At 47.7% G+C, this 140,386-nt stretch overlaps 5 protein-coding genes across 9 annotated transcripts; 3 read left to right on the forward strand and 2 right to left on the reverse strand.

Moving 5' to 3' along the window:
* The first annotated feature begins 5,742 nt into the window (after positions 1-5,742).
* Gnl2 (G protein nucleolar 2) lies at positions 5,743-33,853 on the forward strand. The gene is made up of 16 exons (XM_075944735.1): positions 5,743-5,924; positions 9,498-9,582; positions 10,565-10,659; positions 12,518-12,657; positions 16,253-16,437; positions 20,320-20,386; positions 21,325-21,483; positions 21,985-22,098; positions 24,205-24,333; positions 25,270-25,374; positions 26,124-26,282; positions 26,454-26,567; positions 29,821-30,290; positions 31,210-31,289; positions 32,298-32,383; positions 33,660-33,853. Exons 1-16 carry the CDS (start codon positions 5,861-5,863, stop codon positions 33,810-33,812), a joined length of 2,205 nt encoding a protein of 734 aa, XP_075800850.1. The 5' UTR covers positions 5,743-5,860; the 3' UTR covers positions 33,813-33,853.
* Positions 33,810-44,517, reverse strand: Dnali1 (dynein axonemal light intermediate chain 1). The gene is made up of 6 exons (XM_075944736.1): positions 44,313-44,517; positions 43,734-43,879; positions 42,176-42,345; positions 38,041-38,219; positions 37,604-37,768; positions 33,810-35,226 (listed from the first exon to the last, which is right to left on the reverse strand). The coding sequence occupies exons 1-6, from the start codon at positions 44,391-44,393 to the stop codon at positions 35,191-35,193; spliced, it is 777 nt and encodes a 258-aa protein (XP_075800851.1). The 5' UTR covers positions 44,394-44,517; the 3' UTR covers positions 33,810-35,190.
* A 1,025-nt stretch (positions 44,518-45,542) lies between these two features.
* Snip1 (Smad nuclear interacting protein 1) lies at positions 45,543-52,864 on the forward strand. The gene is made up of 4 exons (XM_075945130.1): positions 45,543-45,812; positions 46,738-46,840; positions 49,766-50,349; positions 51,319-52,864. Exons 1-4 carry the CDS (start codon positions 45,601-45,603, stop codon positions 51,581-51,583), a joined length of 1,164 nt encoding a protein of 387 aa, XP_075801245.1. The 5' UTR covers positions 45,543-45,600; the 3' UTR covers positions 51,584-52,864.
* A 10,718-nt stretch (positions 52,865-63,582) lies between these two features.
* On the forward strand, positions 63,583-84,651 carry Meaf6 (MYST/Esa1 associated factor 6). Of its 5 annotated transcripts, XR_012907552.1 has the most exons (9): positions 63,619-63,757; positions 64,633-64,748; positions 68,185-68,272; positions 68,412-68,457; positions 78,479-78,671; positions 82,705-82,734; positions 82,839-82,896; positions 83,507-83,540; positions 84,062-84,651. XR_012907552.1 is itself a non-coding variant. In XM_075946705.1 (8 exons), exons 1-8 carry the CDS (start codon positions 63,668-63,670, stop codon positions 84,068-84,070), a joined length of 606 nt encoding a protein of 201 aa, XP_075802820.1. In that variant the 5' UTR covers positions 63,619-63,667; the 3' UTR covers positions 84,071-84,651. The 5 variants fall into 5 exon arrangements, 3 of the variants coding, with proteins under 3 accessions (XP_075802820.1, XP_075802822.1, XP_075802821.1); XR_012907553.1 differs by lacking the exon at positions 82,705-82,734 and having other exon boundaries at positions 63,583-63,757; XM_075946705.1 differs by lacking the exon at positions 82,839-82,896.
* A 9,778-nt stretch (positions 84,652-94,429) lies between these two features.
* Zc3h12a (zinc finger CCCH-type containing 12A) lies at positions 94,430-103,068 on the reverse strand. Its single transcript, XM_075945531.1, has 6 exons — positions 102,947-103,068; positions 101,803-102,276; positions 97,570-97,709; positions 96,428-96,662; positions 95,845-95,951; positions 94,430-95,676 (listed from the first exon to the last, which is right to left on the reverse strand). Exons 2-6 carry the CDS (start codon positions 102,240-102,242, stop codon positions 94,811-94,813), a joined length of 1,788 nt encoding a protein of 595 aa, XP_075801646.1. The 5' UTR covers positions 102,243-102,276; positions 102,947-103,068; the 3' UTR covers positions 94,430-94,810.
* Positions 103,069-140,386: the final 37,318 nt, after the last annotated feature.

The raw sequence follows: 140,386 nt of genomic DNA on the forward strand, positions 1-140,386 counted from the left end.
GGATCACTGACTGGACAGATAGATATCAAATATAATAAGAAACGCACTGATCCTGGAGAGATGACTTAATATGGGCCTCCAGCCTGCTTGGATCTTAACAGTTATCTACAGTTTGGAAGTAGACTTCCAATTCCCACATCAGTGTGCACTCTGGGTGCAGTGGCTCTGAGTTAGCTAAACCAGGCTGGGAACAAAAGGCTGTTAAAGGCATCTTAGGTTAAGTGCATCTCAGGTTGTTCTTTTTTGTTTAATATTTATTTATTTATTATGTATACAATATTCTGTCTGTGTGTATGCCTGCAGGCCAGAAGAGGGCACCAGACCTCATTCCAGATGGTTGTGAGCCACCATGTGGTTGCCAGGAATTGAACTCAGGACTTTTGGAAGAGCAGGCAATGCTCTTAACCTCTGAGCCATCTCTCCAGCGCTCAGGTTGTTCTTAAGCAGCTGGGAAATACAGAGACCCAGCATAGGCTCCCAAAGGGCCTCTGTTTGTTTTTCCAAAGCTTAATCTAGGGACCTTTCTGAAGACCTTCTTAACCCTGAAATTTGAGCAATGCCAACAGAGAGAGTATCAGTCTTTCCATCACTTCTCATAGGGAGCCAGCTTGCTGTGTCCTTGTCTAAAAGCTTCTTAGGCATTTTAAATTCAAAGTGGAGGCATGGGGCTAGAGAGATGGGCCGGCAGTTGGTTAATAAAAGCACTTGGTGCTCTGGCAGAGGACTGGGACTTGGTTCCCAGCATCCACATCAGGTAGCTCCTAACCATCTGTAATTTCAGTTCCAGGAGATCTGATGCTCCCGTCTGGTCTCCGTGGGTACTGCATGCACTGGATGCATACCTGCACCTAACCCGGCTCAGGTCAGGCTGGCCTTGAACTCACAGAGACCCACCTGCCTCTGCCTCCCTCTACTGGGATTAAAGCTGTGTGCCACCAGCCGAGCTATAAATCCTATTTTTTTTAAAGGAATAAATGGAGGATGATTTGACCAGTGAAGCCCTAACTCTAAGTGATGTTTTCTGGTTAACGGTTCAGATTGTATATAATAGAGTTTGTTTGGTTGTTTGTTTTCTACAGATGAAACAAAGCAACCAAACCCCACTGAAGCCACATGAAGAATCCTTTGCTTTGGCACCTCCTATTTTGGCACTTGGACTGTTTTTGCATTGAATGGAGTAACTCTAGAGTCTGGCGTGTTTGTTTGTTTTTAAGCAGAGTCTTCTGCGTGCCAGAATGGCCTCAAACTGGCTAAGAACGACCTTGAACCCCTGACTCTCCTAAGTGTGAAATCACAGGCACACACACAGTAACACGCCAGGCTTTATGTAGTGCTGAGGGTGGAACCTGGGGCTTTGCACGTGCTAAGCGAACACTCTATCTACTGCTTGAACTTCGTCTCCATTTCTCTTTTTGTGTGTTTGCTTGAAGATAAATTCTCTCTGTGTAGCTCAGAATGGTCACACATTCACAGCCATCTTCCTGCTTCAGCCCTCTGACTTCTGGGATTACAGGCCTGTGGCACCTCATCTCCCTATGTAGCTCAGGCTGGCTGTGAATTCACAGCCATCTTCCTGCTTCAGCCCTCTGACTTGTGGGATTCTGCCTGCGGCACCCCACCCTCACAGGGTGCAATGTTTGCCCCAGCAGACGGGAATCTGCCGCTGGTGAGGAACCTAACGAGGACACGCGAGAAATCTCTGTGGCCGTTCAACTGAGAATCATAAGCCAACAAGCTGGCCCTAATTAAGAGCTGATGGCCTTGTAATGGAGCATCTCCAAAGGACAAGGACCCTGGGCTGCAACAGAAATACAGACACTTGGGGCAGAGCCAAGATGTGTTTTCAGAGAGCAACAGAGCCCACGCCAGCCTTCCTCACCTTGGCTCTGCTGGAGAAAATGAAGAGGATGCAAGATTGTGAAAAGGAAACCAGGTCTTCATGAGCCAGCTTCTGGTCAGATCATCAGAGAGCCCCAGGGTGACTTTTAGGGAAGAGTTTGCTTTTCAGGGCTAAGACTTCTGTGTGGGGTTGGGCACGTAGCTGTTGGTGGAGTGCTTGGCCAGCACACAGAGTCCTGTATCTGATCCCTGGCACTGTAGAACCAGGCGTTTATGCGGGCACTGCATAACCAGGACTGCAGAAACCACTGCTTAATCACAGAGCTCGGGAGGTGGATACAGGAGAACCAGAAGTTCCAGGTCATCCTGAGTTACAAGCCAAGTTTGAGGCCAGCCTGGGCTTTATGAAATCCAGTATCAGCAAAACAATAACAGCAAAAAGATTAAAATTTCTGTGTATACAAGAATCACTAGGGCGTCTGGGAATATATCTTAGTAGTAGAGTGTTTACCTAGCATGGTAACCTAGGTGAGGCCCTAGGTTCAATTCCTAGTGTCACCAAAGCAATCGCTAGGGTCACTAAGGCATGAGCACGTCACTTACTGGTAGTACACTTTCCTAGCATGTAGGTGACCTAGTTGACCCTAGTGCCGGAGGAAAAAAATAAATCATTAAAAAGCAGATTATTGCCGGGTGGTGGTGGTGGTGGCACGCGCATTTACATTTAATTCCAGCACTTGGGAGGCAGAGGCAAACTGAGCTTTGGGAGTTCAAGGCCAGCCTGGTCTACAAAGCAAGTTCCAGGACAGCCAGGGCTGTTACACAGAGAAACCCTGTCTCAAAACACCAAAAACAAAAAATAAAAACAAAAGTAGATTATTTTACTTTTGAGCCCCTATTTCCAATCCTGTGGAGCAAGGGAAGCTCTGGGGAGAGGCTCAAGAGGCTGCATTTCGAACCCACTTCCCCAAGTGATTCTGATGCTGGTGGTCCTCATACCACAGTGGAAAATGCTTCTTTAGAAGCAACTGCTGTTTACCCATCTGACACCCATGACAAGATGAAAATGAGGTCAGGATTCTCCACTTCCTGTGAAAACATCAGTTCAGTATACAGCGCAGGCTTCTTTCAAGAAGGAGGCATTTCTAGCTGGCCTCTGGGGGACTCTCCCCATGCACACAGACCCGTGGCTATGAGCAACAGGACGGCTGAGGATGCGGCGCTAACCCTCGGTCTGGAGAAAGAGAGAGGGCTTTGCATCTGCACAGTATGAACTGTGTCTGCAATGTGCTCGTGTACCACAGCTCATGGGATCACCCTGCAAATGTTCAGGGCAGTTAAACTATTCTGTCTGCTGCAAAGCTGAGGAATCGTAACTCCTGGAGGTGTCATGCCTCCTCCGATTGCTATATATTAGGGGGAAGAAAAGAGTGAAGAAACAATCACTGCCTTACAACTGTGGGAAGGAGGATAAATAAAAGGCACCAGTAACTTGAGCTGAACTCACCTCCGTCATCAGGTTCTTCATCTGCTGGTAGAACCCAGGCTGGCTGTCAGGCTCCGCAAATAGCGTTTGAAGAGTCGATAGGTCAGACTGTAAAAGTAGACGGGAAATTGGTACCAGGGTCAGAGAGTAAGGGAGAAACAACACACCGTATCATCTGGGAAAATAAAACTCTTTGGCAAGACTTCACAACAGCCTGATTCAAAATTTCATAATGAAATTATGTCTCTGATCAAAGCCTGCATGAGCTCATGGGCTGATTTTTGCCATTCGTGTTTATTCTGGTTTGCACCAAGTTGAGGCATCAGAAACACATTAATCTAATCATCTCTCTGGGAGGAGGCTCTTGTACCCTCATTTGGGGATCAAAGGGACCATCTTCAGCTCCTCACTGAATGTGCAGCTTTCTCTGATTGGTTCTCAGAGTTTCCTTAGGCACATATCGGGGTATAACCTTCCTAGCAAGGTCGAGGTTTGTGACACTTGCCTGTGAGGTAAGAAAAGCAAAAGCTTAAGGGAAAGGGAGCTGGGCAGTGGTGGCACACACCTTTCTTCCCAGCACTTGGGAGGCAGAAGCAGGCGGATCTCTGTGAGCTTGAGGCCAACCTGATCTACGAGTGAGTTCCAGGACAGCCCGGGCTACACAGGGAAACCCTGTCTTGAAAAACAAACAAACAAACAAGATAATGTCTCCTATAGCCTGCCTTGTACCTCCTTATATAGTCCAGGCTAGACTAGTCTTGAACTCAAGGCAATCCTACTGCTTCAGTCTCACAAACGCTGGACTACAGTCTCACATCACTACCTCAGCTTTGTTTTAGGTTCTGAGGACACAGAGGTGGAGATATGTACAAGGCTTCTGCCTTCTGAAGCTTATGACCTAGATTCAGGTAAATAGCCAATCCTCTTGTGAGTGAGACCATCCACCTAGTGGCGTGCGCTCTGAAGTATCGTGGAATGGAATGACAGGAAGGAAGTGGTTGGTTTAAATCAATAAATCAGGAAAGACTTCTACCAGTAGAATAAGCTGCCAGATAAATCAAGGGCATGTAGTTCAATTAGAAAACGACAAGTGGCCGGGCAGTGGTGGCGCACGCCTTTAATCCCAGCACTGGGGAGGCAGAAGCAGGCGGATTTCTGAGTTCGAAGACAGCCTGGTCTACAAGAGCTAGTTCCAGGACAGGCTCCAAAGGTACAGAGAAACCCTGTCTCGAAAAACAAAAACAAACAAACAAACAAAAAAAGAAAAAGTAAAAAAAAAAGAAAACAACAATTGAACAACTAAAAAATTTTGATATAGGGTCTTTATGTAACTCAGGCTGGCTTTGAACTTGTGACAATCCTCCTGCCTTAGCCTCTCACGTCTCAAGTGTATCATGTTTCCTTAGTTTTTTTTTTTACATAGACATCCTTTAGAGTTTTTAAGATATCCTGAACAAGGCTTGGAATATAAACTAGAAAGTATGTTTATTTTTTTTTTATCTAAAGTTCAAATTTCAGTGCGTCCTGCATTTTTCTTGATAATCTTTTTTTTTTCGAGACAGGGTTTCTCTTTGGCTTTGGAGCCTGTCCTGGAACTAGCTCTGTAGACCAGGCTGGTCTCGAACTCACAGAGATCCGAGATCCGCCTGCCTCTGCCTCCCTAGTGCTGGGATTAAAGGCGTGCGCCACCATCGCCCGGCTTTTTCTTTGAGACAAGGTCTTGCTATATAATTTGGACTGGCCTGGAAGCGGTGGCAATCTTCCCTCCTCTGTCTCTGGAATATTGATACTACAGGTGTGTGCCACTATACTGATTTATTTGTTAGGGTCTGCAATTCCTATGGATAGATGATATTTGAGCGGAGAACTGACCAGAAGGAATGCAGATTCAGGGAAAGAGTGATTCAGTATAAATGTCAGAAGGAGGGACAAATGAGGTCAGAGGAAACGGAGCCAGGTCACAAGTTTTGTCTGGATGGAAAGGAGTTTGGATCTGTCTCCCTCTTGGTGATAATAAGTCATTAGAGAGTAGAAGTGTTTGTTTGTTTTGATCTGAGGCTTGAACTCAGAGCCTAGTGCGTATTAGATGCAAGCGCTACTGCCGCCTAAAATTTGAAGGAAGGGGATGGATAGCCTGTTCTGATATTTTCCTGCTGCTGCTGAGCAGCTTTTGGAAGGGTTCGGTGGGTAAATTCCGATCAGTTCATGCAGTGACCTGAGAAGAGGCTTCTCTCTTTCAGGCGGGACTCACAGGGAGTCCAGGGCTGCTGGGTGACCGGGATGTTGCTATGGAGGAGACGCTTGGCGGTTGCTAGGCCAGAAGCAGAAGGAGCCTGGCGGAGGCGGAGCTAGGCCAGCTCGAGGAAAACGCCGCGGGTTCTCAGGAAGTCCTTCTGAGCCGCGCGTGGCGCGAGCGGAAGTGACGTCACCCGCGTTTGGGGCCCAACGTGTTTCACGTAGGCCGCCTTCCCGGCAGGGAAGTTCTGAAGTGGTCTATCCCGCGTGTAGACGAGCGGCGTCGGTAGTGTCGCCAGGATGGTGAAGCCCAAGTACAAAGGACGGAGCACCGTCAATCGGTCGTCAGCCAGCACCAACCCGGGTACGGCTAGCTGGGCGGATCTAGGCCGCGGGAACCCGGGGGAGGAAGGCCCGGCCTGGGCGGCGAGCCCCGCAGTGTGGGCACCCACTCCAGAGTTGGGGCACGCGGCATGCCAGCCTCTGGCAGGTCTGCCCGCCTCTCAGGCTGAGGTATAGAGAAAGGCAGGTGAAAAGTGGACTAGGAGCCTGGAGTCCTGGAACACGCTTGTCATCCCAGCCCTCGGCAAGAGCATCGCGAGTTCGTGGTCGCCTGGGCTACAGGACACAGACTCTGAAAACACAAAGTGGAGTAGGTTGACCCAGGGGACCTTTTACCCTTGACCATTACATTCGTGCCACGTTAGCTTTGACCATTAAGTGATAGATGTACCATTGGCTCTTGGTATCAGATGTTGTATAGGCAACCCTACAGATAAATATGACGATGATTTTAGTACGGGTGTTTAACACTGGGAAGGCAGAGCAGGCATATCTCAGTTCGGAGTCAGCCTGGTCTACATAGTGAAAGCCTGTCTCAAAATAAAAAAAAAATAATAATAAAAAGTTTAGATCTGCTCTTGTCTTCATGGAGCTGCAAGGGTAGCTGATCTCAGTATTTTCTTTCAGTTTGCATAATTAAGGCTTTAGAATTATAAAGGCACTCAAGGAGGCTGGAGAGACCCCTGGGAGATTAAGAGCTCACTCACGCTGTTCTTGCAGGAGGACCAGAGTTCAATTCCCAGCACCCAGTTCAACTGGCTCTCAACTGCCTGTCACTCCAGCTCCAAGGGGTGTGTGATGCCTCAGGCCTTCAAGACATCTACACTAACATGCATATACTCACATACAGACATACATATACACTGTTCGTGTAGCAATACTAAATGGAAATGTCGAAAAGTTTAAAGTTGCTGCATTATTTTGCTATCTTTCATAGCAGTATTTAGTCATATAATACCATTTATTTGGAAAACATTTAGGGCTGGTTGGCCATGTTGTTTTTTTTAAGGAGAGTTTTAAGTTCATCAACAGTTTTAAAATACAGATGTGAGCCTTGGGGATGAGTAGAAAGAGGTAGTCAGTAAAATGGCACAGAGCCAGATGTGTGTGTGTACTTCTCCATCAAGAGTTCCAGTAATTTAGTTTTATTTTGGGTTTTCTCTTAAGATTTAGATTATGAGAGGCTGGAGAGATGGCTCAGGGGTTAAGAGCGCTGGCTGCTCCTGCAGAGAACCTGGGTGTGGTTTCCAGCACCCACAATACTGACAGCCGTCTGTAACTCCAGTTCCAAGGGATCCAACACCTGGCACTGTGTACATTAGTTACACAGACATTTGGGCAGGACACCCACACATTAAGTGAATAGAATTATTAACAGTTTAGAATAGGAGAACTAGCTATGAGTTCAAAAAGAGGGTTTCTAGATACACGGCTTCTAAACCCAGAAGCTTCAGGTATCAGCATATAGACTATAATTTATGTGGAATATAACCCAATTTTTTTTTTATTTATTTATTATGTATACAACATTCTGCCTCGATGTATGCCCGCACGCCAGAGCAGGGCGCCAGATCTCAGTACAGATGGTTGTGAGCCACCATGTGGTTGCTGGGAATTGAACTCAGGACCTCTGGAAGAGCAGCCAGTGCTCTTAACCTCTGAGCCATCTCTCCAGCCCAAACCCAATTTTTTTAAAAAAAAAAGCATCATCATGTCTTGACTTTTAAGACTACAAATAGTTCTTTGTCTTTTTTTTTTTTGGTTTTTCGAGACAGGGTTTCCTGTAGCTTTAGAAGTTGTCCTGGAGCTAGCTCTTGTAGACCAGGCTGGCCTTGAACTCACAGAGATTCACCTACCTCTGCCTCCCTAGTGCTGGGATTAAAGGCTTGCGCCACCACCGCCCGGCAGTTCTTTTTTTTTAATTTGTTTTTATTTTGCGCGCATTGGTGTTTAACTTGCTTGTATGTCTGTGTGAAGGTATCAGATCTTAGAGTTACAGATAGTTGTGAACTGTCATGTGGGTGCTAGAAATTGAACCTGGGTCCTCTAGAGAAGTGGTCACTGACCCCTCTCTCTAACCCTCCATCTCTCCAACTAGAGTATTTCCTTTGAAAATATTTATCCTTCCTTTCTTCTTTCCTTCCTTCCTTCCTTTCTTTTTTGTTTTGGTTTTTGTTTTTTGAGATAGGGTTTCTCTGTGTAGCAGTCCTGGTTGTCCTGGAAATCACTTTGTAGACCAGGCTGGCCTCGAACTCACAGATACCCACCTGCCTCTACTTTCCAAGTGCTGGGATTAAAGGGGTGCACCACCCCTGCCCGGCCACAGATACTTTCTTTATTCTGGAGCAAGGCAGGGTAAAATGGGAAGAATAAGTTTCTCAAATTGAAATCTTGAGTTTAATGAAGTATCTAAATAAATGTGCCTGAGCGTGCTGTGAAGTTGCCTTGTGGGGCTGCTCTGTGCTGCTGCTCAGGTTGGTCTTCAAAGTCCTTATTTAAGAGAGGGTTGCTGGGTGGTAGTGGCGCATGCCTTCAATCCCAGCAGAGGAGGCAGAGGCAGGTGGATCTCTGTGAGTGTGATGCCAGCCTGGTCTACAGAGTGAGTTTAAGGGAAAACAGAAAAATCCTGTCTTGGAAAACTGGGAAGAAAAAAAAAAAAAGGCCCGGGGGGGGGGTGCGGACTGGTAATTCACATCTTTAATTCCTGTATTTGATAGGCAGAGGCAGACTGATCTCTGTTTGAGGCCAGTGAGGCTACATTGAGAAACCCTGTCTCAAACAATCAAAAATATGGGGTTTGGAGAATGCATGCTGGCTGCAGGATGATTCTTTGAAGATTGGCTCTGTGTAGTTTATTTTTCTTTTCTCAGTTTTGCCAACACTGCAACTCTATTTTTTAAGATTATTTTATGTGTATTTGTGTTTTGCCTGCTTGCGCATGCATGCACACACACACATCATTGTGTGTGCCTGGGACCTGCAGAGGTCAGAAAAGGGTGTTGAGTCCCCTAGACTAGAGTCAGCTGTCACATGGGTGTTGGGAACTAAACCTTCGTCCCCTATAAGAAACACCAGTGCTTTAGCTACTGGGCCATCTCCCCAGCCCCTATTGTCTTGTTGTTGTTCTATTTTATTTATTTATTTGTTAAATAGAGACCTAGGTATCCTTTGTGGTGGAGAGCACAGGCTGATCAGATGCTTGTGTTTAAATTCTGGCCGTGCCGATTAGCAGCTATATGATTCTGGCACAGCATGACCACTCACTGTGTCTCTGTTTCTTAGTCTGAAGCACATAATGTTGGCATGACATATCTCCTTATGTGACGGTTGTGTGGATTGAGGTAAGGCCGGTAGTGGGGGCAGCTAGGAGCCAGTGCCAGAATGAAAACTGGTGGTAACTGCATCCCGCTCTTTCGGAAGTCTCTAGCCTTGTCTTAGCACATTCTCAAAGACATTTATTGGAGCAGCATACGGAGAGAGTAGGCATTCTTTGATGAAGTTAGCTTGGCTAGTTGAATAAGCTGTTCGGTGCAGTTAAACAATGACTGCACTTAACCAATTGTTGGTTATCAGATGGTTTATTGTCTGTTTCTAGATCGAGTACAGGGAGCTGGAGGCCAAAACATGAGGGACCGGGCCACAATTCGGCGCCTGAATATGTACAGGCAAAAGGAGCGCAGGTGAGCATCGGGCATGGCCAACCTTTCCTTTTGTCTATACCCTGGATTTAAAACTGAGACTTAATCACCCCTTGTTCCCACCCCTACTTTCTCCAAATAGGAGCAGGACATCATTTCTTTCCTGTGAGGGTTGCTTTGATAGCACAGTTAAAGGCAGGGCAGTAGATGGTGAAGCGGTGGTTGTTTCCTAACACTTCCCGGCAAGTGGTCCTCCTGTTCCTCACACGCTGATCTCCAACAGTGCTGTGTCAAATCTCAATTAAGTACCCATCAGATACAAGTTCAGAGTGTATAGACTACTTATGAAAACTGCCAGGAAACTTTTAGAGTTTTAAAGTTTTTTAAAGTTTTTTTTTTTTAGTTTTTTTAAAGTCAAATTTTTAGTCTGACTTTTAGAGCCAGACTTCAGATCACAGCATTGTGGCACTGGGATGCTCTTCACAGCCTGGAGTTCTGCTGAGGCAGCCTCCACTCCAGGGACTTGCTGAGAGTGGCATTTTGCTAGCTGGTTTTAATTTGTTTGGTAATTAGATTCATTTCTTCTAAAAGTTGTGTGTAAAACACAAACGTCAGTAACCTAACCTGCCTTTGTCGCCTACTTTGCAGTTTGTTTTAGAATTTTGAGTTCCAGGATAAATCATCCTCTACTTAAAATTCATTTAAACCAGCCTTTAAATAATTACCAAAAAAACTCAAGTATGAGATTTTTTTTAAAAAGCAAACAAACAGTAAATGGATTTTTAAACATCGGCATTGTTACTCATCTAGCAGAAATCATTACGTGCTCTGTTGCAAGAGGTTAAACGGCTTTTGGGCAATCTGTTTCAAATGTAGAAGGACTTTTTGTTTACTGAGTCTGTATTTCATGATCATCTTAAATCCCCCCAAGTCCTCTGGATGGAAAGCATGGTCTGTACGCCAGCCTGTGCTGTTGCTGCCTTTCTTCTGTCGTCAACCCAAATCTGTTATTTCCTCAATTTAGGAACAATCGTGGTAAAGTGATTAAGCCACTGCAGTATCAGTCAACTGTGGCTTCTGGCACAGTGGCACGAGTGGAGCCAAATATTAAATGGTTTGGTAAGTATCGTCCCGTATCTCTGCTCTACAAATGTATGTCGTATGAAAAAGTCTCAAACCCTGAAATGTCTAAAAGGTTTTGGTGAGTGAGACTGCCAAAGGTTCTAAAAGGGAAATAAAGAAAGAATACCCATAGTGGGAAGAGGGCTGAGAAAGTGGTGGGCTCCTACACTGTTCCTTTGGAAGAGCATGAGTTCTTAGTCGGAAGTGGGCCCTCCAGACCACAGAGGCAGATAGCACCTTCCTCAAAAGCGTCTGCAGAGCCAGGTGGTGGTGGCACACACCTTTAATTCTAGCACTCGGGAGGCAGAGGCAGGCGGATCTCTGTGAGTTTGAGGCCAGCCTGATCTACAAGGGCTAGTTCTAGGACTGGCTCCAAAACTACAGAGAAACCCTGTCTTGAAAAACAAAACAAAACAAAAGGCGTCTGCAGACCTGGGCCCAAACACCTCTTGGTTTCTAGTTACCTGGGAGATGGTTGCACAAGAAGTGGCCTTGCAGGTGCTCTGCTCCATTTGCCTTGCAGCAGGGTGAGGCCTTTATTGGTACTTGAAGTAGTGAGGAGAGTTTCTCCAGTCACGGGGATTGGCGCTTCTTTAGGAATTCCTGCTCTCCACTGTAATGTAGAGATAGTCCTTGTTTGCCTGGCTTGCCTGGCATCTGACCCCTGTGCTAGTGCAGGTGACCCTTGCCTGTCACTTTGTTTAAAGCCTTCTGATGGGCTGAACTGAAACAGAAAGAAGCAAAGAGTCAGGAGGAGCTCAGGGGAGAGTGCTTGCCCGGTATACAGAGTCCTAGGGGCTACCCCCATCACCACAAAGGAAGTAAATATTGTTGTACGTGAATGCCAGAGAAGGCTGTGGAGGGGTTGTTTATCATGGAGCTGGGTACTGGGACTCCAAGTAGGTCCAGAGTATCTGAATTTGGAATCAAGTTGTGTGTGTGTGTGTGTGTGTGTGTGTCTGAGTGTGAGTGTGAGTGACTGGAGGCAAGTTATTAAGTCTCGGTCCCTTAATTTCCTAATTTCTAAAATGGGGATAAGAAAAGTACCATCTCAAGATGGTTGTAGTGGAGCACACCTATAATTCCAACACTTGGGAGATGGAGGCAGGAGAATCAGAAATTCAAGGCTAGCCTGAACTACATGAAACCTTCACTCAAGAAAAAGGGGCGGGGGGGCTCGTGAGATAGCTCAGTGGTAAAGATGGTTACCCTCGAACTTACCTGAGTTCTGTCTCTGGAAGCCACATAATGGAAGGAGGAAAGGACATCAGTAACTCCTCCAAGTTGTCCTCTGATCACACAAGGGCTGTGGCCCTCCCCATCGTAAGTCAATTTAAGAAATCCATGTGACCTGCTTAGCATGGTGCCTGGCAAATAGTCAGTGTGAGTGCTTGATGCTCGCGTCTGCATGTGCTCTGTGGACCTGGATGCTTTCTTTAACCTCAGAAGTCTGGCGTTCTCCAGATGCCATTGTCTCCTTGTAGATGTCCTGAATATCTTAGCAGTTCCTTTGAGCTCTCTTAACTCTGAGTTTTGGGGTTTCTTCTCTGTCTCTGTGAATGATCAGCTGCGATTGGCTCCAGGTTTCTTTGCCAGAACTGGCAGGAACTAAGACATTTGTCAGATCTCAGTTCCATTCAGTTCTGTTTAATTTTTGGTTTCCTCCAATCAGGAAGTTGGGCTCGGAAAACTGTTGAAACCCATTGTGTGTCTGAGTTGGTGGGTGAATTCCTGGTGTGCAAGTACAAGAGAGGCGAATGACCTGTCATCTTGCCTTCCCCACGTCAGTGAGAAGATGAGGGCAGAAGCAAAACCAATCCCTTATTAAATGGCAATGTCTTTATCTGTGAAATAGGAAACACTCGTGTGATCAAGCAGGCATCATTACAAAAATTTCAAGAAGAAATGGATAAAGTTATGAAGGATCCATACAAAGTTGTCATGAAACAAAGCAAGTTACCGATGTCTCTTCTGCGTGATCGAATCCAGCCTCATGTAAGATGAAGCACCATGTTGGTGGTAGGGTTTTGTGGACCAGCTCTGAGCAGATAACCTCTGTTTGTCTTTGGCTTTCATAGGCAGCAGTGGGAACTAGGAGACTTGGCTCTCTCCTTTGCCGCTCTCTGTATGGATTGAGTCTGGCCCAGGGGGTGCAGTGCTTTGCAGCCAGACCTGAGTTTCAGTCTTCACTCATCCCCTCCTCTATCCTGTTACCTTTCTCCGTGAATCTTAACTTCCCTGCCATAAAGAGAACGTGCCTCTTTTCATGTTTGGATACACCTGAAGCACCTGTGTGTGGCCCAGTGAGCATGCAACACCCTGCTAATAAGGCTAAAGAAGTGATAGCTGTTAGGAATGTTATCTGTGTGTGTATGCATGCATGCCTTCACAAGTGCTTGTGGAGACCAGAGACAGCCTCAGCATTACCTACCTTCCCTTTTTTGCTTTTTGAGGCAGGTTCTTTCACCAGCCTGGAACCTACTAAGTAGGCCTGACTGGCTAGGAGGCCTCTGGGATTGGCAGTGATAGCTCATCATCTCTGGGGAGATATAGAATGAAGGTTGAGATGGAAGGAGTCCTTCGGTGTTTTATGCTTCCCAGCCTTTGTGAAATCTTGGAGGTGGTTTCAGCTGAAGCAAAGGGTGCGTTCAGATTGTTGTTCACTGGAGTTTTGTAGTACAGTAAGGGCTGAGTCTGGCCAGAGCAGAATAGTTCACACAGAACAAAGAAGTGGCCTAATGTTTGCCTGCACGTTTTAACTTGCGTTGAATAATTCCCAGAAACAGCCAGTGCACATGCTTCAGTGCCAGTCTGAGGAGGGGAGGAAAACACTGACATGCATACAAGGATTAAACAGTTCAAAGAAAAGTGTTTACTTACAGAACAGAAATCAAAAGCAAAGCTGCCTATTGCCTCAGGTTTTGTCAATTATGTTCTGTTTTATGATGGGCTAGAAGAATGGCACCTATTAGTGGAGTGACTGTTTTCTTTCAGGGAAACATATGAGCATAATTCATGAACCACAGACAAGTTGCTCATTTCCCTTGTTCTCTTTGTCTCTTCTCCCTAAAGCCATCTTCTAACCAACTATTGAATCCCATTTCTGGGAAGAACAGAGTTCTATTGTGGATTTATTGCATTGTTGCTTGTTCCAGTTGTTCCTAGCTCAGATACCTGATGTGTGGAACGAAGGAACCTTCAGTCGTAGGAGGCAGCTTGCTTGTGTATTTGTTGTTATTGTTGGTTTTTGTTGTTGTTGTTATTTTGGGTTTGTTTTGTTTCAGTTTTTTTTTTTTTTAAACTGAGATTTTTTTTTTATATTTATTTATTTATTATGTATACAATATTCTGTCTGCGTGTATGTCTCCAGGCCAGAAGAGGGCACCAGACCTCATTACAGATGGCTGTGAGCCACCATGTGGTTGCTGGGAATTGAACTCAGGACCTTTGGAAGAGCAGGCGATGCTCTTAACCACTGAGCCATCTCTCCAGCCCTTGTTTCAGTTTTTCAAGACAGGGTTTCTCTATGTAGCCTTGGCTGTCCTGGAACTCATCGTGTGGACCAGACTGACCTTGAACCTACACAGATTCACCTGCCTCTACCTTCCAAGTGTTAGGATTAAAGGTGTGCACCTCTACCACCCAGCCTAGCTTGTGTTTTAATGCAGGAAAATATTAAGAATAATTGGTGAGCTTTCTGCTTTGGCTTTGAAAGCCCTTCCTATTTTAATCTGGAGGCTGTGGCATGGTGTGGACTCTAGTTCTGAAATGGTTCTGCACAGTGAAGTCAAATCAGATATGTTTTAACTTTTGCACATTCATTTCTGTCTGGTAGATGTATTTCTGTAGCAGGGTAATAAAAGCATAACTTTGTGTATGTACTTTAATTGTGCAGTATTATAGTAAGCTTACGGGTTCAAAACCATGTGCTTCATAGGTTATAAGATTTTCTTTAAGATTTGATTTTAATTGGGTGTATGTGGTGTATATGTGCATATGAGTACAGGTGCCCTCAGGGGCTAGAGTTTTCACATCCCTTGGTATTAGAGTTAGGAGCCATGTGATGTGGGTGCTGGAAATTGAACTCGGGTCCTCTGGAAGAGTAGTATGTGTTCTGAATTGCTAAGCCATCTTTCCAGCCTAGTTAGGAGATTTCTAAGGATATTTTTTGTTCATACTTGTTTTAAAAGTTGATATATCGGTTTTGTGTGTACTCGCGTGTGTGCTGTTAGGCAACTTTCAGAACTGGATTCTCACCTTTATTGAGCCTTGTGAGGCAGGGTCGCTATTGTTTCTGCTGTAATGTGTACTCTCCTTGCAATTACAGATTCACACCACTGCGTCTTTTTTTTTCTTTTATAATTTTTTTGCAGGAGTTTATTTTTATTTTATTTACATTGGTGTTTTGCCTGCAAGTATATCAGATTCCTTGGAACAGGAGTTAGAGACAGTTGCTAGTACCTTGTGGATGCTGGGAATTAAACCCAGGTGCTATGGAAGAGTGCTCTTACCCACTGAGCCATCTCTCCACCCCTACCCTGTGCCTTCCAGGGATAAACTGGCTTTACCGAGTGAGCCCTCCCAAGCCCACTCACACTGACTTAGAACACATTGCCACAGGAAGTGCTCTTTCCTTGTGGGTGATCCCTCAGGTAGAAAGTAAATGGTGGCCACTGAAAGACCAGAGAAAGTTGGGGGTTGGTGGACGATAGGAAGGCATGGGCTGCTGCATCACTCAGCACTTTCCTAGCTGGTCCTTACAAGGGCTTTGTACTAAGGGGAAGAAGGTGTGTTTTTGTTTTGTTTTAAAGGAGTCTCTGCAAGCTCTTAACATTCTGATACGTGGGAGATCCTAACTCAATCTTGGACTTTTATCCTGCTTCAAGAATTCCTATGCCTGTAACTCCTTTACAGGCGCATCAAGTTCTAGTTAGTATCAGATTCCTTTATCACATCTAACCTATCATTTTGGACTTTTGCTAGATGTTTTTCATCTGAAGAGTTTCCATGTGCATTTAATAAAAACGTTACCTAAATTAGGGAGAATGTTATCTGAAACTAAAATGCAGCTTATAAAACAAGCAATTCCTCTTAGCCATGAGAGAAATTAACTTCCAAGAAAAAGTTGACATTTACAGTTGGTTTAAAAAAGAAAAAAACACAAATTTGACTGATTGTCCTTGACAAAACCTGTGAATTTGGCGAATTTTATGCACCTTGTTTGAAAGCTCCGAAGAAGGGTCAGAAAAGATAGGTTAATTTTCATCATTGTAGCCCTGATTACGTTTGACTGGAGGCTGTGCTGGGGAAGAAAAGCAGAGTTTGGCAAGTCTCACTTGGCTGTTCATACTCGGTGTCTGTATTGCCTTTAGATTCCTGCGGGGAAGCTCATAGCATTGCAGAAAAGAAGAAACCCTTGTGCAATTTAAACAAGCATTGCAGATTTAAATCCATACTGGGTCTGTGCTCTCCTAGGTTTTGGTGTGGTCTCGAAAAAATAAGTGCAGACACCTTTCCCTTTCCCCGGGTGGTTTTAGCTTTGTGCTCAATGTTTTCCTACATCTTACCTGTGCTTCTCCTTCGTCTTCAGAATGCAAAGGTTCACATTCTTGATACTGAAAGTTTTGAAAGTACATTTGGTCCAAAGTCACAGAGAAAGCGGCCAAACTTGTTTGCAAGTGATATGCAGTCCCTTCTAGAAAATGCTGAAATGTCCACTGAGAGCTATGACCAGGGCAAGGACCGTGATTTGGTAACGGAGGACACTGGTGTAAGGTACGCATTTGATCCTTGCTGCTGTGCTAGCTACAGAATGTCTTCTCTGAGCCCCTCGTGCTGCTGTGGGGCGTGGTGGTGGCGCTCACAAGTAGTTTCCTCAGACCAGAGGCGTCAGTGCAGTGGAGGCCAGACCAAAAATAATTCCACATGGCTTCATCACCGCATACTGCTCTTCGCTCCCAAGGAGAAAGGAGTAATGTTTTCTTCTTCTGTAAGTCAGTGGTGTACACTGCCATTCGAAAATTACAGAATGTAGTTAAGTTGGAGATTGGCTCTGGCTTCCTGGGACTCTAGATCACTGCAGCTTATGGTTGATCTTTTTCTATGACCTTTCAAAGATAATATGAAAATGTGATGAACCTGCATAAAGGTTTCGGGGTTTGCTCGTTTGTTAAAATTTGTATCCTTTTATTTTGTGTATGTCTGTGTGGGTATATAAGTGCCACAGTAAGGGGGTCAGAGGAGTTGATTCCCTCCTCCGTGTGGGCCCTGGGGATCTGACTCTCAGGTTGTCGGGCTTACAGAGACCATTTTTACACAGTAAGCCATCTTGCCACCCTCCGCTTATTTTTAAATTATCACACACAGTGATGGTTTTCATTATGGCATTTTCATATGTATGTGTCCTACTTTGTGTGGTGAGTTTTTATTTTCATTTTATATTGTTTGGAAGAGGAATAGGGAAAGGAGAGGAAAGCTTTCTTCAATCTTGTGGGGAGTCATATGCTAAAAATGGCAAATCACCCATCGGGATTCCCGCAATACCTCTTTTGTGAGACAGAGTCTGCTATTTAGCCTTGACTGACCTGGAACTCACCATGTAGAGTTATTACATAGCCTCAAACTCACAGAGATCCTCCTACTCTTCCTCCCAAGTGCTAGTCTTAAAGGCGTGAGCCACCACACCTAGCTATAGTAATTTTTTATTTACAAATATACCTTTTTCAGTAGACTTTCATTGTGGCATGCTTTGTTTTTTTTTTTTTTAAATTTTTTTATATTTATTTATTATGTATACAATATTCTGTCTGTGTGTATGTCTGCAGGCCAGAAGAGGGCACCATCCAGATGGTTGTGAGCCACCATGTGGTTGCCGGGAATTGAACTCAGGACCTTTGGAAGAGCAGGCAGTGCTCTTAACCACTGAGCCATCTCTCCAGCCCATGTGGCACGCTTTGTTAATTGGATAGTTGTGCTGTTTCTAGGTTCTCCTGTGGTCATCAGTAACACTGTGTCTTCCTCATCCCTAAGGATATTGAGAGGCACACACATTTAATCCTCCATCACCTCGGAGGCAGAGGCAGATGGATCTCTGAGTTTGAGAATGCCTGGTCTACAGAGTGAGTTCCAGAACAGCCAGAACTACATAGTGAGGCCCTACCTCACAAAACAAATGAAGAAACAAAACAAAACCAAAAAGGATTACTGATTGGCAAGTCATGATATCAAATCAAAGGGTGTGCGAACTTTTGATAGGCAGCTGCCACCTTGTCCTGTAGATAGGCTTAGCTTCTCTGAGGCAGTGCTGGAGGACTGTGCGGGCAGGTTTAGCTGTCTCACAGAAATGTGAAGACTACAATGGTGTCACCTCATTGCTGTTGCCATCCCGTCTCAGTAGAGAAAAGAGCAGGCCATCGAGACCAAACAGAGAAGTAGCATATTCATTATTAGAATTATTTGAATGTTTGTGTTCATGTGGAGGGATGTGCCTGTGCACATGGACAGAGAGGTCAACTTGAATGGTCAACCTTTTAAAAAATTTTTATATGTGTATGGGTATTTTGCATGTTCGTACATATGCACCAAGTATGTTCTTGGCACCCATAGAGGCCAGAAGAGGGCATTGGATCCCCTGGAACTAGAATTTAAAGATAGTTGTAAGCTACCATGTGGATACTAGGAATTGAACCTGGGTCCTCTGGAAGAGCAGCCAGTGCTCTTCATCCCTGAGCCATCTCTCCAGCCCACAGCTATCTTCTTCTATTGCCCTTCACGTTGTGTTTTTGAGACAGTATCTCTTATACCTGGAACTTGCTGATTGCTTTGACTGGCTGGCTAACAAGCTTCAGAGATCTTCCTGTCTATGCCTTCCCCTGTGCTGGGATTACAGGCACACTCCACCACCCCAAGCTTTTTTCTTGTTGTTATTGGGGTGTTTTTTTTTTTTTTTTTTTTTTTTTTTGGTTTTTCGAGACAGGGTTTCTCTGTGGTTTTGGAGCCTGTCCTGGAACTAGCTCTGTAGACCAGGCTGGTCTCGAACTCACAGAGATCCGCCTGCCTCTGCCTCCCGCGTGCTGGGATTAAAGGCGTGCGCCACCACCGCCCGGCTTATGGGGGTTTTTTTTTGTGTGTGTTTTTTGTTTGTTTGTTTTGAGACAGAGTTTCTCTGTGTAACAGTTTTGGCTGTCCATGAACTTGCTCTGTAGACCAGGCTAGCTTCGAACTCACAGAGATCCATTTGTCTCTGCTTCCTGAGTGCTGGGATTAAAGGCGTGTGCCACCACTGCCTGACTTAACTTTTTTATTTAATTATTATTTGTTTGTATGTGCATATGCATATTTGCCCCAGTGTACATGTGTGGTCAGAGGACAGCTTGTTCTCCTTCCACCAGGGATCAAACTCACATCTTTACTCAGACATCTCACTGGCCAATATTTGAACTTTTTTGTTGGCTTTGCTGTCGACTTCCTTTAAAAGGTAGAGTAGATAATTGGGGAGGACAGACTATTTTTGTTTCATTTTTCTTAAATAAATGTCCTTGAGGCTAGTAAGTAAGCAATTAGAAATTATCCAAAAAAGTGCCTTTCTCGAGAGCTGTGAAGTGTAGGTTGTGACACAGGTCCTGCTGTGCCCTTCTAAATTCCTGGTGACAGTGTCTAACTACAACCGTGCCTTTTCCCTTTTTATTTACTTATTTTTTTATTGTAACATACATGTGGCATAGAATTTGCATTGGTGCCCAGCCATATCACTGTCAGCTCTGAATTCTCATCACCCTAGTTTGACAGGACTATGTATGGATGAAGGAAATCACACATTGCTTATCCTTTTGTTTGGCTTATTTCATGTGGCATGGTACCTTCAAGGTTCACTCAGTCTCATGGCAATATGTCATAATGTCCTTCTTTTTATTTATATTTTAGTAGGATTCTTTTTGTGGTTTTTAATTTTTATTATTTTTTAATTATGTGTGTTTATTTTTTAAATATGTGTGTTTAAGGTTTTGGGGGGAGTTGTTTGTTTTGTTTTGATTGATTGATTTTATTATCTTAGTGTGTTTTGCCGGCACATAAGTGTGTGGACCACATGTGTACGGTGGCTGCAGAGACAAGGAAAAGGTTTCAGATCTCTCAGGACTGGAGTAACAGACAGTTGTGAGCCAACCGTATGTGTGTGAGGAAATGAACTCAGGTCCTCTGCGAGAGCAGTAAGCAGTCTTAACTGTTGAGTTGTCTCCAGCCCCTCCTTTACCCACCTTTTGATACAGGGTCTCACTGTGTAACCCTGGCTGGCCTGAAATTCACAGAGCTCCTCCTGCCTCTGCTTTCATGGTGCTAGAATTAAAGGTGTGCACACCACTCCTGGCACCGTCCTTCCTTCTTAAAGCCAACTGTGCATCATTTTAGGTATTCTTTCCTTTGGTATATTTTGGGCTTTTTTGTTTTTGGTTGTTGTTGCGTATGTGTGTTTATTTGCATTTTGAGGCAGAGTCTTATACAGTCCTTGCTGGCTTGGAATTAACCGTGTAGACCAAGTTGTCTGACCACAGAGCTCCTCTTCTGTCTCTTTTGTGCTGGGATTATAGGCGTGAACCACCACCGTTTCCCTTTAATCTTGATAATGCTTCAGTTGCTCATTTCCTGTCCTTTCTTCCCTAGAAATGAAGCTCAAGAAGAGATATATAAAAAGGGGCAGTCGAAAAGAATCTGGGGAGAGCTCTACAAGGTAAGACTTGTGGTAGTCCCTGGGCAGCTCCTTCAAATTTATGAGTTTGCAGGCACTGACTGATAGCGGAAGCTCTCAGATGAAATAACGCTCTGTTGCTGGCTTCATCCTCTTCACTCCATGAAGAAGTGTGATGTAGCCTCCGGCATACAACCACAGTGCTTGAAAGGAAGAGCACTTGTGTTCTGTGTTGCCTGTGAGTCTTCTGTAGATTACCTGCTAGGGTGATGCCCCATGTGGTTAGTGCGGCATAAGAATTGTAGGGTATTCAGCCTCACTATCTTGTCTGCAAGGGGGAGCACATGTCTGGGAAGGGAGGAAAGGTGCATACTCCTGAGTGCTGACCTAGTGCTTTTGAACTGACTGAATAGTGTTATTAGGAATTCCAAGCACAACCATAATAGAAAACTAGTACCATAAAGGTAAACTAAGCAGGGGCTGGAGAGATGGCTCAGTGGTTAAGAGTATTGCCTGCTCTTCCAAAGGTCCTGAGTTCAATCCCCGGCAACCACATGGTGGCTCACAACCATCTGTAATGAGGTCTGGTGCCCTCTTGTGGCCTGCAGACATACACAGACAGAATATTATATACATAATAAATAAAAAAAAATTAAAAAAAAGGTAAACTAAGCAGATTTAATTTTCTGTAAAATACACAAACTCATACGTACCTCGTATACCTAGTACTTGTGAGTCAGGTGGATTTGCTCTAAGTTATCTTTCCTATTTGAAATCTGAAAAGTTTTGTATATTCTTAGAATGAAAAACTTTGGAATTCTGCTCATTGGGCATTGAGACTGGATGTCACACACCCACTCTCCTCAGTAGACTATTTGCAGTTGCCTCTAAATGCTATTTTCTTCCTTTGGGTTCCCTTAAGTGTCCCCCTTCATTTTGTATGTATTGTAACCAATCATTTCTGCCTCTTTGATTTGCAGGTGATCGATTCATCAGATGTTGTAGTTCAAGTACTTGACGCTAGAGATCCCATGGGTACTCGTTCCCCTCACATCGAAGCTTACTTGAAAAAGGAAAAACCCTGGAAACACCTCATTTTTGTACTCAATAAGTGTGATCTTGTTCCAACTTGGGCGACAGTAAGTTCAGCTTATGAACTTGTCCTAGCAGAGGCAGCTAGGACAAACCTTTCACTGCACATTAGTGCATGGTTCTCTACACAGCCCAGAAAGGTCACACTCTTGGGACTATGGTCACTGGCACGTTCTTATGAAAACAGGGCTAATATGAATGCTCATGGTGGGCAAAGCCACCTTCTGTCCTCAGACTGGGGGCAGCCCTGCAGGAATTTCTGTCCCCTCCATGGAGGCAATTACCAGTCACTGGCTGCTTCCCCATTGTGTTCCATTAATTGCATTTGGTAGTCAATGATAGCTTTTCTGGAATATTGTTTCGCACTCAGTTATTAGACGAAAGACAAAGCACTAGCTGTCATACTTGAAAGAACATCTCAAAGAATTACAGCTGTTGTTCCCTTAGGCAACACTATTTGAAGTCATCCAGTAATTCCAGCTCAGATTCTTCAGAATATTGTAAACAAACAAACTATAATTTACTAGCATATTTTTTTTCTCCCCTAGAAACGGTGGGTCGCTGTGCTTTCCCAGGACTACCCAACACTTGCTTTCCATGCGAGTCTCACCAACCCCTTTGGAAAAGGAGCATTCATTCAGCTTCTGCGGCAGTTTGGGAAGGTAGGGGGCTGCTTCTGCTATAGTTGTAGAGCTGACTTTATGTGAGGGGCTGGCTTGGGTGTCCAAAGTTGCTAACTTCAGGTCAGCATCTGGGAGGTTGAGGCGGAGGATCAAAAACTTGAAGCCTGGCCAGGCGGTGGGTGGTGATACATGCCTTTAATCCTCTCTATGAGTTCAAGGCCAACCTGGCCTACAGAGTGAATTCCAGGACAGGGTCCAAAGCTATAGAGAAACCCTGTCTCAAACAGACAAAAAGTTTAATGCCAGTATGGGCTTCATAATGAAATCTGTCTCAAAACTGCTGGCTCACTTCTTACTGTTTATAGGTATAAAAACCCACAGGCCATGTGGAGTCTGAGGGGTCTGAGATGTTTCCTCATTTCTCTCTTGTCCTTCTTTGTGCCGTATCCCTGATGCCTAGTGATTCAGCCTTTGCCAGAGGATAGGTGCCCAGCCCCATACTCTGTCATCCCCATCACTTCAGGAATATCCTGGAACCAGATCCCCCCTTTCTGCCTGGCTCTAACAAAAGACATGGATGGCTCTTGTTCCACCCTTCCTCATTTCCCAGAAGTAATTTTTGACTCTTAGCCATCATTTCTGGTATTTCTATGTGCTATTAGTACATGTTTATGACTTATTTCCCCAACTCTTCCCCGTGGTTTTACATACTTATTAAATGTATCCTGCCTTAAGAATTTAGGACTAGGTTTTTGTTGTTGTTAAGTGTGTGTTTTTTCTTTGGTTGGTTGATTCATTTTGGTTCATTGGTTTTTTTGGTTTGTTTTGTGTGTGTGTGTGTGTGTGTGTGTGTGTGTGTGTGTGTGTGTGTGTGGCATTGAATCCAGAGCCATGGACATGCTAATAAGAACTTGTTACTACTGAGCTATAAGCCAGTTAGAAGTGGTACTCGTGCATACTCCCTGTCTCTCTCGAACTCATTGTTTTATGGGGAGGGTTTTTTATTTTGTGGTGTTTTGATACCAGATCTCACTGTGATCTGGGCTGGCTTCATACTCACTGTGTAGCCAAGGCTGGCCTGGAATTTGCAGCAGTCTTTCTGCCTCGGCCTCCTGTTGTCTGCTGATGCTGAGCACAATTAGGTTGCTTCTGTCCGTCTTCCCTGCGCACGTCTTCCACGCCCTCTGCTTCCCCTGTCCTGTGGACAGCAGTGTTGGGCTGGTTGTTCCTTGGTGTTCACCATTCTGGCTGAAATGCTATTCACACTGGTCCACTCAGGTGCTGTCCCTGCAGCTCTCTGGTAGAGGTCTTTGTCGTTTCTGTTGTTTGTCTCTCTTTCCTGTTGTTTCTTCGTATGCTTAATATTTGGGCAGATACCCTGATAGAAAGATAGATAAAGTTGCAGGCAAGTAATCCACTTTGCAGCTAGCCTTCTCCCATGGGAACTGGCTCCTCCCAGCCTGGATCTGCCTTCAAATACTGTGCTGGGCACAGTGGCACAAGCTTCTAATCTCAGCTGCTCAAAGACAGGAAACCTCCTCCCCCTAAAAAGTCACTTTAGCTCAGGAGTTTGAAACCAACCTGGACAACATAGAACTGGTATCAAATTGAAAGCAAAAGTTCCCACAATCTTGATAGACTCTTGGTGTCTCTTTTGATGTGGGGATTGTTGAGTGATAGATATTACTGAAAGCTAATATTAATTAGGGACATGGGCATTTTCCTTGGGTTTGTATCTCCAGAAGGAAATCTTGAAGTTTGTATATTTAGGTCTGGGTGCCCTGGGGGAGCAGGGTGTTAGAGGGTTGGTCTCACTGTGGTGGTTAGAGTTGGGTGGGACTGAGCACTTGCCTTTTGCTGCTGATGCAGCCAAGGCTGTGGTCAGACATGCATGTCCTGGGTGGGGATCTGTTAGCCTCTCCAGTACCTGGTGCTGCACCAAGATGAAGGGATGCACAAGCTCTCTTTTCCTGTGTTTGCTGTATATGTTGTTAACCTTTGAGGACGTGGCTTCACTCAGTTTCACATCAAGTTGTGTTTGCTCTGCACTGTAGTAAGTAGTCTTCCATTAGCCAAGTGACACAGCCTGACCTGGGGGATTCTATGGCTGCATATTATATGATGGGTAGTCTTTTCTTTCTGCAGTTGCACACAGACAAGAAACAAATCAGTGTTGGGTTCATTGGCTATCCAAATGTAGGCAAGAGCTCTGTGATAAACACATTACGATCCAAGAAGGTCTGCAATGTGGCCCCCATTGCAGGAGAAACAAAGGTGCGTATGAATTCTGCTCTGCATTGTATGTCTATGGAGACGCGACTGTTTAAGATATGGAGAGCTTCCTTTTGTCTCCCCTTCCTCCTGTCCTCTTCCTTTCTCTCACAGCACTAGGGATCAAACCCAGGACACCACACACATACACCACACTGTAGTGTATCTGGCACCTAGTCCCTGTCTGCTTCCCAAGATTGAGCATGCCTTATATGCTACTAGGTTACTGTGGTGGGATTTGGTTGGTGTCCTTCATATTTAAGTCTTCTTTCTGTAAATTGCCACTCCCAATTTTTTTTTAAGATTTATTTATTTTTATGTGTATGAGTGTTTGGCCTTTGTGTATACATGTTCACTCCATGCATATGTCTTTTGCCAACAGAGGCCAGAGAGTACACCAGATCCCCAAGAACTAGAGTTACTGACAGTTGTGAACTGCCATGTGGATGCTGGGAACTGAACCTGGGTCCTCTATAGAGCAGCAAGTGCTCCAAACCAGAGCCATCCTTCCAGCTCCTAATTCTGACCTTTTGCTTTGATAAAACCAACCCAAGAATATTTGGCATCCTGGTTAACAAGGAACAGAAACTTAGTCTTTAGGTAGATTCTAGTGTTTGGAAGTCAGTGGCAAAGAGGCGAGCAGTTCTGTGCTTCCGAGCACTTTGAAGACTTGGAGAGGGTCACTGGTGGGTTTGTACAATGAAAATCCTGCCTCTGCCTTATGCTAGGACTCTTAGCAATGGAACTCTAGTTTGTGCTTGGTGGGAGTGTGTCATACTTGGCTTAAGTAAAAGGTAGAATCTGGCCCCATGGTTCAGCAGGTTGCTTTCCTTCTGCCCTCCCTTCTCCCCTTTCTAACTTTATACTGTAACATCATAGATTCGTGAAGTTAAGCTTTCGTATTTGACTCTGGCAACACTTAGAATTTTCTGCCTGCAGGTCTGGCAGTATATTACCTTGATGCGTCGTATATTCCTGATTGACTGCCCTGGCGTGGTTTACCCCTCTGAGGACTCAGAGACTGACATAGTGCTCAAAGGAGTGGTGGGTATTTGATCTTCACAATTCTGTTTTCATTTTGGGGGAGCCCTGAGAGCTTTTGCCACACCTCGTTCAGAAGGCAGTCTGGGGTCAGCCTGTTTAACCAGACGCAAGAACATGATGCTGAACAGAGCGGCCTTTTTTCCACTCAGCCTGCCTCAGGAGGTCGAGGGGCTGTGGGCATATCTGGTCAGTGTCATCCTACAGCAACATGTAGTTTCCACATGGGATCCAAAGGGAAGCGGGGCTTGTTTATGCTTGGTGATAATTCATGTGTGGGTTTCTGGATTGAGTCATCTTGGAACCCAGGCATTTCCTCACTTGTTTCTGAATGTGACTGAACACTTTAAGCGATCCCCTTAACTGTAACCATGCTTCTAGCATACATCCTTGGCACATTCCTCCCCTTCCTTCGGAAATTCTTGGATTCCTTTTTGTGTTCTGGGTTGTGGAATTTGCAGACATTTTTACCATTCCTGCCAGTGAGTAAGTAACACAAAGCATTCCAACTTCAAGCTGCCTGTGGCGGCCACAGTCAGTTTGCGGTAAGGTTGGATTAGAGTTGATCTCTGGGCTTCATGACTGTGGTCAGCTCTCAATGGTGCTCCTTGCTCCTGCCTAGCTATCTCAGACACAGACTCTAGCAAGACCCCACTCACCTTGTGATACTGAAATCTGTTTCACTTAATAAAGATCACTGAGTTTTTCTGTCTGTGCTAAGAGTCGAACAAAGCATTTCCATTACTTTCTAGGTTCAAGTTGAAAAAATTAAGGCTCCTCAGGACCACATTGGTGCTGTCCTTGAACGAGCAAAGCCAGAATATATCAGTAAAACATACAGGATTGACTCCTGGGAGAATGCTGAGGACTTCCTTGAGAAACTAGCTTTCCGTACTGGGAAGTTACTGAAGGTGAGCCAGTATGTTTGGGGATTGGCACTGGGACACACAGACTTGCCGTCATGAGAGCAGTAGGAACTGTGTCAGCTAGATGCTGATGAGCAGCCAGGGTGGCTGAAATGACCCCCACGGGGAAGTACTTTGCTCCTTGGGTCTAACTGGGAGTTTATCCTGTCTTTGCAGGGTGGAGAGCCCGACTTGCAGACTGTGGGTAAGATGGTTCTCAATGACTGGCAGAGAGGTCGGATCCCTTTCTTTGTCAAGCCACCCAATGCAGAGCCACCGACAGCTCCCCAGGTAAGAACAGGATGAACACAGCTCCTGAAGGAAAGTGGGTTCAAATGACCCCGATGCGGCATAACTATCGGTTGTCTCCCTTCGTGGGCTGTTGTAGGAAGCCACTTGTTAGTTCCCAGCTGCTCAGCCCCAAAATAGTCACACAGAAACCATATTATTTGCAATACTGTTTGGACAATAGCTTAAGCGTATTTCTGGCTAGCTCATATCTTAAATTAACCCATCTCCATTAATCTGTGTATTCCCATGGGTAAAGTTCCATTCTCCAGCAGGGCTCCATGGCTTCTCTTTGACTCTGCACTCTTTATCCCAGCACTCAGTCTAGCTTTCCCCATCTAGTTCTGTTCTGCTCTGCCATAGGCTCAAAGAAGTTCTTTATTAATCAATGGTAATCACAGCTACAGAGGGGAATCTCACATAAGAAAAGGGGAAATGATGTGGGAGGTCCTTCTGTCTATGTGTTGCTTTTATTCATTAATAAATAAACTGCCTTGGTCTGTTGATAGGGCAGAGTAGAACTAGGCTGGGAAAACTAAACTGAATGCTGGATCCTGGGAGAAAGGAGGCGGAGTAAAAGAGAAGCCTCATAGCCCCACTATGGAACGTTATCCAGTAAGCCACAGCCACATGGTGATGCGCAGATTAATAGAAATGGGTTAAATTAATATGTAAGAGTTAGCCAATAAGAAGCTAGAGCTAATAGGCCAAGCAGTGATTTATTTAATACAATTTCTGTGTGGTTATTTCAGGAGACTCCATGGCCAGGAAACGAGCTAGCGGCCTCTTACAACAGTGGGGCAGCATCTTCGTTTCTGCTATGTGTGTAACATTCCAGAGAGGGTAGACTTTTTGAGGAACATTTGAAAGAAGACAGAAGAACGAGTGCAGATATCAGCCTTTGGGACTGGAAGAAGAAGACGTTAATATTTGTTAAATGTCTCTTTTCTGTGGGAGCATAGGTGTTGCCTAAGTTTATTCATGAAGAAACTTTATTCGTACTAACCACAGCCTCAGGAACAAGGGAGTGATTAGGAGCCCTTGCTTTAAAGAAGGCTGAGAGTGCATGGAAGGAGTTGATGTTCTGGCTAAGAGGTGCTGGGCTTGGGGACTGAGCTGAAACATGAATAGGAAGCTCCCTGCTTCCACATGGGTCTTACCTGGACAGTGACTTGTCCTAAGACTCGATATTAACACTTGACTTTCGTGTTTCTAGGGTACCAGAGGGCTTCAGTAAGAAGCAGACAGGTCCCTGCTCTGATGGACTTAGTTAGATTCTAGTGGTGGGGCTGGAGTCGAGCTATGTAAGTGCATGTAGATGTGTGTGGTAGATACTGAGTATGTACTGTTTTTCCACTTCATTTCTGAAGTTCTCTGACTATTGAGGTTCTGGTTTTCATTTCCAGAGTTAGTGGAGACCCAACAGCCTGCTATGGGATTATAGCATCACAGTTACACTCAGCCAGCTACAAATTCAGGGCTCTGGAGTGCGGTTTGCTAGAGGAATAGCATGACTCAGGAGAGTACTTTATCTGTGGTTACTGGTTTCTTACAGAAGCTAAAGGTCAGAAGAGCCCAATGAAAACCATGCCTAAGCCATGTAGGAAGAGGCAGCACCTTGTGTTCTTGAGCTGGGTGGGCACATCAGTGTCTTTGCCATCGTAGAGGAATTTTTCATTATGTAGATGAGCCAGTGGCTATAGGTGATCCAGCTCAATCTCCAGCCCTTCTTCTCTCCCCAGAGGTGGGAGGTGAGACTATGATTGTTGCCTGATTCTTTGTGCTGACTGGGTCCTACCTGAAACCAGCTAAAGTTTTAAGTTCCATTAAAGTATGCTGGAAAGGTGTTCAGAGTTGTCAGTATTGTGAGGATGTGGCCAGGAGAAGTGTTGATGGGGTCGGAGGAAGACTTGTGAGTGAGGTTAGGGAAAGCTTCCGGGAGCTGGCCCTCAGCAGAGATCTGACTCATAAGAACGACCCCTACTCCGTGTTTCTCCCTTTTATTTTTCTTTGGAGCCGGGCGGTGGTGGCACACGCCTTTAATCCCAGCACTCGGGAGGCAGAGGCAGGCGGATCTCTGAGTTCGTGACCAACCTGGTCTACAAGAGCTGGTTCCAGGACAGGCTCCAAAACCACAGAGAAACCCTGTCTCGAAAAAAACAAAAAAATAAAAAATAAAAAAAATATTTTTCTTTGGTTCATCCTCCTTTTCCTGTGGGTGAAGTAGTCATTTCTTGAAGATCTGAAGGCTAGAAATTGCCAGATGTGTGATGGCCCACACCTTTCATCACAGCACTCAGGAGGCAGAGGCAGGCGGATTTCTGAGTTTGAGGGCAACCTGGTCTATAGAGTAAGTTACAGGACAGCCAGAACTACACAAAGAAACCCTGTCTTGAAAGAAAAAAAGAAATCTAGACATCACTTCATTGCTAAATGTACAAACTTTTAAAATTTGTGATTTGAATATGTTTGTGCACACACATGCGTGCCATGGTGTACCTGTGAGGGTCCAAGAACAACTTGGGGGAGTTGGTTCTTGCTTTTTCCCATGTGGATTCTGCGCATTGAACTCAGGTTGTAAGGTTGGGCAGTAAGTGCCTTCACCAGCTGAGCCAACTTGCCAGCTCAAAACATACAAACTTTTGTATAATTTCCTCCATTTCATGGGTTCTGGACTTGTTTAACATTTTATCCAGCCACTCTTTGAAGAGTCATTACTTGAGTCTAGGTCACAGAGAAGATAATCACATGAGAAGTGCTGTGGAAAGCTTGGCACATGCTGTCTGTGCATAGATACCCAAAATAAGCCATTCAGTGTTTCTAGGCTCGGTGCTCATTCTGAATTCTGGCCTGGGACAACTCTTTGGAAAGAGGTCTCCTTATATTTCTACTTACACTTCCTGGTCCTCATTTGACCTGGCTTCTACTTCCTTGGACTTGTGTCTGTTTTTCTATGTGCCTCCTCTGCTCCCTGTTCCTGTAACCAAGGAGGACACTCACTGGTCAGTTGGTTTCATCGGCTTGGTACCTTTCCTCTAGAACCACACTGTCGCTTTGGTCTTTTACAGTCCTGGCTGCTCTGCTGCCTTACGTTGGCTCAGAGTAGATGAGCAACGCCGTTCACATTTGATGGTCTTCCCTTCTTTGCTTAGATCTGAGAGGAGGATTGCTCACCCGAGAGCCGGGTAGGAATTGAAGCATGGGTTTCCTTTTCTGGTTCTGCTTGTCTCTTCATGCCTCTTTTGGTCCTTTCTAGCTTCCACCTTCCTCACCACTGGAAGTTCCTGCAGAAAAAACCCAGAACAACCCAGAAGAAGAGATCTTGGGAACCCAAGCTGAAAAGTCAGATTCTGTCACTGAAAAGGAACCAGAAGCAGGCCATTCCCAGGACTCAAACTCAGAGATGCAACAGATCCTCGCACGCGTTCGCCAGAACTTCGGCAAAATCAATGTGGGGCCTCAGTTTTCTGCGGATGACCTGGTTCCTGTGGAGCTGTCAGACATGGAAGACGATCTGGAAAGCCTTTCTGCAGAGGAGGAGGAGGAGGAAGAGCAGGAACAGTCAGGGGCAGGGACAGCGGATGCTGTGGAAGAGCCTTCCCAGGACTCTCAGGAAGAACCAGTGGAAAAGGATACCAAAGCAGTGATTAGAGCCTTAGATGAAAAGATTGCTAAGTACCAGAAGTTTCTAAATAAAGCCAAAGCTAGAAAGTTCTCAGCCATCAGGTAAGATCTTTCTTTTACTCCTCCTTCTCTTCTTTTCCTCCCTCTCCTCCTCCTCTTCTGCTTCCTCTTCTCCCCCTCTTCCTTCCTCCTTCTTCTCTTTCTTCCTCCTCCTCTTTTTTCTCCCCTTCTTCCTTCTTTTTTTTTCTTTGTTCTCTCTTTTTTCTTCTCTCTTTCTTCTTCCTAATTAGCTTACCTGGTTTTTCCTCACTTGCCATGGACATTGACTTTGGTGTTAGAATTTTAAAGGGCTTAGGATGGAAGCCAGGTCCTGTGTCTGCCAGGCAAGTGCTCTACCACTTAGCTGCAATCCCAATCTGAGTAGTAGGGAGCTAGGAGTGATTACTTTAAAAACAAACAAACAACAACAACAAAAAAAAACCCGGGGGTTGTGGCACACACCTTTAATCCCAGCACTCTGGAGGCAGAGGCAGGTGGATCTCTGTGAGTTCAAAGCCAGCCTGGCCTACAAGAGCTAGTTCCAGGACAGACTCCAAAGCTACAGAGAAACTCTGTCCCGATTTAAAAAAAAAAAAGGGGGCTGTAATTTGACATTTACAGCCACCTGAAGCCAAGGACCGTGGTTATCTATATTTAGCGGGAGCTCTAAAAGCTGCTGGAGCCGGGCGATGGTGGCACATGCCTTTAATCCCAGCACTTGGAAGGCAGAGGCAGACGGATCTCTGTGAGTTCGAGACCAGCCTGGTCTACAGAGCTAGTTCCAGGACAGGCTCCAAAGCCACAGAGAAACCCTGTCTCGAAAAACCAAAAAAAAAATAAAAATAAAAGCTGCTGGACACTGACTATATCACCCGCAGTCACCACAAACATGGAATTTCCTTTTCACCTCTCCACATCAGCCTGTTGAGGGCAGTTAAAAGGGGGTGCTGGGCAGCTTTGTGACCTCGCTTTTATTTTTCAGAATATCCAAGGGCTTAAGTGAAAAGGTTTTTGCAAAATATGAAGAAGAGAAGAAAACGTCTGCAGAAGTCAGGGATGCAGGTAAGGTCGATTCTTTAAACCTTTTAGACTTGTTTTGTGCCTTTAGGATAATTTCCTCCATGCAGGCAGATGCTAGGCATCTGGTTCCATATTCCACTTGGAATTCTGCACATTTGTTAAGATCAAAGTTGATAGCTCTAGAATATTGCTTTTCAGAAGTGGATATGCAGGTGGTGGTGGCGCATAGCTTTAATCCCAGCAGGCAGAGGCAGGTGGATCTCTGTGATTTCAAGGACAGCCAGGGCTACACAGAGAAACCCTGTCGCGAAAAACAAAAAGAGAACGCCTCATTTTTGCCAGGCGATGCTGGCACACACATTTAATGCCTTCAGTTGGGAAACAGAGACAGGCGAATCTCTGTGAGTTGAAGGCCAACCTGATCTACAGTGTGAGTTCCAGGACAGCCATGGCAACACAGAGAAACCCTGCCCACAAAAACAAAAGTGCATTTTAATAATTCACAGTTGAAGAGAAGGGTCTGCAGCCAAATTGGGGCAGGAGGTCTGTCTTAGCTACTTTTCTATTGTTGTGATAAAGCACATGACCAAAGCAGCTAATAGAAGGAAGGGCTTAATTGGGGCTTACAGTTCCAGAGGGATAGGAGTCCATCATGGAAGGGAGCGTGGCAACAGGCAGGCAGACATGGCACTTACCGGGCAATTTATATCCCATTCCACAAACAGAAAGCAGATAGCACATTGAGAATGGCTGGAGGCTTTTTTAGCCTCAGAGCCCACTTCTGTGATACAAGTCACCTTTCCCAAGCTGTTCCACTAGGTGGGGACCAAGTATTCAAACCTTATGAGCCATTGGGGCCATTCCCTCCAGACCAGCACTTATATCATATAAACTTACTGATGGTGTCTGAGTGCTGCAACTCAGACCCCACTGTGGCCCTGGCCTGCTGCTGTAGCCCTGCATGTACCCACTGTAGTCTTCCAAACAGATTTTAGAAATACTATTTCTAGTTTTAATCTCCTCTCTGTTTTATGTATCATTTGTACCCAGCACCCACCAAAAAGGGAAGGAAGCGGAATGCAGAGATGGAAGAAGAACCTTCAAATAAATCTCAGAGGATGCTGACCTGTAAGGAAGTAAGTACTCTACTTCTTTTAACAAGGCAGGGGCATAGAAAGTAGAAGTCCAGCTGGGCATGGTGGCGTATCCTCACCCCATGCTTACCATACCTTTAGTCCCAGCATTAGGAGGCAGAAGCAGGCAGATCTCTTGAGTTAGAGGTCAGTCTGGCTTACATAGTGAGTCCTTAGACAGCCAGAGCTGCATAGTGAAACCCTGTCAGGGGAAGACAACAACAACAGAAAGAAAAAAAAAATACATTTATTTTTACATTTATTATGTGTGCAGGCATGGTAAGCTCCTGGAGATCAGAGGACAACTTGCTGGTTCTCTCTATCATATAAGTCGTGGGAATGGAGCTTAGATAGTTAAACTTGTCAGAAAACACCTTTACCCCTGAGCCATCCCTTCAGCTTTTTGTTCTTTTCTTTGAGGCAGGGTCTTGGTATGCAGTCCCCTTATCTTGGTCTCTCAAATGCCCAGTTTATAGAACTAGAAGTCCAGTTCCCAAGACCTGTTCTTTCAGAAACAAAAGAATTTAGAGCTGAGAGTTCTAGGAACCCCACTAACCAACACAGAGGCTTAATTTTATTTATAAATGCTTGGCCAATAGCTCAGGCTTGTTGCTGTCTAACTCTTACACTTATATTAACCCATATTTCTCATCTGTGCTTTGCCTTGTGGCACATGGCTTGTTAACCTCATTTTCTATACGTTCTGCTTCCTTGGCAGCTAGCTGATGTCTCTCCTGATTCTGCCCTTCTTCATCCCAGTATCCTCAGTTTGATTGTCCCACCTAACCTTATCCTGCCTTGCTATAGGCCAGTCAGCTTCTTTATTAACCAGTGAGAGTCATACATATTCATAGTGTACAGACATATTATTCCACAACAGACCTGATGTAATTTAATTTCGGTCAAGAAGTGGCCCACTAAATAAAGGTCCTTGAGTCTGAGTCTTAGTTTCAGGAATTCTAGGTTACCATCTTCAAACCTGTTTCCTGTTGGCCAGAAGAGTTGGGTAGTTTCGTCTGGGTCCAGGGAGGTGACAATCAAAGAGTACAGCTGGTGAGGCAGGCAGATAACTGACCCCTGGGAACATAGCTTTGCCCAGCTGAAGCAGACCCCCTGGGGAGAGGATGAGGGCTGGGGTCATCAGATCTCAGATGGACACTCCACGACCTTTGCTTTCATTGCTGTGGTAGCTGCACAGCCATAGAGAGGGCTGGGAACTGGGCTCCTGTTTCATGACCTTCAGTGTTTAACTGATTTTTTTTTTTGTCATTTTTTACAGCGGAGGAGAGCAGCACGTCAGCAACAATCCAAAAAAGTTGGTGTGCGTTACTATGAAACACACAATGTGAAAAATAGAAACAGGAACAAAAAGAAGACGAATGACTCAGAGGGACAGAAACACAAACACAAGAAATTCAGACAGAAGCAATAACATCTAGAAAGTTGTTTATTAAATTATACAAAAATATGCAAGTAGGAATTGTGTTCATTCTTTCGTGCCCAGTTGGCATCTATAAGACACAACACACTTGGGAAGCTCACCAGTTGAGGCTGTGCCCCAGTGCTAGGAACAACAGTAAATCCTCAGCCCCAGAGTTTTTCAAACACTTATCCTGGCCCTTGGTTCCACCAGAGTGTGACCGTGTGTGTGTGTGTCTGACTGTCTGTTTCTTTACTGAGCAGTGCTGGGGATGGGAGCCTACAAAGCTGTAGAAGCACGAGGGCCTCGGAGATACTCGTGATGAGACTGGAGGAGCAAGGATGCTCCAGCAACTGCCTTGAACCTGCTTGGGCTCGTTAGGGTACAAATGCTTTTCTGTTTGGGCGGCGAAGCGGCACACCACAGGGAATGGGCTCTTTCAGGAAGGTGGCAGACCTAGTTCCTCAGGATCCTGGGGTGACAGTCAAAGATGTAACTCTAATATAAGGTCAGAGTGTGTGGGGTATATTAACTAAGAAGAGCTCTTGGGATCATATTGCAGTAAGCCTTGACTGGGATGGAGGCAAAGCTGCTAAGAAGTGAGTCCTTTCTGGCACTCTTTTGGGCATTCCACCAACGGCAAGGAAATGATATGCCACCTGAAGAACAGGACTTCTGACTCTTGCCTGAATGATGGGTGTCACCATACTCACTGTCTTCTCCCGCCCTGGGCTTCCCTGAATGGAAATTCGTCTGTAATTGAAGTCTTCTGGGGGCCATAACCTGACTAGAACTGCAGTGACGTGGCTACCTGCTTAGCTGTTCATTGATGGCTATGGGGAGTGTGGAGTCAGGCCTTGATGTCCTTCCTGCAGAAGCTGAATAGTGGAGAGGGCCTGGGATGCAGACTTTGCCCCTCAGCGAGCATGGGTCTGCTGTTGTTTGTCTGCAGAACCAGGCAGACAGAGGATAGGCTTCTGACTTGGGTGGGGATGAGGCTAAGAGCAAACTCTGAAATAAGTTGCTAAGAGTTACACTAAAGTGATAAAGTGGAAGGAGGGGCCAGGGAAGCCCAAGATACAAGGTGAACCGAGAACTGAACTTGGTACAAAAGTCATTTCTCCTGGGAAACACTTGCTTCCTGTTATTGAGATGGCAAATCCCCAGGCCAGTCTATAAACTGCACATGGACATGGGGTTACACCACCTTCCACAGCCCAACCAGGAGCCTGGCTGCCGGACCTTAGGTGTTTCATGGCACTGGGCACAGTTCTAACAATTACATGAGTGGTGATCAGGGGAGGGGATGGCTTGTTCACTCAGGAAACTGGCTTTTTATTACAATGGGCTTACGATGCGGCATAGTGCCTGCTGAGACTCGTGGAAATGATCACTTCTTTGGTGCGATAATACCTTCCAGTTGGGCCTGAAAAACAAAAACAAAACTCAATATTTGCATCTTGCACCCTAACAACACATAGCTGAGCCCGGAGTTATAGAGTGGAGCTATTGCCCAAAGGCTGCCACTCTGAGTGACTCCCCCTTCTGACTCAGCTCCATACTTCCTAGATTAGCGGGATTCAAGCTTAGCATGGTTTTGTTACATGAGCAGAAACCAGAGCTGTCCCGGTTTCCATACAATAATTGCTCAGTGTATAATAGAAAGCACAGAAAGGGAAACGGAATGGAAGTTGTTGAAATAGTGGTTTCCCATCACTCCTGCTTTAAGCCTGAGTATGTCCACTAAGCTAAACATTGGGCTCTCTGGCTTAGTACCATGGAGCTCTGGTTGTACCAGAGGTCTGGGAAATGGCCACCGAGACAGCTTGACACTCAATTAGAAGAAATTGCTGCCAGTGAGGAGGGAAAGCATAAGACACTAGGGGGTTATTTGCTTAGTTCCTCTAGCAGCCAGCACAGTGATTTACTGCAGTGATACGTGAACAGACCCTTCGAAAGGTCTATCCAGGGAGCTGAAAACACCGCTTTCTTTGTAGTGCAGCTTTGAGCCAATAAAAAGCTTTCTTGTAAAGAATCCTTCGCCCTGGGGATTTCAAGGCTGCCTTTGGATGTTAGAAGGATGCTAAGGTATTCCGCTTTGGTCTTGTTGGAACTAAGGAACCAGCTTTGGAATCTGCTGAGTCAACATTTACATCTGGCCGGGGAAGTCTCCAGCTTTTCTTCTAATAGACTCTTGAGCAACTAGCAAAATCTCTCATCCTCTGCTGGAGGCTCATACAAAGCCTTCCTTATCTCAAGGGCCAGACCTTTTGGCTTTAAGTAAGGGAGGTAGGAGAGAGCTGCTTATAAACACCATATTTAGAAGAGGGATGCTTAAACCTTGGCAAGCCCCGGAGCCTTTCAAGGCCTTATGAAGCTGCTCTGTTGGGTACCAGTCCCATAGCTTCTGTTGAGCACATCTGGGGGTGGCCAATAATTATTTATAAAAGTTGCCCTGTGAGGGGCTGGAGAGATGGCTCAGAGGTTAAGAGCATTGCCTGTTTTTCCAAAGGTCCTGAGTTCAATTCCCTTCAACCACATGGGGTCTGGTGCCCTCTTCCGGCCTACAGACATACACACAGACAGAATATTGTATACATAATAAATAAATAAATATTTAAAAAAAGTTGCCCTGTGATAAGGGTAATGCTTGCCTGGGGTTCAGCCTTTGCAGCCTGTGGCCCAGCCTCCTTCCCATTCAGCCCTCTTTCCCAGCACCACAGCTGGGCTGAGGAAAACCACCTCCAGCTGGCTTGCTCGGCCATGCACCTAGCGGGGCTTCCCACTCTTTATTTCAAGAGCTTTCTCTGCTTTTGCCACAGTATATGAAGATGCCAGGGTGTACAGCACTCCTGTTAGAGCCTGCTGAGGAGACCTAGTCCATAGAGGCAGTCTCCAGCGACCAGCTTGAGGGGACAGAAGCTGTTGTCATCCTCTCTGATTATAAGCACCTGTCTCCCAGGAGGGAAAGAGATCGGCAGGCATGGTGCCCCTGGAAGGGCAGGCTGGAGTATTGGCTAGTGCTGAGACTAGACTTCCTTCACAGCCTAGAGGATACAGAACATAGAAAAGGAGCCCCACACCACCCCAGTTAGTCTCCTGTACTCCTTGGCAGTACGAGTGGACCAGCATTTAAAGGTGATGGGCACAGGCCTGTAATCCCAGCTACTGGAGAGGCAGAGGCAGGAGAATTCCAAATTCACAGCCTCCGTGGGTTACAGTGAGTTCAAGGCTAGCCTGGGAAATGCAGGTCCTGTTTCCAATTGAAAACTACAAGGAGAACGGGAAAGTGGATCTGGGTTCGTTTCCCAGCACCCACAAAGTGCCTTACAACCATCCATAACCCCAGTTAGGGGAACCAACAGGCACACATGTGGTACTCGTATGTGCATGTAGGCAAAACATTCGTACACATAAAGAAAAGTAAAGTTTTTTTTAAAAAACTCTTTACAGCCAGGACTGATATACAGAGAAATCCTGTCTTGAAAGCCCCAAAACAAAACAAAATAAACACAACACACAACTCTGTTAAAAAAAAAATTAAAAAGAGCTGGGCATGGTGGCACATGCCTGTAATCCCAGCAGTCCAGAGGCTAGGAAGAGTGTGAGTTTGAGGCTAACCTGGGCTATGTGAAAGACCCTGTCTCAAAAATCCAAACAAAAAAAAAGAAAGAAAGAAAGAAAGAAAAGAAAAGTAGAAAGGAGGGCTGAAGATAGTTTCGGGTACAATGGCTGCCTGGTGTTCTTCATGACACTGAATCTCCACTACTCCACAAAAGGAAGCCACAAATGCGCTCTTTTACCTTCAGCTGCTGGTTGGTCCTCTTCAGGAACTGGATCTCCTCATTGTGCTTCTTCTCCTCCACCTGTCGCCTCTCATTCTCCCGCTTCTCAGTGGCCTCGCATTTTGCCTTCTGTTCATTCACTTGCCTCTCCAAATCTCTCTTTTCTGACTCCAAGTCTGCAATCTGAAGATAGAATGGCCGTCATCCTGGGACATCCCTTTCCTAAGTGGATAGAGTGCTGGGAGAGCCTGGCTGAGGCGGCTTAGGACACTATAGTCCAGCCTAAGACAATGCCAGGGTATGTGCTGCCACCCAGTGGGAAGTCGGCGATTGACATGGAGCGCCCTCAGACAAGACCACCTCCTTACTGAGGCCTTGCACCCTCAGGACCAGGATCCGGCTGCAAAGACAGCTGCATGTCTGGGAGCCATGGGGGCATAGTGAACCCCACTCACTTTCCTCTCCATGTCTGACTTCCCCTGTTCGGCCTGCAGTGCCTTCCTCATGCCAAACGCCACGCTGCTCTCATACAGAGTCTGGTAGGCGGCGATGGTCATGCGGATCTCATCCCTGACGCGCAGCAGCAGCAGCCCTCTCTCTGCACAGTTGATGGTGACCTCCCGGATCAGCTCATCTTCCGCGCGCACACACACAGGGAGAGAAGAGGCAGTGGTGAGTGGGCGTGCCCTTTGCCTATGGCAAACCACGCTTCCTCTTCCTCTTGAGAGGCATGGATCTGGGGAAATGACGGCTGGTAAAAGGAAGAGTCCCAGCCCGGCAGTGGTGGCGCAATGCTTTTAATCCCAGCACTCGGGAGGCAGAGGCAGGCAGATCTCTGTGAGTTCGAGGCCAGCCTGGGCTATGAAGCAAGTTCCAGGACAATCAGAGCTAACACAGAGCAACCCTGTCTTGAAAAACAAAGTAGGATTGCCAACAGACATATAAGAAGACAGTCACAGCGGCACCCATGAAATTCTAACCCTGGACAAGTGGAGACAGGAATCCCCATAGATCTTGGGGGCCAGTTAGTCTTGCTAAATCAAAGAACTCCAGGCTCAGTGAAAAACTCTGTTTCAAAAACAAGGTAGAGGGGCTGCAGGGATGACTCAGCAGTCAAGATCACTGACTGCTTTTCCAGAAAAATCTATCTTTGGCAACTAACAATTATCTGTAACTCTAGTTCCAAGGGATCCAATGCTCTCTTCCGGCCTCCTTGAACGCTACATAGATGTACATAGATAGACATACATGCAGGTAAAATACCCACATACAACGTCTTTTGAAAGAGTCCCCCCCCCAAAAAAAATGGAGAATGATAGAAGACATTTGCCATTGACTTCTGGACTTCGCACATGTACACACACATTCATATAAAACCATACACATGTACACACATATACATGCATACAGCATACACAAAAACTAAAACTATGGCCTATAAGAAGGCACTGTGAGAGGGTGTATTCCATGACCCAGGAAATTGGCCATACAGTCACTCCTCTCAACCTGACACTTGGAAGAAGCATGAAGTCTGCAAGTTTAGCGTGGAGAGAGAGAGAGAGACTAGAGTCCCAGGTTTGCTTGTGGTTGTTGGTTCCCTTGCTACCATGTTCAGGCACAAAGTGGGTATAAGAAGAACTGTCCTTCCCAAACGGTGGTGTTTAAAAGCATGTCTGCTAAACCAGGCAGCAGTGGCGCACACCATTAATCCCAGCACTCAGGAGGCAGTAGCAAGTGGATCTCTGAGTTCAAGGCCAGCCTGGTCTACTGGAGTGAGTTCCAGGACCACAAAGGCTACACAAAGAAACCCTGACTCTGTAAACAAAAACCAAAAATCAAAACAAAAATGCACTTCTGTTGGCTAGACTGGTCTGTGATTAAGAACAGCAGGGTGGCCAGAAGGTGATAGCGCACACCTTTAGTCCCAGCACTTGGGTGGCAGGGGCAGGCAGATCTCAGTGAGTTTGAGGCTGGCCTGGTCTACAAACTGAGTTCCAAGTCAGTCAGGACTATTATTCAGAGAAGCCCTGTCTCAAAAAGGCAAAAACAAAAACAAAAGCAAAAGAACAAAACAAAACAAAAAACCCAGAAGGATCTAAAACATCCTCTTCTCCTTCTGTAAGTACCCAAATTGGAGGGCAAACCACACTCATACTAAGCAGGCTAAGGCCCAAGGCCCGCTCACTGAATCTGCAGCTCCTGAGAGCGTGAAGGGTTTGCAGTGGAGAGCCCACAGCGCCAGGATGACTGAGCAGAGGGCAGAAGTTGACATCAGTACTCAGTGGGCACATCTTAAATCCCTGTGTCATGCCAACAATAAATGACTCAAGTGTCTTTCTGGAATGTGGGCAGAGTGTAGCTGGATAGACATAAAGATAGATATTGATTTTCTGGTTAAAATATTAGCATATTGAGCTGAGAGCTTGCTCAGTGGTTAAGAGTACTTGGGCCTTAATACCAGTACTCAGGAGGCAGAGGCAGGTGGATCTCTGTGAGTTCGAGGCCAGCCTGGTCTACAAGAGCTAGTTCCAGGACAGGCTCCAAAGCTACAGAGAAACCCTGTCTCAAAAAACCAAAACAAAAAACAAACAACAACAACAACAACAAAAAAAAAACAGCTCAGAGCATCCAATGCCCTCTTTGTTCTTCATGGGCACCTGCACACACATAGCACACACTCATATACAAAAAAGATAAAATAAATGTGTTTTAAATTATTATTATTATTGATTTATTTAGTTTGGTTTTGAAGCCTGTCCTGAAATTTACTCTGTAAACCAGACTGGCCTTGAGCTCACAGAGATCCACCTGCCTCTGCTTCCTAAGTGCTGGGGTTAGAGGCATCACCACCACCATCTGGCTTTATTTTTATGGGTCTAAAGAGATGACTTGGTAGTTAAGAGCACTGGCTGCTCTTCTAGAGGAGGTGGGCTCAGTTCCCAGTACCCACACGGCAGTTTACACATGTCTGTAATTCCAGTTCCAGGGCTTCTGCTTCTGACACCCTCACACAGGCAAAACACCAATGAAATAAAATAAAAATAAATCATATAAAAATTATTTTTATTAGCCAGGCAGTGGGGGTGAATGCCTTTAATCCCAGTAATCAGGAGGCAGAGGCAGAGGCAGGTGGATACCTGCATTTGAGGCTAGCCTGGTTTACAGAGTGAGTTCCAGGACAGCCAGGGCTACACAGAGAAACCCTGTCCAGACCAAACAAAACAAAAATTATTTTTATTTTTGAGAGTTATAAAATAACTGTACCATTTTCCCTCTTCCTTTTCCTCCCTCCTTCCTCTCCTAGGCATGATCCCCCACTCTTTTGAACTCGTAGACTCTTTTCTTCTTGTTACATATGTGTGTGTATTATTTTTTCTTGTTTTGTTTTTTGTTTTTCAAGAGAGGGTTTCTCTGTATAGCCCTGGCTGCTCTGGAACTCACTCTGTAGACCAGGCTTGCCTTGAACTCAGAGATCTGCCTGCCTCTGCCTCCTAAGTGCTGGGATTAAAGGTGTGCATCACCACTGTCTGACTGCTATATTCTTTAATATGTAAATATAACCTGTCCACTCCATACAATGTTAGTTGTGTGTATATGTTTCCTGGAATGGTCATTTGGTATCGAAAAATAAATTTAAAAAAAAAATAAAGCAGGCCGGGCGGTGGTGGCGCACGCCTTTAATCCCAGCACTTGGGAGACAGAGGCAGGCAGATCTCTGTGAGTTAGAGACCAGCCTGGTCTACAAGAGCTAGTTCCAGGACAGGCTCCAAAACCACAGAGAAACCCTGTCTCAAAAAAAACATATATATATATATATATACCTTTAACTTGAATACTAAGGAAGCAGAGGCAGGCAGATCTGAGTCCAGGCCAAAGGACTAGATATTGAGACCTTGTAAAAAAAATAGTACAGGCTCATTATGGATATCCTTGGGGGAAAACAACAACAAAGACTCAAAATAAGAAATATTTTTTCTCTTATTTTCTTCTTTTTTAATGGAGCCTTGGCTAGCCTGGAACTCACTATGTAGACCAGGTTGGCCTCAAACCAGAGAACTGCCTGCCTCTGCCTTCTGAGGCCTGTATTAATGGTATATGACCCCACACCTGGCTAAAATAGAAGCTCTTACCTTACTCCAAACACCTAGTAAGGGGGCCAGTGAGACGATTTAGTGGGTAAAGCACCTGCCACCATGCCTGATGGCCTGAGCCAATCACCAGAACCCACACAGTAAGAGAGAATCAGTTCTTGTAAGTTATCCTTTGACCTCTATACTCAATCCTTGACACAAGTGTGTCCTCATAAAAACATGCATGCACACATGTGTGCACCCACACCCAAAATAAATCTCCATCTACATGAAAATCAAACCAACATCAGTGTGGGATATGGCAGGCACCCGGGTGCCTAGCTGAGGTGGAGGCTGGTGGGGGAAGGGAATGTACCCAGCAGCTGTGGCGAATCAGGAAAAGGGAGGAGAGGATCCCTAAAACGGGGGGAGGTGTGTAGTTTGGGGGTAACCAGGGCTTGGTTTTTGTGCTGGATGGAGGCAGACAGTGTACAGCGCTCACCCCACCAAGCCTCCTCACCGAAACACTGCGAGTAGAGTTCCCTGCGCACGGGGCAGATGCCCGTCTCCCTGGCCTGTCTCTGCTGCAGCTTCAGGTCCAGCTGCTCCTGTAGATGCACCACATCCATTCTGGTGCTGGGGGTGCTGGACACCTGCTGGATCCATAGCTGTGTGTCTTCCACCCACTCCCTATGATACAGATACAAGTCACCCGACGTGAGCAAAGGGCCAGAGCAGGAGTGACAGGCGGCACAGTCATCCCGCCACCAGAATTCACTTCCCTCTCCTTCCCAAGCCACACCCACTCTGCAGCCTCAGGACACCTCCCTCAGGGTTGGGCAGATGATGGGTAATCTCTACAGTGCATGAGACCACGACTCTGTTCCAGGTCAGACCTGCCTAGCATGTTGAGGACAGGTGTATGGTCCTGCTGCTTGATTTGAATAGAAGATGCAGTGGGAAATCCCCACACTAGCTTGTGGTGGAGACATGGAATATCATTAAACTCATGCAAGCCCGTAAGATGTATTTTTGTATGGTGGGGGCATGGGTGTTCTTGAAGGGCTGTGTTTGCAATGGCTGCCCATAATGAATTCTGTGCTGGAGGCACAGCCAATTCCTGCAGTGAAAAAGACAGAATGGCAAGGGAGGGAGGATGTCTATGTTGCTGGGAGAGAATCCGCTGAGAAATGACACCTCTCTCCTGAGCTCCATCTCTGGAGAAGATCACAGGTTCTCTGTGGTTCCTTTATTCCCTGAGAAAGAGCTTTATTGCCTTGGGTATAAAAATGTCCATTAGGTAGAGGCTTTTGAGAATTCTAGCTAGGCTATGTAGCCCAGGCTGACCTCAAATTCTGATCCTCCTGCCTCTGCCCCCTGCATTCTGGGATTAAAGGTGAGATTCAGCCGACATTGCCTTATTGGACATTTGTGAGTTTTTCTGAGACACAACCTTGCTATGCAGCACTAGCTGGCCTGGCACTCCTTTTGCAGTTCAGGCTGGCCTTGCCTTTGAGGCAATTTTCCTGTCTAGCAGAGTGCCACCACATCAGACTCTCTATGGGGATTCCCCCCCACCCCCCGAGACAGCGTTTCTCTGTGTAACATTCCTAACTTTCCTGGAACTTGCTCTGTAGACCAGGCTGATCTTGAAATCACTGATATCCACCTGCCTCTGTCTCCCAAGTACTGGGATTAAAGGTGTGTGCCACCACCTCCCAGTTTCTATGGGAAATCTTGATGGTGCTACCAAGAAAGCAGAATATTGGGAATGGGGTTTAGGAGGCACAGGGCTGGACTAGAGACCTAGATTTGAAAGCTGATTGCGTTGCTGGCATCTGAAGTCATGAGACTGCTCAGAATATGGATGGTAAGAGGATGGATTTAGAGGTTTCCTGCTTGGCTGTGAGCTCCAGCTATATTCAGACTCCATGAAATCCTGAAAGCCGAGAGAAAACCCAAGGCAGAACACAGGTAAACTTCCTGGCTTGACACATCTAAGTCACTGCATCCCCCACCCCTTTTATTTATTTATTTATTTATTTATTTATTTATTTATTTATTTATTTATTTATTACCTTGGAGGCAAGATGGCATTCAAGATTTCTTCTGCCTGTTTCGTAGGATCTGGGACACAGGAAGTTGAGGGTAGTTTGCCCTTGGGTGGCTGTGGGACTGGACCTGAGGGTCCAGGCTGCTGGAAGCTGACTTTCAGTGACCGAGCCTAAGAGACAGGTGAGACAGGATGTTCAGTTTGCTCCAGCTTTCTTGTACAGGCTTCTCCATTTCCAGGCGACTTCCCTCATCTATGGTCTCAACAGAAGTATGAGCTGAAGAGGCATAGAGGTCTATCTGGCTCTGGCCGTGTTTGAACTGGTGTCTCTAGAGATGGAGAAGTCACTACCTGGCCCATACTTGGACCTGCCTACCACAAACCCTATCCATTTCTCTGAGACTTCTTTCTGATCTTAAATCTGCCCTTTGGGGTCACAGTTAGGCTTGTCTTACTCCTTTCCCAACCTCCGTCGTCCCTGTCCCAATTCCCTTGGCTGTTAGGCCCAGCAACCCTTCTCCTGAAATTCCAGAGATCCTCAAAGCTGGGATGTCTATCTCCACGGGAATCCGTAGGATGTTGCCCCCGTGAGACCTGTTCATACCTTGGGGCTCCGTTTTTCTGTGTTCCGGCTCACCAACACCGGGGTGTCATATTTGAGCAGAGAGTCTGCGGGGGGTATCATAGTGGCAGCAGGGCTGGCAACGTTGTAGTGGTCCTTCCAGGTGGGGCCTTGTTTGCGGTCACCATGGAAACCCCTCCTCGCCTGCCTAATGGATGGGGCGGGGCTTCGTAGGGAGGCGGAGCTGGCCGCGTGCAAATTTTATTCTACTGAGCTCGCTCCACAAGCTCCCGGTTTCTTGGTGAACAAGACTGAATGGAGCCCTAGCGCTAGATCTGATAAGGGATGTGATGAAATGGGCAGACCACCTTTGCTGAGCCTGAAAACGGAAGTCATCTCCTGACTTCTTAAATCGTTTGGCGATGATTGGCACTTGGAAGGCAAAGGCTGGTGGATCTTTGTGAGTTACAGGACAGCCAAGGCTGCATGAAGACACTGTCTCAAGAAACAAACAAACAAAAAATAATTTCCTATTGTTGAGTACTTGTCTGTGTTTTGTAACTATCAACAATCCTCCACGAACAGCATTGGATTAGCTTTCCTACATAAGATTTTCCTTTTTTTAAAAAGCCAGGCAGAAGTGGTGCATTCCTTTAATTCCAGAGTTTGGGAGGCAGTCAGGAAGCTCTCCGGGTTCGAGGTTAGCCTGTGTACAGAGTAAATTCTAGGACAGCCAGGGATACATATAGAAGCCCTGTCTGGAAAAACAAAACAAAACAAAACGGATTTTTAAAAAAATTAGTTTGATCATTTTTGAGATCCTGGAGGTTGCCCCCAGGGCTTTGCACACGCGAGGCAAACGTTCACTGTACAGCTAAGCCACATCCCCCGGCTTTCCGCCCCTTTTAACTTCAACCATTTCTATTTGGCGGTGCTGTGGACAGAATCCATGACTTTGGGTTCGGCTAGGCAATTGCTCTACCTGAGAGACAACTTTTTCAAATTTTGAGATAGAATTCTCACTAAATTGCCCAGGCTGGCCTCAAATTTACAGCGATCCTCCTGTCTCAGTCTTCCGAGGTCTGGCCCTGACTTTCCAGCCCTCCAGTCTCACTCGCTAGCAGCCCAGATCCCTCTGCCACCAGCCGGGGCTTCCCCAGCATGCGAACCCTATCACCTGCGGCCCCGCCCACCGGGGGTTTACCTCGCCGTGAGGGCTTCTGGGATCTTCCGTGCTTCCCGGAAGCGGAAGTGCAAAGGTCGGCCCGTCACTTCCTTCGGCTCGAGTGGCTCAACGGACCGTGCAAGTGGCTCTTGGTCGGGCCGCAGGATGAAGGAGGGGAAGAGCGAGCGGGAGCGAAGCGGCCGACGGCGACACCGGGCAGACGACGCGCTGGCGACCGTGGTGGTGAAGCAGGAGCGTCTGAGCCCCGAACCGGTCGCGCACCGCCGACCCGACGCCCCAGCCGCTAACCCGTCCCCGCCCGCCGCTGAGCCAGGCCGCGGCGGCCACCGCGGGAGTCGAGGCCGGGGAGCGAGCCGGTGAGCGGGCCGCGGCCGGGATGGCGCGGGTTCCGGGCGGTGCGAGCGACTCGGGATGCAGAGAACCTGTTGAGTTGCAATGAGATTCCCCCGCCTGCCTGCGGTGGACGGTGGGAATGTCTTTCCACTCGCCTGCCGCCAAAGAGTGTCTCACGTTGGGTCTTGGCGACTTCTTCGCAGCACTCATTCGCCGATGCCTCCGTACAGCATCGATTTACTGAGTGCATAGTATGGGCTAAAGATCAATTGAGGTACTTACTGGGCCACAGGATAAAGAGAGATGGTTTGACCCTGGCGAAACTGGGCGTGCTCTAACCCTAAGAAGGAAAATAAAATAACAAGTAGATAGGTCCGATTAGTGTTAATGATGGGTTAAAACAGTAATGTGGCCGGGCGGTGGTGGCGCACGCCTTTAATCCCAGCATGCGCGCTATTACGACAGAAAAGAACCTGAAGTAGAACTGTTTGTTTTTAAAAGTCGGAATAAAACATCCAGTGTATCCTGGATTGAGTGACGAAGGAGGAGCATTGTAGGCTGTAGGGATAACGTGGGATGGAGGACCGGGTGGGTACCTAGGACTTGCCAAGGGATTGGATGTGGTTGCTGGAGAAAGGAGTGTGTTAGGGGGAAAAAAAAACACAGTCAAGATTGACTTCCTGGATAGTGGTGCCAATTAGTAGGATGACAGACTGAAGAAAGGTGTTTGAGGCTTTGGGGTTCAAGAATTAGGTTATGTAAGTGAGCAGGCCTCAGCAGGAAGTCGTGTACGTTTGTTTGCTCCAAGTGAGCAGGAGAGCCAAGGCCTGATTTCCACTAGCGGGTTCACAAACGTGTGGTGTCTAGCGGGCGAGCCTGATACTTGAAGCTGATTTCTTTGGGGGAAGGGACATTGAGGTAAAATCCTGTGTACCATGCTCTGAAAAGGTCCCCAGCCAAAAAGAAAAACAAGTCCTCAGGGAGAAGAAGCAAGTCTCCACGGACTAAGAGAAGCCGGAGTCCCCACTACACCTCGGTTAAAGTGAAGCAGGTGAGTGAGGGGGCAGGCGCCCTTGATAGGAAGTTCGCGTCTAGAGCCGTTGCTGACGTGGGTCTGCACCTTCGTGTGTCCGTGTGTCCGTGTGTCCTTGTCCTGGCAGTGGACTCTTCTAAAAACTGGCTGTGTGTTTGCGGTTGTTTTACACGAATATTTAAATTTGGAGGAAATGATTGGTTTGATTCTGATAACCCTTTGTCAGAAATACATTTCCGTTTCTCCCAATGGTAACTTCTCTGTGGGATGCTTCAGACTGCTCTTTAGTCCCATTCCTTTCCACCTTTATCCTTCTCCCAGCTGCTTCTCTGTCTCTTATTTCCTGGATGGACAGACATTGTTTATGGCACTGTTTAAACCAGCACGGATGGGCCAGGTTTGACCTGTGACTGCCCACATGCTCCAATACATTCTTTAAAAGGACACTGTTATTTTACTGCACATTGAAAATCTGTCAGGCATATGTCTGTGATTCTGCCAATACCATGCTGTCTCAATTACCACACTTAAGTAATATAAATCTTGAAACCAAGTGTCCTGATTTCTTCTACTTTATTCTTTCAAAAATTAGCTGTTCTGAGCCGGGCGGTAGTGGCACATGGCTTTAATCCCAGCACTCAGGAAGCAGAGACAGGCAGATCTTTGTGAGTTCGAGGCCAGCCTGGTCCACAAGGGCTAGTTCCAGGACAGGCTCCAAAGCTACAGAGAAACCCTGTCTTGAAAAACAAAACAAAACAAAAAAATTAGCTGTTCTGGTTCCTTTGTCTGCATCTCTGTAAATGTTAGAACAGTCTTGAATGTGTGTATGGTTAAAAAAAATTTTTTTGCATGTTTTTATGTCTGCCTGCATGTATGTATGTACACCGTGTATATGTCTGGTGCCCACAGTCCGGAAGAGTACCAGATTCCCTAGAACTTAAAGATGGCTGTAAGACACCATGAGGGTGCTGGGAACTGACCCAGGTCCTCTGGAGAGCAAAAAGTGCTTTTAACTGCTGAGTTATCTTCCAGGTTTTCTAGTAATGTCTTGCTTGATGTAGGTGTGGTGGTGTGTGCATGTAACCCTACACAGAGACAGGAGGATCACAAGTTCAAGACTGGCTAAGAGCTTAGTAGAGACACCGTCTCAGAAGTAAGGACTGGGGCTAAAGTTTAGGAGTGCTTGCCTTGTCTGATCCTAGTCCCGTTACCATTATGTTTGTTTTTATATTAATGGATTATTACTCAGCCTTAAAAGGAAGAAAATCCTGACACATGTTACAGGATGTTTGAACCCTGATGACTTGCTTAATAAACCAAGGGAAAAAGACAAAAATTACATGATTTCACATCTTTGTAGTTGAAACAGTTGATCTCCTGCTAATTAGACCCAGATTGGCCTGAAACTTGTTTGGTAGGTAGCATAGGCAGACCGAGAACTCTGGCTTTTCGAGATGGTTTCTTTGTGTAGCCTTGACTGTGCTGGAACTCACTCTGTAGACTAGGCTGACCTCAAACTCACAGAGATCCGTCTGTCTCTGCCTCCTGAGTACTGGGATAAAGCCAAGAGCCACACCACCTGGCTAGGCCTAGACACTTGATTCCCCACCCCTCGCCCACTGTGAAGATAGGTTCTTATTCTCACTATGCCACCCCAGTTCCTTCTCTTGATAGTAGCAATTCCTGACCCTTTTAGTTTTGCTAATCTGAGAAAATTTTTATTATTTTTTGCATTGATATTCTGGTTCCTAGTGAGATAGGGGTTACTAAGTATTAGCTTCTGGAGACTGCTGTTGATACCAGCCTGTGGACTGGTTGCCTTACTGATTGATTTCTCACTGGTCTGTTTCTGTCATTGTTTTTTCGAGACAGGGTTCCTTTGTGTAATAGCCTTTTGTGTAATAACCTGCTGGAACTCTGTAGACCAGGCTGGCCTCAAACTCACAGAGGCCTGCCTCCCTCTGCCTTCTGAGTGCTGGGTTCAAAAGCCTGCGCCACTACCAGGCTCTCATTGATCTACTGGTGTGTGATATGTATTGTGGTTTCTGCCAGACTGATTTTTAGTATGTGTTTCCATTTTGTCAGAAGTTTGGAAACTACCAAGTAATACTTTCTTGTACGTTTCTTGAGGCTTTCATGTTTCTTAGGTTTATTCCTAGATGTCTGAATAATCTTTGTAGTTGTTGAAGTTGGAGCTTTTGAAATTATTTCAATTTCCCTTGTGGCTTATGAGAAAGTTGACTTTTTCCTTTACGTAGCTTAAATGTGACTATTCTGTTTTCTTTCTTTAATTCCATTTTTGGTGGGGGGTGGGTTTCAGGTAGCCTTGGCTGTCCTAGAACTCACTCTGTAGACTAGGCTGGCCTTGCAGTGATGCTGGGATTAATGGTGTTCACCACCACCACTACCTGGCTACTTTGTGCTGTTTTCTACACATGTTGCCCTGTGAGTTTGCCTGCAGATGACTAAAGGGAATATTCTCCTCCCCTCTGTTTCAGCCTCTTGTTTTGAGGGCTCTGAATGTGGACTTGGGCTGTCAGACCTGTATTTGAGGAGCAGCATGGACTATAGAGTCTTAATGGCCCGCCAGGGGAACAGAATTACCACAGATAGCCTTGTGGGAATAAGACTTTGTTCTGGATTCCAGCACCCAGGTCACAAATGTGTTGTTTTTGCGAGATTTAAGTATTTTATGTGTGTGGATGTTTTCCCTGCATGGATGTCTGTGCATCATAGAGATGCAGCGCCCACACTTGTCACAAGAGGGCATTGGATTCCCTTGGAACAGATGGTTGCGAACAACTATGTGGGTGTTAAGAACTGAACCTGGGTTCTCTTGAACAGCAGTTAGTGCTCTTAACTGCTAAGGCATCTCCCCAGCCCTGGCAGCTTATTCATAGAGTAGAAGCCATCTTTCCTTTACTGCATGCATCTTAATTTCAGGAACGCGAGGACCATCCGCGGAGAGGACGAGAGGATCGGCAGCACCGGGAGCCATCAGAACAGGAACAAAGGAGAACTCGTAACAGTGAGCGAGACCGGCACCGGGGCCATTCCCGCCAAAGGAGGAGCTCTGGTGAGAGGCCTGTCAGTGGGCAGGGTCGGGACCGAGACAGCCAGATTCTGCAGGCCCAGGAAGAAGAGAGGGACTTTCATAATGCCAGGCGCCGGGAGCATCGCCAGCAGAATGAAGGTGCTGGCAGTGAGGCTCAGGAGGTGATCCCTCGCCCTGCTGGTAACAGGAGCAAAGAGGTGCCTGTCAAAGAAAAACCAAGCTTTGAACTTTCTGGGGCACTTCTTGAGGACACCAATACCTTCCGGGGTGTGGTTATTAAGTACAGTGAGCCCCCAGAAGCCCGGATCCCCAAAAAACGGTGGCGTCTCTACCCCTTTAAAAATGATGAGGTACTTCCAGTCATGTACATCCATCGGCAGAGTGCTTACCTTCTGGGGCGACATCGCCGCATCGCCGACATTCCCATCGACCATCCCTCTTGCTCCAAGCAGCATGCAGTCTTCCAGTACCGGTAGGTAGACCAGGGGAGAACTGGAGAGGGAGCTGGGGGGAGTGTCTCACTGGGGATGCCTATGGCTGTTTGTGTGAGGATGCAGAAGAGCCCGTTGCCCTTGTATCTAATGAGCTGGGCTGAAAGTCTAGCAGCCCTTGAGTAATCTCTTAACATTTATATGAGAGTCTTGAACTTGATATCAGAAACCCAGATATTAGGCTCTACTGTTGTGAAGGTGCAGGCCTGTAATCCTAATCCCAGGTCTCTGGAGGCCAAGCAGAAAAGACTGGTGTACCCTCTAAGCGTGGCCTATGTACCAACATCACTTCTCAAAAAGAAAAGAAAAAAAATTTAGAAGGTCCTGCCCCCACTCTGGACCTATTTCCATATGCCCCCAGGGCTGTCATGAGGATCAAATAGAAGTGGAAGCCAGAGTCAGAATGCCAGGTATACGCTGGCTGAATCTACTGCTTAGATCATAGACCCTTACCATCTGGTCCTCGACACTCCCGTGGGGAAAACAGGACCAGGGTTAGCATCTTCATTTGACAGCTGAGAAAACTGTAGCTCAGCACAGTCAGCTGATGGTACAAATGACCTTCAGAGCAGAACTCTGTCTCATATCTAGCCCCTGACTCTCAAGTCTCATTCTAATGTTTTTTCCTCATTTGGGCTGGTGCTAAAATAGATGTACAGCATCGGGGAGTGTGTGTGTAGCCATAACAAGAAGTCTTGAGTTCTACATTGGAATTTTTCGTGGCCCTCCACCCCCACCTACCACTCCCAGCCCTCTACCTTTTCTCTTGGGTATATGTAAACTGCTCCCAATTCCCTTAGCCAGGCAGTACTTCCCGTGACCTCCTATAGTTTGCATTTGACCCATGTTCAATCCAAGGCAGTGACATCTAGATCTGTAGCAGCGAGCTTCAGAGTAGGTGGTCTCTGGCAGGACATGGCTCACAGGCTTCTCTCCCCGGTCTCTTCTAGGCTTGTGGAGTACACGCGTGCTGATGGCACAGTTGGTCGGAGGGTGAAACCCTACATCATTGACCTCGGCTCAGGCAATGGAACCTTCTTGAACAACAAGCGTATTGAGCCACAGAGATACTACGAACTGAAAGAAAAAGATGTTCTTAAATTTGGGTTCAGTAGCAGAGAATATGTCTTGCTCCATGAGTCTTCAGACACCTCTGAACTAGACAGAAAGGAAGATGAGGATGACGAGGAGGAGGAAATGGTGTCTGACAGCTAGCAACTGAGAAGCACCCCCACTATAAGAAACTGTTCCTGCTGGAGGCCATGGGCTTGACTCTCCAGCGACTCTTCTTGCCTTAAGTCTTTCCTCTGTTGCTGCCCAGCTTGTGTTGCAGTGTGAGAACTCTCACCTTGTGTTTTGTTGAACTTGGCACAGCAGCTGCCTGCCCGTGGGCGCTTGTGTTCAGAACAGTCTCACCAATTACAGCATGTCAAGTTTTGGTCAGTGTGTGGCTGTAGTGGAGCCTTCAGAACCGCTGCACAGGAAACCAAGCCCTTGGACAGGGGATCGTGGCTTGTTTGTTCTCTTTGTACAGTTTCTTATTTATATGTCATTGAGCTTTGTGGACCAGGGGTTTTGTTTTGGGGACAAATCCTAGAGCAGAGAATCTTAGTAAGCTTTGGTTGTCACCAAAACAACCTCCAGCATATACCAAAGCTTTGACCTGGATCAGCTCTTGAGTCATAGAGGTTGATTTTGCGCTTCGTTTTTTGGAAGTGACAGTTTACCACATGACCTCATTATTGACTGTCTAAGCTAAACAGACACTTTGCGACGCCTGTATAGACATGACTGTGTAGGAGGTCACGGCTTCTACCATCGGGTGCCGGTGTCTGTCCTGCACTGGGTTGTGCAGCTGCGTCCTGAGAGGGTTCCAATCTCCCCAGGAAACAGACATAACCATTTTTTGAGGCAGGGTTTCTCTGTAACAGCCCTAGCTGTCCTGGAACTAGGAACTCCCAGAGATCCGCCTGCCTCTGCCAGCATTAAAGCTGAGGTGGGCGCCACCACTGCTCGGCAGCATAACCGTTTAGATCATCTGTTCTTTCTCTTCAGCTTTGCATTTTTATTCAAATGTTATCTCTTTCCTCTCTTTGAGAAACACCCCAACGTTGACTTTGTAGCAGGGCCTTGCTGTCGCCTTGGGTCTTGTGTGTGTGTGTGTGTGTGTGTGTGTGTGTGTGTCTAAAGGAGCTTGTGTAGCTTCCACATCTCGGTTCCATCTTTGACATGGGTTTGTATTTACTTCCCGAGGGTGGAAAGCAAGGACAGCCCAGCTTCTGAAATTCCCACCTGCAGTTTGTGTAAGTAGAAAGGAGTTCATGACTTACAGTATGTGTGCCTGTAAATGGTGTGTTTTGGAGCTGTGTGCTGATTTTCATGACAGTGTTTGTGATAGAGATAATACCACATGATAGGCAAAGGCCTGTCACATTTGGAGAACAGCTTTTCATTTATATGTATTTTTGAGATAAAAAAATAAAATTTGTAAATATAGCCCTATTTTAGAGGGTAATACTTTCCTAGCATAAAGGACTTTTGTTCATAGGTGTTTGCTCCAAAGGACTCTCTGTATCAGTGTTTTGAGGTAAAAGTGGTCCGTCTGTGGGGTAGGTGTGGGCTGAGGACAGAACCTTGCAAGGAGGAATCACTTTAGCAATGGATTCACCATGTTCTTTTGAACTGTTGGAAGGTTTGTGTAGATGGCCCTTCATCGGGACCCTTTCCTCCTCTGGTGGTGATGAGGGCACTCAGCCTGGGCTGCTCTCTTGGGGCTAAAATTTAGGACGCTGATAAATAGCCTGTCTTTTCTTTCTGGAGTCATTGTCTCACTTGTCCGAAGAGCTGAATGCTGGCTAGTGCAGTAGGGGCAGCTCAGGACTGTGCATTCAGAAGAGATCAGCACATTCCCTACTGTGTCCAGAAAGCAGATTATATTTTGATGGACTTTATTCTTAATCCAGACAAGGTTTTCTGTCTGGGATTCCACAAAATAATCTACCATCCTACTCCAAGGCCTCCCTCTGTGTCCAGTGATAGTTTGGGAATTTGCCTTCTTGATAAACACTGGAAGATAACCACTTTGCCTACATCTTTGATTAAAGAGGTCCCAGTAACCAGAAGTGGTGACTCATGCCTGTAATCATGACTGTTTGATGTTTTACTCTTTTGGCTTTTTGAGGGGCCCACCACCCAGTCCCCAAATAAATCACACATACAGGTTTATTCTTAGTTATGAATGCCCAGCCTTAGTGTGGCTTGTTTCTTGCCAGCTTTTCTTAAATTTTCCTGTCTATCTTTTGCCTCTGGGCTTTTTATCTTTTTGAACTTTTGTATATCTTTCCTTCTTTCTCCATGGCTGGCTGGGTGGCTGACCCCTGATGTCCACTTCTTCTTGTTCTGTTGTTGTTCTTTCTTCTCACAGATTTTTCTTCCTATTTCTGCTGCTCTCTGCCTGCCAGCCCCACCTATCCCTGCACCTTCCTGGCTATTGGCCATTAATATAATATTTCCCAACACAAGGGCCTGGAGAGGCTGATTCAAGAGGATTGCTGCAAATGTTAGGGGACATGGAATATGAGGCGGCCTGTTGATTTCAGCAACAAAAATGTCCCAATTCTATTGATTGTGAATGTTTGCTTTAGTGTAGTGAGGCGTGTTAGGTTTAAGAACTGCATGTCAGCTATCTGGGAAGATGTACTTGTTCATCTTATCTGTTTGCAAGGTCTTCACTGTCTTTCCTCACCCTGTTGAAGTACAGTTGTGTGCGAAACAGCTCTTGGGTGCTGGGCTCCTGCACCAAATTTTCTTTGGTGGTCCCTAGTTCTGCAGAGGTGGGAAAAAGTCTTTAGATGTGGGCCACTGAGACGACTCGGCTAGTAAAGGTGCTGGCCACCAGGTCTAATGACCTGACTTGATTCTCAGAACTTACATGGTGGATGGATAAGCAACTCTCACAAGCTGCCCTCAGACCTCCACATCTGTGTGTGCACACAAGATAAATAATATCAATGCTATCAGCTACGGTCGTTTCCTCGCTCTGACTTTATCAAAGATAGTTGATTAAGTGCCAGTCAGTTGAGCTTCAGGTTCTGTCAGATTCTGTTTTTAAAAAAAAAAAAAAAGGAAGACACCTGATGTTACCCTCTGGCGCCACGCGCTCACATGCATGTACACACGTGCATGTACTATTGTGTGACAAAACTGTACCCGAGGAGATGCAGCATAGCCAAGTGTGGATACCACCAAATGAACCAAGTTTGTTTGTTTGTTTATTATGTATACAGTGTTCTGCCTGCAGGGCGGGAGAGGGCACCAGATCTCATTATAGATGGTTTTGAGCAACCATGTAGTTGCTGGGAATTGAACTCAGGACCTCTGGAAGAGCAGTCAGTGCTCTAACCTGTGAGCCATTTCTCCAGCCCTGCCAAGTTTTTTAAAAATTGTTTTTTTGAAATGGTTTCTCTGTATATCCCTGGCTGTCCTGGAACTCACTCTAGACCAGGCTGGACTTGGACTCCCAGAGATCTGCCTGTCCCATCATCCCAAGTGCTGGAATGGTGAACCAAGCTTTATTGGGATTACTTACAAGAATATGGGTGAGAGGTTACTTACAGGAATAGAAATGGATCAGACAGCTGCATTTCCAAAGCTCACCCAACATGGGTGAGAGTTCACAAAAGCTGGGACCCTAGAGCACACTGCACAGCCTGCAGGTAGCTCTAGCTCTGCAGATTGGAGAGCATCCTTTCCAGGTGCCTCAGTTGGTCTAAACCTCTTCCCAGCAGCTGGACTGGTCCCAGAGTCTCTGCAGCTCAGTTTCCCTCCTTCCAGAGGGACTCTCACTTTATGTTTTACTTGAACAGGGAGGGGTTGAGTGAGTCTGGTCAGTTTCAGGGACTTCCTAAAGCTATTTTGATTTGTTACCTTTCTGCTTGAATTTCTCAGCAGGATGGAATGATTCAATCTGCTTCAATTTCCTTAAAGACTTAGACAACAGCCCTACACAATGTTGGTATATAAGAGCACGGTCTAGGAAATTAAACTCTAAGCCCTTTGAACAGAACTAGCTCATACTAGGGCTCTCCGTCCTCAGTCAAGCAGGATTTGACGTTTGCAAATGAGAGGGCTGAGGCACAGAAACAGTAAAAGTCCCAAATTTTGTGTGTGGGGGCCTCTTGCCTACATGCTTGGCTGTGCACCCTGTGTATGCCTGGTACATGGGACCAGATACACCGGAAATGGAGTTATAAATAATTATGAGCCACCATGTGGGTGCCAGGAATCAACTCAGGCCCTCTGCAAGAACCACAAGCATACTGCTGAGCCATTTCTCCAGTTCCATAGACCACCTTCTTGTTTGTTTGACACAGGGTTTCTCTGTGCAACAGCTCTGGCTGTCCTGGAACTCGCTCTGTAGACCAGGCTGGCCTCCAGCTCACAGAAACCCGCCTGTCTCAGCCTCCCGAGTATATCCCATTTTTTTTTATTATGTATATAATATTCTGCCTGTGTGTCTGCCTGCAGGCCAGAAGAGGGAGCCAGATCTCATTACAGATGGTTGTGAGCCACCATGTAGTTGCTGGGAATTGAACTCAGGACCTTTGGAAGAGCAGGCAATGCTCTTAACCTCTGAGCCATCTCTCCAGCCCGTATATCCCATTCTTAATTAAATTAATTTGTGTGTATGGGTGTTTCGCCTGCATATGTGTCTACATCTCTTGTATCTGGGGAAGAGGGAGACAGGTCCCCTGTAACTGGAGTTAAAGAAAATTGTGAGGGGGCTGGAAAGATCGCTCAGAGGTTAAGAGCATTGCCTGCTCTTCCAAAGGTCCTGAGTTCAATTCCCAGCAACCACATGGTGGCTCACAACCATCTGTAATGGAGTCTGGTGCCTTCTTCTGGCCTGCAGGCATACACGCAGACAGAATATTGTATACATAATTAATAAATATTTTTAAAAAAGGAGATTTTCTCATGTGGGTACTGAGAACTGAACCAGGATCCTCTGGAAGATCAGCCAGTGCTCTTTAACTACTGAGCCATCTCTCCAAGCCCCAATTTTTTTCAAAATTATTTATTTATTAAAGATTTCTTTGTAGAGTTTTTGGTTTTCTTTCTTGATTCTGGGAATCAAACTTTGTAAAAAATCAAAACCTCTGTTAACTCCGGTTCCAGGGGATTCAATGCCCTCCTCTGACCTCCAGGGGCTCTGCAAGCATGTGCGCAGACGTAGAGGCAAAACACCTATACACGCAAAAATTAATAAACCTTCAAAATAACAAGTCAGTATCACTTACGAACTTAGATGTAGAAATCGATAAAATGTTAGCAAGGAGGTTAGGGAACACAGTTTAGTAGGTGAAGCGCTTGGTGTGAAGCCCGATGAACTGAGGTCAATCCCCAGTACCCAGGTGATGGGAGGAGCGAACTGACTCCTGCAGATTATCCTCTGACCTCCCCACCTGTGTCCCTGCACGCCAATCACTCACACAAACAAGTGATAAAAAATACATTTTAAAATGAGCAAATCCAAGAAATTAGAGAAAATATAGGGAGGTGTCCATTGAATTCAACAATATGCAAAAATAACAAGATGGTAAAAAAATTTATTCCTGGGGGCTGGAGAGATGGCTCAGTGGTTAAGAGCATTGCCTGCTCTTCCAAAGGTCCTGAGTTCAATTCCCAGCAACCACATGGTGGCTCACAACCACCTGTAAAGAGGTCTGGTGCCCTTTTCTGGCCTTCAGGCATACAGACAGAATATTGTATACATAATAAATAAATATTTAAAAAAAAAAAAAAAAATTTATTCCTGACATTCATGGCTGCTACAACATTTGAAAATCCATGTAATCCATTCTGTTGTTAAGAAGTAGATGGCTAGCTGGGTGGTGGTGGTGCATGCCTTTAATCCCAGCACTCTGGAGGCAGAGGCAGGCTGATCTCTGTGAATTCAAGGCCAGCCTGAACTACAAGAGCTAGTTCCAGGACTGGCTCCAAAGCCACAGAGAAACCCTATCTCGAAAAACAAAACAAAACAAAAGTAGATGGTTGAGCAGTGAAGAGCATTGGCTATGCTTGCAGGGCACATGGGTTTGATTCACAACACCCATATGTTGGCTCACAACTGTCACTCCAGTTCCAGGGGGATCAGGTGGCCTGTCTGGTTTCCACAGGTACAAGGTATGTACATGGTGTACAGATGCACATGCAGACAAAACAGTCAAAATAAGTGAAAAAAAAAGGCATATTTTTTGAAAAACTAAGGATGCTGAACCACAAACTTGCCACCTGTGCCACCACCCAAAGGCTCAGGGACCATTTCAGACTGGAAGAGCAAGAGGTCAGGGAGGACTGATATTGCCTCTGGACATGAGAGGACTGCTGTATCTGTGAGTCCAGCAGCTGTGGCTGCCTACAAAAGACTGGCATAGATCAGTTAGTAAATTGGGGGAGGGGTTTGGTGCAGGAGAATTGTTCGTATTCTGTCAATCATGTTTTAAATAAACACTGTTTGGCCAGGTAGGAAGTATAGGCGGGAAAACCAGACAGGAAGCAGAAATGATGCAATGAGAACAGGAGAATTCTGGGAAGGAGGAAGTTGATTCCTCCCACTCCTGCCTAGACCACCGAAGCAGTAGGATGTGATCTGCCCCACTGAAAAAGGTACTGAGCCACATGGCTAACATAGATCAGAAAAATGGGTTAATCAAGATGTGAGAGCCAGTGAGAGGCTAGAGCTAATGGGCCAATCAGCTTATAATTTATGGAGACATGTGTGATTTTCTTTGGGGCTAAACAGTTGTGGGGTACCGGGCGGGACAAAAACCCCAACAACAAACAACTCCCGTTCGTGTTATAGGGGTTGATGGGAGATGATGGCTCAGCACCGGTTGCTCTTCTAGAGGACCTTGATTCAATCCCCAGCACTGACATGGCAGCTCACAACTGTTACTCCATTGTTAGAGCCCATGGGCCTCAACATAGATAACTATTTTCCCTAACTGGACTGGTACGGAGCCGCAAGGAATAATCAGATGCAGATTACACAGGCATCACAGAAGGGCATTTCAGGGTTCTTCTCTCCTGAAGATCTCCACGCGTTTATTCTCCAAACATCTTTTATACCAACACATAAATTGAGCGGGGAAAATACACCAGACCTGTCTCCCAGGTAACCGGGTGAATGGCGTTTTGTCACATCTGCATCTACCTGTCTGCTGTGTATGCTAGCTGTCACGTAGGCTTGAATCAGCATCTCTATAAGGCATCCTCCAAATTACAAAGAAAGGAGCAACAATATCCTGACCCTTTGTTAGGCAGAGACAGCCTGTCTGCAGGGCTACTTGACCACCTCAGATGGGGCCTATGGCTTTAGTGCCTGGCTGCCACACTATATAGAAATATGGACCTACACTCTAAGTCCCAGGGGATCTGATAGCTTCTTCTGGCCTCTTTAGGAATTGCATGCTTGTGGTGCAGACATACATACAGGCTAAACACCCATATACATAAAAATAAACTGGGCAGTGGTTGTGCATGCCTTTACTCCCAGCACTTGAGAGGCAGAGGCAGATGGATCTCTGTGAGTTCCAGGACTGCCAGAACTACATAGTGTTTTTGAGATCCTGTCTCAAAAACAAAAAAACCAACAAAAAACAAAACTCCAAATAAGTTAATAAAACTTCACAGATCTCTGTGAGTTCAAGGTGTGGTAGCATACACCTTTAACCCCAACACTTGGGAGGCAGAGGCAGATAGACCTCTGTGAGTTCAAGATGTGGTAGCACACACCTTTAATCCCAGTGCCTGGGAGGCAGAGGCAGACAGATCTCTGTGAGTTCAAGGTGTGGTAGTACACACCTTTAATCCCAGCACTTGGGAGGCAGAGGCAGGTGGATCGCTGTCAGTTTAAAGACAGCCTGGTCTACAGAGGGAGTTCTAGGACAGCCAAAGATATACAGAAAAACCGGTCTCAAAAAGTAAAAGTAAAAATAAAGGAAAAAGAGGTAAAAATAAAGCCACATAAAGATGAAAAATACACAGAGAATCTGGATTCTGTGTGTTATTATGCTCTCTTTGAGTTGTTTGAATGCTGAGGAAGGAACAACAGCTGCTAGAAGATATTTCTTTTTTTTTTTTTAAATATTTATTTATTTATTTTGTATACAATATTCTGTGTGTATGACTGCAGGCCAGAAGAGGGCACCAGGCCTCATTACAGATGGTTGTGAGCCACCATGTGGTTGCTGGGAATTGAACTCAGGACCTTTAGAAGAGCAGGCAATGCTCTTAACCTCTGAGCCATCTCTCCAGCACCAGAAGATATTTCTTCATAAATGCTGCTGAATTAATCCAAGATAGGAATTTTGAAAATATTTTGACTTCAAAATTGAAGTCAAAAGGTATGTTACTTTGGAGAAGAGGTTTTGCTTTTGTTTTCACAAGAAATGAGAGGCCGTGGATTCATTTTGAGTTAAGAATAATCAGGTTTGGGGGCTGGAGAGATGGCTCAGAGGTTGAGAGCATTGCCTGCTCTTCCAAAGGTCCTGAGTTCAATTCCCAGCAACCACATGGTGGCTCACAACCATCTGTAATGGGGTCTGGTGCTCTCTTCTGGCCTGCAGGCATACACGCGGACAGAATATTGTATACATAATAAATAAATAAATAAATATTTTAAAAAAAGAATAATCAGATTTGATCAAGAAAAACCACCTGAGAAATCTCTGGTAGGACCAGATGTCTGAGTTCTACATCCAGAACAGATTCAAGACTGTTGCCTGAGATGATCAAGACTCACAGGATACTCCAGTCAGGACTTGATCATAATTCTAAATTTTTTTTAGGTCCCCATAAGATTATCAGCGACCCCAACCAGCAGGAAGTAGCCTGGAAAACTATGCCCACATTCCTTCAAAATGGACTATTTATGTCCAAAAATTCTACCAAGGAACTTCTACAACTCATAAACACTTTCAGCAATGTAGCAGGATACAAGATTAACTCAAAAAAGTCAGTAGCCCTTCTGTACACAGATGATAAAGGGGCTGGGGAAGAAATCAGAGAATCAACACCCTTCACAATAGCCACAAATAGCATAAAATATCTCGGAGTAACTCTAACCAAACAAGTGGAAGACTTGTATGACAAGAACTTTAAATCTTTGAAGAAATAAATTGAAGAAAACACCAGAAAGCAGAAAGATCTCCCATGCTCTTGGATAGGCAGAATTAACATAATAAAAATGGCAATCTTACCAAAAGTAATCTACAGATTCAATGCAATGCCCAACAAAATCCCAGAAAAATTCTTCAAAGACCTCAGAAGAATGGTACTCAACTTCATTTGGAAAAGCAAAAAACCCAGGATAGCCAAAACAATCCTGTACAATAAAAGAACCTCTGTCTCTCCTCCTCTCTCTCTCCCTTCTTCTCTTTCTCCTCTCTCTCTCTCTCTCTCTCTCTCTCTCTCTCTCTCTCTCTCTTCCTCTCTCTCTTTCCCTTTCTTTCTTTCTCTCCTTGTTAATAAATTCTTATATGGCAAAAAAAAAGAACCTCTGGAGGCATCACAATCCCTGACTTCAAACTCTACTACAGAACTATAGTACTGAAAACAGCCTGGTACTGGCATAAGAACAGACAGGAGGAACAATGGAACTGAATAGAAGACCCGTATATCAATCCACACATCTTAGAATACCTGATCTTTGACAAGAAAGCAAAAAATATCAAATGGAAAAAAAGAAAGCATATTTAACAAGTGGTGCTGGCATAACTGGATATCAACATGTAGAAAAATGAAAATAGACCCATATCTATCACCATGCACAAAACTCAAGTCCAGATAAATCAAAGACCTCAACATAAAGCCAGCCACACTGAACCTTATAGAAGAGAAAGTGGGAAGTACGTTGGCACAGGGAACCACTTCCTAAATATAACCCCAGCAGCACAGACAACTGAGAGAAACAATTAGTAAATGGGACCTCCTGAAACCGAAAAGCTTCTGTAAAAAAAGGACAAGGTCAACAAGACAAAATGACAGCCTACAGAATGGGAAAAGATCTTCATTAACCCCACATCAGACAGAGGTCTGATCTCCAAAATATACAAAGAACTCAAGAAATTGGACACCAAAAGACCACATAATCCAATAAAAAAAATGGAGTACAGACCTAAACAGAGAACTCTCAACCGAGGAATCTAAAATGCCTGAAAGACACTTAAAGAACTAACATCCTTAGTCATCAGAAATGCAAATCAAAACAACTCTGAGATTCAATCTTACACTTGTAAGAATAGCCAAGATCAAAAACACTGATGACAACTTATGCTGGAGAGGTTGTGGGGAAAAGGGAACACTTCTGCATTGCTGCTGGGAATGCAAGCTGGTACAGCCCCTTTGGATGTCAGTGTGGTGATTTTTCAGAAAATTAGGATCAACCTTCCTCAAGACCCAGTAATACCACTTTTGGGTATATATCCAAAGGATACTCAATCGTGCCACAAGGGCATGTGCTCAACTATGTTCATAGCAGCTTTGTTTGTCATAGCCAGAACCTGAAAACAACCTAAATGCCCCTCGACCGAAGAATGGATAAGGAAAATGTGGTACATTTACACAAAGGAGTACTACACAGCAGAAAAGAAAACGACATCTTGAATATTTCAGTAAAATGGATGGAGCTAGAAAAAATATTTTGAATGAGGTAACCCAGACACAGAAAGACAATTATCACCTGTACTCACTCATAGGTGGTTTTTAAACACAGAGCAAAGAAAGCCAGCCTACAAACCACAATTCCAGAGAACTTAGACAACAATGCGGACACTAAGAGAGACTTACATAGATCTAATCTACATGGGAAGTAGAAAGTAGAAAAAGACAAGATCTCCTGATAAATTGGGAGCATGGGGACCTTGGGGGAGGGTTGAAGAGGGGAGGGTAGAGGCGGGAGGGGAGGGTAGAGGCGGGAGGGGAGCAGAGAAAAATGTAGAGCTCAATAAATATCAATTAAAAAAACTGTTACAGCCCTTACACCACTCCAGTGAATGAAGGTCTCACCATACCTCACTCAAGAGATTTATTGGAAGGGAAGAATCCAAGAGAATGGCTGCCTCTGCCAGGGAGGAAAAAGCAGCAGAAAACGGAACAGGTGCATGGCTTGTATAGGGCTTCTTATGGGTGGTGTCTTTCCAGGGGAAGATTATCAGGGTGGGAATTGGTCAGATTTCAGTCCCTTGAGCTCAGATTGACTAGATCTCATGCTCAGGGATTGGTTGTTTTTTTGCTCAGAGATTGGTTAGTTTTCTGCTTAGATGGTCAGGGGTATATTTGGCTTTGGTTTCAAGGTCAAGGTATGTTTCTTTCACTGCCCCTTTTAGCCTTTTGGGTCTGATTTCAGGATCAGAGCATATTTCTTTTTTTGTTTGTTTTTCGAGACAGGGTTTCTTTGTAGCTTTAGAGCCTGTCCTGGAACTAGCTCTTGTAGACCAGGCTGGCTTCGAACTCACAGAGATCGGCTTGCCTCTGCCTCCAGAGTGCTGGGATCAAAGGTGTGCCACCATCACCCGGCTCAGGGCGTATTTCTTTCACTGGCTCTGACCCTAGTGCCAGGGTGGGTTTCTTTGGTTGGCCCTTTTACCCTACAAGTCTCTACTGTGTAAAACATGTTGGCTGCAAACTCATGAACCCATGCCTTCACCTCCTGAATTGCTGCCATTATAGGCTTGAGTTACTAGGCTCTGCTGCTTCACAATTCTTATGATTACCTTTTGACACAGGGTCTAACAGTGTATCTCTCTGGCTGGCCTGGAACGCTCTGTGTAGACCAGGCTGACCTCAAATTTAAGAGATGAGCCTGCTTCTGCCTCTGAGAGCTGAGATTAAAGACTTGTGCCATCACCCAGGGAAGGTTGGGGGGTGGGATCTACTCTCCAGCCTGGATAGTGGGGCCTGACCTTGCTCAGGTTTCCCACCTGCAGTTGGGCATTGTCTGAGGCAAGACACATCGGATACTTTATAGGCTTATGCTGCAGCTGGGCTTTGAATGCAGTGAACATCTGTGGGTGTCTGCAAAGCTCAGGGGCTCACAGTGGAGCGAGGGAAGCAAGACCTACGGCATATGATCCAGCACCAGTCCGGCGCCTGCTTTCGCGCCCGGAGCACGCTAGTGTCCCGGAAGCCGCGCGCGCAGGCGCAGTGGCAGCGCGCCCCCTGGTGGTCCGCGGCGGTAGCACGCAGGGTCCGCCTACCGGTCGCGCGCCGCCGCCTCCGCCGCCGCTGGAGCCCAACATGGCGATGCACAACAAGACGGCGCCGCCGCAGATCCCAGACACCCGGCGGGAGCTGGCCGAGCTGGTGAAGCGGAAGCAGGAGCTGGCGGTGAGTGGCCGGGGACGGGCCGCCGTCCCCGCCTGGCCTCCCAGGCCACTCCAGAGGCGAGAGCGGCGGGCGGCCGGAGTCGGGCGCTCTGGGCGGCCGGGCGCGGCGCGGTTCCCTGCGGCGGCGCGGCTCCCGGCCTGCGCTCGGCGGGGCGGGGCGGGGCGGCGAGGGCGCGGGAAGGGCGAGAGGCGGGAGGCGGGGACGACGCTCCGGTCGGGCTTAGCCGGTGTGAAGGAGGCTGCTAGACCCCAGCCTGGAGAGGATTCGGGAGCGTGTCGAGTGGGTACCCACGGCATATTGCACGCGCGGCGCGTTTCAGTGGCCGGAGAATGTGGTGTATTTGAGGATGCCTGGAGGGGGGCTGGCGGGAGACGCAGGACGCAGTCTAGGGAATTTGGAATGGTGACGCGCACCCGCAGCGCCGGCACCCTGGTAGCTCACTCCTCCAGGCTCCCGCCTTTTGCGTCGAGCATCCGGGAGGCAAAGCTCACCTGAAGCTGCCCTTCCAGGTTTCCATAGCAACCGGCATCCGCTGCGGGCGGCCCTTCCAGAGCTTGTTGGGAGGGAGCTGCTGATGTAGAAAAGATGGGTTTGAAAAGCTCATCACCCTTCTGCTGGAAAGCGACACGTTTAGTGAGTGAGAATAGAGACAGCTCACGCTCTGTCTCATCCCTGCTCATGATAGCGAAGTAGATATAAAATCTTGCATGTGTGTGCATTTTTTGAGGACTTTATTTATAAAAGGGTCCATCACCTCCACTCTTTCACAAAAATGGCTCGGTGTGGGTAAGCTTGGCTTTACAAGTCTGTATCCAGATCTCAGTTTGCTCATGCTTTAATGCTCGCTTCTCCATGTCCCTCTTCTCATCACTTAGGAAACACTTGCAAACTTGGAGCGACAGATCTATGCTTTTGAAGGAAGCTACCTGGAAGACACTCAGATGTATGGCAATATTATCCGTGGCTGGGATCGGTATCTGACCAATCAAAAGTGAGTGTCAGAATCTAGAAGTATCCGTTCCATCCCCTACTAATAGGGTGTTTGTTTTCCGAAAACATGGCCTTACCATGTAGTCCTGGCTAGCCTGGAACTCATTATATAAGCCAGGTGACCTCAAACTCACTTACGTAGTTCCTTCTCCCTCTGACTCCTATTTGCTGGATTTAAAGGTGTGGGCTGCCACTGTACATCTTGGGGTGTTTGTTCTTGGTACCCTCTCTGTAGGGAGTCGCTAACAGTCGTAGGGTGAAGTGAGGTCTAAGCTTGAGCTTGTCCTCTGACACGGCCGTTGCTTCCCTGAGTAACGTTGGACCAAGCCCACATTTGTGCCAAGGGAAAGTCGGGCCCATGGTGCAGGCGTGTGTAGGTGTAAATGAAATACAGCATGTAACTTAACTGTCTTCCACATTTTAGTCAGCCATGGTTTACAATTACGATTTTTGCCATAAGTGTATTCTAATTGTACCGTTATTGATTTGGCAATATGATCCTATAAAAATTTCAAGACTTGTGAGAATTTTTCAAATCTATAGAATCGAGATGATGTAACGCATGATCAACTTGTATTTTTCCCATAAATTCATCAGTTGCTAACTTACTGTGGGTGTAAGCTCTAATATAGGAAACCATCTATGTATCCTTACGATTGTTTGTTTTGAAATAATTGCAGATTCATATAGGAAGCTGCAGAAACAGCAGAGAGGTCTTGTATGTTCTTCACACAGTTTTCTCTGATGGTTCCATTTTATGTAACTATATAGTAGTACGTTATCAAAACCAGGAAACAGAAATTGGCATGATGTGTGTGTATAGTTATATGGCATCTTTCATATGTGTAGAAGCACGAGATGTAAAACTAGGCTTAGGAGACATGGCTCAGTGGGTGAAAGCACTTCATGTGTAAGCCCGATGACCCGAGTTCAGAACCCAGAACCTGTGTTTAGAAGATGCGGCAAGAGATGACGCAGCAGTGAAGAATACACACTGCTCTGTCAGAGGATGGGAGTTCGAGTCCCAGCACCCATGCCAGGTGCCTTGCAACTACCTATGTCTCCAGCTCCAGGGGATCAGACTTTCTGTACTGCCCTCATGGGTACATAGCCCCCAACACATTAAACACAAATATGGTATAATATTTAAAAAATGCACATCTGGCATTTTTGAGCATGGAGATTGGAGGTGGGGATAGGCCAGCCAGCTAGCCTGGAATATGCAGTGCTGTCAAAAAAAAAAAACAAGATCGACTCTGGCTCAACAAGGTAGCAGGCAAGGGCCAACACGGGAAAGTTGCCCTCTCATTTTAGTATGTGTTCAAAGATGCCGAGCTAGCTTGGCGCTGGTGGCACACACCTTTAATCCCAGCACTCGCACTCAGGAGTCAGAGGCAGGCGGATCTCTGTGAGTTCGAGGCCAGCCTGGTCTACAAAGCGAGTTCCAGGACAGCCAGAGCAACACAGAAATCCTGTCCTGAAAAACTAAAAAGAAAAGATGCAGGCCTGTTCTGCTGTTAGGAAGCTCTCCTTCATGGACTCCTTCCGTCAGGCTTCTGTTTCCCTGTGCTTTTCCGCCTGCTCACTGAGAACTGAGACACTCGGACCATGAATCTTTGCACCTCAGCATATTAGCAGTTACCTCCTGAGAAGAGTGGGACATTTCTGCATATCGCTCTGACGCTTACAGCTTCAAATTTAACACTGATTCCTTCAACTTCCCTCAGTTGGCCCCAAAGCAGTTTTTGATCCTGGGTCCAGTTGCTTTCAACAGTTATGGCATTAATATTTTTGTTGGTTTGTTTTTGTTTTTTTGAGATAGGGTTTCTCTACAGAGATCAGGCTGGCTTCTGAGTCACAGAGATCCACTTGCCTCTGCCTCCTGAGTGCTGGAATTAAAGTTGTGCACTACTGCCTGCAGGGCCTACTTTCAGATTTTTTTTCCTTTCCTTTCCTTTCCTTTCCTTTCCTTTCCTTTCCTTTCCTTTCCTTTCCTTTCCTTCCTTCCCTCCTTCCTTCCTTTCTTTCTTTTCCTTTTTTGGTGCAAGGATAGCACCCAAGGCGTTGCGCATGAGTGTTCTGCCACAGTGCTGAGCCCTATAGTTTTAGTACTGTGACCTCATGAGCAATCCTTTAAACATATTTGGCAACAGTGTAAGCATTTTGTGACCTTTTGGTTCTGCACCTCTGTCTTACCGGTGACATGGTATCAGGTGGTCCTGCTACTCCGCTGTAAAGACAGCTTTTTTCATGCTAGCATGATGGCCTAGTGGGTTAAGATGCTTGTCGGCCAGTTTGGTGACCCGAGTTATGTCCCCATGACCCACAGTACCCAGGATCCATGTGGTGGTACGAGAGAACCGACTTGTGCCACTGTCTCTACCTCTTACATGCACATATCCATATGTGTGCTAAATAAAAAGCAAAATATTAAAATTTTTTTTTTTTGAGAGAGGGTCACACTATACACTATATAGTGCTAGCTGGCCTGGAACCAGCTACGTAGATGAGGCTTGCTTTGAACTCACAGAGCTACACCTGCCTTCGCCTCTTGAGTGCTGGGGTTAAAGGACTGTGCCACCACATCCAGCATCTCCCCAATATTTATTCAGTAGACTGACCTTTGCCCTGTATATTTCTCAAAGGAATCCTGGTATAAAATTAAGTTTATTTAAAAGAGACACTTTTTATCACTTGTCTGTACTAGTAATTTTATATATTTACTTACTGAGACTGGGCTTTACTATGTAGCCCAGGCTAGTCTGAAACTTCCTGTATAGACCAGGCTATACTGTAACTCACAGAGCTCCATATGCTTCTGATTCCTAAATGCTGGAATTAAAAACATCTACTGTAATGCCCATCTATAGTCCCCTGTTTTTGTTTTTTGTTTTTGAGACGGGGTTTCTCTGTGTAACAGCCCTGGCTAACCTAGAACTTGCTTTGTAGACCAGGGTGGTCTTGAACTCACAGAGATCTGCCTGCCTGTGCCTCCCAAGTGCTGGAATTAAAGGTGTGTATCACTACCACGCTGCTATAGTCACTTGAAAACACTGTTCATTTATTTTATGTACATGGGTGTTATGTCTGCATGTATGTTTGTATACCACATGTGACCTAGTGCTCTCGGAGGCCGGAAGATAGCGTCTGATCTCCAGGGACTGGAGTTCCAGGCGTTCGTGAGCTGCCATGTGAAAAGTAAAGATTGGGGCTGGGAGATGGCGCAGCTGGGGAGGGTGCTTTCTGCAGCCTGGCCCCTGAGCTCGGTCCCTGGAGTGGAAGGAGAGAACTGACCGCGAAGTCGTCCCCTGACCTCCACACACATACTTCGGCACACACGTCATCACAAACACAGTAGTCATCCGTAGTTCCGCATCTGCTCCAGGCGCCCCAGTTTGAGTTGAACTAATACCTTGGTACTCGCTTCTGTGTTTTAGAAACTCCAATAGCAAAAACGATCGGAGGAACCGGAAGTTCAAGGAGGCCGAACGGCTCTTCAGCAAATCTTCAGTCACATCGGCCGCTGTAAGTGGTTGTGGCAGCAAACGGGTTTGCCTGCCTGTGGCCCTTTATTGAGCAGTGTGGACTGTCCCTTCTTCCCTCTGTGGGTTGGCGTCTTGGGGTCTGTGGTCACTTGTCAGGTAACCGATGACTTCTCTTTTAGGCAGTAAGTGCCTTGGCGGGAGTTCAGGACCAACTCATCGAAAAGAGTGAGTCTCTTTTTACCTTCTTTATCAGTTTATTTTAAAGCCACCACAGGCCCTAAGTTAACTCTGGTTTACCCAGTTGGGTACCTAAGAACTGTATCTTCTGTGGTTTTCTCTTGCTTCTTGAAGTTGGGAGCCTTTGGGCTTCTTCCCCAAGTCTTTTTTTGTTTTGTTTTGTTTTGGAGGTGGGAGATCTTGCTATATAGTCTGTCTGTCTGTGTAGATTGTACTTACTTGTCCCAGTCAGACATACAGCTGCCTCTGCCTCCCACTTGCTGTGATTAAAGGCCTGTGCCACTATGCCATCTACCGTATCTTTCTCCAAGGAAGGAGCTCCTGGCCTGCTGCCACGTCTTTCTCATGAAGCTGGGCTGGAGATACCAAAAGACCCCAAACTGACACTGCTACTGTAGGGCTTATATTCCTAGGAATTTTGTTCATTGTTTGAGGTAGTCTCTTCTAACCCATGCTGGCCTAGAGCCTGCTGATAACTGAGCTGGCCTCAACTAACTGACCCGCTTCTGCTGTTTTCTAATGCTGGCCTCACAAGCCTGTGTCAGTGACTTCAGTTATTAGCTCTGCGTGGGTTTCTATCCCAGCCAGACTCCTGTGCCTTAGTCCTGCCTGTTCCAGAGTCGTTTCCACTCAGAGTCAAATCCCAACTTTTGTCCAAACAGATTTATTCAGTGTCCTTCAGAAGTTTTCTGTCCAGCTTCATGTTTTGTTACTCCTGTTCTTCCCCGTCCCAGAACCCTGCACAGAGTGGTTGGGTGCTTGTCTGGCTACCTCACATGCTACAAATCCTTTAAGTTTGAGACAGGCCCTCGCTGTATAGCCCAGGCTAGCCTTGAACTTAGGTATTAAATATTTTCTAAAGTCTATACTGGGCAGCTATTTGAGATCTTCCTGTAGTACATGATTGGTATTGCTTGGATTTTACTGTGTGTCAAGTTAGTTTTGACTAAATGGTTACATACCTTGGTGGTCTTGTCAAACATTTTTAATTTACGTGTATGTGTAAGTGAATGCATCTGATCCCCAGGAACTGAGGTTACTAATGGTTGTAAGCCACTATGTGGGTGCTGGGAACCAAACTCTGGTCCTCTGGAAGTGCAGCCAGTGCTCTTTACCATGGAGCCATTGCTCCAGCCTTTGTCCCTGTGTTTTGCAAGAGGATGTTGCAGATGCTTTTCATCACTGCTGACTGCTAGCCTCCTTCAGGGCTGGTTTTCCCCTGACAACTCGTTGTTTTGGTTATTTGAGTCTCTGTCTCACTGACCTGGAACTCGGAGACCCGCCTGCTCTGCCTCCCGGATGCTGGGAGTTCTGGGACCAGATGTAAGCCAGCACCTGGCTTTGCTTCTATTTAGTTGTTATGGTATGGGGGCTTGAACCTAGGGTCGTGAACGTGCTAGGCCAGCGCTCCGCCACTGAGTTACTTATAAGAACATGGGTGGGAGATTCACATGACCTTGGGCTGCTCCCCTGAAGAAATGTCCTTGAGCAACTATTACCTGCTTATAGATCAGGGAGGGCTGGGGAACCTGTGAGTAGTTCAGGTCCATGATGACGTGGTGACAGGCGCAGTCCTGCAGAAGTCACCGTAGGTGTTGTGAGTCTGTGAGTTCAAGGCCCTGTCATGCCCAGAGGGCAGGGTTTCCTAACATTCTGCCCCTTCCTCCTATAAGAGCATCCTTCCTGCTGTTGTTCGCCATGATCCTTGACCCTTTAGAGGGAGTGATGTTGATGTCTCAGTCAGGGCTGATTGTTCAATGGTCACGTGTTCTCAGCACTGAACTGACTGGTTGAGTCACTGGCCCACTACAAAAGGAAGCGTCACCTACCAAGGTTGATGGCACCAGTCTACGGATGTAAATATAAACATCGAGATGGCAGTTTCCCGGGTTCATTAGTAAATCCACAGCTGTGGCTTCTCCACTAGGGCCTGTGACCTCCCCTACCACAGGCTTTTGGCCAGGGTTACAGTAGTTCCTATGGAGTGGGCATCATATCCAGCCAGTGAATGGTTGATCCCCTTGACACTCTTCCCTGGCATGCTGATAGTGTTATACACAAGTTCCATAGCGGAGTAAGATTGCCAATGATGTCTACCCCAGCAGCCAGCTTAGAACCCTGCGGTATTATGGAAGCTAGCCAAGAAGGAGGGAGCTTCTAGCTGTGTTCGGGTTTGATTTTTCCATGTTCTGTAACCAAAGCCTATAGTATTTTCAATGTTTTTTAAAAAAATTTCTACTAATATTATTTTGTCTTCGAGATAGGGTCTTACTATGTAGCCCAGGCTGTCCTTGAAGGTGATTCTCTTCAGCCTCCCCTCCCTAAGTCCTGGGACTGTAAGTTGCTCTTACAAAAATTTTAATTTTTCTTTTCTTTTCTTTCCTCTTTTTTTTTTTTTAAATAAGACTTACGGGGGCTGGAGAGATGGCTCAGAGGTTAAGAGCACTGGCTGCTCTTCCAGAGGTCCTGAGTTCAATTCCCAGCAACCACATGGTGGCTCACAACCATCTATAATGAGATCTGGTGCCCTCCTCTGGCGTGTGGGCATACATCGAGGCAGAATGTTGTATACATAATAAATAAATAAATCTTTAAAAAAAATAAATAAGACTTACGTCTTTCTGTGTAGCCCTGGAGAACTGGAACTCATGTAGACCAGGCTGGCTTCAAACTCACAGGAGTCCTGCCTCTGCCTCCTGAGTGCTGGGATTAAAGGTTGCGGCATCGTACCTGGCTCACCTTGATTTTCTTTTCAATTAATAAGATTTAGTAAAAGTTCTTCATCTGATTTTGTGTGTTTGGGTTTCCTTGGATTCCTTTTCTTTTTAGTTGTGTCTATTTTTATTCACTTCCCTCTTTCATTTTTTAATATGAAATTTTCTATTTACTTATTACTGCTTGTATCCACACCTGTGCCACAGTGCACATCTGGAGGTCATAGGGCACATTGTGGGAGTTGGTGTCCCCTTTCACCGTAGGATGCAGGGATCAAGCTCAGGTCATAAGGCTTTGTTGCAGGAGCCTCTGCCTGTGGAGCCAGCTGAAGGAGGCCTCTGCTTGGACGTCGTCTGTAAAGCAGATGGGGGACCTGAGGGTCCTTGGAAGCCCAAGTGTTGATCCCATGATTGTGTCCCACAAGAGGAGCAGTGTGCTTGACCTGTACTCCTCTCCTCTGTGTGGACTCTCCAGGGCTGCAGACTGTGGACCAAGTCCTGTGTGGATGATGCCTGTGATCTCCAGGAAGGAAAAGGCAGAACATTGCTTTATATCCTCTTTAACTTGAGGATTTCAGACTTTTTTACTCCTAGCATTTTATTTTCAAACCATTTCACAGAAATCTCCTCTCTAAATGCATTATTTCTGTTTCCTTTGGCTTCGTATTTTTATCCAACTAGAAAGAGGGTGGATTTGCACGGCCTCTACAGAGGACTTTTGTGTAAATTGCGCAGCATCAGACATTTTATTTTATTTTTTTAAATATTTATTTATTTATTATGTATACAATATTTTGTCTGTGTGTATGCCTGCAGGCCAGAAGAGGGCACCAGACCTCATTACAGATGGTTGTGAGCCACCATGTGGTTGCCGGGAATTGAACTCAGGACCTTTGGAAGAGCAGGCAATGCTCTTAACCTCTGAGCCATCTCTCCAGCCCAGCATCAGACATTTTAGTGCAAAGAATATAGTTAAAGAAACAGCAAGCAAGTGGCTTTTCACCTTGTGGCCTTGGCAGGTCCAGCAGGTGCTGCTGCATGCTCTGAAGCTTCCCGCAGAGTTGCTGCTGTAGGGCTTCCCTTTCTCCTGGAAACCTGCCCTCCATCAGCAGTCACAGGCCGCAGTCGCCCCGCTCTTCTGCAGTGTGTAGACTTCCTCATCTTTGCTCTACAGCCGTGCTGCTCATTCTTCTGTCCGTGAGAAACATCCTCAGTGCGGTGCTGTCGTGGGACATTGGCTCGATGCACAGGCCTTGAGTTTCTGTGAGCTAGGGAAGGGAGTTCTTGTCTGTACTGTAATAGCATCTGGTCCCCATAGTTCCTTGTCATGTATCTTCAACATAATTCTGCAACACAAGTCTTGGACTGGGACTAGAGTTCTGTGGTAGAGCATTTCCTAGCATGTGTCAGGCCCGGAGTTTGATCCTTAGCACTGCAAGTCAGCAACTAAAATGCAGCTCCTGAAAGAGAGCCCATCTTTTTTTTTGTGGGTTTTTTTTTTTTAACTTTTTTTTTCCTTTTGAGCCGTGTAGACAGGGTCTCATAACCCAGGCTGCCCTCAAGCTCACTGTGCAGCCAAGAATGACCTTGAACTTCTTACCTTCTTGAATGTTGGAATGATACATGCACCCATACATGCACACATACTGCTTAGACTGGTTCATGTGGTGCTGGGGATTGAACCCAGGGCTTTGAGCATGGTAGGCGAGCTACATCCCATCCATTTCTCATAATTCTTTTTTTTTTTTTTTTTTTTTTTTTTTTTGGTTTTTCGAGACAGGGTTTCTCTGTGGCTTCGGAGCCTGTCCTGGAACTCCCTTTGTAGACCAGGCTGGCCTCGAACTCACAGAGATCCGCCTGCCTCTGCCTCCCGAGTGCTGGGATTAAAGGCGTGCGCCACCACCGCCCGGCTCTCATAATTCTTGATGTTCACGTCAGTCCTTTGGGACAAGAGTTGTTGCTTTGGATAACTGTTTATCAGAGAGGAGATCTAGGTGAGTTCTGGGATCCTAGGCTTTGAGCGGTTGGACATTGAGAGAGTTTCTAGAGCATGGCCCGCTGTCTGTTTGCATGGGCCTCCTGTAGCAGAGACTGCAGATGGACAGCCAGCTGCCCTTCTGGCCCCTGTCAACTCAGTCCTTGTCTGTCCTATCACCAGCTCTGGTCCAAGGCTTTGTAGTCTCCCAACACTCAGAAAAGATCATTAGGGGCTAGAGAGATGGCTCAGTGGTTAAGGCACTGGTTTCTCTTCCAGAGGACCTAGGTTCAGTTTCCACCACCTATGTGGCAGCTCACAACTATCTGTAACTCCAGTTCCAGGGGATCTGACACCCTCACACAGACATATATGCAAGCAAAACACCAATGCACATAAAATTAAAAATAAATAAAATTTTAAAAAAGAAAAGAGTCAGGTGCGGAGTGGTGCACATCTTAATCCTAGCACTTCGTGTAGTGGGTCTGTTTTCACTGATTTGAGAACCGTCCACACTTAACTTCTTTCTGTAGTGGCTGTACACAGCCCGCCCCCACATAAAGGTTCTTCCCCATGTTCCCCATGACAGCATTTGTTGTCATTTAAGTTTTTGAGTCAGGGTCTCACTATATAGCCTTGGCTGTCCTGGAACTCACTGTGTAGACCAGGCTGATCCACTGCCTCTGCCTCCTAAGTGCTGGGATCAAAGTGTGCCCCCCCCCATTCCCTGCTAATGCCTAGTTCTTTGGACAACGGCCTTCACTCCATTAGCCCATTTTTTTAAAAAGATTTATTTATTTATGATGTATACAGTGTTCTGCCTGCATGTACACCTGCACCCCAGAAGAGGATACTAGATCTCATCACAGATGGTTGTGAGCCATCATGTGATTGCTAGGAATTGAACTCAGGACTTCTGGAAGAACAGTCAGTGCTCTTAACTGTAGAGCCATCTCTTCAACCCTAGCCCATTTTTTGATCAGATGACTTGGGTTTTTATGTGTAATTTTTGCAGTTAAAAATGCATAAATGCACATGTGTTTGTGTATAGTTCTTTGAGGCAGGGTCTTTCCCTAAACCCAAGGCTTGTATTTTCTCTGCTTGGCTGGAAAGTATCAAACCCCAGGATCTTCTATCTCCACCTGCAGAGTGGGTTAAAGAGGGTATGCAGGAGGCGTGACCTGTGTGGTTCTGGAATCTTCTATCTCCACCTGCAGAGTGGGTTAAAGAGGGTATGCAGGAGGCGTGACCTGTGTGGTTCTGGAATCTTCTATTTCCACCTGAAGAGTGGGTTAAAGAGGGTATGCAGGAGGGCTGACCTGTGTGGTTCTGGAATCTTCTATCTCCACCTGCAGAGTGGGTTAAAGAGGGTATGCAGGAGGCGTGACCTGTGTGGTTCTGGAATCTTCTATCTCCACCTGCAGAGTGGGTTAAAGAGGGTATGCAGGAGGCGTGACCTGTGTGGTTCTGGAATCTTCTATCTCCACCTGAAGAGTGGGTTAAAGAGGGTATGCAGGAGGCGTGACCTGTGTGGTTCTGGAATCTTCTATCTCCACCTGCAGAGTGGGTTAAAGAGGGTATGCAGGAGGCGTGACCTGTGTGGTTCTGGAATCTGAGCTCTGTCCTCATGATTACATAGCAAGCACTCTTAACCACTCAGTTATTTCCTTCACTTACCCCCCGCCCCCAGTTAAAAAACAATACAAAACTAAAACATCCTGGATACCTAATTTTATATATAAAGGTGGTAAAGACCCCCACCCCCTTTGTAACCTTGTCCTTCACTCTGCTGTTTCCTTTGCTATGCGGGCTTCTTCATTCCTTATAATCCCGTTTGTCAGTGTCTGGAATTCGTTCCTGTGCTGTTGGAGTCCCGTGCAGAAACCTCTTGCATTTGCTGTATCTTAAATATATATGTGTATGTGTGTGTGTATATATATATGTGTGTGTATATATATATAGTTTTAATGTATATAGTGTGTGTGGCGGGTAGGGGGGGGTCTGCCTGAGTTCATTGCCCCTGGAGAGAGTATTGGGTTCTCTGGAGCTGGAGTTACATGTGATCGTGGAGCCTTACACAGGTGCTATAGCTCAGTCCTCCACAAGAACAGTATAGCTCAGCCTCCGAGTGGTCTCCAGCCCAGGTGAGCGCCCCTGCCTGTGTCGTCAGGGCTTCTGCCTCCAGTCCTATATGACCGGCTGTGATCTCTGATGACTGGGTGTCTGCTGAGTGGGAGCTACAGATCTAGCTTCAGTCTCTGTGTGTGCTATGGATGTTGTTCTCTAGTGCGAGCCAATGACAGCTTTGTCAGAGTGGGCTGTGATTGTGTGGGCTTCTTGCTGGGTCCTCTGTTCTAGTCCATGGGGCTACGTATCTGTCTCTGCCTGTACCATGCTGGTTTTTGTTACTATGGCCTTATAATTTGAGATCAGGTACTTTCAGCATTGTTCTTCCTACTGAAGATTGCTCTAGCTATTTGGGGCCTTTTGTATTTCTATATGAATTTTAGGATTTTTTAAAAATAATTATGTGGAACATGTCAAGAATTTCAATGGGGTTACACTGAGTTTGCAGATCGCTTTTGGTAGCCGTCACATGTTAGTCACTGTGAATTCTTCCTGTCCACTTATTTCTTCACTATCTTAAAGCTTTCTTGTTTGTTTTTATTTTTTGAGATAGTAGGGTTTTGCTGTGTGCTCCTGCCTGGCTTGGAACTCCACATAGATCTGGCTAGCATCGAACAGGGAGATTTGCCTGCCCTGCCTCCTGACTGTTGGGGTTAAAGGCTTGCACCACCACTGCCAGCAAAGTGTCTTGTAGGCATCTTTCAGAACCTAGGTTAGGTTTGTTTATTTATTTAATTTTTGGGGGGGTGTTTCTCTGCATAGCTTGTCCTTGAACTTGCTCCTTGACCTCAGACTCACAGGAGACCCACCTGCCTCTGCCTCCTGAGGGCTGGGACTAAAGGCACGTGCTGCCATACCTCATTTTATCTTTTTTATTTGTGTTTTATATGTATAGGTATTTTGTCTACAAGTGTGTGCACCACACGCACACAGTCCTAGAGGTCAGGTCCCCTGGTTGTGAGCTGCCATGTCGGTGCTGAGAACCAAACCCAGGTCCTCCACAAGAACAGCCAGTGTTGTTCTTTTTTTTTTCTTAAAGATTTATTTACTTATTATGTATACAGTGTCTACATGCCAGAGAGGGCACCAGATCTCATTACAGATGGCTGTGAGCCATATGTGGGTGCTGGGAATTGAACTCAGGACCTCTGGAAGAACAGCCAGTGTTCTTAACCTTTGAGCTATCTCTCTAGCCCAGCAGCTAGTGTTCTTAAGTGCTGAGCCATCCCTCCAGCCCGGTTCATCTTTCTGAAGTGAGGTCTCGCTGTGTTGCTCAGGCTGGTCTTGCACCAACAGAACTTCTCTCTGCACTGAATTGTCTCATTAGCCTTGCTTGTCGGGGATCAGCAGACCTTAACATTAGACTTCATGCTAGACTGTTCTCTTGATCTCTGTTTATCTGTCCACCGTGAGCAGCGCAATGCTGGTTGTTGCAGCTTTGTGAAGGTAAGTTTTGAAGCCCTTGTAGCCTTTTCTGTTGGTTTATTTGTTTTGACAGAGGGTCCTCCTGTAGTCCAGGCTAGCCCTGATTTCATGATCTTCCTTCCTCAGCGTCCTGAGTGTGTGATGGCGGGTGTGTGCCAACACTCTGCTCTTTTAGTAAACTTTATGTGAAGTCAGATGCTTTGCCAGTCCTGTGCTGCTCCGTGGCTCTGGAGCTCCCTCTCCTGGTGCTTCCCTGTATCGTGTTCAAATTAGTCCCTCATATCTGAGATCTGGTTGTTTCTTTGCTTTTTTGCGGGGGAGCGAGGAGAAGTGTGTGTTGGGGGTCTGTGTATATGTGTTCCATGGCATGCATGTGAACAACTTGGGGAGTTGATTCTCTTTCTTCCAAGGCTTTAGGGATCGCTCACAGGCTGTCAGGAAACACTTTAGGGATCGCTCACAGGCTGTCAGGAAACACTTTAGGGATCGCTCACAGGCTGTCAGGAAACACTTTAGGGATCGCTCACAGGCTGTCAGGTTTGTGCAGGGAAACACTTTCACCTGCTAAGCCATCTTGGTGGGGTCTTCTGCTCTAAAAAAATTTTTTTAAATGTGTTTTTGAAGTAAGCTCTCTTAAGTAGTTCAGGCTGGCCTTGAACTTCTGATCTTCCTTCTTCAAGCTTCTCAGCTCTGGGATTACAGGTATATGCTATTATGCCACACCTTTCTGTTTTACTTTGTTTTAATTTCTCTCTCTCTCTCTCTCTCTCTCTCTCTCTCTCTCTCTCTCTCTCTCTCTGTGTGTGTGTGTGTGTCTGTGTGTGCGCACCCTCACTCAATGGAGGTTGGAGGACGACCTCAGATGTTAGCACTTACCCTCCGTATCATATGAGACCGGGTCTCTTCTTGTTCTACATACATATTCCAAGCATGTTGACTCAAGGGCTTCCAGGAATTCTCCTGGCTCAGTCCCTCATCTCCCTGTAGGAGCTGGAGTTACAGATGCACACTTCTGTGTCCAGCTTTCTGTGTCCAGATTTACCTAGGTTCTAGGAATACAAACTTAGGTTCTTGCCCATAACCCTGCCTGCACACACATACATAGAATTTAAAAATGCACTAAGTAACTAACTGCTTTTGAGAAAAGTTCAGAATTATCCTCTGACCTAGGAGGTTCAAGGCCTGAGTGACATATCCCTTCCCACCTCCCAATCCAAAGCTTCAGTAATTCAGGGATTTGACTGGACTCTCTTTCCCAGTGAGTACCTTTTCTTTTTTTAAATTTATTTTTAATCACATGTATGTGTCTGTGTGGGGTTCGTGCATTTGAGTGCAGGCACCCAAGGAGAGGTGTTGGCTCTCTTAGCGCCTCATGGTGTAGGCTCTGGGGCTCTGAAGAGCAAGCAGTACCTACTCTTAACCTTGGGGTCATTTCTCTAGTTCTCCTCACCCCCACCACCCTTTAAAGAAAGATAGGCTTCTCTGCTGGTTTGCCAGGGTCACTGTCTCCCATCCTCTAGGTGTGAGTGTCGCTCTCCTCAGCGCCGTCCATGCAGGCCGTCATACAAGCTCTGTGCTGCCTCAGGTTTAGCCTTGCACTCTTGTTACACTGTTGCAGATTGCTGCTTTCCAGGATTCCTAGCTTTGGATGGACGTTCCTTGTCTCTCTTCTGTAGTGTGGCCTGTGGGCTCACAAGCAAACATTTGCTCATGACAGGAATTTGGGGAATTCTGATCAGGCTTTTGGGCCCTGTTTTCTCTTCTCCAGGGGAACCAGGAAGTGGGACAGAAAGCGATACTTCTCCAGACTTCCACAATCAGGAGAACGAGCCTGCCCAGGAGGACCCTGAGGACCTGGACGGTTCCGTACAGGGAGTGAAGCCCCAGAAGGCTGCCTCTTCTACTTCCTCAGGGAGTCACCACAGCAGCCACAAAAAACGGAAGAATAAAAACCGGCACAGGTTAGTGACAAGGTCCCACCCAGTCCCAGAGTTCTTGTGACTGCTGGGAGGGACTTGGTTAGAATGAAAATCCCTGGGGCAGTGGCAGAGCCCTGATGCTTCGGGTGGCAGAAAATCAAAAGATTCGGGTGCAGGTCAAGTGGGCCGGTGTTCTCTGAGGGAGGAGTGGGTGGCAATAGAGAGGCCCTGAAGGATCAATGGGAGTCGCTAGGATGGAATGTGACTCCTTTAAGCCACCTGACATCGTGAGCTTTGGGTCCTTGCTAAGAGGAAAATGGAAATAGAAACGAGTCCTTGCAGAGTGACTCTGGTTATTGGGAACCAGGTCTTTGACTCCTGTGAGAGCTCAGTTGACATGGCTTTCTCTGACTTTTTAAATACGGGTTTGGTTTTGATTGTTATGACTTTTCTATTTTGTAGTTCTCTGAGTATGCTGCCTTCAGATACGGGGAAACACTTAGAGCCCCTAAACACGGGCGTTCCTTCGTAGGAACCATCTGCGCACTGCTGCTTTTGCAGTGGGACATGAGATGGGAAGGACAGCAGTGGACAGAGAGGTCAGGTGTTGCAGGGATCATAGTGGGTCCCTCTGCCTGGGTTTGTATGTTAATGCTGGGCCTTAACTCAGAGGGGAATGAGTCTGTAAAGGAGGGGAGGGGCTCTCCCTCCTTTTGGTCTTAGAAGCCTGAACACTGTGGGGGTGAAGGGAGTGTACAGGGCTGCGTGGGGGCGCCCATCCTCTGGTTGGCTAATGAGTTACGTTGCTTTAGAAACCTGTGGGTGTCCCTTCCTGCACCTAAGGTGTGACACTGTGAACTCACAGGCCTGGCAATGATTTAGGGTGAAATTTAACTGGTTTAAACCTCTTTTCATCAACAGATTTTTGAATCCTTTTTAAGTTTTTCTTGTTCTTTTTTAAATTGCAGAAATAGAGTTTCCTCCCACTAAATAGGGCTGAAGGACCGGTGCTTTACATCTTTCTGCAAACAAAAAATCCACTGTGCTAATCTCAAACTATAGTAAGAAACAGCAAAGAATTGCCCCCTACCGTCTTGGTAAGGCTGTAGGTTATTGGAGCATTGCGGTAGACTTGGGGCTACCTTATCACAGATAGCAGAGACTCATACTCTTTTTTTTAACTATTTATTTACTTTTAAGTTTTACTTATTTATTCATTATGTATACAGTGTTCTGCCTACATATCTACCTGCAGGCCAGAAGAGTCACCAGATCTCATTACAGATGGTTGTGAGCCACCTTGTGGTTGCTGGGAATTGAACTCAGAACCTCTGGAAGAATAGCCACTGCTCTTAACCTCTGAACCATCTCTCTAGCCCAAGATCCATACTCTTAAAAAGAGTTTTTGTGGGCTGGGGAAATGGCTTAGTTTGTAAAGTGCTTGCTCTGCAGGTGTACGGGCCTGAGTTCTAATCCCAGCACCCACGTCAGAGCACTCAGTGAGGTGTATATGTGTCTGTAACTCCAGCGCTGGTGACATTGCGATCCCGGGGGCTTGCTGGCCAGCCAGTCTAATAGAAGTGATGGGACCCTTTCTCCAAAGCTATGTAGAAAGACACCAGCATCGACCTCTGGCCTCCATATGCATATATGTGTTTATACATGTATATATCATATACACACAAATTGGCATGATAATTCAATACTTTCTTCTGTGTTGTTTTTATTACATTTATTTTGTTGTCATTTTGGATTCTTTTCCTATTTCAAGGTGTCTAGAGCAGGGAGAACATTCTTGAAAGTCCCTGGGGCTCTGCATCACTCACCAGACACGTGTCCTCTCTAGGTCCTCTGCTGTGTGTGACACCCTTGTGCCAGTGATGCGGTTAGCTCTAGACTGGCGAAAGGCGCTGGAGGAGCACCCTGTTTAACTTTACCCTTGCAGGTTTCTAGAGCACCTCCATGGGAGTAACACTTTGTCCCTAGCCCTCCTTTTCCTGGCCCCGGGAATGAATTCCTTCCAGAAGCACACCAGCATTAAGAATGACCGCTGTTGGGCACTGCTCTCCTACGGGGCTAGTCCTGCTCAGAAGGTGGACTGAGTTCTGTCTCCAGGATCCTGTCTGTCTAGTGGCCTCCCAGGGCCTCACGTGCTCATTTGCCCCTGAAGGCTGGTGGCACCGGGCTGCTTTATTTCTTAGGAATCTGGGTCAGGACTGCCCTAAGTGGCACCTCAGTGGGCTAAGGCAGTTGGGGTGAGTCCTGCTACCTTTGCACACTTGAGGTTCAGGGGTGGAGCTCAGTATCCAGACACACTGGTGAGTTGGCACCCGGAGCAGTGAGTGCTTCCTTCCCCACTGTGCGGTGGCCCGTGTATCAAGTCAGGCCATGGTGACAGGATGTCTGAGGACTTGCCACATGCCAGACACTGTGGAGGAGCAGTAGGAGGAGATACTTGAGCTTACCCCTCTTCTGGGATATGAAAATTCATCAAGAACCCCCCTCCCCCAAGGCTGGGGATTGAACACAAAACTTGATGCGTGCTAGTCAAATGAAAATCACTAGCTTTCTGAATTCTTATATTTTTGCGTCTGAACAGTAGTTAGGTCCCACTGTCTTTAAAGAGAAAACAATACTAGCTGCTCTTAGAGCTTATTACTATTCCATCACACCCAGGATTTGTTTTTGTAAAAATTGTTGCTTATTTGTTTTAAGATGGGGTTTTATTATGTAGCCCTGGCTGGCCTCAAACTAATTTCTTCTGCCTTAGCCTCCCGAATGCTGGGATTGAGAGGGATTACCAAATTTGGTTAAATAGGTACACTTTTATTTGTGTATGCATTTATTTCCACTACTAGGGATTGAACCCAGCATGCATCTACCAGTAAGCCACGCCCCCAGCTGATAGCATCTATTTTCATTTGTGAAGGTTGAATCAGTTTAAGAGGAAACCATTTTTTAAAAGTCCTGCTTGTCTGCTGGTGTGTGTGTCCAGGACGGTCCTAAGTGAGATGGTTGTGTAAGTGGTGCTGAAACTCAGCTCTTGTACGATGCTCACAGACATGGTCTAGCAGAACAGCCAATTGAGCATCGTCTTCCTGCCTGTCTCCAGTCTGAAAGGTGTCAGAACAGCGAGGAGCTGGAGTCAGAGCCCAGGCTGATGCTCGCTCTGGCCTTTCAGCCATGACAGCGCAGAGTTGCATCCTCTCCTCTGTGTTTATGGATCCCAGTTACCTTTGTTTTGCTGGGGGAGGGTCTTCAGACCTTGGTATTCCTTAGCTGCTACACTGATGTAAACAAGTAGACTTGCCGTACTAGGCAAGGTGTCATGTGCCTGCATTTGCAATACTTGGAGACTGAGGCAGGACAGCAAGTTCAAGGCCAGTGTGGGCTATATTGTGACCCCCCCCCCAATCTCATTAAAAAAAAAGGCCAGTGAAGTGCTGTCAGCAGTTTAGGGGGCAGAGCTTGTGAAAGAGAACGGTTACTGAGGTTCGGGCCTCAGCTTCTGGCTTCCAGGAAGAACCCTGGGTGGCACTGGGCATGTTCACAACCTGAACTTGAATGGAAAGTTACATGCTTTGCTGTTTTCAAAGTGGGAAGTGTTTTGTTGCCTTTTGTTTCAATGACAATATGTAATGCCTACTTGTAGCACCTTTTGCTGTGTAACTAAACCTCTTCCCCCCCTCCTTCTCTGGCTGTCCCCTCTTCTCTCCCCCGCTAATCTCTGTCTCCCCCACCCTCTCTCTTCTAATGCCCCAATTCTGTTTTCAGTACCAATATCTTAGCAATTCTAACCCTGAGTCTGGCAGCTAACACCAGGGCTGTGGCCTCTGAGTGCTCAAATGCAGTCACTTGCCCTCCTGTCGCCTGCTTTCTGCGCTGGTCCGCACTGCGGGAAGGGAGTCCCCCTGACCACACAGTCTTTGGTGCTTTGATGTTCAAAACCTTATGGCTTAAGATTCTTAAAACTGACTTTGTTTCCACAAATCTTGCTAGGGTGGCTAATCGACTAATTTGTTCAATTAGTATATTAATTTCTATTGCTTTCTTCCTCTCCAATGCTGCCCCTCAGCCCGTCTGGCATGTTTGATTATGACTTTGAGTAAGTTTGATTTGCATTAGTGTCTGTGCTGTGTTGTTTAGTGTGTAGACCCGGGATGCTGTTCTGAGACCTTTCTAACCCATAGTTTGTCTGTTTGATTGTAGGTATGTATATTAGGTTAGGCTGGGAAGTTTTTTTTAAAAACAGAAAAACGTGATGGAGGTAACATTTTATTTAATAACTTAAGCAAAATTAAGTAAACTTCACTTTTATGCATTTTAATTTCTTTTTAAATAGATAACCTGTACTTTTAATTCATATTTAAATTGATTTTCTGGCTTTGCTTCTTAAGGAGATTAGTAGCTTAAGATTTTGATATTTTGCTTTTAAAAGATTTAAAATTTGAAATTCTTATAATTTCTTTTGTGTTTCATATCCAGAAACACAAACTCCTAGTCTGTTTGCTGTTGGTCACTGCGTGTCTCAGAACCTGTCAGTGACATAGTTACAGAGCTAACACATTGACCTGAGCATGCCCTCTTAATCCAGTTTCTCTAATTTTGCAATAGTTTTTATTTAAAAATTCTGGCTTTTATAACTGCTGTATATTTCCTTTTTTAGTCACCTCAGTTTGCCTTATGGCAAAAATATCTGCTCATTTTTTTTAATACTTGCTTACTATCTGAGGACACAGCTAAACTGTGTCATAGTCTAATGAAGAATGTGGACTTGAATTGAGTAGCCTTTGTTGTAGCTGTGCCCTATGCAGTAGCTGCTTGTTGCCCTGTTTCTGAAGTTAAAGTGCAAATCTCTTTTATTTTCCCTACCACAGGATTGATCTGAAGTTAAACAAAAAGCCCCGAGCTGTAAGTATCAGCCAGAAATCTCAAAGACTGGCAGTGTTTTGTTTTTTTAAAAAATTGGTTTTGGTGGGTTCTTAAAGGGTTCATCATCTGTGCTAGACAAGGGCCCAGTCAGAGGCTGACGAGCTTGTAGATAGCTTTGGTTTTCAGAGTCTGTATGACCCTAATCTAGGGTCACACTCTAGTTTCTAGACCCTGAGGGTCCATCTGTATACTCCAGCTACCAGCTGTTCTTTACTAAAATGTTTTAGAATGGACATGGTGGTGCATGGCCTTAATCCCAACACTTGGGAGGCAGAGGCAGGCGGATCTCTGAGTTCGAGGCCAGCCTGGTCTACAGAGTGAGTTCCAGGACAGCCAGGGCTACACAGAGAAACCCTGTCTTGAAAAATCAAACCAAACAACAAGCAAAAAAAGATTTATTTTAGTATATGTGTGTGGGTGTGTGTGTGTTTATCACACACGCGCACATTTGCTCAAACCAGGCTCTGAGTGTGCCATGACGTGTGTTTCTTTCTCTTTAGGACTATTAGAAGACTTGTTAGCAGCAGCTTCCAGCCGTGGAGCCCTGCTTCCCCTCTGACCTCACAGCGACAAATGTCCCTCACCTGACTGTGGCCATCCGCCTCTGCTCCCCCAGACCCAGTGCCTGTAACTGGCTAGTCTGTCTTAACTGTAGTGACGAGTCCTTTCTATAAGACTGGGTCATCTGCCATTGTCATTGGTAGTAGCAGTTCAGCGGGAAGAGCTGTTCTTGGTCCCAGTCCCAGCGGGTGGCTAACTGTGCATTTCTCCCTTCTTAGAATGAATGTCTCCCCCCAAACTGGCTGGCACCAGCTCCATCTGTGACCCCCCCCCAATCGAGAAGTGCACATCTCTGATTTTGTGTTCCGCTGAAAGTAGAGCCCGGGTTCCACTGCAGATGGAGGCTGTAAATATCTGCCACTCTTTCGTTTGGTTTTGTGTTGTATTATTTTTTTATTGTTGTTTTTATCATCTGATTTTCTTTTGGGACATTTTGTGATGCCTGTACTTTCCTGATGACGCATCCAATGGTCTGTTTCATGTGGTGTCAATATTCATAACTGAAACTAAAGTGGCTTTCAGAAGTAAATGGGCAGTGTGGCTCTTTGACTTCTTGACTTCTGTAGGGGGAAGGTAGAGAGCGTTTAATGGTGGCGTGTTGGAAGCAGTCTCATGTCCGAGGAACAAGAAAGCTGGAAAACGCCATCCTCGTAGAACAGACACTTGGATTCCTTTGTAGAAATAAAATTTCCTTGCCCTCCATCTCTCATGCTTTCCTTCTCAGCCTGAGAATTTCTTTTCCATTTTTTCACACTCTCCCTTCTTCCCTTCTCTCCCCTCTCCCTTCTCCGTCTCTCTCTGTCTCTCTCTCTGTCTCTCTCTCTGTGTCTCTGTCTCTCTCTCTTGACAGTGTTTCTTCTCTCTGTGTAGCTTTGGCTGTTCTGGAACTCACTCTGTAGACCGGGCTGACCTCAAACTCACAGAGATCCTCCTGCCTCTGCCTCCTGAGTTCTGGGATTAAAGTCATGCATCACCACCACCCAGCTTCCATCTTTTCTCCTTTTGCTGACATTCACTTGGTTAGATGTTCTAAAAATCACCAAGCCCATGGGAGAGCCCAGAATTACTGAAAAGTCAGCTTCCACTGAGTGGAGTGAGAGCCTCACAAGAGCCAGCACTGCCCACAGAGAGCCTGGCCTTCAGAGTCCCTGACGGCTTTGGCTGTCTTCAGTGCAGTGGCCTTGGCTGCACATTGTGGTCACCTGGGAAGCTCAGCCCAATGCCAGTGCTGAGATCCCAATCCCAAAAGGATTCATTCACAGTCCAGGCTGCTGACTAGGAGCCTGCTGGAGGCCATTGTGTTAGATACTGAGCCATACAGCCTAGGTCGGGCAAGTGGTGAGATTCAGGGCCTTGCCTGTCCTTTGACTGTCTAGTCACAGTCCTTTCTGATGCCTGGGCCTTGTAGGGGACTTGGGCCATCATGGCCATTCTTTGGGCTGAGCATAGATGGCCTATTACCAGAACCACCCTCTGGTGTGCAAAGGCCTTGCCTTTTGTTCTTTTTTTTTTTTGTCTTTATTTTTTATTTATTATTATTAGTTTTTTGAGACAGGGTTTCTCTGTGTAACAGTTCTGGCTGTCCTGGAACTTCCTTTGTAGACCAGGCTGGCCTCTAACTCACTGAGGCCTGCCTGCCTCTGCCTTGCCCGTGCTAGGATGAAGGTGTGCGTCCAACCACTGCCCAGCTCCTTTTGTTGTTAAAATCCATTTCCTTTGATGATTTCCCAGTCGGTGATTATGTCTTTGGAAGCAGAACTCCAGTTCTTAAGGAAGTAGTTTAAAATACGTAGATTGTTCCTTGAAAACGAAAACCCAGAAGCGTTTTGGATCCTTCCTTCTTGGTTTATCGCCTTATCCTAAACTCTGGGGAAAACAAATGGCCCACTTTCACACATCTGAGCCTCCATAGTTGGCTGTGCGTAGAGGAGCAGCGGTCCTGCTCAGTAGAAGGTGTGGTATTTATTTCTTGCATTGTAGAGAGTTGGGTGAAAGACATCAATCATGCTAGACACGTGATCGACTACTGCGTACCCTCCCAGGCCCTAAGCGTGTGTTATGTAGCAGCATGTCTGTGTATGTGACTGTCCCCGTGTGTTTGTAGAAGATTGTGGCTTGTGAGCTGTTTGTTTTATTACCTCCCCCACCCCGTAAGGTTTACCCATTGCTTGGGTCTTCCTGTTTTTCTGTCAGCTGGCCAGTGTTACTTAGGCTCCGAGAGACTACTTGCTTTTCCCGTCTTGGGGTGGCTTAGAAAAAGGCATCTGGAGCGATTGTCTGGCATGCAGAGTCCTAGGAATTGATCCTCAGCACCGTGTAAGTGTGGGCATGGTGGTTCCTGCCTGTAATCCTAGCTCACAGAAGGATCAGAAGTCAAGGGAGGTAGAGGTCAGCCTGAGCTACAAGAAACCTTACTTTAAAAAAAAAAAAAGGAAGGACCAAATCCAATAGGTTCCTGCCTCTCTGCACCATGCTGTGGTCCTAACTTTATCCACCAAGTTTGCATCGATGGAAAGAATGGCTGTGCTTACGCAAGAGAACATTAATCTCAGTGGACAGGGTAGTCTTTCATTGCAACCAGCCAGCCAGCAGACCCTGAAGTGACAACCAGTGCCCTATGTGTTGTGAGAGGGACTGGTTTAATGGAGTAAGCCAGCTCCTAAGTCCTACAGCCCGGGCTGTAGCTAGCCAGCCTGTGTTGGAGGAGCGGGTGAGAAGCACCAGCTGGCTCCCGCGATGCACCTGTCCTTTGGAAGGACAAACGACAGGAATGGAGGGTGGCACACTTGTTTCTGCCACCAGGTACCCTTTTCTGTGCGTCTCTCCAACACGGGAAGAAGAGCTTGCCCTTGGCCTCCGGTAGTTAAAAGACAAGACCTGGCCTTTTGTGGTAACATTGTTGTCAGCTACTTGGAGGATAGTCTAGCGCAAAGCTTCATGGGAATGCCAAGCCCACAGCTCCACAGCTCCAAGGACTGAGGAAGGGGCCATTCTGTTGAAAGTCAGTGTCCTGGGGTACATGAGGAAAATGTGGGGAACAAGACCAACCCACAGAGTTGGGGCCTGAGGAGGGACTTTAGGAAGCTTGGGAGTTAGGACAAGGCCAGTGTGGACCAGGAACAATGCTTTCAAGCCCACTGTGCTGATCCAGAGACCCCAGGTCTCAGCAGCCTTGGCACTGTAAGAAATGGCTCTGTTGTTGCACGGCTTAAACTGTTAACCCCACTTGAGTCTGTGCCGTTCGCTTTCAGGAAAATCCTTTGTTCCAAGAGTAGGAAGCAAGCAGTGGGGTCTTCACCTCAAGGTCCTGTGTGCAGGAAGTAGAGAGTGATGCTCCTGTCTCCACCCTCGCAGTAAAAACAAAGCTCTGAGGAGCCTTCGCTCATAAGTAGTTTCTAAAGCGCTCTCTGGCTTAATTTTTGCACTTACTTTGGTCTTTCCCACCCTCAGCTTTATTCCAAATCACTGAGGCATTTGCACACTGGAAAATTCTTTTCAGAAGCTCTGACTTGATGGAAGTGGTGGATGGTATTCTGTATGCACAACCTCCTTCCAGCATGGGGCTGTGTATATATAGTGCCTAGGAAGACTGTGTGTGTGTGTGTGTGTGTGTGTGTGTGTGTGTGTGTGTGAGAGAGAGAGAGAGAGAGAGAGAGAGAGAGAGAGAGAGAGAGAGAGAACGAACGTGAGCGCATGTCAGTCTATCCCTGTATTCCCAGGTTTTGGTCTTCAGGGCTAGCCTCAGGATTTGAAGCACAGGTTTCATTTTGAACACTGCTCTGTGGGGTCAGCCATGCCGCGGGTGGTTACGGGTGCTGGCCCTTGCTTATGTGTCTATGGGAAAGGGAGTGGGTGTGGGTGACGGCTTGGGGTGTGGGAGGGAAAGGCCAGATCTTGGATGTGTTTTCTCTTTGGACCTCCGCCTTGTGTAGTTCTTCACTTGGAATATGTTGTGTAATACGCCTAAATATTAGTTCATTAATATATGTGGATAATTTATAAATAAATATTAGGTTGAACCACAAGAAACTGCTGACAGTGGCATTGTTTTCACCGGTGAGAGTGACTGCCGTCAGGTTTAATAGCACGTGTTGGAGGTGTGTGCACTCCAAAGCTTTGTTGCTTATGTGCAGTGATACACCGTAGGCCCCTGGTCAGTGTCCTCCTGGCTCCACACCTTCACCCCAGACAACCTGCTCTGCATCTCAGGATGGTCAGGGCCTTTGAAATATGTCATCCGAATACGTGTGTCAGTCTGTTGAGGCTACTGGAATAGTAACATAAACTTGATGGCTTACAGATAACTGTCCTAAAAGCAAGAAAATAGAAGGTCAGGTCACCAGTAGATGTATGTGCTTGGTAAAGGGTCTGGATCCTGGTTCCCAGAGGCCTTTGCTGTCTCCTTGAGTGGTGGGGAGGGAGCTCCTTGAAACCTCTTTGATTTATTTTAAATTAATTAACTTTACTTTAAATACATTGTGTTTTGCCTGCAAGTATGTCTGCGTGGGAGAATCAGATCCCCTGGCACTGGAGTTACAGACAGTTGTGAGCTGCCATGTGGTTGCTGGGAATTGAATCCGAGTCCTCTGGAAGAGCAGCAGTGCTCTTAACCACTAAGCCACTTCTCTAGCCCCCTTTTTCTTTTTTCTTTTTTAAATTTGTTTGTTTGTTTGTTTAATTGAGACAGGGTTTCTCTATAGCTTTGGGGCCTGTCCTGGAACTAGCTCTTGTAGACCAGGCTGACCTCGAACTTACAGAGATCCACCCGCCTCTGCTTCCCAAGTTCTGGGATTAAAGGATGTGCTGCCGCCACCCGGCTTCGAGCCTCTTTGAGAGATCAGTTTGTAATTCTGCTTTAGAGAGCTCCACCCATTTGAGCTCACCATCTGTAAACTTTCCCTTTTGATATCTTCACCCTGGCCATTAGAATTACCACCAGGTTTGGGGAGAACTTTTGGCCATACCCATATGCAAATGGTACCTTCAGATGGTGTTGGAGTGCATTCAGCGGGAACTTGGGTCTCAGTCGCACAGCCTCTCTAGAGACGTCAGTGCTGTGTCTTGCAGGAACTTTGTGGGGTCGGAGGACCGCGGACAAACACTGTTTGCAAAGATGGTAGAGTGCTTGTTCTGCTCTGCCCTTCCTTAGATCAGAAGACAGCCCAAAGGCGGCCTTGGGCTGGCAGGATAGCTCAGCAGGCTAAGCCATTTGCCCTAAGCCTCATGGCTTGAGTTCGATCCTTAGGACCCACACCGTGGACCTAAACCGTCCACTCATGCACATGTGTATGCGCGCACACACAAATGCAAAAACATACAGAGCCAGGCTTGGTGGTGCACATCTGTAATCCCAACCAGCAAGAAAGAAGCTGAGGCAGCAGCTTTCCTATGCCAAGCTACCTGCAAAACAAAGCAAAACCAAATTCCAAATACACAGCTGCCTCATTTTCACTGGCTTTACTAGTCCACTGCTGCGTGCCAGTTCTGTAGCCTGTGCTCTAGTGGTGGTGGTGGTGCTTCCCAGCTTTTGCTGCTGCAGTAAACGCATTCCGTCACTTTTGCAGATGAGGCCCCCGGGATAAATCAGTAGGATTGCTGAGTCAAGAGGCACGTGTTTCTTAGGTAAGCCTGAGTACCAGGTCCCTTCCAGAGTTGACACTATGACTCTAGCGATAGGATTATTGCCTATTTTCCCATATCCTTCCCAAAAGACAGCATTTTCAACCTTTAAATTATTTTTTCTTTTTCTTTCTTTCTTTTTTTTTTTTTTTTTGAGACAGGGTTCTCTGTGTAGTAGCTGTAGCTTTGGCTGTCCCAGAACTCACTTTGTAGACCAGGCTGACCTCTAACTCACAGAGATCCACCTGCCTCTGCCTCCGGAGTGCTGGCATTAAAGGCATGTGCCACTGTACCAGGCCCTTTCAATTCTTTTGGAATAGAAGCTTGTGGTGATTTTATTATATGTAATTGTAAGTTTTCTCCTTGATTATTCTTCCGGCTTGTGTGTGTGTCTGCAGTATGTGGCTGAGATGTGAACAGGGGATTGGTACCTGTTGAGCAAGCACTCAGCCACTCAGTTACACCTCCTGCCCAAGAATTTTCTTGGCTAATTCATTGCTGGGACTGTGAGAACTCTGTGCAGATGCCTTTGAAAATTTACTGCTTAAACAAAAAGCACACAGCTGTGTTGGAAGGACTTGAGAAGATTATGAGGTTGATACAGTCCTGCACTACGTACGGAGACCCTGTCCAGAGACAAAAGCCAACAGGAGTTCCCTGTATGGGTCAGTGCTCTGCTTTGCGTTTTCTCCCAGACAGAGCCACCTCTCCCGAGCACATTAGTTTGGACCTCATGGGGCCACTCTTACCCTCACCCTCTGAAAGACACCAGCAGTTTGGGCTTTTAGCAGTTCCAGGTGGGCAAGCCACTCACTCCAAGCAGTAGTAATAGTAGTACTGGGAGCTACCAGAAGGTGGCAGCAGGGTGCCGCATGCCTGGCTTATGGCAGGCTTGGGTGCCTAAGCAGTTCCTCCCACGGAGTCTCCTTGCTGTTTCTTAAATTGGTAAGTAGTTTAGGATCACCAGCCTTGATAGCAGCTTCAGGCGGCACACCCTAGGTTACAACGTGGGCCTCCTCCCCCTCCAGGAACTGGCTGGAAGGGTTTACATGCCACGGCCTAGGATAGCTTGGGCTTCCTTAATTACAGGGCTCTACTTCCTGCCTCTTTCAGCCAAATCTCCCACACCCTTCCCATGAACTAGGAGGTCCCCAGGACAGGTTCTTGTCACCCTATTGGCTATGAGCCAATGACAGAGAAGATGAGCCAGGAATTGAAGCCTGGGACAAAGGTCCCAGGGTCCTTGGGTCTACCATTCTGACAGGGCTTATCTGATGGCCCAGCCCCCAAGTTCTGTCTCCTCAACACCTCCTTAAGACAGGGGTTGCCCTTCTGTGCAGGCTGTTCCTGGGGAGGGTTGGGGGAAAGGAAAAGAAATGGGAGTTGCAGAGATGGGTGCTGGCCTTGTCCCAGCTGCTGACTTCCCTCATCCCCTGAAAGACCAGCAGCTTGGGACATTAGTGGCTCCAGGTGGGTCTTCTTTAGGGACTGCTAGGTATTCCCATATCCTGAAGAAGCCTGCTGGAGACTTGAGTAGACAGTGACATCCAGAGCAGGGCTGCTTCATTTCATTTTGGGCTGGCTCAGTCTGGCAGGGAATGCAGAGATTCCCTATATCAGACTACAGTCACTTTGGCTTCTGAGCTGGCCAGGGTCGGGGGTGGGGTGGGGCTTGAAGGGGTTAAATCTGTGGCACAGAACTTGCTGAAGCACCTAGGGGCCAGCACCTGCTGGTGCAAGTGGGAGGGGCCTGTGGGAAGGCCTGGCATCTAGGGATCATTTCCCAACAGTGGGAATTTGCATACACACCAGTTTCCCCATCAGCCTCTTGGCTCAAGTAACCAGGAAAAGCAGGAGGAAAGAGCAACTGGGGCAGCTACTTGGAATTTGATCCCTTGCAGCTTGCCTGGTGACTTGAGCTTTGGTCTCAGGAGTCACATTCTGTCCTTGCCACCCTCTCCCGTTAAGCTCACACGTGGATCACTGTGGGCCAGGCAGCTGAGGCCCCGTGAGGAGGGTGGTGAGTCGCCCAGGGCTTGAACTGGCGCCTGGCTGCCTCTAGCTGCGTCTAGCTGTGGCAGCCTCTTGTATATCTGGAGAGGTGGTCTGTCCTTGTGTCCTGTTCACAGGTAGGGAGGCCAAGGCCCTGTGACTCGGCACCACCCTTCGAAGCCCGCGTTAGTGAGCCAGGGGACAAGAGGTGGTTGAGAACCTCGGAGTTAAGCTGAAGCAAGTCACAGAGAACAGCCTTGGCTTTGAGCCTGGCTGCCTGCGTAGCCCTGCCCGGAAGCTAGATTGAGAAAGAGGCCTGGAGGCATGGCTCTGTGGCCAGCTAGTCCAGCTGAGCTGGCTTCCTTGTCAGGAAGCATGGGTGCCAGGGCAGGCATCACTGAAGGCCTGAACTGACCCTCTCTTCCCCAGGGCCCAGCCCCAGGTGGTACCTTTTGTGTGGCTCCGTAGTCCTCGCTGGTTCCTGTCAGTGAACCAGCAGGGCCAGGCCCTGCCTCCTGATAGCCACAGCCTGCTGGCACTAATGCCGCTGCCTGTCTGCCCGTGGGATCCCCTCATATGTCACCCCCGTAGGACTTCAACTCTGGTGAAGGACCAGGCAGAAGAGTTTCCCACTTCCCCTTCCAGAGGACCCTTGATTTCAAGCTCCATTATGTTGTACAGAGCCTGGGCCCTCCTGGGCAGCTGAAGTGGGTGGGCGTTATAGTTGTCTGTCTGGGAGGACATTTCTTCCCATTTCTGCAAGGGCTTGAGTCACGGTAGACTGGTGTCAGATTTTGGGATCAGGGACAAGTACTGAAAGCCCTGCCCCAGCCTGCCTTCTTCCTCCGTGGGACCTTGGGCAAGTCACTCAGCCTTGCCAGGCAGCTGATAATGAACTAGACGGTCCGGTATTTTAGCTTCCTATCCCGTAAAGACAAACAGATGCCCATAAATAGCCCTTTAACCTGAGAGCACACTGGAGTGTTTGTGTGTCTTGTGTGTTTTGTTTCCCCGTTTGAGATAGGGTCTCGGGCAGGCCAAGTTGGCTGGGAACTTGCTTTGTAACCAAAGATGGCCTTGAACTTCTGTCCCTCCCACAGCTTCGCGGAAGCTGGGGTTGCCAGTGACTGCCCCAGCACCAGGTGCTGAGGAGAGAACACGGCTGGCTGCATTCCCAGCTCCTTAAACAGCAAAATGTAGTTGGATTATAAAGTATAAGTAAGGCTTTGCCATCTCCTCGTGCTGATAAAACCTCCCGAGGAGGCTGGGAGCAACGAGCTTGGGACAGACACCTTGAATGTCTGTGGGAGAGAGGCTCCCAGCTCATGCATGGCGAGGTACCCTGATCCCTGCCTCAAGCAGAGATCTCTGACAGGGTGGCCAGGCGCCAGTGGGCAGGGCCCCCGGGGTGACATTTTCTTCCACAGCATCACAGCTGTCTTGTACTGAAGTCGTTTTTAAAGCAGAAAATACGGCTGCACCGGCCATTAAGTACAAACCCGAGGACTTGTTCAGAAAGGTAGGATTATTAAAGCTGTAATTTCTTCCATTTCCCCCAGCTGATAATATTTGTTCGGGGACTATGTGATAGCCTAGCCTTTCATTTAAAATATTTAATATGTGCGATCATTTTTGAGGTTGGAGCAGGGAGGAGGAGGGAGGGAAGCATCCTCTTGCCTGGGCTTGTCTAGGCTGGGGAGCAGTTTGACGTGGATGGGGGTCGGTCTGTGAAGCCACCCACAGGAGTCATGCTTCTGGAGGCCTCGAATGAGCCGTTCTTATGGGGCAGGAGGCAGGTCACACGCCCAGCACGTATTATCTCACTGAATCCTCATGACAAACCTGTAAGGTGGCTGCCATTAGTATTCCCATTTCAGAGGATGAGGAAACTGAGGTCTGAGAGGGACAGTCCCTTTGCTCCAGGTGGCAGTCAGTGGCAAAGCCTCCCCATGCTGCTGTCCCTACCCCAGCTCTCCTCCAACCCCCATTCTTCAAACACAGCAGATCTGGGAGGAGGGCCCGAGTGCAGCACCCAAGAGCTCCCTCCCACCTTCACCCCCTCCCAGATGCCCCTCCCTCTAAGGCTATAATGTGGTTGATCAGTTCCCTATTTCCTACCCTCAATTCTACAGCATAGAAAAGGGGAACAGCTCCGCCAGCCACCACTATCCCGCTGAAGCCTCGGGGCTCTCTGTTGTCACACTTCTGCTTGAGGCACCTGTCACCCACTGTGTCCAGGGACATCCCACCTCCTATCCAGGCTCAGCTCCAAGGGACCCACCAATTCTGGAAACCTTCCTTTCTGAGGACAGGGAATGACGTCAAATGGCTCCCTCAGGGTGAAAGCTCGAGGCCACCTGCCTTCCTGGGCTCTAGTCACTCCAGATCAGCCCTTACCCCTCTCCCCACACACATATCAAAGACATAGCTCTTCAAGGACTCACAAAAGCCTTTATTTTTGTCATTCTTTCCACTTAAAATATTTCAATTTCGTATCTGTACACAGCATACATGTGTCCTCCCACCCATGGGGAAAGGTTAACAGGTGTGGGGACAGAGGGCCTTGGAGCCCTGGTGGGGTGACGGGGTAGGTGGACAGAGCGGGCGGGTGGGTTATAAGAAGCATCTTGCTTACTAACATGAAGCCTCATGCCCTGTGAAAAGGGATGAAGCCACATTGGCTTGAGGGGGGCCTCGGAGGGCAGGCACATGGTGCCCAACTTGCCGGCGGTGCCAGCGTCCCAGGGACAGGGTGGAGGGTGGGGTCTAGTTCAGGCCTCTGCTCCCCTAGGCCTCCCTCCCCGCCCTCTGAGAAAAAAGAGGGTTTGGGCATCAGCCACGGATGGACGGCCTGACCGGCAACGTCTCCTTAAATGACAGAGATACAATGTGTATCAACAGGGTGATCGCTTCTGACCCATGCGGGATAGATAGAGGTGCCACAGGGCCAGAACCAATCCTATGGGATCTTTGGTTTGAGGATTCTCTTGCCAGCTCCATTCGTCCCTCTTCCAAGGTAGGCTAGGGGCTGGGGACTGATCTGTGATGCCTGACAGCCCCTTGAGCCACCTCCTGGCTTACTTACTGAGGTGCTGGGACTTGAAAGAAAGGATCTCGGCGGCCAGCTGCTGGGGGTCCAGGAGCTGTGGGAAGCGCTCCATCACAGCTTCTACCAGGTGTGGGGGGAAGACGCCACACAACTTGGTATACACACCAGCCCTTTCTTTGGCCCTTTCGCTCACCCTGCCCCAGGGGCCCCCACTAGCCCCTGGGCTGGGCCTCTGGGGCTCTTGAAGGACTGGGGTGGGTGAGGGCAAAGGGTACGGCTCAGACCAGTACTCTCTGGCTGGAAAGGTGGGCAGCTGGGGCATATAGTCGGTGGGGACACTGAAGTGGCCAGCACCCATGGGCTGTCTAAAGGGAGCAAAGGCAGGTGCTGCTGGGAGCTCAGACCCATAGGTGTGATAACCAGCGTAAGGACCCCGAGTGGAGCCCGACTCCCCAGGGCTGCCTCCTCGCACCCCCCATAATTCCGACATCTGGCTCTCCAGGGAGCCAATGCCTGAATCAAGGCACTCCTGGGAGGTGTATGGGAGCGAGTCCAGGGTGGGTGGGATCCACTCGGTGGGCCCAAAGCTGCCCCCACTAACAGGGAGGCTCCTGCCAGCCGTAGTAAAGGTCTGTGTGGAGCCTTCTTGGTGGGGGCCTGGAGATGATCTGGCCCCCAGTTTTTTCCCATCTAGACTGCTCTTCTCAGCTTCTGGAGACACAGAGCGGGGCTGAGAGGCAGGGGAAGGCCTCTGGCCACTTTTGTCCTTCACTGGGGTCCTGGGGGGTGAGAGGAGGGCATTAGCGCGGAGCTCATCAGCCACGGAACGTTGGGGGCGGCTCGGCCGCTCAGGGTGGAAGAACCGGCACTTGATTCCATAGGTACACTTCCTCCCTGCAAGAAGGACAAAGAGTGTCTCGAAATGGGGCCAGAGAGAAGAGGAGGCGCAGGGACTTGGGGTTTAGGTAGTCTCCATAAGGAAGCCATCAGGACACAGGCAGGCCTAGGTGAATGGGCAGACAAGAGGTAAAAAAGGCTACTGAAGACGGAGCTGGGTCTCACCATAGGGACATGGCTGCTTCCTGTGTTCAGAAGGCAGTGACTTCTTACGCAGGAAGTTGTCCAGGCTAGGCCCATGCCGTCCCAAAGGGTCATCTGGGGGCATGAACCTGTGGTAGATGAAATGAACGCTCAGGAGAAGGAAGTCATGAAGAAGGCCCAAGGAAAGGGCTGGATAGCCAGGCTTCCTGGGGAGAGATCAGCCCCCAAACTGCCTATCTGCAGGATGCCCCAATTCTGAGTCTGCAGTTGGCTCACCCCAAAGGAAGAGGGGATCCCTCAGTTCAGAGGGGTATAGCTCAGGGTTACCTTCAGGGCACTCCCTAGGCTGGGAGTTCTCAAGAAGCCACAAGCTAACTGCATCTTGGGATGTATGCTGTCATAGACTTACTGGAGAGAGCCATCGAGGAATGCATTGGGTCTGTCTCAAGCTAGCTTCAACCCCCAGCCCCCAGTCAAAAGCTCTGCTGGCCCTAGCCTTCTCTCCGTTACTCACGTCACTGCCTAAGCTGCAACCCAGACCATGGGCCCACAGAGTCCACCCCCAGGATCTCTCCCAGTTCCCAGTCCTCCAGCAGGAACGTACTTGTCGTTGACGAAAGAGTACATGAGCAGCCGCTCCTCAATGAAGCGCTTCCACTCCTGCCGCTCGCCTTGGAGGTCCCGGTACGTGTCATTGGAGACTACCACCCCGTCGGATTCATAGGCCAGCTTCACAATGAAGCGGTCATCATAGCACACCACACGCTTGCCACCTACACGCCTGGATGGTGTGAACACCAGGATCTTCTTTTTCTCTAGTTCCCGCAGAATGTGCTGGTCTGGGGGATGACAGAGGTGCCGGTCAGGGGCCCCTGGGGACCCCGAGACACCCAACAGGGCTCCATGGCTCACAGTGGCTGGGCTCAGAGGCTGTTCACACCAGTTTCGAGAGGACAGAAACCAGGCAGCCATGTGGAAACCAAGTGCACCTGTGTGCATGAGCATTCCATTCGGCAGGAATGCTGAGCCCAGAGTGGCTCTTCCTGCTTCCCCTCTGGCCTGTGTGTCCTGCCTGTGTCCCCCAGCATAGGGGTTCAGGAAGAAGTGTACTGGCCATGTCCCTCACACACTCAGAACAACGTTCCCAGCCTTGTTCAGAAGAGGCTCAGGAGTCCCCAGCCTGGCCCAGCCTTGCAGACTTCTAAAGAAACTGTCTTCTTACTCCCTCCTCCTCAAGGTGGGGGCTCTCATGGGGGTGATGGCTGCAGCCTGAACACACCACGCATTCTCGCTGTGCTGGGTTAAGCACTTCCATACCGTCTCAATTGCTCCTCTGGCAGTGTTTGGTGGATATTGTCAGCACACCTCCACCCTGCCCCATTTCAAGCTGAAGAGCTCAAGGCTCAGAGCCCTTAGACCCTTGTCTGGGTTACTCGGGGCCAAGCCTCTCACCTTGTCTTCTTGTCCCAGCACCCCACGGTCTCAATCATGAAACTATATTGCCCCTCTGCCACTGGGGATACAGAACGAGGGATGCCTCTCCTATAGGATGAGACACCTCAAGACTACACAAGGTGACTCCCAGCTATTCTCATCTGAGCTGGGCTGCTGAAGGCAGCAGGCATTGGAAAAAGACAGGCTGGCCCTTGCTTATCATCTAGAAGGTGTTGGCCCTATTCAAGGACTCTTTTGGGGAGCACCAGGGTCGCTGGTACAGTGAGGCCACCCTACTTCCAGCACACATACCTGTGATGGGCACATCTGGCCGAGGCTGTTCCTTCCTCCATGATGGTACAAACACGGTGATGTCTGTGTGGCCCCGCTCCAGAAACCAGTTCACAGCCAGCAGAATGCCCCGACAAGAGAAGACTTCCTTGTTCCCGTGACTGGCAGAGGAGGGATAAATTAGCTCACAGAGTAGCCAGTCTGTGGTCACCCAGGCCGGATTAGAAGTGGGAAGTGGGCCACGCTCCAGCCCTGCTTGGCCTTGCTGGGTAGCTGCAGGACTCAGTCCCTGGCTCTCTGCCTGTAGGGCCTAAGGCCTTGTCCCTGGGCCCGTTCCCACAGCGCCTGGTGGCCAGCCCCAGATGGGACTTTCCCTAAGATTCCATCTCCTCAAAGTGTGGATCCACCCAGGAATCTAGCCACACTGGCTCCCCACGAAGAGGGGGAGGGTCGGGCCACTTGCAACATATCTGGGGGTGGGTAAAGGTGACGGGAGACTTGGGGATCCTGTCCTACCCAGGAGCCAAGGGGACCACAGGGACACAGATTTGCACACTTAGGCTGAGTCACTTCTTTCCCTCAACACTATACAGCAAGGAGGCACCAGCGGAGGAGGAGGAGGCGGGGGAGGCACCAGCCATGTTAAGCAGGAGAGAAACCAGACTGTTCCGGATTAAAGTTCAGTCTACGCACAAGGTGGCTGGCTTGGGTCCCCAAAGGGTGCAGGGAAGGAGCATGGGGAGTCACCCTTCTACAGGGGTCAGGAAATAACAGCCAGAAGGCACTCCAGGAAATTTTCAGGGCGAAAGTGAAAGGCCACCTCTTTTCCTCTCAAGAGGCCAGTTCCCTGCAAGCCTGCCCCTCCCTGCATGTCTGCGTGGGGGGGGCACTACCGCCGCCCCAGGGCGGGTGTGACTCCTGGCAGAAAGATGGGCAGGAAATTGCTGGGGAACTCTGCTTGCTCACAAGAAGGGCTGGGGCATCAGGCCTTGGGCTTGCTCTATCTAAACATGGCTTTCCTCAGAAGTAACCTAGCTGGCTCCTAGGCTGCCCTAGCCAGTGTCTCTGCCCACAAGCTTGGTGGAGGGCACCTTTCTTAGACAAGCCATTTCACACCAGGAGGGCTTGAGGCTAAAGACACTGGTAAGGTAGAGTTCCTGGAAGTGCTGAAGGGGGGCTCCCTCCCCAGCAATCCCAGCCTCTGGTTAGCCCCCATAGTGAGCGACTCAGACTCATATTTGGCAAATAAAACAGAATAAATGTTACGCAAAAGAGGCAAGTCCATGGCAGACCACATCCTGTGGGTAGCTTTGGGGAGAGGGGGGTGATAGCTGGAGTCCCAAGAGACAGAGAGTGGGGAGTGGGGCAGCTGGAGGCATGGAGGCTATCCGGGGCGGGGGGTGGGATGGGGTGAGGGTGAGGCTCCAGAGTCTCTCAGTCTCTGAACTGTAGAGGAAACAAAGTCATCCCCAAGGCAGCGGAGTCAAAACTCATGGGGAGCTGCAAACCTGGCCGCTCTGTGCTCTCCCTGGAATCATCATCAAGCCCACAAGAAGACCACTGCTATTACCCTCTGTTCAGAAGGTCCAGAGAGGGTAACTTAGTCACCATGGGTCACACAGCAGCCAATGTGAACAGAACCACTCCTGTTGGCATTTAGGTACCAACATCCCTGATGGCCAGGAAGGGCACCGAGTCCACCTAGACAATCGCTCCACCTAGACCATCTCAGTTCTGGGAAGAAGACTCCATGACACGCACAAGTAACCTGTCTAGTGCTAAGAGGTGAGAGCCAGACTGGAGTGTGGGGCTACTGGGTCACTGTCGTTGCCCTTACTGAAGATGCGGAGAGAGGATGTGGCAGGAGGAGTGTCAGAACTCAAGCATCGATGGCGTATATTCTGCATATGGAGAGGGACACCCCTGAGCCAGAGAAATGATGGGCTCGGCAAATTCTCACACTTCCTTTCGGAAGCCAGGTGACATGTCAAAACCTCTGAGGAACATCCCCGCCTGTGGCTTCACAAAGCCCACGGCCCCATCAGACTGTCTCCTTCCCTGGACCATCTGTTGTCTCCTCCAGATGTGAGGTAGTTGTCTGCACCATGGCTTACGGTCCTGAGTGTGCCATGTCCACATGTCCCCTGACCTCTCTGTGGATTCATGGCCCCTCCTGGACCAGCCATGTCAAGCTTGAGGATCTCCCGATGTACTGCCTCTGGGCATTTAACCCCCTGGCAGGGGACAAGTCTCCTCTCAGCCGTGCTGGTACCGGAATGTTCCCTCAGCAGGTAGTCAGAGCCCTATTCTTGGCAGCGAGAGCACTTGAGGCCTGAGGCCCAGAACGCCTGCCCGGACTACTCATTCAGTTCACTGCAATGCAGGAAGCTTGGTTGGCCCAGGAAAACCAACTTCCTCCCACCCTCAAGAGTCCCGCAAGGCCCCCAGGTCGGGGCCCCTACCCAGCCTGATGGGCTGGGCATATGGAAGACTCCAGCTCCTGCCCAAGGACAGGGCAGGGTTAGCCTCCCCAGGTATAAAGAACTGCCTGGGCTGGGCCTAGTGAGTACAGGAAAATTCCCTTAGAAGGAAACAGAGGTGAATTTCCCCACGATTTGCATATGGTGGGGGCTAGCCCTTGTGTGTGTGGGGAGCAGCAGGGTAGGAACCAGGCAGCTGCTGAGACAGGAAGTGTGAGGCTGGAATTCCCCTTCCGTGGCCACCCCAGCTCAGAAACCCCCAGCAGATAGGCAGGCGGGCCGGCAGACAGTAGCTGTCTGTCTCTTTGGTATCAGCTCTCCTGAACCCCTCCACTACTGCCCCTCCTCCCGCCCAGGCCCCTCCTTCCCCTGCCCAGGATACAAATACACATAGCACATGGCTGCCCACAAGACACCCAGCCCACGATTCCTAAGGGAGGTCAGACCTCTCCAAATTCCTACCCTGTCTCAGAACCTCCGAGAGAACGGCAGCCTCTGAAGGGACAAGTTTGACCTGCTGCCCTCTGGCATGGAAGCCAGCGTTTTTCAGCCTTCCTCCCAAGATCAGTTCATTTTAAAGATGTGAAGACGGACCCAAAGGTGTTGAAGAGGGCTGCCCCCGTGTACCAACTAAGTAGGGCCGGGGCCAGCTAGACAGCTCAGCTGGCCCAGCTGGGTTGGGAGTAGGTGGGACCAAATGCCAGGTAGGGAAGAAGCTGGCTGGCATCGTGACAAGTTGGGCAGTTCACCTGGGGACAGCCCTTGGGGCAACCAGGAAAGAGACTTCCCCTCTTCCTGTTCTCTTGCTGGGGTCTCCCCTGGTCCCTGCCAACAGGAACTTTTCCTTGTGTGTGATCCACCCAGGCCTGACTCACCCAGCCCGTTGTGCAGGCAACAGGGAGAAAGCAGGACTGAAGGGTGCGGCCTGGATGGAAGGGAGAAGTCAAGGGCTCCTTAAGGTCAGGGGCAGGTTGGCTCAATATCTGCCTCCACCCCGCCTCCTTCCCTGAGCAATCTACAAAGGTCTGGGAACCCCCTGAGATGAGTCCAGCCCAAGCAGTATCAGTTCGGCCAATATAGATCCCATCAGGGCTCACGTGAGCCCAGAGCATCAGGCCACCTGCACACACCCAGGGAGCCAGATCCGGCCAATAGGTCACACCTGGTTAGGGCTAGGACGCTGCTCACTTGCAATAGTTAACTAAGCCTTGCTTCTGTGGGAGCGTAAGTCTAGGAAAGGAGGTCCCGGAGGACTCAGTCACTGAAGGACAACTATTCACTTAGTACTTACAACTCTCCACATTTTATGCATTTTCTCCCCGCAAGGGCCACCTGAGAGGAAAGACTGAGGAGAGAGTGAAGAAATGGCTCAACTGGTGAAGCGACTGGCTCCCAGAAAGCTCGAGCCCACAGGCCATTCCCCGACATTGTCCTGCCTCATGTCAGAGGCAAGAAGAGGACCGGGCTCGGGAGAGACCACAGTACAAAGTACACTCTGGGCACAGAAGGCTGAGTTTGAATGCCTGCTGCTAATTTATCAAGGAGCGTGACTCTGGGTAAGGGTCTAAGCTCCTCTTTTCCTTCTTAGGACATTCATGAAATGCTCCAAGAAGTCTTAAGGTTTCAGGGAGCCTCCTGGCACACGACGGAACCTCACAGAGAGTGTTTGCATTCCCTCAACAATCCACGAGGAAAGCCAAGCTTTTTTTTTTTTTGTCCCAAAGGAAGAGCCACAGACATTTCCACAGGTCCTCTCCTCAGAACTGACACATACCTCATGGCCACATTGCTTCCATCGATGACCACAGGCCTCAGGTCACTGCCCTCCTTGTCCTCCTCTGGGAGTGAAGGTTCTAGAGAGGAAGGTTTGGGGGTGCTTCCGCCCCTGGGCACCAGGGGGAGCTGGGGACAGGGGTCTGTGGAGGCCTGGCACTCCCGCTCAGTAGCTGAACCATGCTTCACCAGTTCCCCCAGCACCGTGTTGGTATCCGCTTGGACCCCCAGCTTCTGCAGGACACTGTGGATCTCGGAGGATGAGTAGCCCAGCTTCCGAAAGAAGTCCACCTTCATCTGCAACTCAGCAGAGGCTTCTTTAGTCTCAGGGTCCTGGACTGGCTGAGGGCGACCCCGGCAGCTGTGGCTGTCCTCAAGATCCCACAGACTCATGGTGGGACTGGCTTCTTGGATAGGCTTCTTTCTATAGGGGTCACTCATATCTCAGATTCTTGGAAGGCGTCCATCACAGTACCTATGGACGAGACCACAGCGTTAGGGGCAAGAAATACCCACTGTAGCTCTTTCAGCCTCTCTCCCCTACAGGATAAGGTAACATGAACTGAGCTATCCTCCTGTGTCAGCTCAGACTGTGATCTCAAGAGCTCTCGGCAAGGAGTTTATTCGTATATAGGGGAAACTGAGGCACAGGCAATAAGAATTTACTCAAGGTCATCAACTCAGAGTTTGTGACACAAATCTTTCAACTTGTCTGACTCCACCCCCAAACCCGTCTTGTTCCACCAAGGGACCCAGAAGGCAGGGGCGGGGCTCTCAGAAGGGAACTGAGGGCTGGAAGTGCGCAGGGGACCCAGGGGGCTTCCCCGTTGTGGCCATCGCCTTCGTTCTAGAGTCTCATACTAAGAGCCCAGGGCCGGAGTCCCATTCCGGGAAGGACAAGTTTCCGGGGTGACCCACAGGGAGAAAAGTTGCTGGGAGACTCTGGTTGGCTACCAGGCCCGATGACGCGAGGCGGCCCCAGTTAGAGCCTTGCGCATGCTGGGTGCCCCAAGACACACCGCTCCACTCACCGGGGTGGACTCGGCGGGGTCCCCGCGATCCGCGATGAAGACGCGGACTGCGACCCTTCCGAGGCCGGACCCAACACAGCGCACCACTCATGCCACCCCGCAACACTCACTCACCCCTCCGAGTGACGGACGCAGCCCGTAGAGCGTCCATGGAGCCGAGTCCCGAGCTCCGACTGCACCTTCGTAGCCGCGACAGGCGGGCAGGTGCTTTAAGGGCCGTGACGCGGAAGCCGGGCAGGGCCGCCGCCCCTTCCTGCTCCGCCTCGCTCCTGCCCCGGCCCCGCCCCTGGCGACCCGCGCCGGTCCCGCCCCGTCCCTGACCAGACCCCGCCCCAGCATCCTTAGCCACGCCCCTGGCCACTCCAAGTCTGGGCGGCTTGGAGCTTGTGCCACCCGACAGCTTAAGGCAGGCGCTGCAGATACAGGTTCTGCGCACTGTGCAAAACCGGAATAGCACGGCCTCTATGGCTCAGCTCAACAACTTGACAGGCCCACCGACCTGGTCCAGACTTCCAGGTGCACAAGTGAGGCCACCGCCATCGGAGGTCGCACCTTCCTGTTAGGTGGAGACCGGGCCACTCCATTTCAGTCCCATAGGCTGTGTCTGAAGCCCCTTCAGAGATGGAGCCAAACTCAGTGTTAGGGGCACTTTTCCTGAAATAAATACCTTCCAAAGACAGGAGGGCACCACCCTAACAGATGCACAGTGGTGGAGGAAAAGCCAGGGAAAGGAGGGGCATTGACGCCAGTCTCTTTGGGAGAGTTCATGAAGAATGCTGTTAGGCACACTGCAAAACTCATCCTATCACTTACTCTCAAGAGGTGACAGGTCACTGGTCAAGATCCCTCAGATGAGCACAGTCCTTTACTGTATCTACCTGGGGCTCAGATGATGGACAGATCCCTGTGCTTGTGGACCTTTGATTTCCTTTGGGTTTTGTGTTCTTCCTGATACAAGGTCAAGCTACACAGCCCGTGCTATCCTTGAAGAGCCCAGTAGCCTCCTACCTCAGCCTCCTGAATGCTGCAGTTACAGGCAGGAGCTATCCTGCCAGCTCCATTTACCTCCAGAGATGCAGAAAAGGTTGAATGGCCTCAGCCAGAGACATCAAGACGAGGAGATTTGATTCCAGAGAATCAGGGACCACCATGAGTATTCTGGGGGCCAGCGTTGATCCATGGCAGAGGGATCCTGGCTGTCACTGTGTGTGTGTGCATGTGCCAGAGGAGAGAGAGGGGCAGAGGAGAGGGAGAAAGGAACCCCAGGACCTGCACATGGAGAACAAAGTCTATTACATCATCCGTATGCTTGTATATAGGGAAACTGAGGCTCGAGAAGCCAAAACACTCAGAATGAAGTGCTTGTTACTTTAGTCGTGTTACATTTGCTTGTCAAGTACAGGCGTCTCCTAAGAGTGCTGTCTGTTTATTAAAATGCTTTTATAGTAAAAGACACTACATATACAACTGCACATGTTCAGCCTAAAAATGATAACAATAATTGTATTGGCTTTATTTTTTAAATCATCTTATTGATTTATGAGCATGGGTGTTTTGCATACCATGTGTATATCTGGTGCCCCAGCAGGCTAGAAGGAGCTTAGGATCCCTGGAACTGGAGTTATACAGATGGTTGTAAGCTGCAATGTGGATGCTGGAAGTCAAACCAGGATCCTCTGAAAGAGCAGCCAGTGCTCTTAACTGCTGAGCTATCTCTCCAGCTCCCAATAATAATTTTTAAAACCGCACCTATGTTACACTTTGTGTTGTTTTTAAAGGATTTATTTTATTTACATATATGAATATTTTGCCCCCATCTAATTTTGTGTGCCACATGCATGCCCGATGCCCTCAGAGGTCAGAAGAGGGTGTCAGATCCCCTAGAGCTGGAGTTAGGGACTGTTATGAGCTGTCATGTGGGAACTGGACCTGAGTTCTCTGCAATAGCAGTAAGTGCCAAGTGCTCTTAATGGTTGAGCCATCTCTACAGCCCTGTTTTGTGTTCTGAGACAGGGTCTCCTGGAGACCAACCTAGCATTGAATTCGCTAAGTTGCAGAGGCTCTCCTTGAATCCCAATCCTCTCCCTCGAGTTCCCACATGCTGGGGTGACAGGCATGTGCCACCACGCCTAGCTTTCCATTTATCCATCATCTAACTTGACCAATAGGTTAGTGTTGTGCCTTTGAGGACGTCTGGGTTCCCCAACCATACTGCTTTCCCTTGTTTGGAGAAACTGCTGTGCCGGTCATCCCCCCATGTTGCTCCCTTGTGTGCTGTGCTTTCTGCTTGGAATTTTAGGTAAATAGACTCCTTCTATAATGATATGGTTCCATTTTCACACAGGCTTATGATGGTGAAAGTCCATGTCTGTGGCCTGCATACTATCCTTTATTTGTTTTTTTGCTGAAAAGCATCCTGCTTCATGGAGAAACACAGAACTTCTTATCCCTTTCCTTGTATTGGATGCTCTGTCTATGATTTGGATATTAACTTTTTTCCTTTTTCTCTTTTTTCTTTTTCTCTTTTTGGTTTTTCGAGACAGGGTTTCTCTGTGTTGCTTTGGAACCTGTTCTGGAACTTGCTCTGTAGACCAGGCTGGCCTTGAACTCACAGAGATCCACCTGCCTCTGCCTCCCGAGTGCTGGGATTAAAGGCATGTGTCAATACCACCCAGCTCCTTTTCTTTTTTTGAGACAGGGTCCCACTGTGTAGCCTTAATTCACCAGGAACTCACTATGTAGACCTGTCTGGTCTTAAACTCACAGAAATCAACCTGCCTCTGCTTCCCAAATGCTGGAATTAAAGGCACGTGCCACCATGCTGGCTTGCTTTCTTTTCTTATTTGCATATTTATCTATTGACAAGGTCTTGCTATGTTGACAAGGCTTGATCCCAACTTGTGAGCTTCTTCTGTTTGTCTCCTGAGTGCTGGGATTACGGACGTGCACCACTGTGGCTTGCCCTCATAGAAGAACTGGAGAGCTGAGAAGATGTCACTCAAAGGTTGGGAAGGGTAAAGTTAAGGCCCAGAGTTGGTGGGGCTGGAAAATCGGCAGACTTCCCTGCTGCAGCCATCTCCCCGATCCTGCTTTGTGGAGGCTTTGGGAGGCTGTGAGGAGGAGGAAGTACACATGGCTAGTTGGTCATGAGATTGTTCCTTAAGATTTACTAAATGTCATCAAAACATGAAGGTTTGTTTGGTTCTTGGTCTTATTTATTTATGCGGGGGGGGGGGGGAGGAGCTGAACAGAGAGGGGAACCAAATTCTCCTTGCTGAGTGCCAGCTCATGACTGGTGCTGGGCATGTGGCATGCTCATGGTCACTGCTGCTGAGCTCAGCACACTGCACTCTCATCTCCTGCATCCCCTCTTTCATGTGTACTCAGTCATAGTGGGCATCACTCTCTATGGCAACCGCTCTTCAGATGGTGAAATCACAAAGTGACATGTCTGAGTTAGGAACCACTTCAGCTGCCTGGGTGGTCCTCTGGTGAGGGGACTGGACAGGGGTTCCACCAGTGTTTCCAAGCCCTGGGCTGTCCGGCACTTCTCAGAGGCAGCTGGCAGAGCCAGCGATGAGTCACGCAGTTCCCCATAAGCCACAGTCTCCCTCTCTTCCGGTTTGTGACGGTGACTCCTTCCTGAGACACCCTCTTCTGCAGAAAGCCCTGGCTGCTCCTGAGAAGCCATGTTCCATTTACAACTGGGTTTTGCAAGCACTGGCCCAGTTCCCAGGAGCCCCAGAGACCTGATCATCCCAAACTCATGTCCCGCTCTGCCTCTCTTGCCACTTCCTTCCTAGAGTCTTTCTGTCCTTTGTCACCTGGAGAAAGTCTAGAAACTTCTGGACCGTCACCCCTCAGGGCTAAGTGGGGGAAGGCTGGAGAGGGAAAGACCCCAGAAATGACTCCAGCTCAGTCTGGGGATGACAAAGGAACTTGAGCCCTCTAAGAGGGCTGGACAGTGACTCTCATGCTGAGTGGCTATAGAGTAACTAGGACTCCTGCAAGCCAAGAAAGAGCCCTCCTGTGTTTTGGATCTTTATGTGGGATCCAAGGATCGAATTCAAGTTGTCAAGCTTGTGCATCAAGTGCCTTTATCTGATGATCCATCTTGCTGGACCTGGTGTGTGTTTTATTATCCATCCATCCATCCATCCATCCATCCATCTATCTATCATCTACCCATTTATCTATCCATTAATTAATTTTCAAGACAGTGTTTCACCGTGTAACCGCCTTGGCTGTCCAGGAACTCAGGAACTAGCCCTGTAGACCAGGCTGTCCTTGAGTGTTGGCTTCCCAAGTACTGGGATTAAAGGGATGCACCACCACCCAGTGTATGTTTTAATTTAAAAAATTAAGATTATTATTATTTTTTGAGGGAGGGTTTCTCTGTGTAGCCTTGGCTGTCCTAGAACTCACCCTGTAGACCAGGCTGGCCTAAAAATCAGAGGTCTGCCTGCCTCTGCCTCCTGAGTGCACGGATTAAAGGATTTTTTTTTTATGTTTGGGAATTTTGCTTGCGCGTTTGTCTGTGTACTACATGCATCCAGTGTTCAAGGAGGCCAATAGAGGGCGCTAGATCCCTTGGAACTGGCGTTACAGATTGCTTTGAACTGCCACCATGTGGGGTGCTGGGATTCTAACCCATCCTTTGGAAAAACAACCAGTGATCTTAAATGCCAAACCTTCTCTCCAGGCCTGGTTTTAAATGGTAATTGAACAATCAACTTTTTTTTTTTTGTTTTCTGAGGCAAGGTTTCTCCGTAGACCAGGGTGGCCTTGAACTCACAGAGTTCCGCCTGCTGCATCTGTGTTGTGAGTGCTGGGATTAAAGGCACGTGCCACCACTGCCTGGCCAATTAACTTTTTTTAAAATCAGGTTTTCAAACGTGACACAGTATATTTATTTGTATTATTAGCTTGTTTTTAAAAATACTTCTTTTTGTTTAGGTTTCTTGGTTATTTTGAGACAAAGTTTCACTATGTATCCTTGGCTGGCCTGGAACACATTACCTCCGTGGTTCTTAACTTTCTAACTTTGCCACTCTATAATCTAGTTCCTCATGTTGTGGTGACATCTCATCATAAAATTATGTTCATTGCTACTTTACAGCTGTAATTTTGCCACTGTTAGGAATTGTAATGTAAATGTCTGATATGCAGAGTGGCTGAAGGAGTCACAGCCCACAGACTGAGAACCACTGCTCAGCTGGCCTTGAAACTGTGGCAGTTCTCCAACCTCTGCCCTCTGAGTGCTAGGGACACAACATGTGTCACCATGCCAGGTTGAAGTATATGTGTCTTTGGAGCAGTGTCTCATCCTAGGGTTGGGACCGGGAAAGGTGAACCTGTGGCACCTCCTAGTGCCAGAGAGTTAGGACACGCCCTTCTATGGGAGAAAGGCACAGGGTAAAGAGCGCTGGGTGGGTGGAGCTCCAGCAGCTCCACCTGAAACAATGTTCAGGAAGGACTCAAACCACAACTTTCATCTGTTTGTTTCTGTTTGGAGACAGGGTTTCTCAGCGGTAATTATGGCTGTCCTGGAGCTCACTCTGGAGACTTCAAACTCACAGAGATCCGCCTGCCTCTGTCTCAAGTGCTGGGATTAAAGGTGTACGCCACCACTGCTGGGTTTACAGAGCAGGATGTTTGATTCCAGCTTCAGCTATCTCAAAGAATAAGCTGGAGGGGGCTGGAGAGATGGCTCAGGGTTTAAAAGCACTGACAGAGGACCTGCATTTGACTCCCAGCGTCCACGTAGTGGCTCCCAATCTGTAACTGCAATCCCAGAGGATCTGATGGATCAGACACCCTCTTCTGGTCTCTGTGTACAGCAGACACACACAAGGTGCATAGACACACATGCAGACAAACATCCACACAGATAAAACAAATGCAATCCTTTCTCCCCCACCCCCTCTCTTCTTCCTCCTCTTCTTTTTGAGATAGGACATTTCTATATAGTCCTGGCTGGCCTAGAACTCACTCTGTATATCAGGCTGGGCTTGAACTCACAGACATTTGCCTAACTCAGCCTCCCGAGTGTTGGAATTAAAGATGCGAGCCACCTCATTCGGCCCAAAATAAATAAATATTAAAAAGAATAGGGTGGAGAGTGATTGAAGAAGACATACAATGTGTTTTTCACACATGCACATGGCTTGGGTGCACATACACACGTGGTGTGGGAGGTCCTTCTGTCTATGTGTTGCTTTTATTTGTTACTGAATAAAGAAACGCTTTGAGCCTATAACAGAGCAGGGCAGAACCAAGGTAGGCAGGAAAAACTAAACTGAATTCTGGGAGAAAGAAGGCAGAGTTAGGAGAAGCCATTGAGCCAATTCCAGAGACAGACATGCCAAAACTTTGCCAGTAAGCCACAACCATGTGGTGATACACAGATTTAATGGAGATGGGTTAGTTTAGGATAAAAGAGTTAGCCAGAAATATGCTTAAGCTATTGGCCAAACAGTATTGCAAATAATATAGTTTCTGTGTGGTTATTTCGGTAGTCTGGGCAGCCGAGAACACACGAGCAGACTCCTACAACACACACGCATACACGTGCACACACACACACACACACACACACACACACAAACATACACACTCTTGAAAAATAAAAATAAGAAGCATAAGTTTTCTTAGTTATACAAAAGGTGTGCTTCAGTGATTGGCCCTAGATGGTCTTGCCATCACTTAGCTATGCTGGTTATGTTCTGTACCTGAGTCAGACCCATATAGGGACAATGTCCAAAGTCTATACTTGAGACCTCTTTGTCTGGGGGCTTTGACTAGATGACCTTTATGCCTGCCCTCCTCCTTTGCTGCCCTGGTCCAGTTACCACAGCTCCCTCCTTTATGACTCTGGAATGGCCCAGTAGGCTGGAAAGTCCCTGCAGGCTAGTCCACTGGAAACTGTTTTATAGACCAGAGACTGAGTCTATGGCAGGCCTTGCCTTGGCTTGCCAGGTTCATTTAGGTCATGCTGGAAACAGGGTGAGGCTGGCTTTCTCCACCCCAGGCATGCCTAACCCTTTTTGAACAAAGATGAAAATCATCTTCATTCTGAGCTCAAGTCCCTTTGACTCTCTTTGGACCTCTCTGTCCTACCCCAATCCTGGAAAAGCAGGTACTGTCTGGAGAGTGAGATTGAAGGCTTAATGTTGATAACAGTGTATGTCCTTCATAGGTGAGTCTCACCTGGTTCTGAACCTCCGAGAAGAGGTGGGCCTGAAGGTAGGTAAAAGACTGAATGTCTATCACTGACATTACTTCCCTAAAGGCTCAGAGAGGACTGTGGGAGTCCCGAGTGTACACAGCAGGGTTGGGACCCCAACTAGCAGCTGAATTCCCTGGTAATATACAGGAAGCTTCTAGAAGACATGTGGTCCTCACAAGGGCAGTTAGTAGGGGTCTGGCTGAGTTGCCCTGCTGCGGAGAGATCTGGCTACCTGGAGACTTCCTTGTGGAATGACCAGCTAGGCACTGCCCTCTCTTCTCTGTTGGCCAAGTCCCATCCCTGGAGAACTGGTGTGGGAGGGAGCTCTAGTAGTTCTCAAGATGCTTTGCAATGCCCACTCTGCTGCCCCCTCTTTCCAAGCCCGGCTGATAGATTTCCTGTCTGAAAAGGCTATGCACTGCCTGGGGCCCCAAAGCTGGAAGGGAGCTCAGGGCTCCAGTGGGGCTTCAGTTAATGTCTGTAAGGAAAAGCACAGGAAACCCAGCGGGACCAGGAGGGACAGGTCACAAGGCCATATGTGATCATCTTATATGATCTGGTGGCCTCTTGTACTGACATCAGCTCACCGGTCTTGTTCATGGTCACTCTCAGATAAATGTCATTATTGCAGCACCCCACAAGTCCTGGGGTTCACTGACGTGTGAGTCTTCAGGTCAGAAGCCATCTGGCCAATAAGGCTGCCAGTGTTTGCCTCTGTGGCACCCTTTGCCCGCATCCCGCCTAAGAGGGGGTTTCCTAGCAGTGTGACTTGGTCAGAAGTGACCCACTCAAGGGGAGGGGTTTGGTCTGTATAAGCAAGTTAGAAAAATCTCATCCTGCAGGTATAGTCACTGGTTCAGAGAAGACGCAGACCCAACTTAGATGAGCTAGAATTACTCAGTGTGTCTCTGTCTCAATTCTTGTTTTTTGTTTTGTTTTTTTTTAAAACTAGGAAATGAGCTGCTTTCTGCTCATGATGAATGAGAAAAGCCAATGATGCTTGCCTGAAACTTCCTTGGAATCATCACAGGAGATGAAGCAGACAGTCAGAAAAAGCACAGGTCCTTCATGTCAGCTGCTGGATCAAGCTTTACCTGAAGCTATCACCTAGGCTTTTAGGTGATATCTGCCTGTAAATACTGTTATTTACAGTTTAGAAACACTTTTTTTTTGGTATTTCAAGACAGGGTTTCTCTTTGTAACAACCCTAGCTGTCCTAGAACTTGCTCTGTAGACCAGGCTGGCCTTGAACTCACAGAGATCCACCTGCCTTTGCCTTCGAGTGCTGGGATTAAAGGTGTGTGCTACCACTGCTTGGCTACAAATCCTTTCTAATGACAAATAATTATTTAATAACTATTAAGTATATAATAATTTCCTAAATAGAGTTTCAGATAAAATCTTACAAATTATGAGGTCTGTTTTGGAAATAGGACAACAGGTACTTGGTAGAGGGCAGCAAGCTGGTGGTGCCTTTCTGCCTGGGCTGTTAGGCACCTGGTCAAACGAGAAGTCATGAGACTCACTTAGGGGTTTGCAGCTGTTAGCAAGCCCCCCTCCTTTCCAATTTGTTATATTCTTCTTCTTCTTGTTGTTGTTGCTTGTTTTTGAGACAGTTTCTCATGTAGCCAAGGCTGGCCTCAAAATTTTTATGTAGGTGAAGATAACCTTGAATTTTTGACCCTCCTGCCTCCACCCACTGGGATTACGTGCCTGGGCCACTTGACTTGTTTTTTATGCTGGGAATTGAACCCAGAGCTTTGTGCATTGTAGGCCAGCACTCTACCAATTCACTGACATCTCAGTCCCCCATCCACTAATTGCTATTCCTTGAATTTCTCTGCATCCCCAGAGAAACCATCACTACACATTTTTCTTCTTTTCTTTTGCGTTTTTTTCCAACAGGAGGATCACAACAATTTCTTTCATTTTTCCAAATAAGGAAGCAGAAGTCCAGAGAAGCCGATGATTAACCAAAGGTCACGCAGCAGGGCCATTTGCAGAGTTACTCAAGGTCCCAAGTGTCCCGTCTGCATTTTACCCTGTCCCCTTATGCTGGCTCTTCTTCTCATTCAGGTGGCAGTGGAGACGCAGGGTCTGCTGTGGCCTTCCTCTCCAGGTGCTGAGTAAAGGACCAGTTACAGGGGTCAGGAAGGGGTCGCGGGACTGTGGCATGGGAAGGGCTGATGAGTCCTTCCTCACTTAGGAGAGCTGAAGTTCAAAGCTTCTAGAGCCTCCGACAGAGAGGTCTGGAGCCTGGTTTCTTAATCCGGCATCACCCTATGTAAGGTTTCTAAACACGCAGCAACAAGAATTAAAACTCGGAATCAAATTTGTAAGGAATCTGAGGTGTTTCTGGCAGAGCCTGCCTGAGTTGCTCCACAGCCCTGGTTCTGACCTGAGCTCACGGCACTGCACCGGTACCTGTGCTTTGCATGTCGCATGCCATCTCAGCACCCCAGTGAGCTCTTCCCGCAGTGCTCCTGCTCACGTTCAAGAGTACTGTGTACAATGGACACAGTGTTCTTACCGTGGGGCAAGCGTTTCACTCCTATAGAAACATGGCGGCTTTGTTACGGAAGACAAAGAACATTTTGTTATCATCTTGGTCCAGCAATTACGCTTCAAGACATGCTGCCTTCGGGTTGCGCTAGAATGTCTCATCTGAAAGACCGCGGTTTGAAGACAGACACAGAGGCAGGAAGATCTCTGAGTTCAAGGCCAGTCTGGTCTACCTAGTGAGTTCCAGGCCAGGAATACACATTGAGATTGTATCTTAAAAATCATAATTCATTAAATTGCTTCTTGGATTGTTGACTCAAGTTTTACAAAAAGTTGTTAAATGGATCCTGGTTTGGGGTTAGGACAGAATTCCCAACTGTAGTAGGTCTTTCTTGGTGGATTTTCCTTGGACCACCAGTCCCCAAATAATAACATGGAGACTTATTATTAATTATGAAAGTTTGACCTTTATCTTAGGCTTATTCCCAACTAGCTCTTTTAACTTAAATTAACCTGCTTCTATTAATCTATGTTCTACCATGTGGCTTATTTTATTTACCTCTCCTGCATATTCTGTTTATCTGATTTCCTCTGTATCTTACTGGTGTCTCTTCTTCTTCTTCTTCTTCTTCTTCTTCTTCTTCTTCTTCTTCTTCTTCTTCTTCTTCTTCTTCTTCTTCTTTTTTCCCTTGGTTTTTTGAGACAAGGTTTCTCTGTGTAACAGCCCTGGCTGTCCTGGAACTTACTTTGTAGACCAGGCTAGCCTCGAACTTACAGAGATCCGCCTGCTTTGTCTCCTGAGTGCTGGGATTAAATATGTGCACCTCCCCACTTCACCATTACCCCCCCCCCCAATGTCTTCTCTTGCACCAGATTCTAACCCTAAATTCCTCTCTCTGCCCAGAAGTACCTCCTCTTCTCTCCTGCCTAGCCATTGGCCATTTAGCTCTTTATTATACCAATCAGGTGCCTCAGGCAGGTGAGGCAAGCCTAGAGACATCTTCCAGCAGTGTGAACAAATACCCCTGCAACACCCAACACTTTCTGAAATGGCCCCAAACACACCTCTGCCCCCTTGTACTATGTGCTTATGCAAAGTGGGGTCCTTAGTAAGATGGCTATAAAATCAAAGCATTAATTAACTCTTAAAAATGTTGAAGAAACCCCTCATCCTGTTGTGTCAGACATTCAGCCAAGACTCAACTCTTCATGTGAAATCAGCAATCTCTCTCTCTCCCCACATGTGAGCTGGCACCATGGCAGGAATGCCTGTGGAGGTCAGATGGCAGCATGTGAGAGTCAGTTCTTCCACACAAGTCCTGGGAATCAAACTCAGCTCTTTAGGCCTGGTGGCAGGAACTTCTGCCCACTGAGCCATCCCACCAGCCCAAAGACCACCTTGGATTGTTTTCTGTTTAGTAAGTGAAGTTCACTGCTTACCAGACTTTAAATGACTTTTACAGGGACAAGCAGGGCATCTAGACAAGGGACTAACAGGCCACATGTGATTAGGGAACTGAGTTCTGAGATTCTCATGAATGATCGAAGCCATACACCTAAGAGTTTAACTGTGATGTTCTTGCTCTTTATATGCAGTTCTGGGATTCCTGCATGTGTGTTTCCGTACTGTGATCTGCTCCTGTTATTTCTAGATGAAAAGACAGAGAGAAGCTGCAGCTTCCTTAAATTACCCACGTGGCTCAGAGAGGCTGTGATTTCCCAAAGATGAAAAACAAACACGGCTGCTGCATTTCCCAGTCCAGTGCCCCAGTTGGAAGCACTAGAGACAGCTCAGTGTTCTCTGTGAAAGTTTCTAAGCAGGTGAAGCATTAACAGTGCAGGTGCCCTGTGCCCAGTGTCCTGAAAGCATGCCCTTCTGTTCGGGCTGGGGGACTGGGGAGGGAGCCGGACTCAGGAAACGTTCCGGCAGATATGTGGAGCACACAGACCAGTTCTTCTTCGTTCTGTTGTTGTTGTTTCAGGCAGCATCTCACTCTGTATCCCAGGCTGCTCTCGAACTCATGGCAATTCTCCTGTTTTGCCCCTCCCCCCGCCCCCAGTGCTGGCATGAGCTTCTGCTTCTATTTTATTTCAGTTTTTAAATTTTGTGGTGTTGAGGACGTTGGCACATGCTAGACAAATGCTCTACCACTAGGCCATACCCCAAACTATTTTATTTTTTAAAATTTATTTTTGGCCAGTCGGTAGCACACGCCTTGAGTCCTAGCACTTGGGAGGCAGAGGCAGAGGCAGAGGCAGAGGCAGAGGCAGAGGCAGAGGCAGAGGCAGAGGCAGAGGCAGAGGCAGAGGCAGGCAGATCTCTGTGAGTCCGAGGCCAGCCTGGTCTACAAAGCGAGTTCCAGAACAGCTAGGGCTGTTACACAGAGAAGCTGTGCCTCGGAAAGCAAAGCAAAGCAAAACACAACAAAACAACAACAAAAAAAGATTTATTTTTAACCATGTGTCTGTATGTGGGTATGTGCGCACGAGTGCAGGTTTCCCCAGAGGCCAGAAGAATGCAGGAGTTACAGGAAGTGGTGAGTTCTCTACCGGAGTAGTGGGCACTCATACCCATTGAACCAGCTTTCTAGTCTGTTTCTTTGGTGTCCTGGTTAGTTTTCTGTCAGCCTGGCATGAGCTAGAGTCTTCAGAGAGGAGGGAGCCTCAAGAGAAAACGCCTCCATGAGCTCCGGCTGTAGGCAAGCCTGTAGAGTATCTTGTTAATTAGTGATTGATTGGGGAGGGGAAGGTGGGGGGAGGGCCGCCCCGCCCGTTGTGATCTTTGGTTCTATAAGATAGCAGGCTGAGCAGCAGCTCTCCTCCATGACCTCGGCATCACTCCCGCCTCCAGGTCCTCACCCTTTTGAGTTCCTGTCCTGGCTTCCTTCAGCGATGGATGAGGAAGTGTAAGCTGAAGAAACCCTTTCCTCGCCGACTTTCTTTAGGTCATGGTGTTTGATCATAGCAAGCAATAGTCACCCAAACTATGTGCACAGCTGTGTGCGTGCACATCTGTACACGCATGTGTATACATGTGCACATCAGAGGATGGACCTTGCGTGGCTTTCTATAGGAGCCATTCTACTTGTTTTTGAGAGAGGGTCACTCGGCAGAGTGGTGGTGGCGCACGCCTTTAATCCCAGCACATCAGAGGATGGACCTTGCGTGGCTTTCTATAGGAGCCATTCTACTTGTTTTTGAGAGAGGGTCACTTGGCAGAGTGGTGGTGGCGCACGCCTTTAATCCCAGCCAGAGGCAGGCGGATCTCTGTGAGTTCGAGGCCAGCCTGGTCTACAAGAGCTAGTTCCAGGACAGGCTCCAAAGCTTCAGAGAAACCTTGTCTTGAAAAACAAAACAAAACAAAAAAGAAACAAAAAACAAAAAGAGAGAGGGTCACTCACTGGCACCCAGGGCTTCTGAGTAGGCTAATTAGGCTAACGGCTAGGATCTTCCTGTCCCTGCTTACCAGAGTTAGGTTTACAAGCACGCAGGACATGATCTTGCTTGACTTTTTTACATGCTTATCAGTCACTAAGGAGGCTCTCTACCCAGCCTGGCAGCACTTGACTGCTCTTATTTGGAAGCATACCACTGAGGTACTTCTATGCAGTCCAGGTTCCCCCGTCTCAGCTGACCAACACTGTAGATGAGGCTAACCCTGCTTCCTCTGGCAATGTGGTGCATTCTAGGCTATTTCTGGTCTTGAGCAAAGGCCCCAGAGCGCAACAAGTGTGATGGGCAGATCCACATCCATTGTGGCAGCCATCGTTGGGCTACCTGGACCACACCATGTAGGCCAGTCTAATGAATCTTCTCTTTGTTTTTAAAGATTTATTTACTTTTACTTTATGTGCATTGGTGTTTTCCTGCATGTGTGTCTGTGTGAGGGTGTCAGAAGACATGGAACTGGAGTTATAGACAGGTGTAAGCTGCCATATGGATGCTGGGAATTGATCCCGGGTCCTCTGGAAGAGCAACCAGCGCTCTTAACCACTGAGCCGTCTCTCCAGCCTCATAAATGCTTTTCTAGTATATACAGATGTATGCATTTTATTGGTCTTTAGAAAACTCTGACCAGTACCTGCCCCATTCTCCTTCCACGGTGTATGCCTTGACACAAGCCCCAGGGTGGTGGAGGCTGGCAGTCCATCGCTCTTATCGACAAGCTGGTTCATCTCAGGCATGCCGGAGATCCCAGGAGTGGTTCAGTCCACAGGGCTGGATGTCTTGGTGGTCCCAGCCTGGTGCTGAAGGCTTGGAGGATTGCTGGAGAGCTGCTGATCCTCAGGCTAAGCTGGAAGCCTGAAGAAGTTGGCTCTGTTCGCGGCCAAGGAGTGACTGAGGAGCAGGGTAGGTGGACTTGGCGGCTAGAGTGAAGCCAAACAGGCAAAATTCAGTTTCCTTCGTCTACATCCTTTGGTCTAGGGATTAGAAGGTACCACTCATATTCAGGGTTAGTCTTCCCTCTTCATACAATCTGATCAAGAAAACCCATTGTAGAAATGTCTGGAGGCTTGTATTTTAGTTGATTCCATAGCCAGTCAAATTGACAACCAAAATTAACCATCAAAGAGTGTGAGCATGGGGTATGAACACGGTAGAAGTTGCTCTCCTCACGGCAGCTGAGGAGCAGAGAGAGACAGACAGGGCCAGGGTCTCAGCAACCCCTCTTCCCCCCATAGGTCCTACCACTTATTGTAGCATAAGTAGCTTCTGATGCAAATGGTAGAGGGTGTCTTGGCTTTCTGGGCTGCTGGGGCAGAAGAAGAATGGCATCTAGGTAGTCTGGACCATAGAAATGATGCTTCTGTTTATTGTTTGGGAGTCTTGAAGCCCAAGGCATCTGGAACTGGCTTTTTACAAAGGCCTCGCAGCGGATCTGCTGCGGATGTCTGTCTAGTTGTTACTGCAGCTCTTCAGGCTCTGCCAGTGTCTGTGTGATGCTTGCCTGCAGCCGGAGCTCATGGAGGCGTTTTCTCTAGTGAGGCTCCCTCCTCTCTGAAGACTCTAGCTCATGCCAGGCTGACATAAAACTAACCAGGACACCAAAGAAACAGACTAGAAGGATGGCTCAATGGGTACAAGTGCCCACTACTCCAGTAGAGAACTCACCACTTCCTGTAACTCCTGCATTCTTCTGGCTTCTGGGGAAACCTGCACTCGTGCGCACATACCCACACACAGACACATAGTTAAAAATAAATCTTAAAAAATAAAATAGTTTTATTAAATAGTGGTAGAGCACTTGTCTAGCATGTGCAAATGTCCTCAACACTACAAAATTTAACTCTGTAGGATGCATGTCCATGCCCTGACTTCTTTCATATTTGTGCAGTATTGAGATTTGAACTTAAGGTCTAACTTGGACCCACATTCCCAGCCTCCACTCTTTCCTTCCTTCCTTCCTTCCTTCCTTCCTTCCTTCCTTCCTTCCTTCCTTCCTTCCTTCCTTCCTTTTCTTTTTGGTTTTTCAAGACAAGGTTTCTCTGTGTAGCTCCAGCTATCCTGGAACTCAACTCTGTAGAACAGGCTCATCACAACCCAGTTTGGTCTTTTTGTTTTGTTTTGTTTTGTTTTGTTTATGAAACACTAGGCATGTTAAATCAGGGGCCCAGCCTACTTCTCGGAGGGCCTGCTTCCAAATTAGGTCACAGTTGGAGGTACAGGGGGAGGGAGGGGTTCCAGGATCTTGATGTTTGAATTTTGGAGAAGGCAACTCACCCCATAACAAAGAATATATGCAAATACCCTTTTATTCATTAAAAACTTTTTTTTGGTAGGACTGGAGAGATGGCTCAGCAGTTAAGAATACTGGTTGCTCTTTCAGAGATCCTGAGTTCAATTCCTGGCAATCACATGGTGGCTCACAGCCATCTGTAATGAGATCTGGTGCCCTCTTCTGGCCCGTAGGCATATATGCAGGCAGAACCTTGTATACAAAATATAAATGAATAAATTTTAAAAACAAAACATTCTTAGTCAATGCTAGGGATAGAACCCCACATAAATCTAAGTGATCACTCTACAGCTATGCCTCAGCCTGGCTTTTCTCTAAGGAAAACATTACTAACATAGTCTTTACGGACACTGTAACAATGTCTTCCCAGCAGTAGCAGTGATGATGGCCTTCGTCACATAAACACAGACGGGCCAGCCCACGGGCTACCTTGGATTTTTTTTCTTTTTCTTTTTCCCCTTCAGAATGAGGAATCAGACCCAGGGCTCTGTGTGTGGGAGGAAAGCCCTCTATCACATCCCCGGCTCCCCATTTCTTGTTCCTTTTTATTTTGAGACAGGGTCTCACTAAGTTGCCCAGGCAGGGCCTTGAGCTTGCTCTGTAGCCCTAGCTGGCTTTGAAATTTCAATCCTCCGGCCTCTGCTGGAGTCTCCGAATAGCTGGGAGCATGGGCCTGTGTCACCAGGTCCAGCCAGACCTTCTGGAGTTTGCCGAGCTGGTTGTTGAGAAATAGTCTTTCATTGTGAGCCAACTTCTTTCCTGGCTCTTCGTCACCTGCTTGAGGCTGGCTTGTAGTGTGCCTGGGCCCAGTGGCTTTTGTCTGGTGTCCAGCTGGGTCTTTGGTGCTCGTCAAGTCCCAGAGCCCTTTAAAGACAAGGAAATTAGCTCTTTGTGAGAGTTTTCAAAGATTTTCTTCCGATAGCTATTGGTTATTTGACTTAGAATATAGATTTCGGTTTTCTTTCTCAAACAGTAGAAAAATGTTCTGTTTTGCTTAGAAGTAAACCTAGTTTTCTTTGGTGGCTTTGGGGGTCATGTGTATTGAAACCAGGGCTCCTCATAGGCCAGGCGTATATACACCACCATTAAGCTGTATCTTGAGTCCTTCCTTTAAATAATAATAAAAATCATACTTTATTTATATGTGTGCATGCGTGCACATGTACACACATGCACATGGCTGTGAGTGTGCGTGTGAGATGAGAGGACAACTTTTGGGAGTTAGCGGTGGCAAGTGCCTTTACCAGTTGAGTCGTCTTGACACACACACACACACACACACACACACACACACACACACACACATATTTGATTTTATTTTTATTGGGTACTCGTGTCTGTGTTGGTGCAGGAGCACACATGCCATAGCGCAGGTATGGTGGTCGAAGGATAGATCTCAGGAATTGATTTTTTTTCCTGCCAAGGCACCCAGAGATCAAACTCAGGGTATTAGGTTGGCACAGCAAACACTTTTACCTGCGGGGCTATCTCGGCAGCCCTTGTTAGTTTTGTTTGCTTGTTTGTTTTGTGGTGGGAAGTGGGGACAAAAGCTCCCATAACCCAGGCTGTCCTCAGATATACTTTACTTGAGCATCTAGTCCTCCCAACTGTACTACCCAAGTGTGGGGATTGCAGGCAATTCACCACCACACCAGTCGTAGGTTAATGTGTTTTTATTTGTTGTCTTTAATCAATAATCCCTTATGGATATAGAAGCAATTTAGAGTTATTTAACATGGAGAATGACTCTGGGGTAGGCTGTATTGTACTTGTACCAGCGGATAGGATAGCAATGGAGTCTCCTGACAAATGCAGATTCTCTAATGGTCAATTGAAAAGATTGACAAGGAAGGGCTTATCAATTGATTAAAATGTAGAAACAGAGGTTAGTGCTATCCATAAAGGCAGGTTCTCAGTTACTGTCCTGGAGCCCCCAGCTTCATGAAAGGGATATGGGGACTCCCACCCTGACCTGTCACCTGTCAAACTGGCGTTTCCTCTCTTTGTGGCTTTTCTCTTACTTACAAGTGGATAAGAACAGAGAGGTTTCAGAGATCCTGAGTTTCTGCAACTGAGAAGGGCATCTTACAGTTAGAAAAGGAGAGCCGGGGTTGCAGTTCCGTGGCAGAGCATTTGTGGGGTATAAACGAGGCCCGGGGCACACTGGACCCTAGGATTGCCAAGCAAAACCAAAGTATAACAATAGCGTGTGTAAAGTCCCGAATTCAATCCCCAGCACTGAAAGGAAAACTGAGGGGAGGGGCGGGTCACTGGAGAGATGATTTAATGGTTAATTGCAGTGATATTTTGTGTGTGATCTAACAAATAAAGCTTGCCTGAAGATCAGAGTGCAGTGCTAAGCCATTAATTAGCCATAGGGGCCAGGCAGTGGCCTTTTACAGGTGTGGCATACATCTTTAATTCCAGCACTCTGGAGACAGATGCAGACAAGTTCAAGGCCACCATAGGCTACTGTCTAAAAGACTGAATCTGTCTAAAAGAGAAACAGAGCTCACACAAAGGCAATGCTCTTAACCTCTGAGCCATCTCTCCAGCCTCCATGCCATGCTTCTTTTAGGAGAAGTAGCCAAGGCACAGAGGCATGTGTATTTAAAATACAGAAGATCCAGGATTAGTCCCCAGGATTTTGTGTGTGTGTGTGTGTGTGTGTGTGTGTGACAGGAGGACCTCAAACTCAGGTGCTGGAACTAAAGGCATGTGCCACTACCACCTGGCTGGCATGAGACAGGTTTTAGGGGGCTGTTCCAAATTAATATGACCCCAGGGTGCATCTATGGAAGTATAGTGTGAGTGGGGGAGTCAGTAGTTGGGGAGGTATGTTCACTTATTTTGTCATATGTCTGAGGAAGCAGGGAGGGACTAGACACAGGAACCGGGACACTGTCTTTGGATGAGGACTCGGAGGGGCAGAGGCAGGAGTATCTATTTTACTTTGCCTTGCATCCACCAAGATAATGGAGGTGTATGCGAGAACCAATTCTGCTAGTCAGTTCTGTCTCATCACGTGAAGGATTGTCCTCGAAGGTGGTGAGTTCCCCAGTGCCAAGAGTATGCAAAAACAATAAGAACAGGGTTCCTGGCTGCGGTTCTAGACCATACTCATACAAATCCCTGTTGGATAGCTGTACACATGAGCATCAACAAACGAGGAACCCATAGTTCTCCTATTTTAAGGTTCTCTTTAAAAATAAACTATGAAACCAGGACCAACTTACAATCCATGTAGATTTTTTTTTGGCCTCAAGCTCACAGAGATCAAACTCTGTTTTTTTTTTTAATATTTATTTATTATCTATACAATATTCTGTCTTTGTGTATGCCTGCGGGCCAGAAGAGGGCACCAGACCTCATTACAGATGGTTGTGAGCCACCATGTGATTGCTGGGAATTGAACTCAGGACCTTTGGAAGAGCAGGCAATGTTCTTAACCGCTAAGCCATCTCTCCAGCCCACTCCATGTAGATTTTTTTTTAAAAGAAAGATAATGCCATTCTTTTAGAAAGTTTTTATTTCTATTTTATGGGTATAGGTGTTTTGTCTACATTACCATGTGCTCGGAGAGGGCAAAGGAAGGCATTGACTCCCCTGGAGCTGGAGTTTCAGAGATTTGTGAGCAGCCGTGTGGGTACTGTGAAGTTAAACTCAAATTCTCTGGGAGAACAGCCAGTGCTTTTAACTCCAGTGAGAAATATCTCTAGCTTCCTACTTTATTTATTTATTATGTGTACAGGGCTCTGTCTGCACGTATGCAGAAGAGGGCATCAGATCTCATTATAGATGGCTGTGAGCCACCAGGTGATTGCTGGCAACTGAACTAAAGACCTCTGGAAGAACAGCCGGTGCTTCTAACTGCTGAGCCGTCTCTCCAGGCCCCTTTAGCACCCCACTCCTAAGGGAGTCTCCTATATACCAGGCTGGTGCCTGAAATCTTTGTCCTGCCTTCAGCTCTGGGTGCTGGGATGACAGGCCCTACCATGCCTGGTTTATACAGTCCTGCGGATGGAACTTTGTGCACGCCAGGCTAGCACTACCAACTGAGCTGTATCCCCAACTCCCTTCACTCTTCCTTTGATAGGGTCTCACACTTTTTACGCTGGCTTGAAGCTCACCATATGGCTGTACACTTGCCGCAGTCCTCCATTTTCTGAGAGCTGGGACTGCAGGCGTGAGCCATTAAGCCAGTTGTCCTTGTGTTTGTTGAATGGGTCCTCCCTCCCTCCCTCCTGCAAGGTTGGCTTTTGGTTGGGCAAAACAGAGCGGGCTGGGCCGTTGGAGAGGTCTCTTGGCAATCAGTATTTCCTATCAGACTTGTGCTGTTGGAGTATGTGTCTTGGGTGTTGGGAGAAAAAACATCTAAATAAATACAAAGAATGTAGCTTTCTCTTTTTCATGAAGTCATATTCAATCTATTGAATCCATCAGTGGCGACTTCCACTTCGCTCCCACCCCCCATCTGAAACGGAATGGAGAAAGGCTATTAAACTGCATTTAACAAATTCAGAACGGCAGGTTCTTGGCTGGGGGAATGAATTCCACTTAGGAGAGCCATTCTTCCTCAAAGGAGGCCAGTAGGCATGGAGAAGAGAACTTGGAGGGGCTTTTGTTCTGAGGGGACCGCATCTGGATCTGAATGTATCCCCGCTCAAAAGGAGACGTCTCATAATGGACTCAACTCCAAACACTCGGAGGACAAGGACTGGCGAGCTTTTCAAAAGGAGAAACACTTGTCTCCGCAGGAGGCTGGGAGGGCTCCGGTCCCTGCTGGCGAGCTTGCCGGCTTTGCAGGTGGGTGGGGGGCTCCTGGGTCAGGCTTGTCACCTTCCTTCTGAAAGACTGTGTGCTTCCTCCCCCTTGCCTCTTCTGGGAGCCCGAATTCATCTGCAATTCCCGCGTGAGTTTTTCTGCTAAAGCGGCCAAAGGCCAAACGAGTTTGGACCCTGAACGGCGGTTTAGGAGAGAGCGGGCCAAGGACGCCCTCCCTGTGCTTCTGTGTAAAAGAAGGAGTGACCACCTGCAGACCGGGAGAGTGGGGCCGCCAGTGGGCCCCGGCTTCACTCCCAGCTCTGCTGGTGCCTCCGATGTGACTAGAGGGAAGTTGTGCAACCTTGGTTGATCCCTCAGGCCCTTCCTGTCGTTGAGAGCTGGAGCCCAAGCCCTGACATCAGAGATGACACAGTCATTGCAGTCATAGCGGGTCATGACTTGGCTGAGGATATGTATGCCATGTCCTTCTTCACGTCTGGGTGTGTGGGTGTGTTTCTCATGAGAGGCTCTCTGGCTCCCCGATATTCTAATTTCCTCACACCCACGGTTGGGGGCGCAGAGCCAGGGTGACACAGCTAGTCTTCAACTAACGAGAGGGCCCGTGATGTCCCCTCCTAGTGACCACAGGGAGACCAGGGAGATGGGTTGTGTGGACCAGAGGAAGGCTGACCTTCACCTTCCCAGGTGGCCTTTTGTTACACGAGGGGGTCAATCTAGGTGCTCTCTGTGCTCCCCTCCCCGTGCTCCTCTCTGTGCTCCCCTCTTTGTGCTCCCCTCCCCGTGCTCCTCTCAGTTCTCCCCTCCCCATGCTCCTCTCTGTGCTCCCCTCTTTGTGCTCCTCTCTGTGCTCCCCTCTTTGTGCTCCCCTCCCCGTGCTCCTCTCTGTGCTCCCCTCTTTGTGCTCCCCTCCCCGTGCTCCTCTCTGTGCTCCCCTCCCCGTGCTTCTCTCTGTGCTTCCCTCCCCGTGCTCCTCTCTGTGCTCCCCTCCCCGTGCTCCTCTCTGTGCTCCCCTCCCCGTGCTCCTCTCTGTGCTCCCCTCCCCATGCTCCTCTCTGTGCTTCCTTTCATATGTGCCCCACCCCTGTATCCCTTCATGTGTCCCATGGCCATCTTTCCCAGATCCTCTGGTGATGTCATCACTTCTGTCCTCCTTCTCGGCTGTGCTCCACAGGGAACTCTGGTGCTCAGGGGACATTGCGAAACTTGAAGTAACCTGGACAGGGCCCACAGGGTCATGCTTGTTCTGTTCAGCTTGGCTTTGGAAAAGATCCAGTAGTAAGAGAAAGTGAAGGAAAGAGGGGAGGGGCGGGGAGAGAGGGAGAAGGAAAAGAGATGGGGACAGGGAGAGAAGGGAAGGACAAGAGGAGAGTGCTCGGGGCTGGCCCTCCTCTTTCTGTCTCACCCCCTCAAACTTCAGCTTCCAGTGAGTCTTAGGGGTATTGGGAGGTGCCCAAGAAGCCGCTCTGAGACAGCTACTCAACTGGAGTGCATGGTGGCCAGGCTGTTCCTGCCTGGAGGGCTGGGGGTCTGAGGCGCTGGGATGTCTTTCAGAGCCTGGCATGTAGCCTTGGGAATGTGCAAATAGAACAGAGAATTAGGAGGATACCCTTGTCTGTCCCCCCTCCTCCCAGAGTCCAGATGTCCCAGCTCTGTGCTCTTCATGGCCTCCTCAGGAGCAGGACCTGGGGAATCCTTGTCTTGATTTCCTATAGTCACCAAACCAGACTCTTTGCAGTTCCTGGAGAGATCTACCCCTCCTACCCCAGAATACGGGGCTAAGGTCAGAGGTTATCATTTTCCCTCAGCCCCAGCTCTGGACCCACTGTTCCTCCAGGCCTTGTACATCAGTGTAATGGGCTTCCTGACTGAACCAAAGTCAGCCAGGACCCTTGGCCAAGGTTAGTACTAGGCACTGAGGGTTGGGATAGCATGGGGTAGGAGGGCCACAGTTCACCACCCGGATTCTAGAATGGAAAGTCGTGCAGTGTGTACGCACACATGGCAATGACTGGGAGCTCCCTGCCCTATGCAGCCACTTGTTCTCCCTGCTCCTCAACTACAGACTCTTAAAGCTTCTGCCTCCTACTGGACTTCCAGCTGATGCCAACTACCAACCACCTTGGCATTATCTGTGCCTGGTGTTACACAGGTTTTGCTTTTTTGGCTGATTGATTTATGATTCTCCTTTTATTGATGGGGAGGCTGAGGCTTAGCAGAGCTGTTGTGGAATATTTGTTGAAGATGTGTTCCATTCGTTTATGCTGAGGAACATTTGTTTAGTGATGCAAAGATGTGTTGCATGCATTTATGTTGCATTTGCTTAACTCTGTGAAGCTGTGATTCTTTGCCTGCCTAAGACACCTGTTTGGTCTAATAAAAAGCTGAACAGCCAATAATGAGGCAGGAGAGAAGGATAGGTGGGGCTGGCAGGCAGAGAAAATAAATAGGAGAAATCTAGACTCAAAGGAAAAGAGTGAAGAGGCAGAAGATGGAGGAGTGAGCAAAGGCAAAGGAGAGGAGGACAGCCACCAGCCATCCCATCACCCACGGAGTAAGGAGGAAAGAAAGACATATAGAATAAAAAAAAGTAAAAAGCCCAGAGGGAAAATGTAGTTAAAGAGAAACTGGCTACTTTAAATTAAGTTTAAAAATCTGGCTAGCAACAAGTCAAGCTAATGCCAGGCATTCATGAATAAGAATAAGACTCCATGTATTTATTTGGGAGCTGGACAGCAGGCTCCCAAAGAGAAAAAAAAAAAACCCCAACTATAAGAAACATAGCTGGATAATGTTGGAGTTGAGATTTGAACCTAGGGGGGTTATTTTCCTTTGAAATGATTATAATATAATTTTTTTAAAGATTTCCCTTTTAAAAAATTATATGTATACATATATGCCTGTGTGTGAGTATGTGAGTGCAGGTGCGTGTTGAGGCCAGAAGAGGGCATTAGAGGTCCCCTGGAACTAGAGTGGTCATTGTGAGTTGCTACTGTAGTGCTGGGAACTGAACTCAGTTCCTCTTCAAGAGCAGGGAGGACTCTTAGCTGCTGAGCCATCTCTCCAGACTTCATTATAATAGAATTTTAGTGAATGTATCTGAGCCACAAGCATCGTGTCTTGGAATGGACCCCACACTGTTTGTCAGGCCTTCTCCCTGCTCTCTTTCCTGCCTTGAGCTCAGAAACTTAGATGGCAAGGGAGAGGCCAGAAGGCCGCAGGTGGTCTGAGGTGGGAGGGTAGCAGCAGGATGGGAGTAGCAAAAGCTAGCAGTTATTAAGCACCGACTGCATACAAAGCTGTTTTAAGGGCCAATGGGACAGTTTGGCAGATAAAGGTGTTTGAAAAAGCTGGCTGCACAAGCCCAATGACCTGGTTCCTTTTCTCGGATCCCACACTGGATGCAGAGAACCAGGTCCTCAATGCTTTCCTCTGACCTTGACACACAAGCTGTACACGTACAGGTTTATACACACATCTCTCTAGTTAAAACAACAAAACAAAAAAATCCCCAAGTTGTTTTTAAATGGTTTCAATCTATTTAATTGTCAGAGACCAGCTTTGACAAAAATACCACTTACCAGGGTAGGGGCATGGGGATTAGAAAAGTTAGTAAAGAATATGAATATGTGAGTCAAAATAATGACACAGAAGCACAGGGTAGTACCAGGAGGGAGTTCCAGTAAATGCTGAAACCATCCACGCTTAATTTTCCATACACTTTTATACTCCAATACACCAGGGGGAAGAAGACAAAAGACTTATTTTTATTTATTTATTTTGAGACATGGTTTCTCTGTGTAACAACCCTAGCTGTCCTGGAACTAGTATCCTGAAGGCAGCCATTCCCTAGGTCAAACCTCTTAATTCAAAAGAAGGAGTAGAAGTATGTTTGAATATCCTGACCATTGGTCAGGGTGGAGTGGATCTCCCTATATGGGCCATCTGAATGTCAAAAACACCAAGTAACCACACCCTAGGTCAGGGTATATAGCCTCACTTGTTATCAACAACTTTGAACAAGCTAAAACTCTCTGACCTTCAGACAAGGTGGAAATAGGCTCCCATTTCTGGGCCTCCTGCCACTCTCTGTCTCTGTCTCTGTCTCTCTCTCTGTCTCTCTGTCTCTCTGTCTCTCTCTCTCTCTCTCTGTCTCTCTCTCTCTCTCTCTCTCTGTCTCTCTCTCCTATGGTGGTGCACACTTGGAGGTCAGAGGACAGACTTGGGAGTTGGTTCTATCAACTTCCACCTGGTTTGAGACAGGCTTCTTTGCTGGCTGTCTTGTAGGCCAGGCTTGCTGGTGACACTTTTGTCTTTGCCTCCCATCTTACTGTAGGAGTGTTGGGGTTAAAGACAAACACAACTCCATACCATTTTATATGGGTTCTGAGGATTTGAACTCAGGTCTTTGTGTGTTCAAAGCAGGTTCATAACCCACTGAGCCATCTCCCCAGCCCATTTCAGAACTATTTAATCCTTATAATAACCTGACTTGACTAAGGACTATTATTATCCCCATTTTGAAAATGGTAAAACTAAGGCTATGGCCTTTCCCCAACACCTACCTGTTATGGTTTAAATAAAACGGCACCATTCCCCGAGTGGTTTGTGGGCCATGAGATCACAGCAGGCCATAGAGGCAGCCAGTCCCAGGCAGGGAGCCATGCAGCGGGTGAGAGACAGAGACCTATTAAGCACACTATGCAGGTAAAGTGGGTATTTATTTAGTGGGATATAGAGGGGAAAGGGGATAAGGAGAGAAGGGGGAAGAGCAGAGAGAGGCAGAGAGAGAGAGAGAGAGAGAGAGAGAGAGAGAGAGAGAGAACCAGAGAGTGGGGGTGGAAGGGGAGAAGGTGGGAGAAGGGAGAGAGGCAGAAGCTGGCTTTCTGGGAGAGAGCTGGAAAGAAAGAAACTCAGGCTAGGAGCAGAAGGAAGATCTGCTTGCCTCAGTGGAGGGGGGGAGTGGGCGGGGCTTGTCTTTTAAAGGGATAGCACAGACTATTACATTTCCATCTCTTTTTTATAATAAAAAGGTGGGAGGTTAGGCACAACTGGTTCAAAGAATTGGGATGGCAGATTCTCAAGACTGCTTCCTGCTTATTTGTGGGTGTCATCTTGAGGGGGGACTTGAGAAAGCTGGGTGCTGGTTACATCCTGGCATAGCTGGTCTCTTTGCTCTTGTCTGGTATTTGTGGTATGGAAATATCTGGTGTCTCTTACACCTGTTTAAGATATTGGCAGAACAAAGTTAAGTTTAAGAAAAAAAATTTAGAATCATGGAATTGAGAGGGGTGTGACTGATCTGTTTAAGGTAGATCCTTTAATTCGGCTCCCTGGAACTCACAAGACTTTTTGGGTTTATGAATACATAAGTTTTAGATAGCAGCATATTTATATTAGAATGACTGTGACAGATATTTTTTTGCACAATGAAAAGTATTTTTAAAACTATGGAACGCAGCGTGAGAGAGAAATTTGATTAACTTGTATTTGTCCTCACACCTTTATAACTTGCAGGTACACATATTAACAACTTGTATTTGTATTTTACTGAAATTCATTTGGTGAGGTTGTCCTTTTAAACTGACAAAACCTCTCAGCTGTCAAACTGCATCAGAGATCTTTGAGAAGGATAAAATTTTACTTGAGTTATTGATTAAAAAATGACAGAGAACTTACTTAGTTGGCACCTAGAGCTACTCCTCAGGGTCCTCCATGGTCACTGAGGGTTGTATTTTTCTTTTGCTGTTTAGCGCAGGGCCTGCCAGGATCCAGAAGGTCCTGTAGGCTAAGAAATATGTAGGAAGACAAGCCTACCTTGACCTGAGCAGCTGGGCTGTCAATTCTAGTGATTCTGTTCACTGTCTGGAGATCTTCAGTTTAGATGAAAGGCAGTTTTGCCCGGTCAGCACTTGGCAGTTGAAGCAAATTGTGGATGGATGTTGCTCTGTGCCCATTTGTCTTCTCTCTTCTTTGGAGGAAGTAAAGTGCTGCTGCTAGGAGCCAACCTGTCTCTTTTTGTTATAAAACGTTTTTTAATAATTAAATATTTAAATGCCATATTTCCCAGATCTCTGTGAAGTTGAGGGCTGTTTACTGGGTATAGATTGAGCTATAACTACAGTATAGAATCTGCCTGGCTGTCAACAGCTAAAGCAGAGTTGGGTTAAGAGACTTTAAAAGTACATATCAATCTAAAACATGAGACTTATTGCTTTGTAGTCTGGAATGAGATACTATGAACAGACAATTATAATATTTAACAGTAAACATAGGTATATTTAAGTTACATGTATGCACACACATGCACACACAGAGTAAACAGGAATTGGGTGAAGTGGATGCTTTTGGTAGGCCCTTCCAAAGGCATGCCACTGCACAAAACACACATGCAACAGAGTCAGCACTGGGGGGACGAGGCAGGGAATACCTCAGTAAAGATGGATGGACTTGGTCACCTGACCTGGCTCTCAGTTAAGATGGTGGTGAAGTCACCTGACCTCAGTTAAGATGGCATTAAGGTCTCCTGACCCCAGTCAAAATGGCAGTGGTGACATGTTGTATGGAAAAGCCACATTTTTTGAGCTGCGGGAGTTTTAAATATAACAAGAGAGACCTAGAGGCATGATCTGCTCTGTCACCGAGCCGCCATGCCACAAGCTGCAGTGGGCAGCAAAGGTAGGAATTACAAACAGTTGCCTTGCGGAGCCGACTAATCTTGTCAGTTTCCAGAGGACCAGCCATAGTGGTGGCAGGGATAGTTTGAGGAAAAGTGGAGCTGGTGGGACACCAGCAGAGTATTCACAGGCGGATGGCTGATAGTTTGAGGGTTTATACCATAGCTGAAAATGTGAAAACAGCTGACAAACACAGCAGGGCCTATAGAAGGACGGGGTTAAAGCCAGACTGGCTCTGGTCCGGAAGACTTGGAAGCCAGAGAGGCTGGAGGCTGCTCCGAGTGGTCTCTCAAAGTGGGGATCACTTACAAGTGGTCCAAAAGATAAGAAAAGAAAAAGAAAGGAGAAAGGAAAATCCAAGAGGCCCCAGGCCCCAAATCGAATGCACTGCACAGTTAGTCCTGTCACGTTTTTAGCTATGGGAAGCAACCAGAGATGAATGTCAGTGAAGGGCTCAACTGTAGCCGTGAAGGCTGTGGTTGGGGGCTGGAAGAGGAAAACTCACCACCGAAGCCACTGGTGTGCAGAGATGTTGGCATTCAGGCAGATGGAATGGAGGAGAGTTGTTGTAAAGAAATCTGGTTCCCAAGCCCAGGGTTCCACGTGTCCTCAGCCAGCCCACCTGCAGGCTGGTGGGAACGTGGAGAGAGCCTGGTCGAGTCACGAGCACCAAATGTTATGATAAAAATAAAACGGCGCAGGTCTCCCAGTGGCTGCAGTGGGCAGCGGGCCATGAAGAGTTGCGGTGGTAAAAACGCTGGTGATTGAGCTGAGATCACCTAGGTACACCTGCTGGAGGACCTGGCTTGATGGACAAGTGTTCTGGGGAAGAATGCTGCTGGGGTTTGGGGAGTCGGGGTTCCCTTTTCCCTCTTCCTCTGGCATCTGCAGCTGGCCACGTGTTCACTGAATAGAGAGCCCATGACCAGCCTTCTGGTCCCCACATCCTGCTTGGCTCAGCTCTGCTGTGGTTTCCCCAGGAGGCTTAGGAGGGCAGCAGTGATGAGAGCTGGGGTCCCCACAACCCTCTGCAGAAGCTCGTTTTCATTAATTTTCCTTAAATGCGTCTCGCTCTCTGTTTTTAAATCTAATTTTTCAGCTTCTTCTTTATCTTCACTCAAGTTGCTTTAATGAAACAAAAAAGTGTGTCTGTTTCCCTTTGCTGGAGCTGCCCGGGGAATTTCAATATAAAACAAACAAGTTGGCTTTTAAAATTAAAATTTTATGGGTGGCATTTCCTCATTTAATGGAAGGCACAAAAGGCTGGAGTAAAACCAATTAACGTGGGGTCGGGACTTGGTGTTCAGCAAAATTAAACAACAGGACTGCCATACGCCCGGAGGAGTTCAGTGCAGAGCCGGGAGGTGTGAGAAGAGAGGCCGTGCAGAGGCAGGGCAGTGGCCCAGGTGTGGACGTTCAGTCTCCTGGCCTTGTCACTAGATCCCCACACTATGTCCCCTGTGTGCACATCTGATCATGGGAATGGGAAGGCTAGAGGAGTTAGGAGGTCGGAATGGGGCTGAGAATTCTGTCAAGGCCAGCATCCACAGAGTGAGGGATCCCTTAGTTCTAAGAAGGTGCAGTATAATCTTCATAAAAGCTATGTTCCAGGGATCATACAGTCCAGGGGTGGCAGGAACCCCAAAATGAGGGAAAGGGCAGGTGAGGTTAATGGGACTCCTCCTTTGCTATGAGTCCCTCGGGTTGAATGTCACCCGGTAAAGGTTGCATTTGGAGAAGACATGGGAGGATGTCCCTGGACATTCAAGTAAGGGAGGGCTGTGTGGAGGATGACGGGGAGCTTTTTTGTGCACCAGCAGGGGCAGATCATCCAGTACTGCAAGAGAGGTTGTCAGGGTGGGGACTGGAAAGAAAGGGAAATGTGAACAGGGGCAGATCTGCAGCAGCGGGTCTCCTCGCCTTCATCACAGGGGCACTGGGATGCCAGGTTAGTGTCCATAGGAGTTGGATGGGCCACAGAGGCTCCTGGGAGTTCAATTTTCAGGACCAGTGGGCAGGCAAGGAAGGGTCCAGTCAGGTGTGAACAAACCTGATGTCTGATTTCTGGGGGGTTAGAGGAGAGACATGCAAGGAAGGTGGCATCTTCTCTGGCTGGAGGCATACAGCATAGCAGGACAGAGGGGTCAAGGAGTTGGTTGTGGTTTGACTGTTTGGGGACACTGGGAGCAGATTTCAGTGAGACAGGAAATGTGAAGCTGAGATTCTTTGCCTGTCTAAAATACTTGATGGTCTAATAAAGATCTGAATGACCAATAGCAAGGCGGGAGAGAGAATAGGCAGGGATGGCAGGCAGAGAGAATAAATAGAAGGGGAAATCTAGAAGGAGGAAGCAAGAGAACAAAGAGAGGAGGACGTGAGGGGCCAGTCAGCCAGCCACCCAACCAGCCACCCACCCACCCACCCACCTAGCCACCCAGCCAGCCAGCCAGCCACCCACCCACCTAGCCACCCAGCCAGCCAGCCAGCCACCCACCCACCCACCTAGCCACCCAGCCAGCCAGCCACTCACCCACCCACCCACCTAGCCACCCAGCCACCCAGCCAGACACCCACCCACCCAGCCACCCAGCCAGCCAGCCACCCACCCACCTAGCCACCCAGCCAGCCAGCCACCCACTCACCTAGACACCCAGCCAGCCAGCCAGCCACCCATTCACCTAGCCACCCAGCCAGCCAGCCACCCACCCACCTAGCCACCCAGCCAGCCAGCCAGCCACCCACCCACCTAGCCACCCAGCCACCCAGCCACCCACTCACCTAGACACCCAGCCAGCCAGCCACCCACTCACCTAGACACCCAGCCAGCCAGCCACCCACCCACCCACCCACCTAGCCACCCAGCCAGCCACCCACCCAGCCACCCAGCCAGCCAGCCACCCAGCCACCCACCCACCCACCCACCCACCTAGCCACCCAGCCAGCCAGCCATGAGTAAGAGTGAAAGTAAGATACACAGAAGAAAAGGAGAAAGCCCAGAGGCAAAAGGTAGACAGGATAATTTAAAGAAAAGCTGGCAAGAAACAAGCCAAGCTAAGGCTGTGCATTTATAAGTAATAATAAGCCTCCATGTGTGTATTTATTGGGAGCCAGGTGGCAGCCCCCCCCCAAAAAAAGCCAAAAAAGCAAAAGAGTAAAACAATAACAATGCCTTTTTGTCCCTAACTGTGGAAGTTTTCTTCCCAACTCCTGCTATGTTCTGACTCTACAGAAAAAGCCACTCTGCTTGCTAAATGGGGGGCCCTTCGAGGCAGTCATTGAGCTGGTCCCTAAGGCCACAGCCAGCATCTTTCATTCACCCACTGGGCCTTCAGATGACAGTCACAGGCTGCAGACTGAAAATGGGCCTCTGGCAGATTATAGACGTTAGGTCCCCTCTCTGGGAGAAGATAGCACTCAGCTTTGTCCCCAGGGGAGCTTCCTTTCGATCTGAGGGACCTGCTTGTCTGAGGGACCAATTTTGGAACCTGTCTGAGGTTTACCTGTAAGTCTCTTTGAGGCCCATTTGAAGGCTGAAGGGCTGTGCTGGCCCAAGAGCCAGTAGCAAAACCTATATAGATGGCCCCAGGGCTAGGCTCACTTAGATTTTCTCCATGTTACAGAGATGGTAGAAGCAAGGAAGCTTGAAGTAGGTTCTTATGGCCAGGGTACGGGCACTGTTCCTTTGGTTATAGGTGAGGTCTATTGTATTCTCACTTTTCTGGGACAGAGAGTTGGCTGACTTTGCCAAACATGACCAGGGTGGCCAGTCACCCACTCACATTCCACTGGGGAAAGAGGTGGTATCCTCTCTTCAATGCGTTTTTAAGTATGAATTGGGGTTCACATGATGAATGATACAGGAAAGAACCATAGTAGAGTTTACATGGGAAAGAAATATCGCTCGTAGGGTCATCTGTTTGAATGCTTGGTCCCCAGATAGTGGGGGATTGTTGAACCTTTCGGACCTGAGGTCTAGTTGGCAGATGTAGGGCAGGAAGGGATAGACTTGTGGTTACAGGCTGTCCCTACTTCTGGTCCTAGCTCTGTTTCCTGATTCTCTGAGATAAGAGCATCTTTTGCTCCTAGTGCGGGACATGAGCTGCTCCACCTCTATGAGCTGCTCCACCTCTATGAGCTGCTCCATCCCCATGAGCTGCTCCACCTTCATGGTTTCTCTACTGACAGGCCACACCCTCTCCAATCATAAGGTGAAACAAATTCTTCTCTGATCTGAAAATATGCCAGTCAGTAGATTGCCTGCCTAGCATGCTAGCATGCATGAAGCCCTGAGTTCAGCCTCAGCACCACATAAACCAGGTGTCCTGGTACACACCTGTAGTCCCAGCCTCTACTCAGGAAGTGGAGGCAGGAGGGTTGGAAACTCAAGGTCATTCTCAACTACAATAGAGGGTTTGAGAATAGCTACAGGAGACTCCGTATCAAAAACAAACAAACAAACAAACACATGAATAAGTTCTCCTTTAATTGTGAGGTGTTTGGTCACAGCGATGAGAGAAAGACTGGAGCAGTCTGAAGGGCACAGGCGAAGTCAGGAACCGGAGACACTTCTCCCGGCCCAGGAACTGTAAGTATGTAGTGATTGGAGTGCGGACTTTCCAGGGCTACACATCTCAGTATCCTGTGAAATAGTGTGTCCCAGAGCCTTGTTAACTGTAGTGTGCCCACATCGTGGCCTCACCGTGACCACTCACCCCTCTCCTTGCGGGAGCTACGCGGTAGAAACCTGTGAAGCTGCCTTATTTATGAAAATGTTAATTAACCCCGGAGTAGGTAGATGAAGTGTGACTGTGTAAATACGGAGCAGACAATGAAGGGACCTGCTAATTTCGCTCTTGAATTCACATCTTAGGAAATGTTTATAAACTGAGGATTCTAATTGCTTTTCTTACTCAGGCTTCTTTTCAGGTGGCTCGCTGCAACGGAATGATAGTCCCCAGGAAGATGATAGTCACTGTTTTTTACAGTATTGGCCTGACTGTCCAAACAGCAGAGGCTCACTTGTAACTAACACAAGGAGCTGGAGCTCATGCGGTTTACTGGTCCACAGGGAGATTCGGCCTAGCCCACCCCACTCACATTGAATGGAAGCAACATCTGGATGGCCACTAGGCGTCTTCTTCCGAATCCTGGGCTTCTCTTGGGCTAGACCGATCAAAGTCTGAGCTTCATCTATGACCTGAGGAGGCAGCAGCCCTAGGACTTTTAAGTATGAGCAGGAGTTCACAAGCTGAAAAAGATAGAGGGCAGGACTCAGCAAAGATGGAAATGGACCCCTTGCCACTTTGGGCTTTGTGTCAGAACTAGCTTGGGGCATGCAAATGAGTATCCCTGGGTAAAGTGCCTACCATGACACCTATGTTGTGGGTGCTAGGAGACCACCACAGCGCCTGAGTGCCTGGCCATGCTGCTGGACCATGGGCTTCAAGCACATAGACCTGGAGGCACGCCCATCTGGCCAACCGTGCAGTACATTCCTGGAGAGGCTCATTTCCAGTCCTGGGCCAGCCTTGCCCCACCACCCCACCCTCCACCACTGCCCCAGGCTGCTGTCATTTGCCTGTTGACTTAGTCACTTGCTTCTGCTTGCTGCTGACTTTTATTTTTCTCCTACAGCTGCCCTGAAGTCTGGCATGTCCAGGCACAGCAAAGGGCTCAGAACTGCCGAGGCAACGAGACAGAGAGCAGAACTCTGAAGCTTATGAGAGAATTATCATTTGCCAGAGATGTAATCTTATTACTAGGAAATCTAATAAAATTAGATAAAACACTTAATTATGGCAAGTAAGAGAGTTTAGTAAGATGTCACACCCAAAATAATGAAGGTTTAAAGCTTTAGAAAAATAATAGCTATAATCATTTTAAAAGTAACTGTAGCTGCTGGGCGGTAGTGGTGGACGCACTAGGGAGGCAGAAGCAGGCAGATCTCTTCATGGGTTCAAGGCCAGCCTGGTCTACAGAGGGAGTTCCAAGACAGCCAGATCTATACAGAGAAACCCTGTCTCAACCCCCCCCTCACTCCAACTCCAACCAAAAACACCAAAAAAATTACCATACGCTCTTAAAATTTTTTATATTAATATTTTACATTTATTTTATATTTTTGTTTGTGAGCCTAGCCTTTAACAGCTGAGCCTTCTCTCCAGCCCTTATTATTTTAAACTGTGTGTACATGTGTATGTCTGTGTGTGAGTGTAGAGGCCAGATGAGGGTGTTGCTTCTCTGGAGCTGAAGTTACAAGCATCTGTGAGTCACTCGATGTGGGTGCTGGGAACCGAACTCTGGTCCTCAGCAATAACTGTCCATGCTCCGAGTGGCTGAGCCATCTCACTGCTCATTTGTCCATTTGTTTGTGTGTATGGGTGTGGGTCCGAATGCACCGTAACATCCATGAAAAGGTCTGAGGATAATCACAGGAATCCGCTCTCTCCTTCCACCATGTGGATCCCAGAATCGAACACAGGTCATCAGGGCATCTTACCTGCCCAAAATACAGTAGTAGCTGGAGGGCTGGTGAGATGGCTCAGCAGTTAAGAGCACTCGCTACTCTTCCAGAGGACCTGGGTTCAATTCCCAACAGTACACGCATGACAGCTCGTAACTGTCTATAACTCCAGTTCCAAGGAACCTGACATCTTCAGACAGACTTATATACAAGCAAAACACCAATGCGCATGAAATAAAAATAAGTAAATTGACAAAACTACAGTTGTCGGAGAAAGTCCTTTTATTTCTCTCCTCCTCCCCTTCCTCCTATGCTCTTTTTTGTTGTCTTCTTTTAGGTAGCCATGTAAGCTCACACTGGCCTCAAACTCTTGATAATCCCCCTATCTTGCTTCCTAAGTACTGGGATTATAGGCACATAACAACATATCTGGCTTCATTTAATTTTAAAAATCTTTTTGTTTGTTTTGTTTTTCAAGATAGGGTTTCTCTGTGTAGCCCTGGCTGTCCTGGAACTCATTCTGTAGACCAGGCTAGCCTGGAACTCACAGAGATTCCCCTGCCTCTGCCTCTCAAGTGCTGGGATTAAAGGTGTGCATCACCACCGCCCATCTAGTTTTAAAGATCGTATTTTTTTTTTAATTTATGTGTATGTGTGTGTATGCACATGGGTGTGCAGTTGCCTTTGGAGAGTCACAGGCTATGGCAGCTGGCCCGGTGTGAATCACAGTGTTCGGGAAGGGTTGGTTGCACTGCCCCTCTCGACTTGGGCCAGCAAGAGCCTGCAAAGACAGCGAAGCATGAAACCACCCTCTTATACCTTCCTTTTCACTTCTCCACTGCTTCCTTCCTTTTCTCTCTGCTAGTCTCAACCCTCCTTCCCCGTTCTGGCTTTGCCTGTATGCCAGGCTGGAGGTGCAGAGGAGTCAGGGTCTGCCTGTCCTTAGAGACCTCCCAGTCAGACAGGGGAGTCGAAGCGGAGGCATTAAGCCCACCTTGAGTGGCATCAGAGTCATGGAGCTCTTGGACCACCTTTTGGTAAGTTAGGGAAGGCTTCCTGGAGGAGGAAGCACAGTCATCAGGTGCGGTTTGTATCAGGTGAGCAGGAATTTCAGAGACAGGAGGACCTCAAGCCAAGCAGCGGCACAGGGCAGGGGCTGGAAGGAGAGCTCAGCAGAGGGAGGCGTCCCAGGCTTTCTATGGCTGTGATCAAACACAGAGGTTTATTTTTACAGCTCTCAGGTTTCACTCCATTGCCAGGAAGCCAGGGCAGGAGCTCAAACAGAGCAGGAATGTGGGCAGGAGCTGATGCGGAGGCTGGGGAAGTGTGCCAGCTTACTGGCTTCCCTATTGCACCCAGGAACACCAGCCCAGGGGAGACACCACCCACAGTGAGCTGGGTCCTCTCCCCATCAGTGGCTAATTGAAATAGTGCACCACAGAGTAATCTGGTGGGAACATTTTCTCAGTTGAGGCTCCCTTTTCCCAAGTGTCAAGCTGATATAAAACCAACCAGCACAGTTGGACAGGGGAGAAAGCAGAGGCGGCTGTGTGTGGGGGGTGATGGCAATGTCTGCGGGTGTGTGGCTAAGCTGTATTGACAGGTCTGTAAGACCACACTACAGATCTGGAGCTTGATCCCCGATCTCTGTGCCCATGTGTGTGGCTTGAGGAAGTCAGGACACCTCATGTGGGTAGTAAGTGCAGGTGTGCAGGTGTGCAGGTGTGCAGGTGTGCAGGTAGAGCCCACTGAGAATCAGCTCTTCCACAGTTGATACCAACCATGATCACAAGGTACTGAGTCAGAACCCATGGGCCAGGGGACAGCCATGTTTTTAGAAACGTGTGAGCTGAATTACGCAAGGCACAGAGGACCAAATACAGTTATTGCTCACCTTGCCCCCCCCAGGTCATATTCAACACATGAAATCCACAGATGTGAACACATCTCCGAAGGGCCTGCTAACTCCTGGGTGTCATGTGACAAGGACTTTTCCTGGTGAACACAGCATACACATCTGCTTACCTCAGACAGGGAGTCCATGAGAGACCAAGGTACAGACACCACCAAGGTCCAACTTGGTGAACCAGTGCGTTTTATTGGGGTTACTTACAGGAATATAGGTGGGGGGTTACTTACAGGAACAGAAATGACTCAAAGCCTCATCACCAAAGCTCACCCCCCAGCGAGGGTGACAGCTCACAAAGCTGGGAACCCAGAGCTCACTGTATAGATTTCAGGGAGCTCAGCAGGAGGGAGAGTGCCCTTTCCAGGTGGTTCAGTTGATAGACACCTCTTGCAGGCCGCTCTGCTGGTCTCTGCTTCTTCCAGACAGCTGGTCTCTGCTTCCACGCAGCTTGGCCAGTTTGGCTGCTTTGTAGCTTGGTTTGTCTGAGAGCAGTACTCTGTGGTCTTTTTATTGTTTACTCTGGGAGGCGCCTACTGAGTCTAGTCTGTTTCAGGGACTTCCTGAAGCTATTTTGATTGTTTATCATGGCTCTCCCATGCAGGATGAAGAGTTTCAGTCTCAGGAGGAAACTTACACAACACTGGACATTGTTCCTGGGAGCTGTGTGCTGTGGGCGGCAGGCCTGGGGCTAAATCTGGGGATTACTCTTACAGATCACCCCTGTTGATAGTTGGCCCTGTAGCTGGAGAGTCTGAGGCCTACTTTAGGGAGGAACTGTCCAACCATAGAGCAACTTCCTGTAGTAGGGGGCGCTTCTTGCCTTCTAGACTCAAATGATTGGACATACCAGGCTCTGGGCAGGAAGCTGTGCCACCCCAAGAATAACTCTTACCTATTCTAAAATTCTGGGCTCTCAGAGTGGGCCCAGACAGAAGGGACCTGAGCAGTGTGGGCACGTCCCATGTGGTGAGACTCCCATCTGCTGCGGATGGTAAAGAGGGCCTTGTGCCAGGTGGAACAGAGCTTAGATCTCAGGGGTACTTCTGAGTGTGAGTCTAAGGTGTGCCAAATGTAGTAAGGGGCGTGGGGGGGGGACTCCTGGAGCTAGCGCTCGGTCTGCTCTCTGGTGCGGTGAGTGGGAGAAGGCACTGGCCACGCACCAGGTATTGCTCCACATGGGTTAATCCGTTTAAGTCTCCTCACACTGTGGAAGCAAGACCATTAGCACTGCACCATATGGGGGAAGATATAGGTGCCCATGCAGTTGGCAGGGATCATCAGCAGTGGAGGCTGCACCCCAACAGATGGGCTTCAGTGTCTGCACCATTGCAGAATCTCTGAGTCTGCCTGGATGTCCTTGAGGACAGTGACAGGCATGTGTCAGCTTTCTGACCCTGGAGACTGGTGAAGGCCCAGTGCCTGGAAGTTGATCAGGAACCGGAGGGAAGGAAAAGGGGAAAGGTAAACAGCAATGGGGCAGGGTCTTAGGCAGACCCTCCACTGGCATCTGGGACCTCCTGTCCTGTCCCTGGACCCATCCCAGCCTGCTGGGGTCCCATCTGTACCTGTCACCCATGGGTGCTCCCTGTCTCCTGAAGCTCAGCAGTCTCCTTGCCTAAATCCATTTTTCCACCAGACAAACGAGGGCTGGGCCCGCCTTCCCATTCAATCCAACAGGCTGGCTGTCAGCTGCCGTGGCATATGCTCTTGTCAGAAAAATTAAGAAGGAAGCAAGAGGCACCACGGCCCCAGAGTTACCAGCGGCGCTGAGACTCCAGGCTGACTTTTACCGGAGAGGGATTGGGAAGCTGGCTTGGGCCAGTGGGGACATGGATCCCCACTGGTTCTCTTCCCTTAAGAGGGAAGGTTGGTTAATAGTGTAGTTTTCTAAATCCCAGCTCTGGGCTGACCCGCTGTGTGCTTGTTTGGGTCTCACTTAACCTCTCTGTGCCTTAGTTTTCTAGGCTATAAAGTAAGGAAAACTACGTGCGGATGGAATGAGTTATGACTAGCAAAGCACTTAGAACGAAATAAGTACCTGGCATTGAGTGTGACAAGTGTGGCTGAGAGCTTACTGAGGTCTGTCTCCCTTGCCCCAGGAGTTGGGTATGAATGAGAAGCCCGGCCCATGGTACACAGAGAGCCAGAGTGGTAAGGGAGCCTACTGGGGAAGGCTTTCTGCATTCTACAACCCCCTGCCAACCCCAGTCCTGTTCCCTCTGCCCTGACGACTCCCAAGGTTATGGGGGAGGTTGA

Source organism: Microtus pennsylvanicus, chromosome 13 (genome assembly GCF_037038515.1).
Source record: "Microtus pennsylvanicus isolate mMicPen1 chromosome 13, mMicPen1.hap1, whole genome shotgun sequence".
Taxonomy (NCBI): domain Eukaryota; kingdom Metazoa; phylum Chordata; class Mammalia; order Rodentia; family Cricetidae; genus Microtus; species Microtus pennsylvanicus.

Coding starts and splice junctions, on each gene's coding strand:
- Gnl2 (XM_075944735.1), top strand. CDS start 5,861: ATGGTGAAGCCCAAGTACAAAGGACGGAGCACCGTCAATCGGTCGTCA. Junction 16,438..20,319: donor ACGGAGGACACTGGTGTAAG/GTACGCATTTGA, acceptor TTTCTTCCCTAG/AAATGAAGCTCAAGAAGAGA. Junction 31,290..32,297: donor TGCAGAAGTCAGGGATGCAG/GTAAGGTCGATT, acceptor ATTTGTACCCAG/CACCCACCAAAAAGGGAAGG.
- Dnali1 (XM_075944736.1), bottom strand. CDS start 44,393: ATGATACCCCCCGCAGACTCTCTGCTCAAATATGACACCCCGGTGTTG. Junction 43,880..44,312: donor CAGAAAAACGGAGCCCCAAG/GTATGAACAGGT, acceptor CCTGTCTCTTAG/GCTCGGTCACTGAAAGTCAG. Junction 37,769..38,040: donor AGTCAGACATGGAGAGGAAA/GTGAGTGGGGTT, acceptor TTCTATCTTCAG/ATTGCAGACTTGGAGTCAGA.
- Snip1 (XM_075945130.1), top strand. CDS start 45,601: ATGAAGGAGGGGAAGAGCGAGCGGGAGCGAAGCGGCCGACGGCGACAC. Junction 45,813..46,737: donor CGAGGCCGGGGAGCGAGCCG/GTGAGCGGGCCG, acceptor TGCTCTGAAAAG/GTCCCCAGCCAAAAAGAAAA. Junction 50,350..51,318: donor CATGCAGTCTTCCAGTACCG/GTAGGTAGACCA, acceptor GGTCTCTTCTAG/GCTTGTGGAGTACACGCGTG.
- Meaf6 (XM_075946705.1), top strand. CDS start 63,668: ATGGCGATGCACAACAAGACGGCGCCGCCGCAGATCCCAGACACCCGG. Junction 63,758..64,632: donor AGCGGAAGCAGGAGCTGGCG/GTGAGTGGCCGG, acceptor CTCATCACTTAG/GAAACACTTGCAAACTTGGA. Junction 78,672..82,704: donor AAGAATAAAAACCGGCACAG/GTTAGTGACAAG, acceptor GCTGCCCCTCAG/CCCGTCTGGCATGTTTGATT.
- Zc3h12a (XM_075945531.1), bottom strand. CDS start 102,242: ATGAGTGACCCCTATAGAAAGAAGCCTATCCAAGAAGCCAGTCCCACC. Junction 97,710..101,802: donor GGAAGCAATGTGGCCATGAG/GTATGTGTCAGT, acceptor CTCCTCTGCCAG/TCACGGGAACAAGGAAGTCT. Junction 95,677..95,844: donor GAAGCAGCCATGTCCCTATG/GTGAGACCCAGC, acceptor TCCTTCTTGCAG/GGAGGAAGTGTACCTATGGA.